The following is a 144,179-nucleotide window of genomic DNA, read 5'->3' as shown; positions in this document are numbered from 1 at the left end:
AAAAAGCAGGAGGGACCATGGAAATCATGCTCCTTCCATTGTACCCCATGCTCATCTCTCTCTCTCTTTACTAGGATTCCTTCATGCTCATGCATGGTTTTTGTCTTTTTCAACTTTATTTTTTAATTGAAACACATATGTAAATATGGGTTCTCTATAGTAAGATTTCCCTCTATGCTTTAAATAAAATTTCACTGTAAACCCTCTCATTTGAGGATTTTTATATTCTACCCTGCCATCTAAAACTTCCTTTACAGTTTACAAGCAGAAAAATGTTTGTTTGATTATGCCGTGGGGTTTTTTGGTAGGCGTCACTTTAAAATTAAGCTAATGCTATTATTTGAAAGACTAGGGTAATATATATTAAACATTTTTTATTTAGCTATATCTTTACAAAATATTGATTTGATTGTAAAGACAGACCTTTTTGTTATGTTACAGGATTTTTCATCTCAGTCAAAAAAGACCAATACTGTTTTTTTATTCATGTTCAACATTTAAAAGTTTGTTAAAACTTGATTTGGTTTAACAGCATTTAGGTTTTAAAAAAGTTAGGAGAAAAAAAGGGCAGAATGTAGTCTGCACATGTCTTGTAAAAATGTTATCAACTGTTTTATAGAAGCTGGTTTCTCTTTTAAATTAACCTCTGTGTGTGTGTTTTTCATGAAGTGTGTAATTCTAAAGCTTTCTTTAGTGTTTACAATGAATACGGGTTTAGAGCTGTTTTCCTTTAGGTAAAACTTTAAAAACCAAGCTAACATTAATTTTTAAAGGCCGTCATATTTCCACATAAACTTTGGCTTTCATTCCTCTGTTTCCAGAAAGGCATTTATGAAAAAAGCCACCAGCCTATAACCACGCCTTGTGGCACACTATGATTGGTTCAGGGAAATACAATTCTACCACATGTCTAAATAATAGCTTCTGATTGGCTCAGGCAAGAGGCATGGCTTGTCCAAAGCTGACTTTGCTGGAATTACCGGCACTTGCCTTAACAGGTGGAGAACTTCATGGGGCCAGCAGCGATGGGGGACACGCTAATAGACACTAGGTAGCTCCTCCCCCCGGCAGTCTCTGTCACTCATTGGCCAGCTAGGGACGAGGGTGCAGATTTCCCAGCTCCAAGGATTTAACCAAGGGTGGCGGGGGCCACCTGGACCCTCTTAATGTTGTTCCAGCAGCCCCACCCTATCCATCCTGAGCTAGGAATGGGAAGCTGGCTGGGCAGATGCTGCAGGTCTAGTCCAGTGCCCATTTGGAGGTTAGAAAGGTATTTTTTCTCCCATTTAGTGGAGGACCAGGGAGTTTTCTGCCTTCCTTGCAGCTAGAATGACAAGATGGCAAGTGTGAAAAATCAGGACAGAGGGTGAGGGGTAATATGCACCTATATATGACAAAGCCCCTGTCATAAGCATAAAGCTAAGGGTAGCATAAAATCCCTCTTCACCCTATAAAGGGTTAATTCCTCTTTACCCTGTAAAGGGTTAAGAAGTTCAGATAACCTGGGTGGCACCTGACCAAAAGGACCAATAAGGGGAGAAGATACTTTCAAATCTGTGGGGGAAAGGTTTTTTGACCTGTGTCCCCTGGTGTCAACAGGGTAACAGGGCAGGAAAAATACATCTTTCTAAAACATATCGACCCTAAGCATCTAATATTGCAGAAATAGTAAGTAATAGAAAGAAATGCATTAGATTGTCCTTTGTTTTAGCTTGTGAATTTTCCCTGTGCTAAGGGGGAGGCTTATCCCTGTTTCTGTAATTTTAAAGTTTTGCCTAGAGGGGAAATCCTCTGTGCTTTTGAATCTTTTGTTATTCTGTAAAGTACTTACCATCCTGATCTTACAGAGGTGATTCTTTTACCTTCTCTTTAATTAAAATTCTTCTTTTAAGAACTGAGTTGATTTTTCATTGTTCTTATGATCCAAGGGTTTGGGTCTGTGTTTCCAGATGTTTTCTTTCTTTTTGTTTTTAATAAAATTTCCCCTTTTTTAAGAACAGGATTGGGCTTTTGTGTCCTAAGAGGTTTGTGCAAGTTATTTAATTATCTGATGGCAACAGCTGATTCCTTTGGTTTCTTTCTCAGCTCTTCCCCAGAATGGGGGTGAAAGGGTTTGAGAGTACCCCACAGGGAGGAATTCCCAAGCGCGCCTCCCTGGATTCCTGGAGGGGTTGTGCACTTGGGTGGTGGCAGCATTTACCGATCCAAGATCAGAGAAAACCTGTAATCTTGGGAGTTTAATACCAGCCTGGAGTGGCCAGTATTAATTTTTAGAGTCCTTGCGGCCCACACCTTCTGGACTCGAAGTGCCAGAGTGGGGAATCAGCCTGGACAGTCTGTCTGTATTTATCTAACATGGCAAGTTTTGAAAATCACACCCAATCAATTCCAAAATGTCAGGAAATGTCCTAGGCCCTTGTATTCCTTTTTACTTTCACCTTAACTGTCAGTTTCCTGGTTTCTTTTGGGGTAATTACAAATTCCTTCTAATATAGTTTACTCTAAATCACTGATATACACTATCAGCCTTTACTGCATAGTGTGTGTGTAACTGGTAATACACTCAAGGTCGCACAGGTTATGTAGTCTTGGAATGACACAGAGGTTGAATCTCTTTAAGCACAGACCTGCAACCAGGGTCCCCACAGACATTTTATTATTTTTAAAAACGTTTAGGTCCTAATTCCCTGGTAATCCCTAGTTGCTTTGGGCTGCTCCTGGGTTGCTCCTGAACAGGGCCACCTCCAGGGTTGTTGCTGCCCCAAGCAGCGTGCGCACACACAAAAAAAAGCCATGATCTGTAGCAGCTCTACCGCTGCCGCTTCATTCTTCGGCGGCAATTCAGCGGCAGGTCCTTCACTCCCAGAAGGACTGAGGGACCCGCTGCCAAAGAGTCGGATGTGCTCCCTCTCTCCATTGGCCGCCCCAAGCACCTGCTTGCTGAGCTGGTGCCTGGAGCCGGCCCTGCCTGCACCGTCAGATGAGGGGATGGGGGATCTGTGTTCATTTCCCTCCTTAAACATGCTCTGGTCTTTTAAAATTTATTTGCCAAAATCCTCCTGAGTCTTTTAGATCTTTCTCACTTTTTTCCTCAGCCCCTGTTCACGTTTTTAGGTTTCATGTTTAGTCAAAGTCACCCTTCACCCTTCACTGCTTTCTCCAATTTTACAATCATCTCATGTGTCTGTTATTCTTTTGCTCTGAAGCCTCCCTTTCTTCTGGAGAAGGTTGCTTTTGAAATGCCTCAAGAAGTAACTTTGAAAACTTTTTATCCATTAAATGCCTAAGAGACGCACAAGTGTGAAACAGCTCATTACAAACAACAATTGATGGAACAAAACCAGCAGGTGGATTGTTATTTGTAGCAATGGCTCTCGGCTGATCAGAATCAGGGGGATTGAATGTTTGGCGCTGCTCATGCCCAGCCCTAGACACTGCTGCTTTTACCGGTTTGTTTACCCTTTTTAATGTTGGTTTCTTATGTGCAGTGGAGGCTTTGAGCTGTTCAGAATTGGAGGTTTTGGCCTCTTTGTGTCGCTTACCCACGTCCCCGCATACTGCAACTGCTACAGGGATGTGTGCCCTTTTTAATGATGAGTCGTTCTGTACAATAACGGCTCTGGATGTTCTGGGCTGTTCAGAACCAGGGGAAGTGGTTTCTTTGCTCCCACTCTTGGAAAATGCAGCTGCTTTAGAGAAGTTTTCTTGGCCCTTTTCAAAGACCTCCCCTCCGATCTTTCTTCTTGTAGAATAACACTTGATAAATTTGCCAACATTCATAAATAAGATGCTTTTAAATAGAAACCTGTACGTGTTTCTCCTAACAACAGCATGCAAAACTAGTTTTTAAACCCCTGTAGATGTTTATTTCAGAACCTTTACACATACTCAGCTGAAAAACAGCTGGAGATGTAAACAAGCGCAATTTCCGCTTCCACCACACGGGTGCAGCACAAACAAACTTTTTCACGGTAAAACCAAGTGTAAAATATACAGCAAACTAACCTAGTTTTTAACCAGGCATATGAAAAAGTTTTACAATACTCTTAATAAACACAAATTTTAAAAAAATCAATCCCTATATTTTATTTAAAAAAAATAGAGTGATTTTTCAGACTCTATTTCAAAAGAATCTAAGTGCATAAACATTTTTTTCTATAACTACATGTTTTATCAGTAATATTTCCCTCAAAAATGTGCATTTGTTTAAACTGAAACTTTTCACAGGAAAGTGTTTCCTGATCTCTGTTGCGGTCTGTGCAGCGCCCAACACAATGGGAGCCCTGAGCTTGGGGAGCCCTGAGCTTGGTTGGGATCTGTGCAGCAGCTGAATGATTCCAGAGTCCATAGGTATTCCCCTCCTTTCCCGCCCCCAGCAACTAGGCACCCACAAATACATAAAACACATTGATACATAGGGCAATGAATAGTCTGTTGGCCTACGTTGTCCCATAATAGAACAGTCTTTGAAGTTTTCATGGGTTGGTTCCCCCCTGCAGATAACATTCATAACAATAAATACCAAAATAGGCTTGTGTTCGGCATATTTGTCACAGCCGGCTCCCCTGGGCCTGGTGTTGCCAGGAAGGGCGTATTTAGAATAAATAGAGAGGAATGTGTAGGGAAAGTAAATTTCAATCTCGTCACTGAGTATTCATGGCAGAACACTGCTTCTGGGAGCTACACTCATCTAAGCAGAGAAGAGAAACAGATGGCCGGTGGCCTATGTGACTGGAAAATCTACAAATCTATTAATATGTAACATGTAGTCTTTCCATCTGTCTGGATCTTAGCACAGGGGCCATTACAACCTGAGCTAAAAGACTCTTGACCTAGGTTGTAGCGTGCTCATTGTTGTCTAGGTGGTCACGCCACCACCATGGGGTGACAGAGCCCCATACTCTGTGGGTGTGGCATACAAATATAGACCAGTGGACATGACAGAGAAATGGGAATTTGACATTTTCAGGCAATTCAGGTTCATTTCTAAATGGAAGCTAAGTATAACAGAAAAAAGGTTTAAAATTTAAGATGGTCAAAATTGAAACAAAATATTTTGAAATGTCTGATACATTTTAATCGACGTGAAGCATTAATTTTCCCCAGATTTTAGACTGGAGAAAAATTTCAAGATTTCATCTGATGGGGACATTTGGTGAATCTTTTAAGGTTTTTGTGACACAGGAAAACCAATTCCTACCATGATAAGGATAAAACCTAGCTCTTGTGTAGCACTTTCCATCCATAGGTCTCAAAGGGCTTTTATAAAGGAGGTCAGTAGCATTATTCCCATTGTGCATATGGGGAAACGAAGGCACAGAGCAATGCAGCAACTTGCCCAAGGTCATCCAGCAGGCCAGTAGCGGAACTGGAATTGGAACCCAGGTGTCTTGCATATCTGTGCGCTATCCATTAGGCAACACTAACTCCCACACTCCAGTAGTGTAAGTTAACTCCCCCTGGCCAGTACAACCGATGTGAGGGCTGGGCTCAGACTAGTCCAACCCACCTGCTCAAGGCATTGTAATCAGCTTTCAGTTATTCCGTGAATTTGACTATATGTGTTGTTCCTTGAGTGAGATAATTCAAGCCAAACCAAACCAGTGAGACAAGTGTTGAGTTTCAGAGTGCGTTTATTTTTAAATGCCTTGCACATAAAAATATGAAAGTAAATGCTAAAGCAAATCTAGTGCATGTGAAAAACAACTGAGCCATGTTTGCTAGGTAAGCCTTGTATTTATACTATTTAACAGCTGCAGAAGTCTTGAGCGGGTTATTGACAGTCTCTCAGATTATCTTCCTGAACACAAATCACTGTGGTTACCTCAAACTTCCACCTATGTTTCAAAAACTTACTTGACCATCGGAAGATATTTTAATGATGAGTAGTCACCCTATGACCATTGTTTAACTAGATATGGACAGAATTTTAATCATCCTTAATTTTAATTTCTCTTTGTTTTCCAACTGAGAGAAGCAGGTTATGAGGTTGTGTTGTAGCTTTTCCCTTGGAGATTACACGACTATTAGAAATCAGAAATCTGTAGTTCCTTGAGATGAAAGTTTTGAGACCTCTTGAGCTGAAAGGTTGGAGATCCTTTGAGATTAAGGTATTGAGACCTCTTGAAGTGGAGAATTGGAAAACCCTTGAGGTGAAGGGTTGGAGATCTCTTAGGGTGAAGAACTGGAGAGCTCATGAAATGAAGAACTGGAGATCTCAGACACGTTAGTTATAAGACTTACGCATTTGAACCCTGTGTCACATGTTTACACATACTTCAGGAAATCTCATCCAGCAGAGGTGTAGTGCTGCTACGGATCTGGCACTTTGCACTCAGAGCTCTCTCCCCTTCCCCACCCCCTTGACATCCAGACATCATTCTCATGTGAGGGGAAGGGAGAAGAGGGAACTAAAGAGCCCGACAGTTCAAAGCGGCTCCACTGCCATTTCCTCCTCCCCTCTTGTGAACAACAGGACAAGACAGCTCTGCCACCTTGTCCTCCTTTAGCACCAGCCTGGCAGAGGAGGGTGGCGAGCCCCTGGAGCCACCCTCTCCTGCCTCGAATGGTGGAGGGGAACCCACCCTAGCGCCCCCCTCCCAGCCTGGGAGGGGAAGCTAAGAACTGCCAGGGGAGGCTGGAGGAGCAGAACTGTTGGGGATGCATGTCCTTCCTTAGTTTCCACTTCGGTTTTTGTGCATTTAGTAGATTGCAGTTGCTGTGTAGTCATGGTTTGGTGTTATTATTGGTATATTAATCAGTTACCAGACTTTCTGTGGTGTCATATTAAGATACAGAAAAACTCACACCCTTGAACAACTTGTGTTTTCTGGTATCACTTGAGGGGACAGATTGGAGGTTCCCTGATGTAATGAACTGGAGGTCACTTGAGTTAACAGACTGAAGGTCTCTTGAGTGACTGACTGGAGTTCCCCTGAGGTGAAATGCTGACAATTTCTATTTCTTCTTGGTCAGCTGAGCCGCCTTCTCTTGAAATGTTACAAACTTTATGTATTATATCAGATATCTTTTTATTGTCAATAGATACCAAAATTCTTTCTGGGCCATATTCATCGTTTACGAGTTGCCAGATAGCATCTTCCTTTTGTTTTAAAATATACTCATAAGCTTTTTGCTCTAGTAGATTCTTGATTTCAGCTTCATCCACTGTTATCTTTTTTCCTTAGCCCTTCTTGCAGCAGCACTTGCATATTGAACCAATACAGACAATAGCGAAAATGCCAACGAGTCCCAAGAGCTTTGAAAAAAAATTAATTATGTTAAAACCTCTTATTTGCATTAGACTTTTTCTTTATAACTCTTTTATATCCCGCCAGAAGGGTCTAGAGGATAAATCCTTTTATTTATATTTAGCTACAATGATCATCATAGAGTTTAGGCCAGAAGACACCATTACATTTGGCTTCCTTATCTGCATAAACAGGGGAATCTCAAGTAGGAGTAGAGAGGTTGTTATACTTCTGTATGTGGCAGTGGTGCTACCGTCCCTGTTATCTTATGTCCAGTTCTGGTGCCCACAATTCAAGAAGGATTTTGATAAATTGGAGAGGGTTCAGAGAAGAGCCATAAAAATGACTAAAGGATTGGAAAACATGCCTTATTGTGAGAGACTCAAGGAGTTCACTCTATTTAGCTTATCAAAGAGAAGATTAAGGAGTGACTTGATCACACTTGTAAGTACCTACCTGGGGAACAAATATTTCATAATGGGCTCTTTAATCTAGCAGGCAAAAGCCTAACAAAATCCAAAGGCCAGAAATAGAAGACAGAGAAATTCAGACTGGAAAAAAGGCATTTTAACTCTCCTGGAATATGCAAAGAGGAGCTGAAAAAGAGGGCCCACCCCAATCCTCAAAGATGCTTGAATACATTTAACAATCTCGTTACAGAGTTGTTGTAGCTGCATTGGTTCCAGGATATTAGAGAGAAAAGGTGGGTGGAGAAATAACTTTTATTGGACCAAGTTCTGCGAAGGAAAGAGACAAGCTTTTGGGCTACACAGATCTGAAGAAGAGCTCAGTGTAAACTTGAAAGCTTGTCTCTCTCACCAACAGAAGTTGATCAAATAAAAGACATTACCTCATCCACCATGTCTTTTTGAGCATCTGGACCTACATTACTTCAAGGACTCAAACGTATGGGATTGTCCCAGGGAATGAAAAACTACTAACTTCCCTTTAGTTATCGAGACATTTCCCATCCATCCAGGAAAAAAGAAACTAGTGAAAAAGAATTCCATACATTTTGTGACCCCAGTGAAACAAATTCAGATAATTGCACTCATTGTCTAGCTTCCACCTCTCAGACATGTGTTTTTGGAATGAGTAATCGTATGTATATTGTTTGTTCTTTGCCTGAGTTCTACAATCAAGGATGGACATCCCTTTAGAAAGCTGAAGAAAGAATGAAACCTCGGCTCGCATTGTGTAGCAACTGGTGGCAGATCCTGGTTTCCTCTAATTTTTTAATAGAAACTATTTTTCCTGCATAATATAAAACACAAGTGGCAAAATTCTGGAGCAACTCAAGAAAACTGGCTGAATGAAAGCAACATTATTTCATCTCTCAAGGCTGGTGAATCTTACCTGGGAAATCTGATACTCTGTGATGTTCTTACTGAAGCAGTCAGCATATCTTCCATCCAGAAGAAGGATCACTGTCCACAAGACAGCAGGAAAAGAAGCCTTTAACAAAACGCACCAGCAGCTACTAAACTTGTGCTTATCTGTAGAGTCACTTTTGCATTTGTTGTCACTTTTCCATTTGTTGTAAAAGTAGTAAAATTTGTTTTCTCTAAGAGACGGATGTGGACACTCTGGTTGCAAAATTATGCCTAATATAAAAAAAGTCACAGCTGGCATAATGAAATGTAAGATGGTCTACGAATGTCTCAAGTGCAGCTCTTCTGGGTATTTAACCTCAGATGCCAGTGTCTTTTCAAGCACTACCAAAACAAGTGAGCATACCGACATCGATATAAGACTAAAATGTTTTTTCCATATTTCAATAAAATGTCTTCCAATTGCCATTTTCACCTCTGATGAGATTGTCCCCAACCCAAAGGACATAGTGAAGTCTGAAGACTGAGTGAGTACATTCAGATATGTGAACAATTACGGACAGTGAGTAAGAATGAAAAGTGAAACTAGTGTTTTTTCCAGAATGTCTCATGTTCAGCTGTTCCACTGTGATACTTCCTTAGATAAACAATTGTTGGTTTGTGTGTTGACAAACTGGATAACTTCAATTTCCAAAGCAGTCAGATTTCAAACAATTCAACTAGGGGATCAGAAATCTAATTCTAGTTCTTTGCTACAGTTTGTTCCTAACTTCTCAGTGGAGATCATTTTTTCTGAAATAAACATATCATTCCTTTATAGATGTAAAATATGAGGTTTCTGAAACTTACGTTCAATCAAACAGTAAAGCATTATGTCTCAAAAGAAAGAAGATAACCGCAGCTAAAAGTCCATTATGGTTGAGTGGTGAATTGAATGCAGCAATAGAAAAAATGCAACAGATAACAAATGTAAAAAGGGGAAGTAAGCACAATCAATATAAATTAAAAATTATGATGTGTAGAACACTGATGAGGAAAGCTAAAGACCTCAGGAAAAACTACACAGATGGTACGGCTAGAGAAAATAAGTACTTTTTAAAGTATATTAGGAACGGTAGAAATCCTAGCAAATATTTCTGTTCTGAATTTGGAAAGAAGTTGGATGATATTTTTGTGAGGATGCTGAACTACTTTCCAGTCCTTTAGTAATGAAGGATGATGCTAAACATTATCTAATAGTGATAAATATTTTTAAATCAGCAGACTTGGATAATTTGCACCCAAGAGTCCTAAAAGACTTGGCTAAGGAGGTGTCTGGCTTAATAATGTTAATTTTTAATAAATCTTGGAATCCAAGGGAAATTCCAGAAGACTAGAAGGCTGCTAATATTGTGCCAATATTCAAATATGGAAAGGGAGATCACCTGGTTAAATAGGCTGGTTAGCCTAACATTGATCCCTGGAAAAGATGATACAGCAACTGATAAAGAATTAAATGATTGGAATATAATTAATAGCAGTAAAGATGATTTTATGAAAATAGGTCTCTTTGATCTAGCAATTCAAATTCACATAAGGCACCCATTTCCAATGGATAACCATTGGATAACTCTTAAGGGAAGTGGTGAACTTTGCATCTCATGTGGCTTCTAATCCACACTGGCTGCCTTTCTGGGACATGATTTAACCAAACACAAATCATGGGGCTCAGGACAGGTAACTGAGTGAAATCCTCTCTCCTGCCTCCCAGGAAAATATCATAACCATTGGTCTAGTTTGGGGCTGACCTCATTCAGTTGGTCCTATAGGCGCTATTCCATTTGTATAAATAATTAAATAAGTAGCCAGGCAGTAGTTGACTATATAGACCAGTGCTCAGGGCAGTCCCCTATGAGGACACAGCCCATGGCCAGGTCCCTGCTGTGATAGATAGATAGATAGATAGATAGATAGATAGATAGATAGATAGATAGATAGATAGATAGATATCCCCTTACTTGCTTCACCAGGGCTGCAGGTTCCTCCCAGCACCTCAAGAATGGTGAATGTCACAGGAAGAGCTCTATCATGTTACCTAAAGCAGCCTCATCTCTCCCCAGGGGTTGAGTCTGCTCCACAGGGTCTCATATGTATCTAGTTCCATTTCTCCATGTGAATTGGAACACAATCTGATTGGTTGCCCACTGGAGCCAACAGTCATCTACCCAGTCCGGTGTCAGTGGAATGGCCTGGATCGGGGGCCGCTATTCCCACTCCCCTGGCATAGAGTATGCACCACTGAGGTGAGCAGGACCCCAAAGTGACGGTCCAAGTGTTACTCTTCTGTAAGGGGAGCCGGATGCTTACCATGGGGTTAAGTAAAGGAGACCATGTACCCTTCTGTTCAGCTTCCAAGATGTGGTGGAGGTGTGCCATAAACCCTGCCTGTGCCGAGGCACATGCTGTGCCCCACTCTGCCCTCTGTGTAGTACTTACCACCACATCGGTAAACACCAATAATATTTGAGTCAGGTCTGTAACAATTAGTGCCGTGGCTTGCAGAGCATTAATTGGTGGGCATTCCCTCCCATTACTCCCACAGATTTGGTCAGTTTTGCCAATTCTGACAATCAAGTGTCAAGTTCTAGGTTACTTACTGTGTTATACCCACTCCATAGACAATTTCCCAAGTCCCATTTTTGCCAGCTTCATTGACCACTTGAGCAGGGACATAGAGGTGTACATTGTGGAACTGCTAGTCCATTATCCTAGACCTGTGGGGTGAGGTGCACCTTGGCTCCGATGGGTGTTACATTAAGGGCAATTACCTAGTTATCTTCCTCCAGTGGCTACCAGGGCATGCTCTTGATCCATGTCCAGTTCCCCTGCTGGGGTTTGGGTTTGGGGATTAACATGAACTTAGTCTGCGCTACCCTGCATCACACCCACATACATGCGATGGAAATGTTTTCCCCCTCCCTAACCCAGATGACTCTCCTCTTATTTTGGGTAAGGTTAAAATCTCCCTGCACTCGACCCCAATGATTCTCCACCCAGTCCTCCTATCGATACTGCTGCCATCCCTCCTCCCCTCAGTCTCGTGGGACCTCTCCATTTTTGCTTTTCCTGTAGCCATTCTTGTTCTGTTTGCACGGCCACCTTGGTGTTCTTCTTAAGGGCCAATAACCTAGTCTCATTCCCAGGCAGATTACTGGTAGCATCACTGTTCTCCATCCCACCAGAGTCTGGGTTGGCCCAGAAAATGTCCTTTGAGTCCCACGTTTCGGTTCATGGTAATAAGGTAGCAGAACACAGGAAGTTACTTGATGGCTCTTGACTGGATTTTGGACATCGGACGAAGGCCTGACAGTCAATAAAATAGTCCCAGCATCTCCCTGAGCAGGCAGAATGTGCAGTACAGTTCCCACCCCCGCATCCTTTTATAGCCAAGCTTGCCATGAGGGTTGTGAAGATTAATCCTGCAAAGGCAATTGTGATTAGCAACACCAATCACTCCATTCGAAGTCAGGAGGGCCTTGGTCTTCTCTTTGTAGGTTCACCTGCAAGAGGCATGTAACATAATTTATATGTCCTCCTTTTTACTCTCCCCCCACAATTTGTACCTTTTTATTTATGTGCAATGAACCCATTCCCACCCTGCGTTCTCTGTGTCCAACAGCAGCACGCTGGGCCGTAATTCCCATTGGTATTTCCCAGCTTAGGTAGACCGTGCTTCCCAGGCAAGTCATGCCATGTGTCATGAGCTGGATCACAGAACCCCCCCTTACGAGCTGCCAACCAATGTGCCAAGACTACTTCTGCCCCTGGTCTCCTGCCCCGTCAGCTTAGGACTTCAGTGCCATGCCAGTTTTGAGCCAGGCTCGCTAGCCTGCTGCCAACCCAATCCCAGGTCTGAATCACATCCCCTAACAGCTGCAGGGTTATCTGGAAGCAGCTAACATAAGTGTTCTTGTCTTTAACACTCAGATGCCTAACTCCCAGTGGGGTCTAAACCCAGATAAATCCAGTTTACCCTGTATAAAGCTTATACAGGGTAAACTCATCAATTGTTCACCCTCTGTAACACTGAAAGAGAGATATGCACAGTTGTTTGCTCCACCAGGTATTAATACATACTCTGGGTTAATTAACAAGTAAAAAGTGATTTTATTAAATACAGAAAGTAGGATTTAAGTGGTTCCAAGTAGTAACAGACAGAACAAAGTAAGTTACCAAACGAAATATAATAAAACACACAAGTCTATATCTGATCAAACTGAATACAGATAATCTCACCCTTAGAAATGCTTCAGTAATTTTTTTGCTCAGATTGGACACCTTCCAGGCCTGGACACAATTATTTCCCCTGGTACAGCTCTTGTTCCAGCTCAGGTGGTAGCTAGGGGATTCTTCGTGATGGCTCCTCCTTTTCTCTCTTCCATCCACTTATATATCCTTTGCATAAGGTGGGAATCCTTCGTCTCTCTGGCTTTCCACCCTGCTTCTTAATGGAAAAGCACCAGGTTAAAGATGGATTCCAGTTCAGATGACATGATCACATGTCACTGTAAGACTTCATTGCCCACTTGCCAGCACACACATATACATGGAGACTTACAGGTAAAACAGAGCCATCTGCAGACAATGTCCTGGTTATTGGGAGTCATCAAGATTCCAAACCACTATTAATGGCCCACACTTTGCAGAATTACAATAGGCCCTCAGAGTTATATTTCATATTTCTAGACACAGATACAAGAGTGGTACATTTGTACAAATAGGGTGACCACACTCAGTAGATTATAAGCTTTGTAATGATACCTTACAAGAGACCTTTTCCATGAAGCATATTCCAGTTACATCATATTCACTCATTAGCATATTTTTATAAAATCATATAGAGTGCATTGTCACACAATGCATTGATCTGTGCTGCTATGTGTGTTAAACCTCCTTGTACAGTATCCACCAAAATAACAAGACAAAAAACACAAAACACACTACACAATTTTCATTGTGACAGTAGACCCATGGTGTTTTGGGGGCCCTTCCTCTGGTTCCAGTTTGCCTGCAGAGTGTCTGAAAAACAAAGAAACATTTCCCACACCCCTGGTGGGGACAGATTATTGACATTTATGAGGTGGTGTGCCACAGTTTCCCTTTTGGTACAGCAGTCCTGGTTTCCAATAGTTTCTCTCTGTGCCAAGCTTTAAAGTTATTCATGGATAATAGCTGAGGGGCAGCATTACTATAACACCTTTGAACATGAGATTAGTTTTAATTGCAATTTTTAGCATGCTTAAAAAAAACCTTCCAAAATCGAACACATTATACATCAGTGGTCCCCAACCTTTTCATCTGGCAGGTGCCGGATGAAGGATTATGGCGGTAGTGGAGCATCCGCCAAAATGCAGCTGCGTTTCGGTGGTGACGTCTCTTCATGATGTCGCTTGTCGATGGCAAGTGGCGTGATTGAGAGGCCTCGCCGCCAAATTTCTGTGGCGTTTTGGCAGATGCTCCACTGCCGGCAAGGACGCGGGTGCATTTAGATGCCCCCGCAGGTGCCATGGCACCCACAGGAACCGTGTTGGAAACCCCTGTTATACATTGTCACAGGGTCACTCACTTGCACTTATCCCAAGGTTTAACATAGTGGCAGTTTGATTACTCAGAGCCACCTTAAGGCTCAGTGTTTCTGACATTGCGTCTTTGTACATTTTACATCTACCCTAGCTTCAGAGGTACATTGTTTTAACATTTGTATCCCTCTTGCAATTCTCAGCTTCTATTTATTACCAAAAAGATCCACTATTTCTCCCCATTTCCCAGTTCTCAGTCTTGGCACAATAATTCACTGCTAAATTCCCTGCCCCTGTTTATGTTTGCCCTCACTCACCCCCACTGTTACCATATAAGGGGTTGTTATTAAGCTCTTGGCTCTCTCTGTCAGTGAACACCTGCAGGCTTGTGGTTTGGGGGTTTTCCATGTGTGTCTCTGCCAGCACCTTACCAAGCAGAGTCGATGTTAGATAGTAATAACTCCCCACATAAACTACAATTTATTTTAAAAGGGAAGAGAGAGGTAAACAGATTGTTGTACATACAGACATGAATAGAATCTTTAGGTCAGTTTCATAGGCGAGATGGTGAGCTTTAGAATTGCGAAGAGTCCTTTTCAGAATCAGTGAATCAGGTTATTGTCCAAATGTTCAAATATTCAATATAAGGGCTATCCAGCTGGGACTGGAGATCTCAGTCTTGCAGCTCAAGCTCCCCCAATGAAGCATAAGCAGATCTGAAATTAAATGGATTAGGGCCCAAGAACCTTTCATACATTTTTGGGTAGCCTCTTGACAGCACGCAGTCCTCGAGTGAACATCACCGGCAATTAGCTACATCAGCGGTTCTCAAACTGTGGGTCAGGACTCCATTTAAATGGAGTCACCAGGGCTGGCTTAGACTTGCTGAGGCCTTGGACTGAAGACAGTGAACTCAGTGGTAAGGCTCAGGTTACAAGCCCCCTGCCTGGGGCTGAATCCCTTCGGTTTCAGCTTTGGCCCTCCCCACCTGGTATTAAAGACCTGGTATGAGGCAGGACCTGCTCACAGAAAATGGCAAGAACACGTCTGATATTGCAGAAATACACATTCCTAAGAAGTGCTAGTCACAGAGTACTTACGCAAACACATCCTGATATTAAGTGGTACCAGAAATCCCAGTATCAAGGATGGTACAAAAATATTCCCCAAGGATAACAGAAACATACTGACTCTCCTAAAAGATAACATCAGGATGACAGTTCATAATAGAGATGTTCAATCGAACCAACATGTACAAGGTAATGGGTGATAACTGACCACGTAGGCAGACCGGTAACTGACTATATCAGAGGGCAATACTAATTTGTTTGTATCGGTGTAAAAAGATGTATCTCAGAGGGAGTATCTTGTCTGGGCCATGGAGAAATGGAAAGTCCCGCTGTTCACTGAGCTGGTCCATTGTTACGGGCATACATATATTAGCGGTCCGATAGTCTGTGACATACTAGTAAATTTGTTAGCCTCTAAGGTTCCACAAGTACTCCTGTTCTTTTTTCAGATACAGTCTAACAAGGCTGCTATTCTGAAATTAGTATCATACTTCGTCAACAATAAACCTGTCTGGGTGCCTTCATCCCTTCAGGGATCTTTTAGGCATTGGACGGTTTGCTCGAGGTCTGCCATGCCAGCTGTCTGTGCAGGGCTGGGGTGGCACACAGACGGAACACACACGCAGCCAGACACCTTTCAACATCTAACGAAAGGTGGGCATGGGCCTAACCAATCAGTTCCCTACCTTTTAACCAGGGGTGAGAATGATCTCCTATAATGTGAGACACCCACGTTCAAATCCTCCCTCTAGCTAATGGGGAGCAGGAATTCAAACCCAGGTAAGCCTGTATCTGAGGAGAGATCCCTAACCAGGGGGCTATGGGGTATTCTGAAATGCACACTTCTCAATCTCTTCTGTTGATCACTTCCACCTTTTATAAATTAATTAAATAACCTTTATCACAGCAAGCGGAGCCCATGTCTACCCATGCCCGGATGAGTGCACTCCTCACCTGACTGTAGATTTATTCTTCCCATCTTTCTGGCCCAAGGAATATTTAATTGTGTGATATAAAGTGGGCCACCTCCACCAGATGGGTGGGTGGTCTGATATTCCCAGTGCAGTGGGCTGGATGTTAGTTTTGGGGCACTTCCACATGGACTACAAAATGGCCATCTCCTTGTGGCAGGACCTCACGTGAAGTGACACCCGATGGAGGATGCCATTTTGTAGAGAATGTATTATGCCACAATGGTCTGCAACTGCCACATGTCTCCAGCAGCTGCTGCTGGGTGGGGCGGAGGCTTTTGGGAGCGACATGAAATCAGCCCGCAGGCCAGCAGATGGACTATCCTGAATACCCAAAGCACTGGCCTGTGATATGGTAGACCTGGAATCAAACCCCTACTCTAAATCAGGCAGAGGAGAGATCTGAACACTGGCTGTCCACACCCTAGCCATGTGCTCTAACCATTAGGCTATGGAAGGAAAGCAAGACACTGCTTGTTTTTTGGAGGGAAAGTATCAAATAGGCTGTGAATTCCACAGGGCACCTAAACCAGTTAGGCAACGCAATTATGAGTCTAAGCCCCCCTCAGGGATTGAGCCCTACAGCTGGGATTTCCAAAGGCACCTGACTGCCCTGAGCCTCAATGGTGAGGAGTCTGTGGCTGAGAAAAGGACTGACGCCCATGTCCCGGCCAAGCGCCTTATCCAAAGAGACTTCACTTCCCCATCCAGGCTTGTCAGTTGTCCTCTCTTCTGAGGCTGCCATCAAAGGGTCCTATAAATGTCAGTTGCAGTGGGTTTGCCAAAGGGGACACTTGTCCAACGGGACCAGGGCTGAGATTGTCCCAGACTCATTCATTTCCATTACATGGTTCTCAGTGTATAGATAAATAGTTTAAGGCCAGAAGGGACCATTTGATCACCCAATGTGACCTCCAGGATAACCCAGACCAGCGAATTTCACCCCTGGATTGAGCCCAGTGACTTGTATGTTAACTAAACTGTCTTCCAGAAAGGTCTTGTCATAGTATAATTCCCAAATCTGGACCTTAGCGTCCAGGATATGGGTACTAGCATAAAGTCCTCTAAGCTTAATTACCAGCTTAGATTCTGTAGCGCTGCCACCAATCAGGAATTTCTAGGGCCTGATACCCTCTAGTTCCCCCAAAACCTTCCCAGGGGACCCCAAGACCCAGATTCCTTGAGTCTCACAACAAAGGGAAATAAACCATTCCCTCCCACCTCTTTCCCTCCTCCCAGATCTTTCCTGCCTGGGTACACTAAGAGATACCATGATTCAATTCCTTGAAACACAACACAGAGAGATCAAGTTTCTCTCTCCTCTTCTCCCAGAGGCAATACAGATTCAAGTTCCGTGAATCTAACACAAAGAGGAAATTTATCCTTCCCTTCTCCCCACCAATTCCCTGGTATATACCGACTCAATTCCCTAGAGCCTCAACAGGGAAAGAAAATCAAACAGGTCTTCAAAAGCAAAACATTTAATAAAAAGGAAAGAAAAAAGTAAAAGGTTTGTCTCTGCACCTTAGATGGTAAAAAGTTACAGGGTCTTTCAACTTATAAACAATAGAAAGAAACTTTCTCCAGCAGAAACACAATTTAAGCTACTTCCAGCAAGTATACATATGCAAATGGAAAAAAAACAAATTAAAAAACTATGACCACCTTTTCTTACTTACAATTCTGAATAGATAAGAGACTGTAGCAGGGAGATTGGCAGAAACCTGGTTGCACCTCTAGCCCCATCCAGGACCCAGAGAGAACAAAGCCAAACCCAAAACCCACAAACAAAGACTTCGCTCCACACGAGATTTGAAAGTATCTTGTCTCCTGATTGGTCCTCTGGTCAGGTGTTTGGGTCCCTGTTTGTTAATCCTTTACAGGTAAAAGAGACATTAACCCTTAACTATCTGTTTATGACAGGCCTCCAGGCTGGGTCTGAAGCCATCATGAAAAAAATCCACTGCTTCCCTGAAGAGTTTGTTCTGCTGGTTAATCACCCTCATGTGCTTCTTGCACAGAGGCAACACGTTCCATATCCCATCATGGAAAGAGCTTATTTAGGACAACTTAACAGAGCAAAATGGGACAGCATGTCTTTCACAAACACCCCCTGGGAAGTAAACCGCTACACAGAGACAGAGCTCAGGCTGGTAGCTGGAGATTTGTACTAACTCTTTGGCATCCAGCTCCCAAAACATCAGCTTCTGTTCCAGTGGAATGGGAGGGTCAGAAAAAACAAAACTCAGGAGTCCTGTGCCCCAGTGCTCTAACCATCAGATATCACTTTCCTTCCTAGATAAAACCCAGGAGCCCTAGTTTCCAGCTCCCCCTGCTCTAACCCCTAGACCCAACTCTCCTCCCAGAATCAGAGATAGAATCCAGGAGTCCTAGTTCCCAGCCCCGTACTGCTCTAACTCTTAGGCATCTCTCCCCTCCCTGAGCTGGCTGCACAACATAAGAATTCTGCTTCCCAATCCCCCTTTCCTAGTCAGTGGACAGGACAACTGGATTCCATACCTAGCTCTGAGGTATAAGTGATGTCTCATGGGTTGGATGAGGTCTGACTGGGGGTAAGGATGGCTGGGTCTCCTTCCTATCAACGTCCTGCTGCACGGCCCCCTATAAGTCACTTTGAGTTTGAGCCACAAAGGGACATGGGCATAGCAATCATCTGTCAGCCCCCCAGTGCAATTCACAGCCCCAAGTTGGTCACTGAGAACGGGATCCACAGAAACCAGCACACTCGCAGAGTCGCCTCAGCTAGCCAGCTGGAAATGCCGGGGAGAGAGGTGCGGCGCCCCTCTGATGGAATTAGGTACCTAAATCCAGGCTAGAAGGTGGGGCCTATTTCTGCTTGGGATTCACAGCCATGAACGCTATCCTGGAGTTCGGCACCTAGACAGGGGCACCGGAAAGGGAGGGCCAAGGGGCCAGGGGACCCCACTTTTTAACATGGGAGTAGTTTGGGGGCAGGGGGCTGCATTGCCCCCCCAAAAAAAAAATCCTGCAAGCCTCGGGCAGGCATGGAGTGGCACAGGCAGGAGCTGCACTTCATGGCAGGGGAGCTGATCAGCCCCTTCCCGGTGCTGGCCCCTCGCCGGGGAGTGGGGTCTCAGGGAGAAAAGGAGAAGCGGGGGGGGACATGGAGGGGGCTGGGCCTTGGGGGAAGAGGTGGATTGGGGGGGCGAAGCCACAAAGTAGTGGGGCCACAGGAGACGGAGCCTCATGCCCCTCCCCACACATTTCTACTGAGGTTCCAGTGCTCCTGCACATAGGCCAGGTCAGCCCTTTCCAGTGCGAAAGGCAGAGGGAGAGGCACACACCGCTATACCTGTTTGCCCAGCGATCAGGCCCTCCCCTGGTCATGTGTTCAAATGCCCCTTCCTCCTGATTCAGAGCAGGGACCTGGACACAGATCTTCCCGCAGGAGCTGTTACCACTAGCCGAGGCTCTCTGGATGACTCTACATTGTATTGTAAACCAAGGTCTGTGGGACCTGGGCTCATGATTTCAGTGTTTACAAGCCCACGTGTGAGCCACCTCACCGCATTGTAAACCTGGATTTGCAATTGCTGGTCTCATGTCTCCCAGCCACCCTAACACATCCATAGGTGCTGACTCATTGGGTGCTCTGGGGCTGGAGCACCCGGGGAAACATTTGTGGGTGCTGTGCACCCTTTGGCAGCCAAGCTCCGCTCCCGGCCCCCCAGGCCCCACCTCCTATTCTGCTTCCTCCCCTGAGCGTACCGCGTCCCCGCTGCTCCGCCTATCTCCCAGCGCTTCCCACTAGCTGCCACCAAAGAGCTGTTTGGCTGCTCTGGGGGTGGGGAGGAGGGGGAGCGTGGCATGCTCAGGGGAAGAGGCGGAGCCGAGGCAGGGATTTGGAGAAGGAGTCAGAATAGAGACAGGGAGGGGGTGGAGTTGGGGCGGGGACTTTGGGGAAGGGGTTAGAATGGGGGCGGGGCAGGAGTGGGAGGGGTGGAGTCGGGGCAGACAAGGGGTAGAGGGGGGTTGAGCACCCACCGACAGGAGCAGAAGTTGGTGCCTATGAAGACGTCCGTGCTGCACTGCACAGTGCTTCTGACTCGGGTTGGCCACTCAAGCCGCATCCACATGGCAAAATGACAAGGCTCACACCCGCGATGCTGTGGGACTTGGGATCTCACACACAGCCCTGGCAGAGTCCTAGGAGCCGGTCCTGAGGGCTCGCTGACCTGAGACTGCTTTGTGTGTGAACAGAAGAGGGACTTGGGTTCAAACCCGCCTCAGAGCCTGGGGTTAGAGTGCCTTGTAGATGCGCTCTCTTTGCCTCATTGAGCATTTAATTATGCCATTCAAAGGGGAGACTGAGACAGCTATAAACCAGGCTGCCCATAGCATGTTGGTTAGGGGCACTATCCTGTGAGACCCATGTCCAGCTCACCTGAGTTCAGACCTGCTCCATAACAGGCACTGTGGGGATTCAAAACTGGGGTTTCCAGATAAATGCCCTGTAGGGAACACTCAGTTTCAGGACACCTCAGGATGTTGCTGGCTTGCACATCCTCACCAGCAGAAAATTAAGTCCCAGTTAACCAAGCACCTGGTGGCTTAACACCTTGGAGGATCTGAGCCTGGGGGAATGTAGGCACCTGCAGATGTAGGTGACAGCTGAGTGAAGGTTTTGAGGATCCCAGTGGAACTTGAACGTTGAATGTAGGCTCCTAAATCCTTTGGTGAATCTAGCCCTTTCTTTATGTGTGCCTCAGTTTCCCCTATTTAACTGGTACTAGGCTGTTAAGATAGGATTTGCAAAGCCACTTGGGGGCTGGAGCTATACATTCAGTGCCCATGTTTTTTCAACGAACTCTGTGTGTTCAAATCTCCTAGGTAGCTTTGAAAACCCTATGCCTCCTTCCCCTTCACACACACACAAATCCTATCTGCTTTGCAATCTGGCCATTTCATGCCTGATTCCTGCCCGCCCCCTAAAAGTTAGCTGGGTTTGAGTTGCTGGGGATTGCATCCTTCTTTGACACTGTTTAATAAACCCCACGGCAATTAAAATGCCAACTCAGCTGTCCCACAGATCCTAGGGGGCCAATTTGCCTTCATCTGGTCCAGCAAAGAGCATCCATCAGCACTTTCTCATTAGAATGTGAGTTTATAGATTGGTAGCAGGGCTAAGGGCTATGAGAGTTAAAGGAGTGGAGCACTGAGTGACCACCTGCACCTCAAAATGTGATCAGCTTGGGAGACTTCTGGAGAGGTGAGTGGATGGCAAACTTCTGGGATGGAACAATTATTCATGCTTCCTCCAGCTGTGTTTGAGTGCCTTAATTTATTAATGACTCAAAATAGTAGAGACTTGGCAATTTGAAACACAACAGATCTTGCATCTTGGCTGGGGGTTAGACTAGATCACCCTTGAGGACCCGTCTAACCCTGAGGCTCTGTGATGCTATGAATGCTGGCCAAAAGGCAGAGTCTGGTATGTGTCTGAAGCCCTGACTATCACCGCCTTGAACCACAAGTAGTTGGAAAACAGTGGGGAGCGGGGGAGTCTGTCATAATCTAGGAGCAGTAGCTTTGGTAAAACAGGTTTAAAGTACAGCCCTCAGCCACCCAGTTTGATATTTACATAAGATTTGTGCCAGAGCTTTGACCCACCGCCACCACTTTCCCTGAGACAACACTCCCCTGCCAAGGCTGAGAATAGAGTCCAGGAGTCCTGGCCTCCAGCCCCTCACTGGTGTAACCATCTAGACCTCTCCACCCTCCCAGAGCTGACACTAGTATCCAGACTTCCTGAGTACCAGCTCCCCTCCTTCTAATAACTGGATCCCATTGCTCCTTCAGAGCTGAGAAAAGAACCCAGGAATCCTGACTCCAAGCCTCATCCATCTAACCACTAGATCCCCTCCTTTAATAGCCCAGTATCACATCTTCTCACAGTGGCCAGTGCCCAGGAATAAAACCCAGAAATCCAGGGTTCTAGTCCTTCAATCTCAAAAACCACTAAGTTCCGGAGCTGAGAATCAAGCCCAGAGATCCTGACTCTCAATCCCCCTGCTCTAACCCCTAGCTCCCACTCCACTCCCAGAGATAAAAATACTACCTAGGAATCGTGGGTCCTAGCTCACAACCTCAGAGCTAACTTACTAGAGTTTTTCACCCTCCTAAAGCCAGGGACAGAACCCAGGAGTCCTGATGTCCAGCTTCACCCTGCACTCGGCCCATTATGAAGAGAGGCTGAAAAGACTGGGTCTGTTTAGAAAGGCAAAGGGTAAGAGGGGACATGTTGGAGAGAGAGAGACAGAGAATAATGAATGCGACAGAGAAGTGAGATCATAGGGATATAGGATTTGTCAGAGAAGATCAGACACAAGACTAATTTAATCCTGTAACCTGTCTCTGACATTGGTCAGCTTCAGCAGGAGATGTCAGAACCCTGGGAACAGATGTAGAATTATCTGGCACCGACAGATCTCATCCTGTTTTCTAATAGAGAACAGCTTTAGCCCTGAGGCTTGAAGTTTCACTTCCCTTCCAACATTTTCAGTAGTGTTTATTATAAATGAATGGTCTTGATCTCCATGTAAATGTCCAGCCCCTTTTGGCATCTTGCTAAGTTCTTAGTCTCAATGGTTTCCTGTGGCAATGAGTCCCACCATCTAAATTACCCATTGCATGGAAAAAGTGTTTCCTTCCATCCGTTTCGAATGGGCTGCCTTTTAATTTCACACAGGCACTTTTTTGCTCTTTCTGTTCTTTACATCAGATCAAGGGGACCTGGGAAGGAAGGTAGCAGATTTAAAACCAAGCCAAGGAAATGCTCTCTCACGCACTGCACAATTGTCTGGTAGAACTGATGGCCACTGGATCTCATTGAGACCTGGAATTTAGCTGATTTAAAAACGGATTGGATTTTTATAGAGCTAATAAGAACATCCTTCCTTAGAGGTTTTTAAGGTCAGGCTAGACAAAGCTCTGGCTGGGATGATTTAGTTGGAGTTGGTCCTGCTTTGAGCAGGGGGTTGGACTAGATAACCATCTGAGGTCCCTTCCAACCCTGATATTCTATGATTTTATGATCCTCATCTCCTGTAGCGAGGACACAGATTTCGCACCAGTTATAAGTTAAGTAGTCATTGACTGGGGTTAGGAATGGTTTACTGCTGATGCTTAGATGTTTAGTTACCATTTATTCAAAACACAGCCAGAGTACATTCATCTATACATACAAAAAAGCCCAGCATACCTGTCTATTTTTTGTTAAATGTTAACATTTGATAGATACTCCCGGTGTAATCAGAGATTTCACTCTATTTAACAAAATCACCAGCAATAACATGCCATGGGTAGTGTAAAGATGTTCACTCTATGACACGGTAGTGCCCTGTTAAATAGAGAGCTGATGGTTATAGTCCTGCATAAAGCTCCACTAAACAAGAGCTCCATATGGTTTTGCCATCTCTCCATTGCAGATTTTCCTGTGGAGTGGTTGAGACATTCCCCCAAACTCTTGTTTCTCTTGCTATAAGGCTGGGATTTCCAGTGCACCCAGTTCTCAAAGACATTTCATGGAATTTGGGTTCTCCTTCGGTGCCCTCGAAAAATCAAAGCCCAAATTACCTTGGTCAATTGCCAGTCAGCTGGTGTGAAAATTACAGGGTCAGTGGCTCTCTGGATCTCTTTTGACTTCAGAATTTCTTCAGAGAGATGTTAAGAGAGCGATATTTCCATGGGGATGAGAAGCGAGTGTTTAGTGGTTGGAGATCAGGGAGGGGAAGAGGTGACGATGGGCATCAGGACTCATGGGTGTCATCCTTAACTTTGAGAAGGGAGTGGGATCTAGGGTTCGAGCAGGCTACCTGGATTCCTTTCCCTAGTTTGGCAGGCTCTAGCAGGCTAGAGCAATGGGGCCTGGGAATCAGGACTCCTGGGTTCTATTCCGAGCTCTGATAGGGAATATCAGGATCTCTCACACTATTCTGAACTTCCTCAGGCAGATTGGAGATGCAGGGATTTTAGTCGCATTGAGTGGTGTTATCTAGTGGTCTAGCAGGGCCAGCTCCAGGGGTTTTGCCGCCCCAAGCAGAAAAAAAAAAAAAAAGCCGTGATCGTGATCTGCGGCAATTCAGAGGAGGTCCTTTGCTCCGAGTGGGAGTGAGAGACCCTCCGCCAAATTGCCGCCAAATATCTGAACTTGTCGCCCCGCTCCAGAGTGGCCACTCCAGCACCTGCTTGCTAAGCTGGTGCCTGGAACTGGCCCTGTGGGCTAGACAAGGTGATTTGAGGTAAGTGTCTTCGCTGAGCGTCAGCTTCCCCTTCGGCAACAATGATAGCGACCTGCCTTTCTAAAGTGCTTTGAGATCTCAGGGTGGAAAGCACAATAGATGAGACAAGTACTAATTTCAGATTTTAAAAATCTGTCACTCGAGTCCCTTTGATGACAGAAGTTCTAGACTTTTAAAGAGTTACAACCCAGGCAGATTCCCTGCTATTTTACCTTTCTAAAGTCACTCTCTTTATCTGACAGCCATTAACAAATTAGGCGACCGAAAAACCATCTCCCAAGAAAGCTGAACTGTCTCTGACCCATTGGTGCTTCTGCCAGTGGAAATTTTCTCTCTGTCTCCCCTTCTGCTGGACCACGGTCACCAGTATTTCAGGTAAGTAATGAGACTCTTTAAAATCAACTCCCGCGGTATTGACTGATCCATGTATATTGGAGTCACATCCCATGGTAAAAGGGACATGCATGTTCCTTGGGAAGGTGTGGGATCTGCTCCACCAGTTATTTAATTATTTATACAAAGTGGAATGACTTCAGCAGGAGTGATTGATGGAGTCCGGCCCCAGAACTTCCCGCTGTTCAGCAGTTAGGGGGCGCTTTCCACTTCAGGGTGGGGATAGCCAATCCCTTACAGAACTCTTTGTCAATGACATCTGTGCAGGCACTTTTGTCAAACAAACTTGCCACCTCATCCAAGAATGAAATCAGGTTCGTTTGGCAGGCCCTATTTTCAGAGGTGTAGTGATAAAAAAACGTGAGGAAACCAAACTCCATATTCCCCAAATGGGACCTGGGTAAATGCCATTTATCTGCATTGACTCCCCAGCTACATTGCTCCCCATTTTTCCATGTTGATTGCTGTTAATTATAGCCTTATATTTTACTTCTTTATCAGCTGACTCCTGTAGCACTTTTCCCATTATTTTTCCCAGGATTGCTGTCAGACCAACCAACCTCCATATACCTGGAACATCACTTTTTGAATACCGGCATAACATTAGCACCAGTCCAGTCTTCTGGAATTTCCCTGGTATTCCAAGTTTTGTTTCAAAATAACATGACAGGACCAGACATCTCATCAACCAACTCTCTTAGTACTCTTAGGTTCAAATTATCCAGGCCTGCAGATTTAAAAAATGTGTATTCCCTAATAGATGTCGTATAACATCCTTCTTGGTTACTCATGGGCTGGAAAGTACTTCATCATCCTTCATCATCATCGAATACTGTGTACAGATGTGGTCTCCTCATCTCAAAAAAGATATTCTAGTACTAGAAAAGGTTCAGAAAAGGAGAACTAAAATGATTAGGGATTTGGAGAGGGTCCCATATGAGGAAAGATTAAAGAGGATAGGCCTCTTCAGCTTGGAAAGAAGACACTAAGGGGGGATATGATAGAGGTATATAAAATCATGAGTGATGTGGAGAAAGTGGATAAGGAAAAGTTATTTACTTATTCTCATAATACAAGAACTAGGGATCACCAAATGAAATGAATAGGTAGCAGGTTTAAAACAAATAAAAGGAAGTTCTTCACACAGCGCACAGTCAACTTGTGGAACTCCTTACCTGAGGAGGTTGTGAAGGCTGGGACTATAACAATTTTTAAAAGGGACCTGGATAAATTCATGGTGGCTAAGTCCATAAATGGCTATTAGCCAGGAAGGGTAAAGAATGGTGTCCCTAGCCTCTGCTCATCAGAGGATGGAGATGGATGGCAGAAGAGAGATCACTTGATCATTGCCTGTTAGCTTCACTCCCTCTGGGGCACCTGACATTGGCCACCGTGGGTAGACAGATACTGGGCTAGATGGATCTTTGGTCTGACCCGGTACAGCCGTTCTTATGTTCTTATGTGATAAGAATATACCATCCTGCTTCTTTCCAAATACAGAGCAGAAATATTTACTTTTCTGCATCATTATTAACAATTTTACCATCTCCATGTAGGAATGGGCCTATACCTTTGCTAGGATTTCTTTTGGTCCTTAAAAAGCTTCTTTTTATTCTCCTTATTCCTGCCAGCCTAGGAGATTTGCTTGATGTCCTTGGCTTCCCTTATAAATTTCCTGCAATTCATAATGTATAATTTATATTGGTTGCTATCTATTTTGCCTTTTATATATTGCTTTTTTTAATGTTTTTATTTCTGCCTTTACTTCAACACTGAACCAGGATGGGCTTTTAGAATCATAATCTTATGGACATCTGATAAACTCTTCTTAAAGAACTCCCAATTTTCATTCACATTTTTCTGTCTGCATTTTTCCTCCCAATCAGTTTTCATAGAATCATAGAATCATAGGACTGGAAGGGATCTGGAGAGGACAACTAGTCTAGCCCTCTGAACTCATGGCAGGACAAAGTATTATCTGGACCACAATTTTGCTTACAATTTTCCTCTGTTCAGAAATTACTCCTTTTGAAGCACCATGTGTAATATTACTGGTTGGGACTGTCCTCTGTTTGCTGTATTGAATATAATCATGTCATGATCCCCAGGCTCTACACAACCACCAACTTTCAATCTAGTAATTAGTCCACCTTTATTCTGCCTAATGAATTCCAAAATCAATTTACCCCATGCTGGGTCCAATACTTTTTGTATTAGAAAATCATCATTTATAATTTTGAGAAATTCCAATGACATTTAACTGGCTGCACAAGACCTCTCATGTACAACTCCCTGCTCAAAGTCCCCCATAGCGACACAGTTTTTCCTTCCACATAATTATGAGCAGGACCTTGTCCTTTCTCTGATTTGATTTAGTGCTCTGTAACAGACTCCAACAATATCCCTGCCTCACTTTGTTAGTTAGTGGGTTGATCTTGAATTCAAGATTCAGTGGTTCTGAATTATCAATACCTCAAAAACAATTAATAGTGTCTTTAATGTGGAGTGACACCCCTTACGCTTCTTTCCCCTACTCAATACTTCCTGAACAGTTTATAACCAGTGATTGTAACATTCTATTCTTGTACATTATTCCACCAATAATGCCAATGACATCAAATTGCTTCTCAACTATGAGAATTTCCTGTTCCTCTCACTTATTGCCTGGACTCCTAGAAAATTGAAATATTCAAATAAAGTCTGAGGAAGCCACTCAGGATTTTGCCCATTGATTGCAACAGGAAGAAGGCAAAGTCTGAGGAAGCCACTCGGGATTGTGCCCATTGACTGCAAAAGGAGGAAGGCATGAGTAAAATCCTTTGAATTTATCTCTTTATTTCTCCTCACATCCCCCTCCAGGTCCCTCAGACTTGATTGCACAGGCCCAATGGAGCAGCTGTGGAGAAACCAGACTCCAGTGGGGAAGTTCCTCCTGGCAGCCCTTTCCCCGACTCCACAGTCCCAGGCCGCCTTGTTTGCTGTGTTCCTCTTGGTCTATGTCTCCACACTGGTGGGTAATACCCTCATCATGGCAACGGTCAGCTCTGACCCCTGCCTCCGCACTCCTATGTATTTCCTGCTGGGCAACCTCTCCTTCCTGGACCTGTGCTACTCCACCGTCACTGCCCCCAAGATGCTGTTGGACTTCCTGTCTGAGAGAAGGAGTATTTCCTACCAGGCCTGCATGGCCCAGCTCTTCTTTCTGCACTTTGTGGGGGCAGCCGAGATGTTCCTGCTCACTGTCATGGCCTACGACCGCTACGTAGCCATCTGCAAGCCCCTCCACTACCACAGCATCATGAACCGGACCCTATGCAGCTGGATGGTGGCGGCTTCCTGGGCGGGAGGGTTCATCCACTCCATGGTCCAGACCATCCTCACCATGCGGCTGCCCTTCTGTGGGCCCAACTGGGTGGACAACTTCTTCTGCGATGTCCCACCAGTGATCAAGCTGGCCTGCACTAACACCTACGTGGTGGAGCTGCTCATGGTCTCCAACAGTGGGCTGATCTCCACCAGCTGCTTCGTTATCCTGGTAGCCTCCTACACCACCATCTTGGTGAGAATTCGCTCCCCTGAAGGGCGGCGCAAGGCGTTGTCCACCTGTGCCTCACACCTGACTGTGGTGACCTTATTCTTCGGGCCCTGCATCTTCATCTACGCCCGGCCCTTCTCCATCTTCTCAGTAGACAAGCTGGTCTCAGTCCTGTACAACATCATCACCCCCATGCTCAACCCCTTGATCTACACGCTCAGGAACAAAGAAGTGAAGTCAGCCATGAGGAGACTGAGGACAAAAGGCATTACTTCCAGGGGGAAAGGTAACGGTCTGAGATGCAGGGAGAGCTGAGAATCAGGCAGCCATCTTGGGGAGATATGGATCAGCCAAGGCAGCCATCTTTGGGATATATGGAGCCATAGAAGCCAGGAGTCCTGCCTCCCAGCCCCATCCCAACTCTAACCCACTAAACCCCACTCCTCTCCCAGAGCTGGGGATAGAACCCAAGAATCCTGGTTCTCAGCCCTGCATCTCCACTCTTTCCACTAGACCCCCAACTCCCTTGCAACAGGAACATCGTTAGCAGTTATTGGATGACTCTGTAACATGCAGCCTGCATTAACCAACCCCATGTCCTGCAGGACAAAGAGGCCCACAACACCTAAGACCCAGCCCTCCCTGCTGGGAGACCTGGGATTAGAACTTGAGATCTTCTTCTCCACATGCCCACTGAGTTAAAGGAGATCCCCTAGCTGCTGCACTATCATGTTGCTGATATCGCTATGCTGCCGCTAGGGGGCGACATTGCCCCAAGATGGTACATTGCAACTTGGCAATGTGGTCCTGGGGTGGATTTTGGCAGCAAACACTGGACCCGAAGTGCCTTGTCAGCCCTTACTCCCCAAGGGAATGCCACTGGCTGTTTTCACAATTCAGCTCTGTCCCCTAGGGTATTAATTACATATAATGATGATTCCCCACCACCTGGGACATTGTTAGGAGCTGATGCACCCAGGAAGAAATTGCCACTGGTTTCTGGGGAAGCTTTCAGCAAATAACAGGATGTTTGTCCTCCAAGAGGCAGCCTTCTTGGAAACTCTCACAGCTGGGGAATGCCAGATAAAGAAACCGAGGCACAGAATTTCCTAGATGCATAGATGATAAGGCCCAGGAAGGATCATTATTATCATCAAGTCTGATCTCCTGATGATCACATCCAATGACTCAATGCAGTTGACCTGGAGCAAACTTCTTGGAAAGAGGTGCCCCATCTCCATGGAAAATCTCCAAGAGATGGAGAATCCATCATGTCCCCAGGTCAATTGCTCCCCTGATTCATTATTAAAGATTTCCACCTTATGTACAGCCTGGACTTTGATGACTCCAGCTCCCAGCCATTGGGTCTCCAGGCCATAGATCGTTTCCATAGCTCTTGTCCCCTTCAATGGTATAGAGAAGGTCTAGTGACACCATCATTAGTAAGAGGCAATTTTCCAAAGGGCCCTAAAATCCACTTGCCTATTTGGATTGTTTTGGAAATTGCCATGTTTTTTCAGGATCTCTCATCAAATTAGGGATGCAAATTGGGGGAGCATTTGGTCAAAGGATCCCAGAGATAGAGCACCTACAAAAAACAACCTGCCAGTCAAATTTCTCCCATTTTTCTTTTTTGTGCACACTCACATCTGGAACCGTGACAAGAATCTGCAGCAAAATGATCTCAGCCAGTTGGATTGGACCTCAGCAGACACCCAGTTCTGCACTGAGGCTGCAATGGTGCCCAGGCAGGGCCAGCTTTAGGGAAAATGGTGCCCTGTGCAAACTTGTACTTTGGTCCCCCAGACCCTCACTGCCTCCCTGAGCTCCCCCCTATCCCCTATCACCCCTAGGCCTCATTGTCTTACCTTCATTGGGCTGAGAACCCATTAGTGGCCTTGAACCCCTGGCTCACCACACTCCTTGCCTCTTGGCCACAGAGCCCTCTTGACCATGTTGCCCACCCATGAGACTGGCCCTGAGACCTGTGGCTGTCTGGACTGGTTGTGAGGCTTTTGCTAGTGCAGTGGGTTGCATTTTCTCCTGGGGCGCCCCCTGCCATGCTGCACTGGGGACAGAGCTCACTTGCCGGATGGCAGAAAGGAGGAATGGCTCAGGCTGGGGAGAGTCCCAGAGAGTGCGGGGGTAGAGCCCACCATCCCGCAGAGTGCAGAGGTGGGACTAGGAGCTGGGATGGGAAACTAGGTGGGGTGGCAAGCAGGGGGCCTCTTCTCGGGAACAAGGAGGTGGGTACTGCTGCTGTGCCAGGCCACACCCGACAGGCAGCAAAGGGGAGCCAGAGCCCCTTATCTCTTGGCCACAGTGCAACCCACAGAGCCCTAGGAGGTTACCCATGTTGCCCAGCCCTATGCCCAGGTTGCCACTGGTGGGTCTGCACAAAAGCAAGTGAATCCTTATGCTGCTGAGACACTTGGCACTCCAGCCCTGACATGCTACACAAACTAGGCCAAACCCACACAAAGGCCAGGTGAGGCCACAGTTAAAACACTTGCCGTGGAGACAGGAGCTCCAGATTCAAATCCCCACTCTGATCCAGGGCATAGTTGAATCTGGGGCTCCCACATCCTAGGTGAGTGTCCTGGGGCTCTTGGGCATTCTAGGGTGGGCTTCTCTCCTGGTGAAGCAATTGAAGGTCTCATTTGTGAAACAGCAGCGTGCCTGAGTGTTGCAACACTCAGCCTAAATCCCCCTCTGAACTCCAACTCTAATAGCTCCAGGGAAGCTGGGTGGTGGCCGCAAGCCAAGGCAAAAGTTTAGAGCCAGAGGCTGGGCATTTCCCAGGATCTAGAGGGAGCTGGGATGATAAATCGCACTGCAGTTCACAGAGACTTTAGAGTCACTACAGCCAAAGGCAGAAGGTGCTTCTGAACCTTGGAAGATGTGAAGGTTCCCATGTCCCCCAACTCCAAAGAAATTATTATATCCTTCGACCAGAGAACACAGCCCCTCAGTTTGCTATGGGCTGCCTATGTGCGCAGCTGTATCAACAGAAGAATCTGTTCAGTATTAAGAAGGTAATCAAAGAGATTGTGACACAGCCAGGTGAAACACGCCAAGGTGGGAAGATCAGACCCAGGGAGCTGCAGAAGATCCCAAGCATGTTCCAGTTGGAATCAGGTTTTCAGATCCCTTAGGTGACTTTGTGAACTTCACAGATGGGTTCTGGTTGCAAAACTCCACAGCCCTCAGTGGCGAAGGAGATCAGCAGAGCCGCTTTAAGCTGATTCACCCGAATCCCCAGAATCAGGCTCCGCGCCGAAGAGGGCCCCACGCCCACTCCTAAGGGGGCCCCGCTCCTGGGGTCTTCAGCAGCATTTCGGCGATGGGGGATCCACCCCGGGGGTCTTTGGGAGCATTTCGGTGGTGGGGGATGCTTCTGTGCCATGGAAAACCTGGAGCAGATGCCCCGCTGCCAAAGTGCTGCCGAAGCCCCGGACCACTGCCAAGTATTCCTGTCGGGCCCCGTGGGTAATAAAGCAGGCCCTGGAGATCAGCCATGAAATGAGAAGAGAAGAACGGCCATTCTGGTCAGACCAAAGGTCCAGCCCAGTATCCTGTCTTCCTCTGGACTCTTCCAATTTCTCCATATCTTTCTTAAGATTTGGTCCCAAAACTGGACACAGTAGTCCAGCAGAGTAGAGCAGGACAGTGACCTCCCATGTCTTACAGATGATGTTCCTGTTAATACACCTCAGAATAATATTAGCCTTTTTTTAAATTGCATCACTTTTTTGGCTCATATTCAGTTTGTGATCCAGGATAACCCATGGCTCCCTTAAAGCAATGCCACCACCTAGCCAGTTATTCCCCATTTTGTAGTCATGCATTTGATTTTACCATCTTAAGTACACTAATTTGCGCTTGTCTTCACTGAATTTCCCCTCAGTGATTTCAGAGAAGTTCTCCAATTGCTCAAGACAATGTGAATTCTAATCCTGTCCTCCAAAGCCCTGGTAATCCCTAACAGCCTCGGATCATCCAGAGATTTTATAAGCATCTTCTCCGCTCTCTCATCTGAGATGTTAATGAAATGACTGAATAGTTCCGACCTTGTAAAGATCCCCAGAGGGTCCCTTGACTTGTCCTCTCTATTTGACGAAGCAGCATTGATAACTGCTCTTTAAATACCAGTTGTGCACTGGAATTTCATCCAGACTGTATTTCCCTATTACTATTTTTCATATTACCATGGGGAACGGGGCCAGATGGGACAAGACATGGGGGACTGCATATCATGGCTTCAGGGATGATCCTTCTCTGGAGGAGATGGTTAGGGGGTAGGACTATGTGTGTTGGGGTGTATGGATCAGTAATGTCTTTCTACAGCTGGAATACTGTGTGCAGTTCTGGTCTCCCATGTTTAAGAAGGATGAATTCAGACTGGAACAGGTTTAGAGACAGGCTACTAGGATGACCGAGGAATGGAAAACCTGCCTTATGAAAGGAGACTCAAAGAGCTTGGATTGTTTAGCCTAGCCAAAAGAAGGCTGAGGGGGGATATGCTTGCTCTTTATAAATATATCAGAGGGATTAATATTAGGGAGGGAGAGGAATTATTTAAGCTTAGTACCAATGTAGACACAAGAACAAATGTGTATAAACTGGACACTAGGAAGTTTAGACTTGAAATTAGAGGAAGGTTTCTAACCATTAGAGGAGTGAATTTCTGGAACAGCCTTCCAAGGGGAGTAGTGGGGGCAGAAGACGTATCTGGCTTTAAGACTAAGCCTGATAAGTTTATGGAAGGGATGGTATGATGGGATAGCTTAATTTTGGCAATTGATCTTTGATTATCAGCAGATAAGTATGCCCAGTGGTCTTTGATGGGATGTTGGATGGGATGGGATCTGAGTTACTGCAGAGAATTCTTTCCTGAGTGCTGGCTGGTGAGTCTTGCCCACATGCTCAGGGTTTAGCTGATTGCCATATTTGGGGTTGGGAAGGAATTTTCCTCCGGGGCAGATTGGCAGAGGCCCTGGAGGTTTTTTGCCTTCCTCTGCAGCTTGGGGCATGGGTCACTTGCTGGTGGATTCTCTGCAGCTTGAGGTCTTCAGACCACAATTTGAAGATTTCAATAACTCGGACATAGGTTAGGGGTTTGTTATGGAAGTGTAAGCAGAGTCAGGATAAGCTCTGCCCTGACATCTGGTGGAAAGAATTTCACAGAGTGTATTTGCGTAGGCGCACCTACCCTATTCCAGACTGCCGAGCTGTGGGACTGCTTGGTGACAAATGACTCACCCTCAGTTGGGTGGTACTTGCTAGACAAGGGACATGGGTTCCAAAACCCAATGAATTGAAAGAGGCTGGGAACAGGTATCTGTGTCTGGTGGTGCAGTCTCCTTGTGGAGCCAGAAGCACCAGTTCTAGCCCCTCCTCTCTCCACTGTGGAATGTTAGAGTTGATTTTTTATTCCCTTAAGAATCTAAATACAGGTTACTGAGTTGAACTCACTTTGGGTTAATGGTGCACTAGCACTGGGGCTCCCCTACTATGAGCTGAAAATCACTAAAGAGCTAAAATTACTGAGCTGAGAGCACTGAGTACTGTGCTAACTAGTGGGGAGCCCAACCTATACTGTGGAACAGAGCCGCTGATGGAGTGGAGCAGTTTGTGGGGATGGCTGGAGCGGATCACGGGACAGCTGGTGGAGCAGAGCAGCTGGTGGAGCGGAGCAGTTTGTAAGGACGGCTGGAGGAGCAGAGTGGAGCGGCTGGTAAAGAGTGGAGCGGCTGGAGGAGCAGTTCGTGGAGAAGGCGGGAGCAGAACCTACGGAGAGGCAGGGCAGTTGGCCCCGGACCATGTAAGGTGCCCCTTTCTACCCAGGCTGGGGGGGGGGACCCTCTGCAGATAGACTCTTGAACTTTGGGGCTGCACTGACCCAGGACAGAGACTTTTGGGACTGTGGGTGATTTGGGGGTTGCTGGACTCAAAAGCCCAGGAGAGAAGACACAGCCCAGTTTCCTGGGGTGGGTCTTTGCTCACGGTTTGGTCTATGAACTCTAGTTGAGGCGTTTTTCCCAATTTAGTGTTTGTTGTTTAACTCATGTATTAAACCTTTCCTGCTACAGCGAGACTCTGTGCTTGCAAGAGGGGAAGCATTACCTCTTTGAGGCGCCTAGGGGTGTGTGTAAGATTTTCCCAGGTCACTGGGTGGGGGCTCAAGCTGGTTTGGCATTGGGTTATTGAAACGGAAGCCCTGGATACTGAACCCGGCCCTTGTTGCTGCCAACTCAGAGGGGCAGAAGGGTTACAGAAGTGGATGGGTAGGGTTCTGTGGCTTGTTTTGTGCAGGAGGTCAGACTAGATGATCATATTGGTCCCTTCTGACCCTAAAGTTTATGAGTCTATGAGCTTTTAGCCAGTTTTTCTCCTTCTCTCTCATGTTTCTAGTCCCCCTTAAACAGTACCACCTTGTTCTCCCCACCCCTTACCACTTGCCCCAGTGCCCATTATACAGTAGAGCCACCCCTTCCCCACCTTCTGCTGCCCCCTAGTGTCCATTATACAGTACAGCGGCCCCTTCCCCATCATCATCCTCTGCTGCCCCCTAGTGACCATTATACAGTACAGCCGCCCCTCCCCCGCCTCCACCCTCTGCTGCCCCCTAGTGCCCATTATATAGTATTGCCACCTCTTCATACCCCATACTGTCTGCCTCTGCAGAGGATGAGGGGTGCGGTAGGGGTGGCTAGGCTGTATAACAGGCACTCGGGACAGGACAATGAATTTGTTGCAAAGAAAGGAGACCACATAGTTCCATCCCCACTCATCCCCGAAATTCAAGATCATCCCAGACAGCACATCCCCCAGGATGGTGGCTTGGGCCCACCCAGCCCCATCCTCCAGGGCACTGTCATCCGGTCAGCACCAGATTCTGTTCTCTCAGCTGAATGGCCAAGCACTCTAAGGCTCAGCTGCTGTTTGTGTCTCTGTGTGTTTTTCTTCCCATCTCACTCAGCCCTGGGTTGATTTTCTGCCCACTTGATCTTGTTCTGAGGTGAAAGCAATTCACCAGCTTCTCCAGAGCAGGGCCGAGGGGACACCCCCATGCTACAAATAGACCCTGTTTTCCTCCAGGCACCTCCTCTCCCTCAGTGCTGGATGTCGTGCCTCATGTATCATACATGGATGTCTCTGACCAGCGAGTTTGTGGGCGGCTGGGCCCCTGCAGGGTCTCCTGTCAAGCTGGTTAAAGCTCCTTTGCTAGAGATTTTTCAGCTGAGTTTTGACAAGTCAGCGTATGGAAAGACGGAGCCTCCATTCCCATGAGGATCTCACCTCAAACATCCTCCCCAACATGTGGGCTGTGGTGTCTCCTGAGGCTACCGGCAGCTAGATCTAGCACCCAGCCACTACCTCAGGAGCCCACACCTCATATTTAGGCCTTGTGAGATCCTGACAACACCACAAGTAGCTGCTACCTAGCCTGGGAGGCACCTAAACATGCTAGACAGCTATGTATAACAGCCAGCTGCATCTCCAAGGTGCTGAAATGTCACCGGTGGGCATATGTGGAAGCATCTTGGTCCTGATGCGGCTACAGAACAGTAGCTCATGTCTTGGCCATGGCATAACCCTCCACCTAGGCTTTGCTCTGGCTATATTGTCTCTGCAGCCTGTCCCTGGGTGTGCTCGGGGGGTGGGGGAGGAAGCAGAGATTTTTGTGGCTGGCTGTGGGGAGGGTGTCCCTGCTGCCCCCTGCTAGTGGTGTGTACCCTGCTCTGTCTGTGTGTGTCTGTCCTTATACCTGAGAGCCCCAGGAGAGTTCTCCTGAGAAGTGGGAAACCCCCCAGTTCAAATCCTGCCTCTGCTTGATTTGGGTCAATGACTTCAACTTAGCTGAGTGCCCTGGTTGACAGTTATAATGAGGCAGGGGGATCTCTCTGCGGGGGATTCGGAATGCCTGGGCTCCATTCTGGGGCACGGTGACACCTCTCCCTTGCTCTGTGCCTCAGTTTCCCAGTCCCCGCCTGACCCAGCTCTGCAGAGTGGCAACGTAGTTCCAGTCCCAGCTAATGAGGCCTCTGGATGCTGAGCTACACAGGCTTCTCCCTCTCCTCATTCCTCATCTCCCAGAGCTGGTGTGGAGGCCCCAGAGGGGATATAGCAAGTTATATGAGGGGATTGGGCCATGAGTCAGGCAGGGACAAAGATGGGACCTGGCATGGGAAGCAGCGTAGGGTGAGTGTCAGCCTGTCTTGCCCTCTTGTTCTGTCCCCACCAGCCCTCACTCTCCAGTTCTAGCTGCCCCTCAGGCCTGACAGAACCCCCCTCCTATGCTAAAGCTCCCGCTTTGGCTCTGCCAGCACTCCTCAAGCCAACCCACAGCCCCTGCTATCACAGTCCTGGGCTCCCCACCAGCTCTGTCGCTGCCCTTCAATCCCCACCCACAACCCCTGATAGCCAAGACCTGAGCTTCCCCTCACCACTCGACTGCTCTGCTGGTACACCTCATTCCCACCCCGCAGCCCCCTACTATCCTAGCTCTGCCACCACTCCGAACAGCTCTGTTGATGCCTCTCAATTCTAATCCATAGCCCCCCGCTATGCTAGTCCTGGGCTCCTCCCAACCCAGCTCCGCTGGTTTCCTTCAGTCCTAACCCACAGCTCCCTGCTAATCCAGCCCTGCCCACCTCCAGGTCTGTCAGTGCTTCTCAATCCAAATCCAAAGTCCCCCCTTGTATCCTGCTTCAGGAAGACAGAGTTCAGATTTCATAGTGTGTGTGACCGGGGATGTCAGGGTGCTTTTAGGGTTGCTGTTCCCATTGCACATCCACTGTGTGTTTGTATCGACTCAGTCAGTGCAGGGAATGAATAACTGGGGAATGAATGAGCCAATGGAGGGATAAATATGTGAGGGCATTTATTAATACATGACTAAAGCAGAAGCTAGCAAGGCTAGCGTGATGCCTGGCTGTATGTGTGTGCTGAACTTCTCCTCACTGAGGGGATAAACTAACAAAGAAGGGAAGGAATAAATAAATGACTGTAGAAAGAAAGAAAGAAAGAAAGAAAGAAAGAAAGAAAGAAAGAAAGAAAGAAATTAAACACATCAACAGGGGAAGGTATAAATTAAAGGGAAAGAAGGTTTTAATTAAGAAACGAAACAATGAATCTGTGATTAAAAGAATGAATACATGATGGGATCCATGAACAAATGGAAGAAGAAATGAATGAATGTCTAGCTGTCGATGCTGTTGTCAGATGCTGGCTGCGTGTATCTGTTCTCTCTGCATGCTGCACTGGCTCTGGCCTTAGAGCAGGCTCTGATCAAACTGCCTGATAACCACAGACCCATTTAGTAGCAAAGGCACCTGGCCATGTTTATTGTCCATGAAGCAGGCCCTAGTATCTCATAAATTCTGCAGGATCACTTACACATGTATGCCTATCACAGTGAAGCTGCTAACTCGCTGGCAGGACTTTCCACTGCCCCCTAGGCGAGCCACACAACCCCTCTGAGACTCCACTTTATACATCAATACAAACAAGTAACATCAATTACAACGCTCTGACGTTATTAGCTACTACCTCTACCTGGTATATTTTGGTTCAATCAAAACATCTCTATCCATCACCCTGTCATCCTGACCTTATCTTTAGCAGGAATCAATGTGTTCTCGTTACCTTTGGGAGGGTGTGTTTGTACAGTACTTGGTATTGGGGTGTTCTGGTACCACACTGCTGGAGTGTGTTTGCGTGAGTGTCCTGTGCCTAGTACTGCTTTGGAATGTGTGTTTCTGCAATAGCAGCCCTGTGCTTGCCAAGTTCTGAGAGTGCACACAGGCAGATCCTGACATCTACTCACAGCTTGTCTTTTGCTAATTTTGCTTTATGTCAGTAAGGCTTGACCATTACTTTAATTCAGGCCTCGAGCCTCAGACTGGGCTTCTGATAAAAGGACTTATGTCTCAGGCTCCATTTTTACTACTGAGGTGACGGAAGCCAGACATGATGGTCATCAGGAATAAATCAGAAAATAACAGAAATAAAGGGACAGGTAAATAAATGAACGAATGTCGAGAAAAATAGAAAAGGAACAAATAAATGAACAGCTACATAAAAATAGATTTCAGAGTAGCAGCCATGTTAGTCTGTATCCGCAAAAAGAACAGGAGTCCTTGTGGCACCTTAGAGACTAACAAATTTATTTCAGCATGAGCTTTTGTGGGTTACAGCTCACTTCTTCTGATGCATAGAATGGAACACAGAGACAGGAGATATTTATGCATACAGAGATCATGAAAAAGTGGAAGTATGCATACCAACTGGAAGAGTCCAATCAAATGAGGTGAGCTATCATCAACAGGAGAAAAAAAACCTTTGAAGTGATAATTGAGGTGACCCATAGAAGGTGTAAAGAGAACTTAACTTAGGGAAATAGATTCAATTAGTGTAATGGCCCAACCATATACTCCATCATGTGCCAGCAATGCCTCTCTGCCATGTACATTGCCCAAACCGGACAGTCTCTATGCAATAGAATAAATGGACACAAATTTGACATCAGGAATCATAACATTCAAAAACCAGTGGGAGAACACTTCAACCTGTCTAATCACTCATTGACAGACTTGAAGGTGGCAATTTTGCAGCAAAAAAACTTCAAAAACAGGCTCCAAAGAGAGACTGCTGAACTCGAATTAATATGCAAATTAGATACAATTAACTTAGGTTTAAACAGAGACTGGGAACGGCTGGGTCATTACACTAATTTAATCTATTTCCCTATGTTAAGTTCACTTCACACTTTCTATGGGTCATCTCAATTATCACTTCAAAGGTTTTTTTTCTCCTGTTGATGATAGCTCATCTCAATTGATTAGACTCTTCCAGTTGGTATGCATACTTCCACCTTTTCATGTTCTCTGTATGTATAAACATCTTCTGTCTGTGTGTTCCATTCTATGCATCCCAAGAAGTGAGCAGTAGCCCACGAAAGTTTATGCTGAAATAAATTTGTTAGTCTCTAAAGTGCCACAAGGACTCCTGTTCTTTTTGCAGCTACATAAAGAAATTTATAAATACACAAATAATAGAAAGCATAAATAATGGGGAGGGCCATGACCTTGGTCAGGTCTATGCAGCACTGGACATATCTGGAGGTCTGACCTCAGTAACCGCTAGATGTTACCATAATTCAGACATTCATTGATTCTCAGATTCATACATGTAAAGGCCAGATGCAACCGCTAGACCATTGAAACTGAGCTCCTGTATAGACCAGGCCAGTGGATTTCATCCAGCTGCCCCCATATTGAACCCCATCACTTGTATTTGACTGAAGCATCTTCCAGAAAGGTCTGAATCTGAAGAAACCAAAAGATAGACAATCCACTACTAACCTCCAGCCATTAGTTCTTGTTCTGCCTTTCTCTCCTAGACTAAAGAACACTTTAGTGGCTGGTCTTTTCTCCCTGGGAAGGTCCTTATACAGCATGAGCAAATCACCTCTCAGTGTTCTTTTTCAGTCACTAAAAGGATTGAGCCCTTTAAATCTCTCTCTGCCAGACATTTTCTCCAGCCCTCAGATCATTTTCGTGGCTCTCTATGCCCCCACCCTTCCAATTTGCCAGCATCTTTTCAAAAATGTGTACCCCAGAGCTGGGCGTAGGATTCCAGTATCACTCTCACCAGTGCCCAGTACAGTGTTGGGTTCCTGCTCACCACAGCCATCTTAATACATCAAGGTGAATTGCTCATCGATGCTGAGCTGTCAATCCTTCTCTGTCACTAATTGCCAGGACACAGTCCCCCGTTCTGTAGACATGATGTATAACTTTCAATTTGGCTGTACTGCAACACCATTTTTTGAATGAGGTCGGATCAGCAAGCGATCTGGCTCAGTCCATGTGACTGCCCCAGCCTCAGCATTATTTCCCACTCTCCCAATAGTGGTGTCACCTGCCTTTGATCACCAGTGATTTTATATTGACTTCCCTATCTCCGGTAAAGAGGTTGAATAGCTGCAGATCAAGATCCGATCCCTGCAGAACTCCACTAGAAACACCCCACCAGATGAGGAATCGCCATTGATGACTACTTATTAAGATCTGTCCGTTAGCCATCAATCTATTGATTCCGCTAGTGCTAGTTTTTTTGCTGAAATGTTTGTGGTACTCACCGAAATGCCTGCCCCCAATACAATAAATAAATTATAATTATGTTGTGGGTTGGGTTGAATCTTGTTGGTATGTGGGGGATTCTCCATCAGTGACAATCTTTAAATTGAGAGGGGTTGTTTTTCTCAAAGATCTGCTCTAATTCAAACCAGAACATATCCTGGGAACTCCTATGGCCTGTGTTAGATATAGACTCAGCAGAATTCCATTTTTATTTTGTTATAATCTACACAGATAATAGTGATGTTTATTTTGAAGTCATTTTTTGATGTTTAGCAATATACATTTTCACACAGGAAACTGGAGATGAATCAAACTGTGGTGATAATTATTTCATGACAGCAAATGTTGGAATTCAAAATGTTAAATCTTTACAATCATTAAAATAAAAATGGTCAACATCACATGTCAAAATGTACAAAGTATATGTCCTTAAGTCAAATTCAAATACGTTCTTTAACAGCATTTTTCTTCCTTTGCCTTTGTAAATTTTCATTATTATTGATGGAAATCTTTTTTCATTGGCTTATGTGTGTGCTTGATGAAATCAACATCAATGGACATTGGACAATAAAAATCTCAAACTTCCAAACCTAGTACAGGATGTCGTGTATCGCAAGGTCACTTCTGGTATTGGATTGTAGGTATCGATGAGTGGGACAAATTTGCTGCCCCTCATTTAGGGTAGGTGAAAGAGGATTTGAGTGGTGATCAAAGACACTCTCTCCTGTTGTTTGGTTCCTCCTGTGCTCAGGGAAACAGTATTTGTATGTTTTCTGTAAATATGCAAGATTGCATCAAAGAAATTCCTGACTCCATCAACAAATTCCCCTCCCAACCAGAAATTATCACTAAACACTGAATGTTTGGCTAATTGCTCGAGTCAACAATTGTAGCAATGACAATGTACCACGTTGGTTTGTTACAGGGATGGAGCATGAGAATGGCACAGGGGTGACAGAGTTTGTGCTGCTGGGGCTATCCCAGACCCGGGAGATCCAGCTCTTCCTCTTCATCTTGTTCCTCGTCTTCTACTCCATTATCCTCCCAGCCAACATCCTCATCATCCTCACCATCCAGTGTGACCCTCACCTGGGCTTCCCCATGTATTTCTTCTTGGCCAACCTGGCCTTTCTGGACATCTGCTACTGCTCCGTCACCCCTCCAAAGATGCTGGCTGACTTCTTTTCCCACCACAAGACCATCTCCTATGGGGGTTGCATGGCTCAACTCTTCTTCATCCACTTCCTGGGAGGGGCAGAAATTTTCCTGCTCATGGGCATGGCCTTTGATAGATATGTAGCCATCTGCCATCCCCTGCGCTATGCCAGCATCATGGGCAGAGAGATCTGCTGTGCCCTGGTTGGGGCTGCTTGGGCTGGAGGCTTCACGCACTCCATCCTCCAGGTGGTGCTGATTATCCAGCTGCCATTCTGTGGCCCCAATGAGCTGGACAATTTCTTCTGTGACATCACCCAGGTAATCAAGCTGGCCTGCACTGATATCTATGTGCTGGAGTTCTTCATGTTCTTCAACAGTGGCCTGGTCACCTTGATGTGCTTCCTTCTCTTGCTCATCTCATATGGGGCTCTGCTGGTCCGACTGCAGATGGGCAACCCCTCAAAGGGGATGAGTAAAGCGGCCTCCACCTGCATCACCCACATCATCATCGTCTTCATCATGTTTGGCCCCGCCATCTACATCTATTGCCGGCCCTTCCAAAACTTTCCCCTGGACAAAGTGGTGGCCGTGTTCCATACTGTTGTCTTCCCACTCATGAACCCCATGATCTATACACTCAGGAACAAGGAGATCATCAGTGCAATGAAGAGGCTGCTGAGTAGACGGGCTCTGGAGAGGGCAATAGAAGGAAGTTAAAATACAGAAGTGCAGGGTTTGGAATTATTTCAGGGAACTTCTCTAGCATGTGTTAGATTAGATTATCTCAGCAGTCCCCTCTGGGCTCTTAACTGATGAATCTATATGTTTATCAATGTGACAAGCCAGAATCTGCATTGAATTACACTAGAGTAACACTGGAGTAAAGCGGTATCTATTGAGTAACTTTTTAGTAACTCTGTAAAAGCCATGGAGTGATTCTATAGTAAATAAGAAGAAAGCATACAGTATTGGTTGGGTAACTGTAATATAGAATTATCTATATAGAAATACAGTAGGACCTCAGGATTTATTCTTTCATATATATGGAGTGAACCTGTAATATCAGTGGAGTAACTTTTTAATGGCTCTGCGGCATCTATGAAGGAACTCTGTATTATGTGTGGAGCAACTTTGTAATGTCTATGGAATAACTATATACTAACCCAGTATGATATTCTGTGTGATTCTTTAGTATCTGTGGATCAATTCTATAGTACATAAGTAGTACCTCGGCAAAAAATGTGAACTGACTGTATAGATTCTATGTAGTAAATTTATAAAATCTGTTTAAGAACTGTGTAGCAAATCAGTATTATATACATAGTAACTTTGTTGTAAATCTGTAGTATCTACAGAGTAATAACAACGTAGTAATTTTGTCATATCCATAGAATAGCTCTGTAGTATATATGGAGGAACCGTGTACTGATTATGTATTCTATGTGGGGTAAATCTAGATTATCTCTGGAGTATCTTGTGAATAATTATAGAATTGTGAATATGGGTGCTTGAGAATTTCATTAAGAGCATGAGGTGGACTGTCAATATGGAACTATTTTTAAGCAAATAAAAAAATCCCTTCAAATGTAACCTTTACTCTGTCCTATGTGCCAATTTCCAGCAAGGTTTCAAAGCCCCAGAGAGCAAAGTAGCTTCTTTTTCTATTTTTCCTTCTCCAATTTCCCTGCTTAATAGCATAGGACACTCCATCCCACAACTGTACATTAGCAGAACATGAAGACAGCAAAACTAAAGACACACAATTCAGGAAAATGTTGCAATCAAAGCTTTAACTCTGCCCCCATGAGCCAGATTTTCAAAGCCACCAAGGAATTTGCCTGCCCAGTTCCCAGCAACTGTAATGCAATTGCCCCGTCCATTTCCTTTATATGATTTTCACTGTACCACTCCAGATATGATAGATCAGTAGTTTTCAACCTGTAATCCGTGGACCCCTGGCGGTCTGCAGACTATGTCTAAGATTTCCAAAGGGGTCTGCACCTCCATTCAAAATATTTCAGAGTTTCACAAATGAAAAAAATTGCAAACCAATGGGAGAGATACAAGACCAGATACTCAGCTGGAGTAAACTGCCCAAGTTCCACTGAAATCTTTATATCTATTAGAGTACCACATAAAGAACTACCCAAAGATCAGAGCCCCTGTTATGTCAGCTGCTGCACAGACTCCAACCAAGATCAGGGCCCCATTGTGCCAGGTACTGCATAGCCCCTGACTGAGATCAAGGCTCCATTGTGCCAAGTGTTTACCATATTTAAATCAATAATGGGTTGTTGTTTTTTGTGGAAAGTATGTACGCAAGGAGGGTGAATCACAGCAGTATTTCTGGTGGCTACTGAACTGGGTGAATCACTGATTTTGAATTTTGCTGGCTGTTTGGAAAAAGCAGAGGCAGGGTTGTAATTGGGACAACCCAAACCAAGTTGAAAAATTCCATAAAATATTAAGTGAATTGGACATTTTGTGGGTGACCCACGTGGAGGGGGAGAATAGGTGGAAATATTTCATTCTACCCAAAATGAAATGTGAAAGCCCCAGGCTCAAGTCCCCCTTCTCCATAGTGTGAAGAAGGAATAGGAAGCTAAGTCTCTTGCTTTCTAGCAGCACAGCTCCACCACTGGGCTATGGGATAACCTAATGTGGGAATGTCTCCTGTTGAAGCTGTTCCCATATGGATCAATAACCTGAGTGGGGATCTGGACCTTCCAATTCCCATCTGCAAGGCAAGATACCAGGACAACCAAAGATGATAGACAGGGGCTAGTAGCTCCCTTCTGACAGAGATCTTCTCCTTAGCTGCTCAGAGCTGTCGGCTTTTGCAATGAGATCCCAAGGGTGGGTTTACGAAGCCTCCTAAGGAATTTGAATGCCTGATTCCTGCTGGAACAGCCTTGGGGGGTCTTCTGCATCTCCCAATATCTCCGCTATGCTGAGCATCCCACCTATCTTCAGTCCTCCTCCTCCATACTGGGCATTTCTCCTTCTAGATCACGGCTGAATAGCTCTGACCAGGGGGATTGGGAGTGGCCAGGACATTGCGGGGTCTCCTGACCAGCTGGTAGAAGCTCCTTTGTTAGAGATTTTTCGGCTGAGTTTGTCAAGCCCGTCTGCAAGGAAATAGGGCCTCGCTACCCCTGGGGATATCACCCCAAACATCTCCAACTTGTGGGTTGTGGTGGCTCCTGAGGGCACTAGCGTCTAGATCCTGCAGCCAGCTGCCACCTTAGGAGCCTACATCTCACATTTAGGCTACAGGAGATCCTGACAACTGCACCTCCCTCCCCCATTCAGCTGCCACCAAATCTGGGAAGCACCTAACCCCCTTAGGCAGCTACGTGTAACAACCAGCAACATTCCTAAAGTACTGAATTGTCTGCCGGTGGGCATGTGTGGAAGCATCTTGATCCTGATGTGGCTATGGAGCTGGAACTCACATCTTGGCCAGGGTGGAACCCTCCAGATAGGCATTGCTGTGACTCATTCATCTCTGAAACCAGTCTCTGCACATGTTCTGTGGGGGGGGTGTTGTAGCTGGATGCAGGGGGAGGGTGTCCCTGCTGCCCCTACTGGCAAGGTGAGCCCTGCTCTGTCTAAGTTTGTCTGTCATTGTAGCTTAGAGCCCCATGAGTTGAGCGCTCCCGTAGGAAGTTGGAAATATCACCCCCCCGCGTTCAAATTCCCCCTTTGGCTTGATTTGGGGCAATGACTTGTACTTAGCTGAGTGTCCTGGTTAATGGTTATAATGGGGAGTGGTAGTCTCTCTGTGGGGGAATCAGGACTCCTGGGTTCCATTCCTGGAATGCCGTTACCTTCCTCACTTGCTCTGTGCCTCAGTTTCCCCATCTGGGGACAGCAGGACTGTGACACAGGGCCAGAAAAGGACACACAAATAGAAGGCTAATTGACCCAGATTCAGCCTTTAGAGAGATATTAAAGAATATGTAAATGGTAATTAGGTCCATTCCATGTTAGATAAACTAAAGCTTTGAAATGTAAACTTCTATTGTTAAAGAATTGGAAGAAGATAGTGACAGTGGCTGTATATGTTTGCCTATATCTTCTTCGTGGTTGACAATGTAATCAAATGGTTCCTATCACTGTACTCTGTTAACATTTAGATGAACTGTGAATGTAGTAATATCATTGTTCGTATTTCTCTTTGAAGTATGTAGTTAACAACCTACAAATGACTGAAGATGGTGTGATGTTCCTCTCTGCTGTTTCTGGAGCCGTGATCTGCTAGGTCACCCCCATCCTTGACTCTGGGAGCCAGCCTTACCCTGCTCTGCTGTGAGAACCCCCACTCCTGGACTGTTCACACACAGCCTCTGGCATGTAAGCTGCTCCTTGGATTGTGCGACCAAATGACACTAGCCAATATTTCCAGTCCCAGACACAACCCTAGGAACCTCCATCTTGCAGTATCTAGTTATGCCCACTGGACACTTCAAGTTTATATGAGTTCATCAAAGAAATTGATATGTATCAGGCTTGTTATCCCAAGGGGAGTCTGTGTCATGCTTCAAACCAAATGCGCTGCTTCAGGTAGGATAAACAAATTTATTAACTACAAAGATAAATTTTCAGTGATTATCTATCAAAGCACAAGTCAGATTTGGTCAAATGAAATAAAAGCAAAACATATTCTAAGCTGATCTTAATACTTTCAATTTTTTTACAAACTTTGATGCTTCTTATCACTGGCTTCAGCCAGGCTCTCCCCTTTGATCAGCGCTTGGTGGTGATGTCTGCAGATGGGGCTGGAAGACAGAGAGGAAGGGCATGGCAAACATCTCTCCCTTTTATTATGCTATTTCTTCCCTCTTGGCTTTGCCCTCCTACCTGCCCATCAGGGTCAGGGGAGCATTACCTCATTGCAGTCCAAACTGACCAAAGGAAAGGAGGTGACTCACTCAAGAGTCCAACAGATTCTTTTGTTGCTGCCTAGGCCAGCATCCTTTGTTCCTGTGAGGCTGGGCTGGGTTTGTCCCATACATGCCCTGATGAGGTATGAACTCTGCTCTTGGAGAGTTTTTGTCTGGGCTTATTTTAAGCCATGAGGACACATTTTCAGCCTCATAACTACATACATGAAATTACAACCTATAACATTACTATGACAATGATTACTGTAACATTACTATAACAACAATGTTCAGTGCGTCATGAGCTTTCTGAAGACACCTGACATGACAAACTTTGCACTGCATACCACACAATCATATTATAAGGATGAACATGGGAGTGCAGGGTATTCCCTGGGGATTAATAACTTCACAGATGGATAATTAACTTATGTTAGTCCAGTGATGCTTAGGAATTAGGGGTTACTTTAAAGACACTATTGTTCATCCAAGGACTGCATAATAGCCTGCCAGAGAAATATAAAAAGGACTCTTGGGCCCTGATCTTTGCATCTAGGATCTGCTTAAGGTTCATCAGGGGAAGCTTGAGACAAAAGATAGAGGTCTCCAGTCCCATCTGGATCATCTTGATATTGGACATTGGACTGTAACCTATGGACTAATTCTGAAAGGACTCTTGGCAACTCTAAAGCTCACCATCTCTACGAAGAAACTGACCTAAGGACTCTACTCATGTCTGTATGTATAATGATCTTTTAACCAATACTCTCTCTCTCTTTTCTTTTTTAATAAAGTTTAGTTTAGTTAATAAGAATTGTCTGTAAGTGTGTATTTGGGTAAGATAGTCATTAACTTGGTGGGTACTGTGTCTGATCCTTTGGGATTGGTAGAACTTTTTATATAATGAACAAGATTTTCAGTAATCTTCATCATATTTGACTTGACTTGGGTGGGAACCCAAGGCTGGGTTGCTTTAAGGGAACTTATTTCTGGCTTCTAGATAACCAGTGACCTATTGTAAAAGCTGATTTGTTTCTGATTTAGTGAATCTAAGTATTAGAATAACGACTGATTTGGGGGATTGTCTGCCCCATTCTTTGCAGTTTGCCCCAATTGAGCCCCCCGGCACCCCAGTCACAGGGCTCGGTTCACACCTGAGCGAACATGGGTGTAAGGAGGCACCCTGGCTCCCCGCCACGCCTGAGAGGGACGAGCCAGAGCAGGTGCCTCAGTGGGCGGAGCCACCACCACCTGTCCCCGCGCCCCGGAAGTCAAGGGGCAGGACAGGAAGTATAAAAGCCCGGCCCAAGTGCTCAGTTGGCGGCCGGCTGCTGGAGAGGACAGACTCTGGAGCCCGGGCTCCTGCCGGGCCCAGCCTACCCTGTGCTCACTACCGAGAGGAATGCTGGCTTGACCTGCCTCACGCTCAGTATCCGGAGGAGCGCTGGCCTGACCTGCCCCGAGCTCACTACCCGGAGGAATGCTGGCCGGACTTGCCTCATACCTGGTACCTGGAGGAACGTCGGCCTGACCTGCCTTGCGCCTGGTACCCCGAGGAGCGGCCTGAGCTTCCCTACGACCGGTATCCCGAGAAGCGGCCTGAGCTTCCCTACGACCGGTATCCCGAGAAATGGCCTGAGCTTCCCTATGACTGGTATCCCGAGGAGCTGCCTGAGCCTCCCTACGACTGGTACCCAGAGAAGCCCATGGTCGGGGACCACCCAGACGAAGCTGGCGAGAGACAGGTACCCAGAGAGGGGGAGGTCGGAAGTGGCCCGGGGGTAGCCGACCCTGGTTTGGCTCCTGAAGAGCCTGAACCCATGTCAGTGTGTTTTGGCCAGGATCCCCACTGACACGCTGCTAGGGCCCCGGGCTGGAACACAGTGGAGTGGGAGGGCCTGCGTTCCCCCTGCCACCCTCCCAAGGGTGGCAGACACCCCTCTCGCTGGCCTGAGGAGGCCTTCTGTGTGGACGGATGATATACTGGGTTTGCTCAGCCTGCTGAAGGCCTGAGCCTGAACTGCTACTGCCTCACCCTGTCCAAGGGCCTGGGCTGATATACTATGTTTGCTCCGCCTGCTGAAGGCCTGAGCCTGAACTGCTACTACCCCACCCTGTCCCTTTATTCCCTCAACGCCTGCTGAGGGGTTAGGCCTACCCCGACTGGTGTGTGTAAGGAGGCGCCCTGGCTCCCCGCCGCACCTGAGAGGGATGAGCCCCAACACCGCCGGCTTACAATGGGGATCATGAGAGGAACAGTTCTGCAGAGTGGCAACGTAGTTCCAGTCCCAGCTAACGAGGCCCCTAGGTGTTGAGCTACACCTGCTTCTCCCACACACCTTGGCCGGCAACTAGAGCTCCCATGGGGGCCCCAGAGAGGATATAGTAGGGGGTTGTGCGAAGGGAGAGGGGCCGTGAGGCAGGCTGGGACAGAGATGGGACCTGGCCTTGGGAGGCAGCGCAGGTTGAGTGTCGGCCTGTCCTCCCCTCTCATTCCATCCCCACCAGCCCTCCCTCTCCAGTTCTGGCTGCCTGTCAGGATTGACAGAACCTTCTCCTACGCTAAACCTCCCACATCAGCTCTGCCAGCGCCCCTCAGTCCTAACCCACAGCCTCTGCTATAACAATCCTGGGCTCCCCACCCCAACTCTGATGGTGCCCCTCACTCCGGACCCACAGCCCCTGCCAGCCCAGCCCTAAGCTTCCCACTCAGCTCTGACGGTGTCCCTCACTCCTGACCCACAGCCCCTTGCTAGCCCAGCCCTGTTATGACTTCAAACAGTTCTGATAGTGCCCCTCTATCCTGACCCTCAGCCCGTGCTACCACAGTCCTGGGCTCCCCATCACCACCACAGCTCTCCTGGTGCTTCTCAATCCCAACTCGAATCCCCTCGTGCTATCCCAGTTACTAACAGACATGTATGCTGCCTAGTCCAGATTTCACAGTGTAAGGAACGGCAGATATTGGGGTGTTTCTAGTATCACTGTTCCCATTGCACAGTCACCCTCTGTTTGTAACAATTCAGTCAATGCAGTGAATGAATAATTGGGGAATGAATGAGCCAATAGAGGGGTAAACATGTGAGGGCATTTATTAATATATGGCTAAAGCAGAAGCTAGCAAGGCTAGCGTGATGCCTGGCAGCATGTGTGTGCTGAACTTCTCCTCACTGAGGGGTTAAACTAAGAAAGAAAGAAAGAAAAAGAAAATTAGTTATTAAACACACAAATAGGTGGAGGTATAAATTAAAGGGAAGGAAGGATTTAATTAATAAATGAAAGAATGAATCTGTGATTAAAAGAATGAATGCATGGAAGTATCCATGAACTTATGGAAGAAATGAATGAACACCCAGCTGTCAACATTGTCATCATATGTTGGCTGCATGTTTGGTCTCTCCGTGTGCTGTGCTGGCTGTCGCCAGGTCGCCCGTCCAGTAGAATCCAGTCAAACTGCCCAATAACCACAGACCGGTTTAGTAGTGAAGGCACCCGGCCAGGTTTAGTGTCAGCAAAGCACGGTCCTAGTATCCTGCAGACTCTACAGGATCACTAACATAATAAAGGGTGGGGGTTTTTTTGGTTTGTTTTACATTTCTCTTGTTTTCTGTAACTAAAATTTAATACACAGATTAACTTAGTTTGTCTACACTGTAATGGGGACTCAGTCTTCTATAACACAAACTATATTTTTGCAATTGTTGTACAGACATTCATTTTCACTTGAGGTGCATTACTATTATTTTATACTAAATATAGTGCTTAACTGCTAAAATGGATGCTCAAAATCTTGTAGGTGTATTGTTGTCCACAGTCTTTTAGAAGGTGTATTGCTGTCCACTGCGGAGCACTCTGTTTTAGCAAGAGATAGCAACTGAATTTTTACCCAAGCTTTTTAGAGTTAATTGGTTTGTGATACCAATTTCACTGTTGTTAACTGTTTAGAAACACAAACTTCAGGAACCACTGCTTCCCTTTAACACAACATAAAAGAGAATAAAAAGTGAACAAAAATAAATTTTAAATGCTAGTCTATGTGAACACTTTGAGGGTATTATATTTTCAAGATGCTTTGTTGTGTTTGGGAGACAATAGAGGACACCTTTTGTAATCATTTGATTACCTTTATGCATAAACTATTTTTAAATATTTTTGCTATGACATTCTCACAACTATATATTTTACACTTCATAAGGTGCAAACCAGTTTACAAAACCAAATCAAGAAATTGATGCTTTGTTCATATTACCTTGACCTCAATGTTGAAGTTTCCTCTTACATATTCTTTGAATAATAAAACCCTGTGATTAATAAAAGAACATTCTTTTTTGTTTGCAATAGCATTATTTGTTGAGGCAGAAATATATGTATATATATTTATAATTAACGTTGTTGTTTTTTTAAAATGGTATTCATAATATTATGATGGTTATACCCCAATCATAATATTAACATAATGTGATACCATCAAATTATTAAATTGATTCTTATCGCAACAAAATAAAAATAATAAAAAGTAGTCATATGACACACAATATAGGAGAAACTTACAGTTAAAAACAAATGGCACAATAATTCTGTTTATAAATGTACAAGATAAAGCCTTAAAACCTTAGTTATTAAAGCAATGTAGTTTAAAAAAAAACAACAGCCAAGTTAAAAAAAAAAGTGTTAAACACTTAAATAAGCAAGTGATTACCTTTTAATTTAAACCTTTTAATAAACCTTTTAATAAACATTTATAGAAGTTCATATTAAGTTATTTGCCAAATGTGTTGTATTGATTTAGTAACTTACGGCTTTTCCATTACTTTATGTTAACTTTCTTTTAAAACCCTGCTATATGCAAATAAGGAAAGCCCATGATTAGAAAGACAGTCTGCGTTTCTGTTGTTAGGCAACCCTATCTTCAAGAAAGTTAGGAGTAATTCCAGCTGTTGCATTCCTGGAGGGTTAAAATAATTAATTTACTGGATTTAGTTAAAGTTGTACCTTGTTCTCATAGACTTTAGGGTTAGAAGGGACCAATATGATCATCTAGTCTGACCTCCTGCACAAAGCAGGCCACAGAATCCTACCCATCCACTTCTATAACAAACTCCTAACCTATGTCTGAGTTATTGAAGTCTTCAAATTGTGGTTTGAAGACCTCAAGCTGCAGAGAATCCACCAGCAAGTGACCCATGCCCCACGCTGCAGAGGAAGGTAAAAAACCTCCAGAGTCTTTGCCAATCTGCCCCAGAGGAAAATTCCTTCCCAACCCCAAATATGGCAATCAGCTAAACCCTGAGCATGTGGGCAAGACTCACCAGCCAGCACTCAGGAAAGAATTCTCTGCAGTAACTCAGATCCCATCCCATCTAACATCCCATCACAGACCACTGGGCATACTTACCTGCTGATAATCAAAGATCAATTGCCAAAATTAAGCTATCCCATCATACCATCCCTTCCATAAACTTATCAAGCTTAGTCTTAAAGCCAGATATGTCTTTTGCCCCCATTACTCCCCTTGGAAGGTTGTTCCAGAAATTCACTCCTCTAGTGGTGAGAAACCTTTGTCTAATTTCAAGTCTAAAGTTCCTAGTGTCCAGTTTATACCCATTTGTTCTTGTTTCTACATTGGTACTAAGTTTAAATAATTCCTCTCCCTCCCCAATATTAATCCCTCTGATATTTTATAAAAAGCAAGAATATCCCCCCCAACCTTCTTTTAGTTAGGCTTGTTTTCTCTTTGTTTGATGACTCTTTTGTTCTAGTTTCAATTACTTTATCTTTTGGAGGTTTCTGTAAAAACTATAACTTTTAAAACAAAGAGAGCGCTGAAGTGAGGAGAGACAGCGAAGGGAGCGGGGAAGAGCAACCTAGGAAAGTAGGGATACTTGACCCAAGAGAGATTAACTCTATCAAGATATCTTAAGGCAGTGGTTCTCAAACTTGGGCCACTGCTTGTTCAGGGAAAGCACCTGGTTGGCCGGGCCGGTTTGTTTACCTGCTGCATCCACAGGTTCAGCCAATTGCAGCTCCCACTGGCTGCAGGTCGCCGCTCCAGGCCAATGGGGGCTGCGAGAAGCAGCAGCCAGCATGTTCCTCGGCTACATCACTTCCCACGGCCCCCATTGGCTTGGAGCGGCAACCCACTGCCAATGGGAGCCGCGATCGGCCGAACCTGCAGATGCTGCTGATAAACAAACCGGCCCGGCCTGCAGAGGTTTTCCCTGAACAAGGGGCAGCCTAAGTTTGAGAGCCACTGCTTAAGGTACAGGCAGCAGCAGTGAGTTAGGAAACTGAGAAAGGATCGCAAGAAAAACTTAACCAGTGTACGAAAATGTTTGAGAAAGAAGGTTCTAGTTTTAGTTCTGAATGAGTAGTGTAGCTGTGTGGGTAAGAGCAGTTGGGAACCCACACCCCTACTTTGCAGCCTGGCTCTGGGAGGAGACTGGGGGTTGTTACTTGCTCTTATGAAACCTGAATTTATTCCCCCGTGTCTGTTGCTTTTGTGTGCATGTAAAAGGGATGGAAGGAGGGCCCCTTTTTGCTGCAGTTAACTGTTTTGGGGAACTCCATGGGATAATGCCTCAATTCTAGGCATTAACCCACTCAATTTTAGTTTTTCACTTTTACATTCTTTTTTATTTGCTCTCTTATGATAGTCACAGCTTGTCTCCTAACGCGCTCTGTGAATTGTTCCCTTCATCTGATTTACCAATCCAGCGACAGTATCGTTTGCTACTTCTCCTGCTCTGACAGGCACCAGCCTATGTTTTATCGGAACCTGGCGTTTATTGTACGATGGTGGTTGCACTGCCGTGGCCCCAGTTACATTTTGTAACTTTGCCTTTTTTCCATGTTTGTCCCCGTTCTTCAGGCACAGGGGCGCTACCTCACGCCTGCTGTTCACCACCAATACATATAACAGAGGCCGGCACATCTCTTTTTGCAGATTCTTTCCAGCTGTTTCCAATGGTTTATTCTGTTGCTGTGCCTGCTGTAAGGTATAAAGTCTCTGGATTGTTTGCTGCCTTGCTGGGAAAGCGGGAGTATTCCAGGGCTCTGGAGCTTCCCCTGCTTCTTTTAACTCTTCCTCTTTCTGTTACTTAGCCTGCCAATGTTGTGGCGTGTTCTCTTAGCCATGTAACAGCTGTGGCCATAGTTTGCAATATTCTATGTCTTATTCTTATTTCTCAAGTCTCCAGTCTCTGCCCATGCCTTACATGGTCCATTCCAAGTTTCTTCTCCACTATCTATTATAAATTCATATGGACGTCCTATGCTGGCAACTCGGCATGTCCAGACCCTATCAAATGCTATGGAGATTTTCAGGGAGGGGCTAACGGGGTTCCCTAGCATGTGGCTTTCTGCTGTATTAGATCATGGTTCCTAGAAAGGGCAGCTCACTTACTTACCAGATCAGCGGTCGGGGTCACCAGTGTTGTCAGATAATGGCTGCACGTGTTCTCGCTGGGTGCTGTACTGGCTCTGGCCAGATCGCCTGTCCAGCAAGCTCTGGACAAACTGCCCAGTAACCACAGACCCATTTATTAGCAAAGACACCCGGCCTGCTTTACTATTCATGAAGCACTGCTCTAGTATCCTGTAGACTCTACAGAACCACTAGCACATGCATGCCCATCACAATGGACTAGCTCAGTCAGTGGCGGGACTTTCCACTGCCCCCTAGGCCACTGCCCACTGCCCCCTAGGCCAGCCGGAGACACTCCCTCTGAGACTCCATTTTATACATCAATATAAGCAAGTTTCGTATTACCTCTCAGATGTAGTCAGTTACCACCCTCTCACGTGGTCCATTACTTCAGTCTGATGTGGTTAGTTACGACCCTCTACCTTGTACATGTTGGTTCAGTCAAAACATCTCTATCCATCAGACAGTCATCCTGATTATATCTTTAGCAGGGGTCAGTATGTTCTTGTTATCTTTTGGCAGTGGGATGTTTGTACCGTATTGGATATCAGGGTGTTCTGGGACCACACTTCTGGAATGTATTTGCATGTGTCTTGTGTCTAGCACTTCTTAGGAATATGTGTATTTTTGCAGTCCCAGCTCTGTTCTTACCAAGTTCTATGATCTGGCACATAGACAGAGCAGGCCGTATGCTCACAGCTTGACTTTTGCTAACTTGGCTTTGTATTAGCAAGGCTTGGCCACCACTTTAGTTCAGGCTTCAAGCCTCACACCAGGTCTCTGATGCAAGGGCTTATGTCTCAGGTACCCTTTCTTCTACAGCTGGGATTGAAGTCAGATGTGGTGGCCATCAGGGATAAATGAGAGAATAACATAAATAAATGGACAGGTAAATAAATGAAGGAATGTAGATAGAAATAAGGGAAGGAACAAATAAGCAAATGGACACGTACATGAATTTATAAACACATGTATAATAAAATGTATCAATAATTGGAGAGACCCTAGCGTGACCAGACAGTAAATGTGAAAAATCAGGATGGAGGTCGGGGGTAATAGGAGCCTATATAAGAAAAAGACCTCAAAATCGGGACTATCCCTATAAACTTGGGACATCTGGTTACCCTAGGAGGCCCTGATCTCAGTCTGGATCTGGTAGCACCTGGCACAATGGGGCTCTGATCTCGGTCAGGGTCTGTGCAGCACCCAGCATACTTGAAGATCTGACCTCAGTAAACCCTGGACGTTAGCATAATTCAGACATTCATAGATTCTTAGATTTATAACTTTAAAGGCCAAAAACAACTGCTAGACCGTCCAGTGGGACCTCCTTTATAATCCAGACCAGCAGATTTCACCCAGTTGCCCCCGTATTGAACACTATCACTTCCGTCTGACTAAAGCATCTTCTGAAAGGGTCTGTCTCTGAAGACACTGAAAGATGGACAATCCACCTCTTCCCCTTGGGAGTTCATTCCAATGATTCACCAAACTCACTATTAGAAATTGCTGCCTTATTCCTATATTGAGTTTGTCTGGAGTTAGCATCTGTCATTAGTTCTTGTTCTCCCTTTTTCTGCTAGACTACAGAGCCCTTTAGTGCCTAGTATTTTCTCCCCGGGAATGTCCTTATATCCCATTAGCAAGTCACCACTCAATGTGTTTTCTGAGATGCTAAAAAGATTGAGCTCTTTGAATCTCTCACTGTCAGGCTTTTTCTCCAACCCTTGGATTATTTTTGCAGTTCTTTTTGCCCCGTGTCCCTCCAATTTGCCAGCATCCTTTTAAAACATGCACACCAGAGTTGGGTGTAGGATTACAGTATCGTTCTCACCAGTGCCAGGTACAGCGCTGGGTTCCTGCTCACCAGTGCCCTGTTTGTACTTCATAGTGAGTTGCTTGTCTGCTCTGAGCCGTCAATCCTTCTCTGATTCTAATGCAAGGACACAGTCCTCTGTTCTGTAGGCATGCGTCACTTTGCATGTCTTTGAACTCAAACACCAACCAATCCGGCTCACTCTGTGTGACTGCCCCAGCACTATTAACCACTCTGCCACTCGTGGTGTCACCTGCCTTCGATCACCAGTGATTTTATATTCAGTTCCCTATCGCTGGTAAAGCGGTTGAATAGCCACAGACCAAGATCTGATCCCTGCAGAGCTCCACTGAAAACACCTCAGTGGATGAGGAGTCACCAGTGACGACTACTCATTACGATCTCTCCATTAACCATCAATGCATTTAACATGGGCTCTACTGATTCCGCTAGTGCTAGTTTTTGCCAGAATGTACTCATTCAAATGCCCTCCCCCAATACAAATAATAAACTATAAATATATTGGGGGTCAATGTCAACCAAGTGGGCTGTTTTTCCTCAAATTCAAGCCAGCATGAACCCAGGGGGCTCCCTCGGCCCGTGTTATATACCGGCTCAGCAAAAAGTCCATTTTTATTATCTAGATGGTCAATATCAATGTTCATTTTAAGCCCCTTTTTGGATGTTTAGCAATACACATTTTCACACGGGAAATTAGGAGGAAATCAAACAACGGGGACAATAATTACCTCATGACAAGAGATGCTGAGATTCAAAACATTCAAGCTTTATAACCACTTAAATACAAATGGTCAAATACCATGTCAAAATACACAAAATAAATGTCCTTAAGTCAGACACTAAGAAATTCTTAAGCTGCATTTTTCTTACTTTGCCTAGTAAATTTGGATTATTATGGATGGAAATATTGCATCATATGATTGCTTGTGTGCTTGGTGAAATCAACCTCAACCAACATTGCTTGATAAAAATCTCACCTTTCCGAACCTAATACAGAAGGTCCAACTATCACAAGGAGGATCCCTTCTGGTGTTGGACTCTAGGAATCAGTGGCTGGGGCATACCTGCTGCCCCTCATTTAGGATAGGTGTGAGAGACAAAACAAAGGCAAATGTGAGTCCATCCAGAAATGGGAATTATGTGGGTGAATGGATTTGCTGGGTATTGTTTGGGTAAGGGAGGTGGTGTTTGGGTGAAGAACAGGACAGAGAGATTGAAGGTGAAAGAAGCTGGGAAACTGAGCACAGTTTCAGGCTGGGGTGCTGGCTGAAAGAGGATTTGAGCAGTGATCAAAGACACTCTGTCCTGTTGTTTAGTTCCTCCTGTGTTCAGAGAAATAGGATTTATATGTTTTCTATTACTATGAATTATGGCATCAAAGAAATTATTGACTTCATCACCAAATTCCCCTCCTAACCGGAACTCTGATTTTTTAGCTAACTGCTTGAGTCTACAATTGTAGCAATGACATTATACCATGTGAGTGTGTTACAGGGATGGAGCCTGGAAACAGCACAGGGGTGATGGAGTTTGTGCTGCTGGGGCTATCCCAGACCTTAGAGATCCAGCGCTTCCTCTTCATCTTGTTCCTCATCTTCTACTCCATGATCCTCCCAGTCAACATCCTCATCATCCTCACCATCCAGGGAGAGCATCATCTGGGCTCCCTCATGTTTTTCTTCCTGGCCAACCTAGCCTTTCTGGACACCTGCTACTGCTCCATCTCCACCCCAAAAATGCTGGCTGACTTCTTCTCCAGCAGCAAGACGATCTCCTATGGGGGCTGCATGGCCCAGATCTTCTTCATCCACTTCCTGGGAGCATCTGAGGTCTTCCTTCTCATGGGCATGGCCTTTGATAGGTACGTGGCCATCTGTCATCTCCTTCACTATGCCAGCATGATGAGCAGAGAGGTCTGCTGTGCCCTTGTTGGGGCTGCTTGGGCCTGCTGATCGCTGGAGAACGCTGGTGTCCAGGATGGAGAAACCCGAGGGAATTAATGGGGGAGATAGAATGACAGAGTGAGAGAGCAAAATGGGGAACTAGACAGAGGCAAAGAAATGAAGAGACAGGTTGCTTTGCAAATAGAGGAAGTGAAAGAGAACAGGAGTGAACTGATCAGTGACATGGAGCAAGAGTGAGAAAAGGAAAGAGGGAATGAGACACTGACAAAAGGATGAGTGAAGAGGGAGAAGAAGAGACAGTACCTGAAGGAGAGATGCAGATGGAGATAATGAAAGAGAAAGACACAGCAGGAGAAGTGCAGAAGGAAGTCTCTGACTGAGAACAAGGAGGACAGTCAGAAACAGAAAGATTGAACGAGAGACGGGCAGAAGGAGGAGTGGAGAGGCGACTGTGAGAGAAGGGGGGGAGCGAGAGGGGGAATGAAAGTCAGACACACAGAGTGAATGTGTGAATGAGGGAGAGAGACAGAGGAGTGGGGAGGATGAAGAAGAGGCAGGGAACGAGGGAGATGGAGGGAAGGCATGAATGAGGCAGGCACGGAAGGAGAGGTGCAGGGTGAGTCATTCACCTGGTGCAGGGAGACTCCTTTAGCTCTGTGTTGGGGGGACCAGTCTGAGCCTGGAAGCTGCACCCTCAACCCCCATCTCCTGCGAACCGCCTGCTCCCCTCTGATCACTGCCAGAGGAAGTGCTGCCTAAGGGACGCAGCCACCTCTCCACCCCACCATCGAGGCACCACACGTTGTGGGATGACCACAGCCAGGCCAGGGGGCTTCCAGCATGCTTTGCAGCTCCCAGCCACTCTGGAGGGCCTGGTCTGACAATAGCAGAGGGGGCAGCTACAGGGTAACCAGGTAACAGCTCCTCACTCCATCCATTACCTTGGCCAGATACAGCAGGGGGCACGGGCCCAGTGCCAAACCCGCGCTCCCGGCTGTGACGGGCCATGGGGCCAGCACTGGGACATGGGGTCAGCACTGACTGGGAGGGGAGAGTGCCCCCTAGTAAGCCCTCACTATGATACCTGCAGCACAGCACCTCCTAGCATTGCACTGGGGTATGGGAGTCAGCACTGATGGGGGGAGAGTGCCCCCTAGTGAGCCCCACCGTGATCCCTGCAGCACAGCGCCTCCTGGTACTGCCCTGGGGCACAGGGTCAGCACTGACTGAGGGGGGAGAGTGCCCCCGCAATGAACTCCCACCATGATGCCAGCAGAGCACCCCATAGCACTGTCCTGGGACAAGGGGGTCAGCACTGGCTCAGAACATGTAACTGGACAAAACTGAATTAGACCTACACTTCTCGCCCAGCTATCTGGTCACCACTATCAGGTGAACGCCGTGTGGGCAGGGGTCATGGACGTGTCTCAGCCAGCAGCGTCACCCAGCAGCTGAGTCATGTATCTTTTTAAAGGAACAGAGACGGGGCCGATGGCTGAGCTGAAGGAACAACCTCACGCCAGAGACTGTTCAAGCTGCTTTGCCAGTGATTAGCTGGGGCCGTTCTGGGATGAAACTCCCTTTAGGATTGAACACTGGGGTAATGAAACGTCGTGTCTTTAACTGTACAGCAAAGGGCAGCAGAAGTATCCTTAGCAGGCCTTGACTGAGGGCATCACCAACAGTCGTGGCGGATTCTCCATCACTGGCAAGTTTTATATCAGGAGTCGGGGGGTTTCCTAGTAGTTCTGCTCTAGGGATTGTTTTAGGGAGGTGTTACACAGGGGTTCAGACGGGATGGTCACAGATTATGAAGCCAGAAGGGTATCAGAGGGTAGCCGTGTTAGTCTGGATCTGTAAAAGCAGCAAAGAATCCTGTGGCACCTTACAGACTAACAGGCATCTGAGGAAGTGGGTATTCACCCACGAAAGCTCATGCTCCAAAACGTCTGTTAGTCTATAAGGTGCCACAGGATTCTTTGCTGCTGAAGCCAGAAGGGGCCTTTATGAGCAGCCCCATGGCTATGGAACTCATCTAAAATGAAGAAGACCAAGAGTCCACTGCTTGACACAGACCAGAGACCTGAAACTGGGTTCTCCGTATCCCAGAGCAGGCTTGTGAAGAGAAATGTGGGGCCCCGCATATCATGTTCACTTGGGCCTCACTCTTTCCCCTGTTACAGACATTGGGAGGTGGAGGGGGAGGTTGCAATTCAAAACTGTGTCCCAATTGTTTCATCTGCATGTGGCAAAGAAAAATAGTTGAAATCTCAAAACATTTCCCAGGCCGGGACAACCCTTTCCCAGTGGCTCTAGAGGTGGGTTCAATTCCTGGCTGGGGGAAATGGAAGCAAAGGGCAGGGAAGTGCAAGAGTTTGGAAAGATCACCAAAAATATTTTGGAGGGGGACTGGCGATTTATAATCCATATAGATACCCACCCAGGGGGAATTGCTAAGTCCAGAAACGATAACAAATGGGTGTCACTAGACATTACTTATTTTATAGCGTTTCTTAGATTTGAACTTTTGCCCCTTGACTCTAGAAGATTCCTAGTTCGTGGCTGGGTATCTCACTGTACTCAAAAGAGTAAAATAAATCAAGACCCTTGTTGTGCGGGGGTTACATTGGAGAGAGGCTGGAAGTGAGAAGAGATGAGAACTCCAGGGACGGGAAAGAGAGAGAAAGGCAGGAGGAAAAACAGAGTCAGCCACTGACTCAGAAAAATGAGAACATGTTCAGTTACCATGGTTCCTTGAATAACCTGTGGTTTGAGGCTGTTTCTGCTCAGTCAACTGTCCCATCTCACCTCTAATAAAAAACAACCGCCGCTTCCCCCTTGGGCCACATGGGGATGAAATGACCCCCGCCTCAAGGACCGCAGACACCTGCTCCTGATTAGAGCTCCCCACTGAGACACAGCGACGCACAAAATAGCATGCCCTGGAAATACGACGTACATCTGCAACCACAGGACTGAAGTGACAACCTTAGCTTAAACTAGAAGGTCTTGCAACACAGGCTACTTTGCAGGTTGGAGGAGGGATCTCAGTGCGGCTCCAACGTCCCACTGCAACACTAGAGGGTACTGGGTTGCAGAGGGCAGAGTGTAGCTCTGTAGGGGTTGCTCTCCTCTCACACCCAGTCCTGGCCCCCATGTCCTCATTCAGTGCTATGGGGAGCTGAGCAGGCTCCATGATTGCCCTGCTATAGTGTCTGCATGGGTGACCCAGGCAAAAAAGTGTGAAATGATTGTCTGCAGTTGGTCTCATGGAAGGAGGGAGGAAGGGATGACTGACTACATGTATCCAAAACAACCTGCAACAACGTTTTTGCCCCATCAGGCATTGGGAGCTTAACCCATAATTCCAGTGGATCCTGGAGACTGCAGGAACCATAGGATAGCTTTCCACAGTGCACTGCTCCATGAGTCGATGCTAGCCATGGTAGTGAGGACGCACGCCACTGACTTAATTCGCGTAGTGGGGACATACACAATCGACTGTATAAAATCGATTTCTAAAAGTCAGCTTCTATAAAATTGACCTAATTTCATAGTGCAGACATACTCTGAGGCTGTCCCAATTCCTCTTGTTCCAAGCCACTTTTCCCTTATAGATAGACATTGTTTCTCTTTTTAAGCATCCTCTGGAGCCCCATCCCTCTTCCTGAACCCCCAGTTTACCGTGTAACTCCCAGGAGAGACTGTCGCCCTCACATATTTGGTTCCCACTGGCGCTCACACAGGATTCAATTTCTCCAAGGACAGCGGAAGGAGGGTCTCACCTGGAAGCAGCAATGAGCACACTTTGAGCCTCACGGGGCCAAGCGACCCTGGCTTGTACACCTGTGCTTACTGGATACTCCCATCCAGCTGGGGGCTCTGATCCAGGGAGAGCCAGCCAGTTTCCATCTCTGTCACAGGTGAGCAGTGCGCCAACACCAACTATCCTGGGAGAGTTTCAAGGAGATCCCATGAATCCTAGGAGAATCCAGACTCCCAACCCAATGGCTAAATCTGAGTGGTCCCACCCACCCCAAGTGTGGCTGCTATTAGTGGATGGGTGGCTCTCTTCAAATTGCGCTGTTCACTCCCCCACAAGCTCTGGTATTGGCCACTGTTGGAGACAGGCTACTGAGCTAGATGGACCATGGTCTGACCAATCTGGCAGTTCTTGTGGGGGAGGGGAAGACCTTTGGTGACCGAGAACTCAGCAACTCTGATTCCAAGGCCAAGAGCTGCCATTGTGATTGGGGCTGGCTTTAGCCAGTGCGGGGCCAGATTCGTGGGGTATGTACTCTCCGAATTTTCCGTGCTCCGGCGGTGGTAGCAAGGCTGCAGGGTTGCAAGGCTCCAGCAGCGGGAGTGGGGCAGCCGCACTTGCCACTCTCAGGCCGGGGGACTGGGCTGCGGGGATGAAGGACTCCAGCCGCGGTAGCGGGGCCGTGAGACTTGCCGCCCTCCGGCCGGGAGAGCAGGACTGCGAGGCTGTGGGGCTCTGACCGGGAGAGCGGGACCGTAGGATTGCGGAGGTCCGACTGGGAGAGTGGGACTGCGGGGATGCGGGGTTCTGGCCGGGGTAGCGAAGCCATGGGGCTCCGGCGGGAGAGTAGGGCTGCAGGTTTGCAGGGCTTCTGTCACAGTAGTGGGGCCATGGGACTTGCCGCCCTCTGGCCTGGGGAGCGGGACCGCGGGGTTGTGGGGGTCTGGCGAGGAGAGCAGGGCTGCAGGTTTGCGGGGCTCTGGCCAGCGGAGCTGGGCCAAAAGGCAAAAGCTGACATTAACATTGTTTTAGCCTGTGTGTTACTTGACATCGTGTGTTCATTGTCACCACAGAAGGGAAGGACTCTGCATAGACAGAAATTTGCGTGAGCATCAGTAGAAAATGTTCAGTTAAATTTGCTTTAAAAATTAAACCTGGCATTTTGTCATCTTGTGTCATCATTTTTATTTCTTAGCTTTCAGACATTTAAGTGAACAGGAAACTTTCATACTGACTGTTTCCTATCTGCCATTATATCTCTCTAATTTCCTTCAGAACCATCATTGACTTTTTTCCATTTTAATACTATCCCATAATGTCAGAGACAGTGAGAAAAATAACAAATAAAGGTACATTACTATCTTCCTATCTCTATGGAGAATGATAGATATACATGCATCTGTCTCACATAGACAGATGTGATGTATTACCTGCAGCCAAGGCCGGCTTTAGGAAGTGCAGGGCCCAATTTGAACAGTTTCAACAGGCCCCCAGCAGGGATGACTGGAAAAAAAAAACACGTAAAAAAACATGTGGAGCTTGTACTCACTGGACAGTGCTCCGAGTCTTCGGCGGCACTTCAGCGATGGGTCCTTCACTCGCTCCAGGTCCTCGGCAGCACTGAAGGATCCGCCGCTGAAGACCCAGAGCAAGCGAAGGACCCACCACCAAAGTGCCGCTGAAGACCCAGAGCGAGCGAAGGACCTGCCATTGAAGTGCCGCTGAAGACCCGAAGTGCCGCCAGGTGAGTAAAAATGAAAAAGGTGCCTCTAGCCAGGGAAGGAATTCTCACTGAGAGCGGGGCCCTCTTAGGCGCAAGGCCCGATTCGGGGAATTGGTGGAATAGGCCTAAAGCTGGCCCTGATTGTGATGATCTAGTCTGACCTCCTGTGTCACACAGACCAGAGACCTGCCCCACAATAATTCCCAGGGCAGATCTTTTAGGAAAATATCCAACCTTGATCTAGTAATTGTCACTGATGGAGAATCCACCACGAGACTCCGTAAGTCATTCCAATGGTTCATTACTCTCACGATTGAAATTTTCCCCTTCTTTCTTGTCTCTATTTATCTTCCAGCCATTGGATTGTATTAGACCTTGCACTGCTAGATTGACGAGCCCATTATCAAGTATTGGTTCCCCATGTAGATACTTAAAGACGAGGCTCAAGCCAGCCCTTAACTTTCTCTTTGTTGACCTACACAGACTGAGCCTCTGGAGTCTATCACTGTAAGGCAGGATTTCGAATCTCATGGCTGACCCCTCTCCAGTTTACCTTTTTAGGGTTGCCAATGTTGTGGAAAATCGACCACACGGTTGATTTTGGGTCAGACAGCCTGAGGCACCTTTATTACTATAACAAGACTACAAGATTACAAGTATGCCTACAGGGAGAGACAGCGTAATCCCATGCAAGAGGTAGGCTGCTTTGCCCTTTACAATTTTCACCAGGCTTATAAAGGTTAAAACCGCAAAATGTTACATATAAGCATGCCCATATTTGGGTTAAAAAGTGCTAGCACTGCAAATTAAGATTAATATTTTACTGTAACTGGCATAAAATATTGCAAATCAGCAAGCTATTTCAACATGTTTCATGTGTTCTGGCAGTGATTGTGCTGGTCATTCTGTGACCCATCCTTACAGTTACCTAAGTAAGCAATATTTGCCATACTATACTTGCCTAAAGCTGAGCTGGCCCCCAAGAGACCTCCTGTCCTCCTCCCAGTTCCTCTTTTGTCAGTGTGTCATACCCCATTGCTTCATATCTAGTTTCTTCACAACCCAGTTTCTTTATGCCCCAGTGCTCAGTATGCTGATAAACAATTTTAGCAGAAGTTTGTAACTTTTGCTTTTATTTAGCATAGTTTTGAGCTAAAGGCTTTGGGCCTGAAAGGTCAAGGGGGTATAGGTTATTCTTATTCGAAACTCTGAATCAACACGCGGGGGGGGGGGGGGGCTATTTTCCCTATCACCAACTTTGTAATGTTTAAAAACTGGACACTCCAGCAAGAGTACCGGAACCTCCCCTGCCTACCCCCCAAGGCTTCGCTCCTGCCCCTTCCCCTCAGATCTCATCCCTGTCCCGTGTCTTCCCCCAATCCCTGCTCCTACCTCTTCCCTTCTCCCCTGAATCCACACCTCCCATTCACTCCTTTCTCCACCTCCCTCCATTGCTCACTGCTTTTCCTCTCTCCTCCCCTCCCAGATTCACTTGCAGAGCTGGGGCTGGGAGCTGCAGACACCTGATGCAAATAGGAGCTGGCTCCAGCTGAGCAGGGGCTGGCACAGGTGATTACTCGGTACCTCGCCACTTGCAGTAACTGGACTTTGGGTGTCCATTCAGTAGATCTGACCGGATATCATCAGGTCCCCTTTTTGACTAGATTTTCTGGTCAAAAATCAGACAGGTGGCCACTGTATGGTATTCCTGTGGCAGTCACACAAGGGCCAAATGTGAGGGGAGGGCCCTGAAGGACACTCTGACATGGGTATTGGCTGCTGCCATACCTGGTATTCAGGGTAAACTGGGCACCCGCCCTATATCCTAGTGATTGACGCTCCATCAGTTATCGCCTTCCCTACTCTCTCCACCCAAGATCCTGACTGATGCTATCCCTGTGGTCCCCACCCCGATACTACCCCTTCCCACCTGCCAACTCACCCCCAATTCTGATCTAGGCCACAGGGCACCCAGTAGGAGGGGCTCATGGGGTTAACGATACCGTTTGTCACAAGGCAGCAGAGATGTTGCTGAAGAGTGAGTTGAGGTGCAGGGACTCTGTTGGGGAGAACAGGGACCCATTGAAGAGGGGTGGCAGGGCTTTTGGGGGGCATCTCTACTGCACATTGAGGCTGAGTTCTCATTCAGCTGTGACTCAAGCTCCCCTTCTGTCCACACACAAATTAGTCTGACCCAAGTCCTAGGGCCCCACTGGGGGCGTGGGTCAGAAGCCAAATCTCATGGCGATTTGGGTCCCAGCCCTGTCGCTTTGCAGTGCAGATGCAGCCCAAGGTCTGCATGGTGCAATACGGACGTGTTAGCTTGGCAGAGAGATCTGGGCCCAGCCCTGGGAGGTCCAGGTTCGCGATGCAGGGCAGATGCTCACACATGGGCTTGTGCACACAAAGTCCACCAGCCCGGGTCCCGCAGATGCCCTGGGATAGGGGTGGAGAGTGGGGTAATCCCAGGGAAGGTGCAGCAGATAGAGCTTATTTAATTAACAGGACAATTCTTCCCACAGCAAATCCACTCCATTGCCTGCACTCTGCTGCCCCTAGTGCCCATAACACAGCACAGCCGCCCTTTACCCACCCTCTCACACTGCTGCTCCTAGTACCCATTATACAGTATAGCCGCCCCTTCCCTACAAGCAGGAGGGTAATTCCTATGCTGACCCCTCCCTTATCCTGCTCCCCTCAGATCCCACTCCCCAGCCAGTGCTCAGCAGGGATCCCTGGTCCAGAGCAGTGAGCAAAGGGCTCCCCCTGCTCCTTATCTGCATGGCCTCTGAGAACACCAGTGAACAAAGGTTTCACTTCTACAAGGGTGGAGCTGAGCTCATTCCTGGGGACATGGGGTCAGAGATCAGCACCATGGAGCCTGGCACCGGCTCTATGAAAGTTTCTGTTCTCAGTATCCCTTCGGACCAGTCCCAAGAGTACCGGGGAATTCTCCTGTGGGTACGAGGAGAATATTAGAGGAAGGTGAATCCCGTCCCCCTGGAGTCGAGCTGTGAACATCACTGTGACAGCAAAGGCTTCCCCAGGCTCCATTCAGGGTATGTCTACTCTTCACACCATGCCCAGCTCTCACTCATCCACACATAAATCAGTCTGACTCGGGTCAGCAAGCACTCAGGAGCTGGGTCCCAGGACCCTGCTATGGGGGTGGATCAGAGCTCAAGCCCCACTGTGATGCGGATTCAAGCCTGGTCCATTGGCAGTGTGGCCACAACTCAAGCCCCAGACCTGGCTCAGAAGGTCTGTGGGGGGCAGTGTAGGTGAGTTAGCATGGCCCAGAAACCCAGGTGCAGCCATTGCAATCCTAGCATGGACTGAGAAACACCAGCTCCACCAGCCTGGGACCCACACATCTGTGTTCACAATGCAGTGGAGACATACCTTCAGATATGCCCCCAAAGCACTGGGCAAAATCAGAGCCAGGCACCACCCCTAGGAGATGGAGTATGAAGGAGGCAAGGACAGAACCTGCCTCAGCAGAAACTCTCTGGTGGGATTTATGACCCAGGGTGTGGCTCCTGTGTCCGAGCCACAGAGGGCAGCATTACAGCTGAGGGCAGCTCCTGTGTTCTAGCAGCGAGTGCAAAATACCCCTCGTTTGCTGGCGGCTCACCCATCCCCTTCTCATCCCCAGCCTGGCCTCTGTGGATCCCTCTGGCGGCCGGAGGCATTGAGACCATAGCTCTGCTCTCCCTGCTGCTTCTCCTCATCTGCCTCTGCAGGAGGAGGAAAGGTTCTACGGAGTGGAGGGGACAGGAGGAGGGGTGGAAGCTGGGTCTCCTACTTAGGAGCCCTGCATTGCTGCCAGCACCTGGATTTGGTGGTGGGAGAAGCTGGGACTGGAGAGCTGGGGTCATCCCTGGATTTTACCTAGTGCAGGGCTCAAAGCACATAAAAGAGTAAACCAGTATCAGATTCCCCCTTCTGCAGACATGGAGGAGGAGGGGTGTGATGGCTTGAATCACAGAAACCCCCTTGGGAACTGCCAAGTGATGTGTGAAGACTACTTCTGCCCCTGCTTTCCTTGCTAGCCTGGGACTCCAGCACCCTGTCTTGCTGAGCCACTCATGCCCGTCTGCTCCATCACAGATCCAGGATCTGAAGCACATGCCCCAAAGCTACAGTCTCAACTGAAAATAGCTTAAGAAGTGTTCTTGTCTTTAACACTCAGATGCTCAACTCCCAATGGGGTCTAAACCCCCAAAAAATCCATTTTACCCGTATAAAGCTTATGCAGAGTAAACTCATAAATTATTTGCCCTCTATAACACTGATAGAGAGATATGCACAGCTGTTTGCCCCCCCCAGGTATTAATATATACTCTGGGTTAATTAATAAGTAAAAGGTGATTTTATTCAATACAGAAAGTAGGATTTAAGTGGTTCCAAGTAGTAACAGAAAGAACAAAGTGAATTACCAAGCAAAATAAAATAGAAGACTCAAGTCTATGTCTAAGGGTACGTTTACACTACAGGGTAATTTCGAATTAACTTAAACCGGTTTTATAAAACAGATATTATAAAATCGATTGCACGTGGCCACACTAGGCACATTAATTTGGTGGTGTGCATCCATGGTCCGAGGCTAGCATCGATTTCCGGAGCGTTGCACTGTGGGTAGCTAACCAATAATAACAATAACAATAACTTTGATTTGCGGCCACACTAATCCTAAATCGATATTTTAATATCGATTTCAGCGTTACTCCTCTCGTTGGGAAGGAGTACAGAAACTGATCTAAAGAGCCCTTTAAATCGATACAAAGTGCATTGTAGTGTGGACGGATACAGCATTAAATCAATTTAACGCTGTTAAAATCTTTTTAACTGCTTAGTGCAGACCAGGCCTAAGAAAAGTGAATACAAATAACCTCACCAGTTCAAGTAAGCTTCCTTTTACAGACTAGTCTCCTGCTAGTCTGGGTCCAGCAACCACTCACACTCCCTGTAGTTACTGTCCTTTGTTCCAGTTTCTTTCAGGTCTCTTTGGGAGTGGAAAGGCTCTCTCTTTAGCCAGCTAAAGATGAAATGGAGGGGTCTCCTAGGGATTTAAATAGACTTTCTCTTGTGGGTGGAGACCCCCTCCTCTCTTCTATGCAAAGTCTAGCTCCGAGATGGATTTTTGGAATCACTTGGGCAAGCCACATGTCCATGCATGACTCCATTTTTAGCAGCCAAGCCACATTCCTGAGAAAGCTCAGTTGTGGATTGGCATATTTAAATTTATTGTTGGCTTAAGTGGTTTTTGACTGGGCACTTAATTTGCACTTTTCTGATGAAGCAGACCAAATGCTTTACTAGGTTAGTTAAAATCAAGCAAGTACACAGCCAATATTCCTAACTTCAAGTACAAAAATGACAAATGCATACAAATAGGATTAGCAGATTCAATAGATCATAACCTTTACAGAGATATGTTACATGGCATATGTAGCATAAAACATTCTAGTTATGTCACATATACATTCATAAGCATATTCCAAAAAGTCTTATGGGGGGCACTGTCACAAGGTGCACTTTTCAGAGTCAATCAGCAGAAGGGAACCTGGTGGGCACCCACCAGGGGATATGCTCCCTGGCCACCATCTCTGAGCCCTGCTCCTCTGAAAGCAGATTGGTCCCCCAACTTGATCACTCATGTCTGCCCTGTCCTTTGGCTTCCGGCCAGCCAGGGTGTTCCTGGTTCACCGGCTTCACCTTAGAGCACCGCTCTCTTGTGTGCAAAGCCTCAGCCGTGTCTTCAGGGACACCGAACTGAAGGTTATTTCACGGGGCTAGATGTAAAGATGCAGAGAAAAGCAGGAATTGGAATTTGGAAACAGAAGGTGACAAGTGAAAAGATGCCAGCGAGAACTGCTGCTTGGGAACACGATACTTCCCTGTTCTCTTCAGTATATCTCACCCCAACAGCCGGCTTTGCAGCCTTGTCCAATCCGCAGAGTGGGGAGATTCCCCTTTCAGGTGGTGGGTTTCTCCCCCTACAGCCTCAGCGCACAATTTCCTACATTCCTTTAAAATGGATCCCCATTCAAAGGCCTTACACTGAGCACAGCGATCCTGAGACCTTCACTTTTGGCCGAGGCCCCAAGGTCCACAGGACCAAGTGCCCTCCTGTTTAATGGCTGTTTCCCCTTCTCTTCACAGGTGGTGTTATGGCAGAGACACAGTAAGTTGCCCCAATTCCAGAGGCCGATACATCCCCAGCCCTCAGGAACTGACTCTGTCTGTCCCTGGTAGGGCTGTCCATGCCTGCCCATCCCAACAGACTGGCCCATCCCATAAGAACCTCATTGGTTGAGAGGGGCAATGGGAACAGCCACCCCAGCACGGCATCTGATCTGGGTAAATTCCCTAGGTCCCCAACTTCTAATCTATTGTCACGTAATCTGTGTACACTGCCACCTAGTGTTATCGGGCATCTTCTCCTCTACGCCAAGGTGGTAGGAACTGCGATGAGAGTGACTAGGCTTGGCAGAATTTGGTTTTCATTTTTCTGTAATTTAAATGGATAATATCAGTGGTTATTTTAAAGCACCCTAATCAATTCTCAGGCAGCATTGTTCTTACTTTGCCTATTTGTAAATTGTGATCATCATCAATGGAAATACTTTTAAAATGCGTTTGTGTGTGTACAGCAAAGTTAACCTTTGCCGAAGTTGACCAAGGAAGATCTATTGCTCCCAAACCTACAAATGAAAAAGAACATGGAATGAATGAATGAGTTTGAGAGGAGATGAATGAGCGAGATGATGAATGAGCAACAGAATGAAAGAAAGACTAAAGGAGCACATGAATCAATGAAGGAAGGAAGTAGAAGAGCTGATTTGGAAGACAGAGAAGAAAGGGGTGTATGAAAGAGGGAACCAAAAAGAATAGAAAAGTGATTATGAGAAAGAAAGAAAAAAAGAATAAATTTAAAAAAAAGAGGAGATGAGAGAGAATAAAGGAAGGAAGGAAGGAACAAAGGAGAATGAATGACTGAGTTTGTAAAGAGACGAATAAGAAAGGATGATGAATGAATGAATGAGAAGGAATGGATGTATGCAAAAAACAAAAGCTAAAGTAATCTTGACTCAAACACCTGCTCTATCTTAAGTGCCTTTCCCCAGATGACCTTAAATCTTCCTGCCCTAGGATCAGAACCCCAGCCCTGCTTAGCAGGTCCAAACTGACAGAAAAAACAGGCTTAATGGTAGTCTCAGCACATCAGGTGATAGTCCCAAGGCGGGGGGGTCTCTGTGAGCAAGCCCGTCACAACACCTAAGAACCTTACTGTGAACGTGCTGCTCCAGTCCTAAGATGAGGTGTATTTGTCATTATCTGAAGCAAAACTAAACTAATTTATACTTATTTCGGAACAATACCAAACTACACTTTTTAAGGTGCTAACTCAATTCTACATCAGTGGTTTTCAACCTTTCCCCACCCCATTTGTAAACTCCTCTTCTTAGTTTATGCATAACGTGCCTTATGTAGCAGGTGACCAGGATTCATCACGAGATTTGGTCTGCTGGTTGGAGCATTAGTTTTCCCAGCCTGGGTATGGATGGGGAGGATGACATGAATGTGGAGTCCTAAAGCATTTCAAATGGAGGTGTGGACCACTTTGGAAATCTTAGTTTATGAACCCCTAAGGGTCTGCAGACCACTGCTTTACATAATGCATGTCCAATTCTTAAAGGAGTAAAGCAAGTTTAGTTTAAATAAGCAAGTAACTACTGTGACATTATAAGTATAATATAATATCTCAGTGAAAGGTGACAGGGCCAGAAAGAGTTAATTAACTTACCTCACCGACTGACCTGACCCATAAGTGAACCTTAAAAACTGATTAGGAAGATATGTAAATGAATAGAGCTTTGAAATGCAAGTCTGCATTGTTAGAGGTAGAAGGGCAGATGTTTGCTCAGGTCTTGTAATGTAACCAAATAGTATTATTGTCTATGTGTCTCTTTGAAGGTTGTGGTAACCTGTATCTGAACTGTTTAATGGATAAATTACTGTGTGCTAATTGCCAGGATGTTTGGGAGAAGGAGTTAAGCCTATTGTTTTATCAGGCCGAAAGGCTGCTGGAAATGTATAAGAAGCTGGAACACGATCCTTCTTCATCTCAGATCTGCTTTGGATTTCAAGAGGGGGAAATCTTAAGCCACAAGGATTGAGATCCCCAGTCATTGACTGGAGCCACCCTGAATATGAAAATTGTACTATAACCTATGGACTATTTCTAAAAGGACTTTTTGCAACTACAAGCTCATCTCTGCTATGCATCCGAACCTCAAGAATTGAATTCTAGTCTGTCTGTATATTGACCTTTTAACCAGCTCTCTCTTTTGTCTTTTCTTTTAATAAATTTTAGCTTAGTTAATAAGAATTGGCTGTAGTGTGTATTGTGGGTAAGATCTAAGTTATAATTGAACCTGGGTATGTGGCTGATCCTTTGGGATTGGAAGAACCTTTTCTTTTATATGATGAAGTAAGATTTTCAGGGATCATCATCATATCTGACAGGTGTGTCTGGATGGAGGCCTGAGGCTGGGCACTTTAAGGGAACTGCGTGGTTTAAACTTCTAAGTAACCAGTGAGGTACTATAGAAGCTGTTTTGTGCTGGCTTGGTAAATCTAAGTAGTGAAATAAACACCAGCGTTTGGGATTTGTCTGCCCTGTTTTGTTTGCAGTTCACCCTGATTGAGTGACCTCAGCTGGCTCCCACGGGCAGCACCGTCACAACTACTGCAGATATTTTAAGTTTTCCCATTTCCCACATGCATATCCCTGCCTGTTGCAGCCCTCCAACAAATGCCAGTTCAAACCCATCACCAATCACAACTCCTTATGAGTGCAAGGAGGTGGTGTCAGGTCTCGACCCATCTCCAAGTGTCCCCATTGGTGGCAGGCTCAGCAGAAAGCCTCAGTGCTGAAAGCTCAGGGCAGACTGAAGTCTTGCTGTGGCTAGAAGACATCTGGTGAGGGCTGGGTAGGGCAGAGAGATGAACCTTCCTGGAATCTCCCAGGAATTAAAGGTAATTTTAAATTAAAGATGGTCATGTGATGAAACCTCCAGTGATACGTGAAACCAAAATTGGTAACCCTAGTATGGGTGGGGAGGGGAAGAGGACTCAACCCCGTCCCCAGTGGTGCAGGTAGAAATCATTTCTGATTGGTAAGCTGCACCAGCTAAATGGAGGGGGGATGTGACCGCCCTGCCCCACGTGACCCCTCACCATGACTTCTCATGTCCCACCCCCATCCCAGGGCCCCAGGCATTCCCCCTCCCCTCCTCATGATCCACCCCACGTTACTTGACATGCTCTGTCCTCCCATTGTGCTGGAGGCTCTCCACCAGGCTCTCCCGGGAACCACAGAGGTGAAAGGCCCAGAACCTCACGCCGGCAGCTCCTCTGGCATGGCTGCATCACCCCCAGCCCTCCCACGCAGTTGCATCTCCTGAGTCCTGTCTGGGGTCTGTACAGCAGACCCGCTGCAGGACAGGGCTGAGCAGGGACACAGGGCTGAGGGCAGTACAGCTGTGCCAGAGGAGCTGCCAGTGTGGGGTTCTGCTCCTTTCACCGCTGTCGTTCCCGGGAGAGCCCTGAACCTGAGAACCGCAGTGAGGAAAGGAGCAGAACTTTGGGCAGCCCCATGAAGGCTACCTACAGACTGCAGACAGAAAATGCTGACACAGCTGCATGGACGGGCTGGGGGCGATACAGTCGCACTGCAGGAGCTGCTGGTGTGGGGTTGCCAGGCAGCTCCACATTCTGCTCCTCCTGTGTCTTTCCGAAAGTCTCTGGTACACCATAAAGGCTATAAATAGCTCACGGTAAGGTGTACCAAACTGCACCACCCTACTTCAACCACCGCCTGCCCCCTGGACTCATCCTTCTTCTCTCCTCCGAGGTGGGAATTCTGATTGGCCTTCTGCCCTTCACAGTGTCCCAGATCTGACCACTTTTCTCAAGGATCCCCCCAGACTCATCCCCCCGGCTTGCAGTCAACTCTACACTGCATGTGGACCAGGGATAGGGTCAGGAGTGTCTTGTTTTGGGGTGCTTCATTTGCAGCTCCTTAAAGGGGCCTAGTTTTAAGGGAATCCAGCCCCTCTAAGTCCTCCAGGGTTCCCCAGAAAACCCAGCCCCCCCAAATCACCAATCACTTTGGGAAGTTTTGCCCAGGGCCTCATGCGGGTCCCACATCTGGGACCTGAGCGGAGCATAAACAGAATGAGATGCATTCAGAGGTGAGGATGAGGGGAGATCCCACAGTGAGAAGCTAGGCACACAAGGGCATACTGGTACCAGTGTCTGCTGTCTGGTCCTAATCCCCACCCCCCTGAGTCAGCCAGTCCCTCTGCTGTGGGAAAGAAGACAGCATACCCTAGAAGTGAAAGGCCCCATGCTCCCCTGAGCCAAGCAATTTAGAGAGATGTGGGCCCAGGTGTACGAGGCTCAACATGTATTTCCCTAGGATAGAGTGACAGACAGGAGGTGGAAGGAAACGAGTGCTGAGGAAAGACCACGAGCTCGATACTTGATTAAAGGCCTATTAAAGCAGCTACCCAGTGACTGTGGAAGAAACAAACTCCACTCTCAGATTGGAAGCAACAAAATCAGAGACAGCTTTATTCAGGACATGCAATTGCAAAGGAAGAACACTGCTGACAGAGAGCATCTCTGCCTCAGTTTCTCCAAAGTACAAGCAAAATCACACAAGCATTTATACCTCTTTGTGACGTGCATTAATTAAAAAATCTGCATTTTATTTAGGCTATTTACTATCTATTTCAGTATTTTCTCACTTTCTCGTCTCAAACATCGTTATCTCAGGGCTAGGTCATACTGACTAGTCTGCTGTTTTCCACTCATTTCTCACATGAGCCCTGCTTCTACAGGTCTCGCGATATTACGCTAAGACTTGACAGGACAATTGCTCTGTCTCTGACACTTTAATGGCTGCCCTTAAGCTCTCTCTTTCTTTCCCTGCTTCCACACTCCCCGCTTTTGTGCTTCCTTTAGCACAACTAATGTTCTTAAACCTTCAAATGCATCAAGCCTTGTATTTCTGTTTCTAGCTCAGGAGAATCATAATCAACCCTATAAGTCTTAACTGGATATAAGCATAATGCATGATTAGCGTGAACATGAAAGGCATTTTTTTAGTACATTCCTTACAATAACAATAACCTATTCCTAGACTAAACAAAAGCAATACAAGCATTAATGTCCCTGTTGTAATAATATGCTGGGGTTGTTTCATGGCCCTAATTATGTAGCACATTACATTATAATTAGTACACAAAGTAGACACTCTATAGGCTGTATGAAAAGCATGTTTTTCAATTTGCAACAGATGGAATTGACCCTGTAAGTCAGAAATTTTCCAAAACTCTGGCAGGAGTGAGCATAAATCTGATACCTAAGGTCTAATTGTGGGGCTCTTTCTGCTGGCCAATAAATAATGTGATTTCCTGCGGCTGTGGTGTGATTAAAATGCATATTGTGGCAAATTGCTGACATTATTATGATAGGTCTCGTGCTTTCTCTTCTTTCGGGGTGGTTCAGGGCGCCATTTCTTGCCCCTGAATGGAATATTAACTGCTCCACTAGTGTCCTGAGGATAGTGCTAAACCACTTGAACTGACGGTTCCTTCCCCGGGCTACTTCCCTCTCCTGCCCTTCAGCTTGTGGGGGCTTCCTGCCCTTCCTCTGCACAAGCCATGTGCCCCTTTACCCAGGGTCTTAGTCTTCTTAGCCCACCGCAGCACTTCTCCAAACTGTCCTCTGCTTCCCTTCAAACTGTTCTCCGCTCCAACACCAATCCTCTCTGTTCCAACTCCTCCAAACTGTTCTCTGCTTCAACACCAATCCTTTCTGCTCCAGCTCCTTCAACTGTTCTCTGCTTTAACACCAGTCCTTTTTGCTCCAACTCCCATACTGTCTGATTGAAGCAGGGGTTTTTATCATGTGACTGATTGCAGGTGCTCCAACTGGCATCAGGTGCTCTAGTTAATCTATAGCAAACTTTCTTCTCCTTACAGGGAATAAGGCTCCCTTCTAACCCTCTCCTGCTGCCCTCTGGCCATGCTGTATCACAATATCTAGGAAATTAGTGGCTTTAACATATACACAGCTATCATTAGCTTGGAACAGCAACTGTCCTGTCAGGGTAGTTCCTTGTCCCATACCTTCCCAACAAACTTTGTCAAACACTGTGACAATTTGCTTACGCACTGAAGCTGCGGGGGTTCTAAGAGCCATAATATCCACTGATTCCCTATTCCAATTCAAATATTGGGTATTATTCCAGGAGCAAATTGGCTAGGTGGATGAGGCTCGATATCTATTTCCCTAGGGGAGAGAGACAGACAGTAGGTGGAAGGAAACGAGCGTCAGGGAAAGACCAGGAGCTCGATACTTGAGTAAAGCCCTAGGAAAGTAGCCACCAGGTGACCAAGAGTCTATTTGCAGAAGCCTGAGGCTCAGGGTTGGTGCTCCCTGCACAGAAAGGCCCCATTATCTGATCCTGCACAGCAGGGAAATGCCAGATGCCCCCCAGACTGCCGCTGAATGGAAGCTGGGGATTGAAGTCTGGGGGAAGAGAGGCCCTGAGGAGTTGGAGGTGGAAGGAGATGGTGAGATGCATGAGGGGAAGGGGGGAAGGAGACACAGGCTGAAAGAGGAGTGCAGGGTCACTCACCCAGGAGATGGAGGAGCTTCAGGCTGGGTGTAACAGGATGCTGAGCTGGGTGAATCTGCTCCTTGAATGGGCTACGTAAATAGCAAACCCAAGCTCTTACAAATATCTGTGACCATCTGTCCCATGGAGCAAGACACTTCCTCAAAGTCTGCACTTCTGAGAGAGGAACCAGCTCCTGGGATGGGCCAGCCAGTCTCTGAAAGGAGCATGAATGGGTGGTGACGATGCAGTCTCAAGACCTGCCTGGGCTGACAAAGGCAGAGGGGATCAGTGAAGGAGCCCTGGAGACAGAGGGTATGAAGCAGTAGGGATGGTCTGATGGGGGATGGGAGAGCAGGGGATGACTTTAGGTGAGGGACAGGACCTGAGCCTGTAACCTGAGTCAGGAAGGGGGGTGGAGGGAGTCAACACCTTTGCCTGGGAAACTGGACATAGGGAGAGGGGGAGAGAAGGAAGGGAAAGAGCCTGCTGAAGGGGTTTTGGTTTCAGTTTGGGGGTGGCTGGGAAGAAGCAGGGAACCCCAAGTCTGGGATCTAAGATCCTTGCCCCCCAGAGGGACCTGACTGAGGTGTCCTGGTTGTACCTACAAGCCCTGCTTGGGACTGTGTTCCTGATGTCCAATAATCCTTCTGTTTTACTGGCTGGCTGAGAGTCATGGTGAATCGCAGGAAGTGGGGGGTGCAGGACTGGACTCCCCCACATTCTGTGACACAGGGTAACCAGGTAACAGCTCCCCACTCCATCCATTACCTTGGCTGGGTACTGAGACACCAACACTGCACAAGGGGTGCTGCCCCAGTACTCAGCCTGTGCTCCTTGCTCTGCAGGGCTATGGGGTCAGCACTGGGGTATGGTCATCAGCACTGACTGGGAGGGGAGAGTGACCCCTACTGAACTCCCACCGATTCCTGCAGCACAGTGCCCCATAGCATTGCACTGGGACATGGGGGTCAGCACTGACCAGGAGGGGAGAACACCCCCTGCTGGGCCCCCATCACAGTCCCTGCAGCACAGCGTCCCCTGGCCCACACCAGTGTCCCAGGGTCAGACCCAACTTAGAACATGTAGCGGCAGAGAGACAGAATTAGACTTGGACTTCCCACCCCAGCCCTGCAGTCGCTGCTCTCAGACGAATGCAGTGTGGCGGACGTCTCAGCCGGCAGCATCACACAGGAGCTGGGCTGTAGGGTCCATCATGCTAGGGGCATTTCATCCTCACACAGCCCAGTGGGGAAGTGGCTGTTACTTTTTAAAGGAATGGAGATGGTGCTGAGCCTCATGCCCGAGACTGTTCGAAGTGACGCGGAGGTGGAGTTTGGCCTAATTCTGGGTGAGTGCAGGCCTCTTTATTTAGCCCATTGTTGCTCTATCTCATGTCCCTCAACCTCTTCCTTCCTTTCTAGTACAATGACCGAGGTGACTCTCCTCCTGTGTTCTGTGCAGGGCCAGCTCTAGGTTTTTTGCAGCCTCAAGCAAAAAAAATTTTGGCTGCCTCCTGTCCCAGCCCTGGGCTCCCCCCCACGCACCCTCCTGGTGCCCTAGCCCTGGGCAGCCCTCCCCCACACCCCCTGCTGCCCCAGTGCTGGGATCCCGCTTTCCCCCCTACTCATGACCTCCCCCCACCCCCCTGCCACCCCAGCCCTGGGCTCCCCTCTTCCCCCCGACCAGTGACTTCTCACACACCTCCTGCCACCCTAGCCCTGGGCTTTCCTCCCCCACCACCTGCACCCTCCTTCTGCTGCAGCCCTGGGTCACTGGTAACTCGTTCCCAGGGCAGGTCATTCAGCAGGAATTTTGGATGTGCACAGAACACAGACATGATTGGTTCCTATATGATTAAAGAACTGCAGTAAAGTGGAACAATTTTAAAGCTTGTGTGATTGGAGGATATCTGGATGCATATTATAAGACGGTCCTACATAAATGAGGAAAAGTTGAGGTCCCTTTATTATACTTTTGTTCCACTCTTTCTTTCTATGGGAAATTTGCTAATGCAATATCACTGTCTTCCTTTTAAAAAAACAAAAGGCAATGGCTGTTGAAAATAGCAATCCCAGACCTAATAATCACTGGGAAGCATTTCTTGCTCAATTTTATCCTTTTTTCTACAGCAAGTTACAGTGGATTAGTATATTTGATTTGGGAAAAATGAAGTAACAGCTGCCCAAACTGAGCTTGAGCACTCCTGAATTTTGAGGTGTTCAAATCTGGAAGGCAGGTGCTGGGTTTGTGGGTGGGGGGGTTGTGGGCTCTGCGGGGGAGCATGACAGTATGTATGCAGCAGCGTGTCTGGCGCTGAGCGGAGCCAGACACACTGGTCTGAGTTGCACGGTAAGGGGGCTGGGGGGGTTGGATAAGGGGTAGGGGATTCCGTGGGAGCAGTCAAGGGACAGGGGGCAGGGGGAGTTGGATGGGGTGGAGTTTCGGGGGGGCAGTCAGGGGCAGGGAGAAGGGGGGGTTATATGGGTCAGGGGTTCGGGGGGGACAGGCAGCGGTTGGATAGGCATGGGAGACCCAGGGGTTTGTCAGGGGACAGGTGGTGGGGTTCTAGGGGGAGAAGTTGGGGCGGTCTCAGGAGGGGTAGTTGGGGATAAGGAAAAGGAAGGCGTAGATAGGGGGTGAGGTCCCAAGGAGCAGTTAGGGGCAGGGATCCCGGGTGGGGGCAATCAGGGAACAAGGACCAGCGGCGCTTAGATAGGGGATGGGGTCGTGGGGGCAGTTAGGGAGAGGGGTCCCGGGAGGGGGTGATCAGGTGACAGGGAGCAGGGAGGGTTGGATGGGTTGGGGTTTCTGTGGGGGGCAGTTGGAGAGAGTGGATGGTGGCAGAGTGGGGCTTCCCTCCCTCCCCCTGGAGTGTCCAGTTTTTTGAATGTTAAAATATGGTCTCCCTACCATCCACAGTGCAACTCTCCACTCGCAGCACGCTGCTACATGAGGTCCCCCTCCTTCCTTTCCAGTTGGTAGTGGCCAAGGGAATGCTGGGAAATGTAGTTCTTTCCCTGCTCCAGGGCTGGCTCTATAGGCACGGAGCTAACTAAGGAACTACAGCTCCCAGAGCCCCCTGTTGGTTCTCAGTTCTCATGCTCGATCCCTGCCGCCCCTGCAAATGGGCTGCCCCAAGCAGGTGCTTGCTTTGCTGGTGCCTAGAGCCACCCCTGGTTCTGTGGCCCAAACACCTTCCCCCTTCCTCCTGTCCCCCTACTGAGTTCCCATCCTGCTCTCCAGCTATTTTCAGCAGCATCATGGATAATTTTGAGTGTGAGGGTGGAGACCAAGGTCGCTTCATGGCTGTTTCTGGGGAGCTCCTCCCAAGCACACTGGAGAAAGCACAAAAGGCCTCTGAAAATTTCACGTGGACCATGTAGATTGGCATTGTGGGCAGATACGACGCACTGGGCTAGAGGCAGGGTCGGGGTCTGTAACGTTAAGGCAGCTGGGCAAGCAAGGAAACAGAAGGAAAACAGAGATGGGGAGACAGTTAAGAGGGTTTTAATGGAGCTGGAACATTTCCCTCCTGAGCCGTCCCTGAGCACATGTGCCAGAGAGAAAGGACAGCCATGGAAAGGCCCCGACTTCCCGGGGTGAGCTCTGATGCTGCTGCCGAGATGTTAATAGAGTTTTCTTCCATTACAGAGCCACAAGTTGGGTAAGGAAATATCTTGTTGGTGAAAGATGCTGGTCCAATAAAACCTATCACTGCACCTACCTTGAGAGGGGCGGGGGCAGGGACAGAGGGGTGCTATGGGGTGTTTGTCCCCCCTTTTCCATCTCCTTCTTGAAAATTGTTTCCAGCTGAGACCCAGGAGCCAAAGAGTCTCTGTAGAAGGATGTTCCCTGATGGTTTTTCCAACCGGTTGAACTTCCGTTGTCCTCCTTTCCTGCCTCGTGACTCTGCTTACAGCTTAAATGGAAATTAAGCAAACACATGCTCCATTGTTCGAGACAGATCTGTTTTCGGACTTCTGTCTGGGCAGGGTGTGGGGTTTGGAACATGTGGAACCTCATACAGGGAAATCCTATACCTTCACACACAATGTTGCCACACATTTTACGTGGACAACATTGACCAGCAAATTATGAGGTTCCTGACCCCTTTCAAAGATCTCCCAGGTTTCATTTCTTTGAGACACCACCCACTGTCCATGTGCTCCTGTCCTTAGCCTAAGAAAGAATAAGGCCTTGACGGGCTCCAAGCCCGCTGAAGCAAAGTATCTCAGCTGGATGTGCTCCTCTTTTATGGATTTGGGATTTTTGGACATCCAACTCAATTTGGGGGTTGGTGGTGGTCGGGCAAGTGAGGCTGGCTGGGAGCCTACTGTGAAAGGTGAGTAAGGTTGGCTGCAAAAGGCAGGGACCCAAAAGCTGAAGAAAAAGTCAAGGAAATGCTGGGAAGAACTACATATCTACATCCCCCACTCCATAACCCCTGGGCTATATGAAGCATCCAGCATGATGGCAGGGTGGATGATTTGGGACAGGGTTTTTTGGTACCCAGAACAACTGGAGGGGACCTGATCTCAGTTGGAGTCTGTGCAGTGCCTGATACAATAAGGGGGAAGCCCTGAACCCAGTCAGGTTGGGGTAGCACCTGGTATGGGTGGAGGGGGGATTCCTGATCGAGGTCTGTGCAATATGTAGCATTAGGGAGTGGAGGTCTGATCTCGGTGGGGATCTGGGCAGCATTCAGTGTGCTCGGCAGGGCCCTCTTCTTGATCATGGCCTCCAGGTGCTGCCTTAAGACTGCTAATTAATTAATAATAATATTGACAATAAACAGTATAGTACAGGTTCCCATCCCACCCTAGCCCTGAAGTCTGCTGGGTCATCCCAAGAGCTCCAGGGTGATGCTTTCACCCTGATCCCAAGCAATGATTCCCAGTGTCTCTTCATGGGCAAATCCCAGCTGCTAATTCTGCAATTCCATAGCAGTATAGCCTGAAGCCCACATCCATGCCATTTCCCCACCACACCCTCGCCAGCCTTTTCAGGTATTTGCGGCCAATCCCCCCGTCTCCATTACTCTCTTGTTTCTCTACTTCCTGTCTGATCCCCAGACCCACTCTGAACAGCCTCCCATATGGGATGTCCCAAAGGCTACCAATATTTTAGGAACTATTCGGAAAAGGATAAGAAAAGGAGACAGGATGATCATATTATATAAATTCATGGTACGCCCACCCCTTGAATGGAAGACATGACCAAGATTTCTGAAATCAGGAATGGTGTGTAGAAGGGGAATGGGTAAGTGTTATTTACCCTTTCCCATGACACAAAAACCAGGGGTGACTTGAGGAAATGAAGAGGCAGTAGGTTTAGTACAAACAAGAGGGAATACTTGTTTGTATTGTTTAGGAAATGGGTATCAATGCTGATGTTTAGGGGACAGCACCTCCTACTGAGCCTCTTAACCACTCTCTGCAGCACAGCGCCCCCTAGCACGGAATGAGGACATGGGGGCCAGGACTAGCTGTGAGAAGAGAGTGCCCCCTACAGCGCTACTCTCTTCCCTCTGCAACCCAATACCCTCTAGTGTTGCAGTGGGACATTGGAGCCGCACTGAGACCCCTCCCCCAACCTGCTAAGTAGCCTGTGTTGCAAGACATTTTAGTTTAAGCTAAGGTCGTCACTTCAGTCTCGCGGTTGCAGGTCGAAGCCGTACGTCACGTTTGCAGCACATGCTATTTTGTGCCCCGCCGTGTCTCAGAGGGGAGCGCTAACCAGGAACATGTGTCTGCAGTCCCTGGGGCTGGGATAATTTCATGCCCACGTGGCCTGAGGGTGAAGCAGCTGTTGCTTTTTTTATGAGCGCCAAGACAGGGCAGTAAGCTGAGTGGAAAGAACAACCTCAAGCCACAGGTTATTTAAGCTGCTGCAGGGACTGAACATGTTATAATTGTTCTAGGTCAGTGGCTGACTCTCTGTTTATCTCCCTGCCTTTCTCTCTCTTTCCTGTCCCTGGAGTTCTCATCTCTTCTCATTTCTGGCCTCTCTCCAGCGTCATCCCTGCGAAACAAGGATCCTGATTTATTTAACTCCTTTGACTCCAGCAAGATCAACAGCACCTAACTAGGATTCTCATAAAGTTGAGGAGCAAATGTCCAATCCTGAGATGCGCTATGAAATAAGTGAAGTTTAGTGACAGCCATTTGTTGTCGTTTCTGGACTTCTCAACACACTCCCAGGGGAAGGTGAACTATATGGATTATAAATCTCCAGTCCGCCTCCAAAATATTTTTGTTGATCTTTCCAAACTCTTGCACTTCCCTGCCCCTTGCCTCCATTTCTCCCTGCCAGGAATTGAACGCACCTCTAGAGCCACAGGGAAAGGGTTGTCTCGGCCTGGGAAACTTTTTGAGATTTCAAATATTTTTCTTTGGTGCATTGGGATGAAACAATTGGGGCACAGTTTTGAACTGCCCCCCCCAATATCTATAACAGGGGAGAAAGTGAGGACCAAGTTAATATGATGTACGAGGGGGCCATTTAGGGAACTGGGGTAAAAATCTATCTGGGGATTGGTCCTGCTTTGAGCAGAGGGTTGGACTAGATGACCTACTAAGGTCCCTTCCAAATCTAATATTCTGTGATTCTGTGAGGCCCCACATTTTTCTTCACAGTCCTGCTCTGGGATGTGGAGAACCCAGTTTAAGGTCGCTGGTCTGTGTCAAGCAGTTGACTCTTGGTCTTCTCCATCCTAGATGAGTTCCATAGCCATGGGCCTGCGAGAGAAGCTGAAGGAGAGAAAAGAAGATATGGGCAGTGAGAGCTCAGGGGACGGCACAGGAGGGAAGGGGGCAGGGGAACAGGGAATATAATTTAGGGACATGTGGATCCAGGCGGATGAGGTTCAACATCTATTTCCCTAGGGCATAATGACAGGCACTGCTGTCCCTGGCCAGGGTAATGGATGGAGTGAGGAGCCGTTACCTGGTTACCCTGTAGCTGACTCCTCTGCTATTGTCGGACGAGGCCCTGCAGAGCATCTGGGAGCTACAAGGTATGCTGGGAGCCTCCCGGCCTGGCTGTGGTCAGCCCACAGCGTGTGGTGCCTCGATGGTGGGATGGGGAGATGGCTGCGTCCCTGAGGCAGCACTTCCTCTGGTGGTGATCAGAGGGGAGCAGGCGGTTCGCAGGAGACAAGGGTTGGGGGTGCAGCTTCCAGGCTAAGACTGGTCCCCTCAGCATGGAGCTAAATGTGTCTCCCTGTGCCAGATGAATGACTCACCCTGCACCCCTCCTTCCGTGCCTGCCTCATTCACGCCTTCCCTCCATCTCCCACTTTCCCTGCCTCACTCTGCCACCCTCCTCTTCATCCTCCCCACTCCTCTGTCTCCTTCATTCACATGTCCCTCCGTGTCTCTGACTTTCATTCCTTCTCTCTCTGCCCCCGCTTCTCTCACAGTCACCTCTCCACTCCTCTATTTGAAGCCTGTCTCTTCATTCATCTGTCTGCCTTGGTCTGAATCCCCCTTTCCCTCTCTCACTCTTTTATTCCATCTCCTCTGATAATCACTAAGGTTTCTCCATCCCAGACACTAAGGTTCTCCAGCGATCAGCAGGTCTTGAGGCTGCATCGTCACCACCCATCCATGCTCCTTTCAGACACCGGCTGGCCCATCCCAGGAGCTGGTTCCTCTCTCGGATGTGCAGACTTTGGGGAAGTGTCTCGCCGCATGGGACGGACGGTGACAGATATTTGTAAGAGCTCGGGGTTGCTATTTAGGTAGCCCATCGAAGTAGCAGATTCACCCGGCAGCAGCATCCTGTTACACCTAGCCTGGAGCTCCTCCATCTCCCGGGTGAGTGACCCTGCACTCCTCTTTCAGCCTGTGTCTCCTTCCCCACTTCCCTTCATGTGTCTCACCTTCTCCTTCCTCCTCCAGCTCCTCGGGGCCTCTCATCCCCCAGACTCCATCTCCAGCCTCCATTCAGTGGCAGTCTGGCGGGCATCCGGCATTTCCCAGTCACAGGGTCTTTCTGTGCAGGGAGCATGAACCCTGAGCCTCAGGCTTCTGCAAAGAGACTCTCAGTCACCAGGTGGCTGCTTTCCTAGGGCTTTATTCGAGTATTGAGCTCCTGTTCTTTCCCTGATGGTCGTTTCCTTCCACCTACTGCCTGTAATTCTGCCCTAGGGAAATAGATGTGGAACCTCATCCACCTGGATCCACATGTCCTTAAATTATATTCCCTGTTCCCCTGCCCTCTTCCCTCCTGTGCCGTCCCCGGAGCTCTCACTGCCCATATCTTCTCTTCTCTCCTTCAGCTTTTCTCCAGATCCTTTCCCCGCTGGTGGGTACGTCTACACTACGGGATTATTCCGATTTTACATAAACCAGTTTTATAAAATAGATTGTATAAAGTCGAGTGCACGCGGCCACACTAAGCTAATTAATTCGGTGGTGTGCGTCCATGGTCCAAGACTATGGTCGATTTCTGGAGCGTTGCACTGTGAGTAGCTATTCTGTAGCTGTCCCATAGTTCCTGCTGTCTCCCCCACCCCTTGGAATTCTGAGTTTAGATCCCAGTGCCTGATGGGGCAAAAATCATTGTCCCGGGTGGTTCTGGGTAAATGTCATCACTCATTCCTTCCTCCGGGAAAACAATGGCAGACAATCATTTCATGCCTTTTTTCCCTGGACTTCCTTGGCAAACGCCATAGCACGGCAACCACAGACCCCGTTCAGCTTCTTTTTTACTGTCACCGTATGTGTACTGGATGCCGCTAACAGAGGCATTACTGCAGTGCTACACAGCAGCATTCGTTTGCTTTTGCATGATAGCAAAGATGGTTATCAGTCATTCTGTACTGTCTGCTGCCATTGTAAATTGGCAGTAAGTTGATGGTTATCTGTTGTTTTGTACTGTCTGCTGCTATCATGGGTGCCCCTGGCTGAGGTTGGCCGGGGGCGCAAAGGCAAAACTGGGAATGACTCCCTGAGTCAATCCCTTCTTTATGGTTTCTAAAAAATAGAGTCAGTCCTGCCTAGAATATGGGGCAAGTGTGCTAGAGCGCCAGTGTATCAGAGAGCACAGCTGCTCCATGTCAGATCCAGCAGAAATGATGAGCTACATGCCATTCACGGGGGGTGCCCCTGCAACAGCTCCACCCGTCTCTTCCTTCCTCCCCCAACCTTCCTGGGCTACCGTGGCAGTGTCCCCCCCATTTGTGTCATGAAGTTATAAAGAATTCAGGAATAAGAAACAGTGACTTGTTAGTGAGATAAAATGAGAGGGAGGCAGCTATGACAGTCCGGTGCTATGACAGTCCAGGCAGGACATTAAGCGGAGCAAGGAGAGGAGCCCAGCCTCCCGCTGCTATGATAGTCCAGGCAGTACAGAATCTTTTCTTTACACAGGAAAGGGAAGGGCTGATGGAGCTCAGCCCCCAGTTGCTATGATGAGGACGGTTACCAGTTGTTCTGTACCATCTACTGGGAATGACCAGGAATCATTCCTATTTTTACTCAGGCACCCCCGGCCGACCTCACCTGAGGCCAGCCAGGAGCACTCACGGGCTGATGGTGATGACGGATATCAGTCATATTGTACCATCTGTCACCGGGGAGGGGAGAGGAGTGGATACTGCTCTTCACTGCTGCAGCATCACGTCTACCACCAGCATTCAGTAGACATAGGGTGACAATGAAAAAAGTTAAGAAATGATTTCTTTCCCTTTTCTTTCATGTGATGGGGAGAGGGAGTAAATTGGCGAGCTATACCCTGAACCACGCTGGACAATGTGTTTGAACCTACAGGCACTGGGAACTCAGCCAAGAATGCAAATAGTTTTCGGAGACTGCTGTGGACTGTAGGATAGCTGGAGTCCTCAGTACGCCTCCCTCCCTCCATGAGCGTCCATTTGATTCTTTGGCTTTCTGTTATGCTTGTCATGCAGCACTGTGTAGCCTGGAGATTTTTTTCAAACGCTTTGGCATTTCGTCTTCTGTAACGGAGCTCTGATAGAACAGATTTGTCTGCCCATACAGCGATCAGATCCAGTATCTCCTGCACGGTCCATGCTGGAGCTCTTTTTGGATTTGGGACTGCGTCGCCACCCATGCTGATCAGAGCTCCAAGCTGGGCAAACAAAAAATGTGATTCAAAAGTTTGCGGGGCTTTTCCTGTTTACCTGGCCACTGCATCCGAGTTCAAATTGCTGTCCAGAGCGATCACAGTGGTGCACTGTGGGATACCGCCTGGAGGCCAACACCATCAATTTGCGGCCACACTAACCCTAATCCGATATGGTAATACCAATTTTAGCGCTACTCCTCTCGTTGAGGAGGAGTACAGAAACCGATTTAAAGAGCCCTTTATATCAATATAAAGGGCCTTGCAGTATGGCCAGGTGCGCAGTTAAATCGGTGTAACGCTGCTAAAATTGGTTTAAACGCGTAGTGTAGACCAGGTCCCAGATGCTACTACATTGTGTTAGTATATAGGCTTGTTTGTCAGCCTGAGATAGAATTTTGGATTTGACTTTTTTGATACCCTTATACTAATATAGGTGAACAAAGGGATCCTTACTAATATGTGTAAACAGTGAACAAAGACACTATGTGTTTCATTTCCCACAACCAGATGGGGCTTTTAGTACAATGAGAAAAGATAAGGGATAGAGCTAAAGTATTGCAAAATATGGGGGGAGTATAGTATGTGAGCCAACACCAGAAGGCTACCTGGCTCCTCTTTCAAGCCAATGTCAAGCAACCGGTCGGGAGGGGCAAGGGGCCATTCTCCAAATCTACGTGGGATCTGCTGGCAGGAATTTTGAGTTTTGTAGTGGATAAAAGGATGGCCTGTGACCAAAGGTTCATCTGGTCCTCGGTTGTATAAGCAGGAGACTCTCAAGTGGGAGAAGGGAGAATATAATCTGTATTTGACACGGCTGCAACTGCTAATTGTCCAGTTTTGGTGTCTACAATTCAAGAAGGATGCTAAGAACTTGGAGCAGATTCAGAGGGAGCCAAGAGAATGATTAAAGATTAGAAAACCTGCCCTAGGCCTGACTTATACTTAAAGTTTAGGTTGACATTGCTCAGGGGTGGAAAAGTCCTTCCCATTGCAGGAAGTTGCATCTACACTACAGGGTCAGCACGGCATAGCTACAGTGCCACAGCTGTGCCTCGGTAATTCCCATTGTGTAGACAAGCCCGTAGAGTGCAAGACTGCAGGAGCTCAAATGATTTAGCTTAACAGAGAGAAGGTGAAAGGGTGACTCAATCACAGTCTATAAAGACCTCCACAGGAAACAGAAATTTAGCTGACAGTCTAACAGATCTGCTCAAGGAATTATCTAGCAGACCAAAGTGTTACAAGATCCAATGACTAAAGGTTAAAACTAGACAAATTCAGGCTGGAAAAAGGTGTAAATTTTAACTGCAAAGGTAATTATCCTTTGGTACAGATGACCAAGAGCTGGGGTGGCTTCTCCATCATTGACAACTTTTAAATCAAGATTGGATGTTTCTTTAAAAGGTCTCCTCCAGTTCAAACAGACATTGATTTAAGAAAGTCCCAAGACCTAAGTTATGCAGCAGGACAGATTATCACAATGGTCCCTTCTTGTCTTAAAATCTGTGCATCTGTGAATAAGGGGAGAGCGAGGAATTGGCTGGTATGCCAGACTGGCTGACAGGCCATGGTTGCAGGGGGCAACCTGTCTCATCTAGTCCTACTGCTTCCACGTCTTCCTGGGATAAGTGAAACATGCTTAAACTGGCAAGAAAAGGCTATATTTAATTAAGACAATATGCATCTTCTAACTAAGACAATATGATTTAGTTGGCGTTTGATCCTGTTTGAGTAGGGGGTTGGACTAGATGACCTCCTGAGGTCCCTTCCAATCATGATATTCTATGATTCTATAATTCTAGTCTTAGTTCCATCTATATGGGCTTGGCTCTTTGAGTTCTTCTCCATTCCAGTCTGTCTTGTCCCAGCTCCTTGGAAACTCAGCTAATCAGATCCTTTTCTATAACATTTATCCATCTAGTTTTGGGTCTTGCCCTCCACTTCTAAATTTGACACTCTATTTTATCCTACATATTCTTCCAATCTTCTCTTCACACTGCCAAACTATCTAAGCCGGGATTCCCACAGCCTTTCGATAATCGGTACCACCTTTGCACTTCCAAGAATGGTCCATCCTTGTGACTTCAAGCATCCACATTAATATTTTCATTTCTGTTATATTCTTGCCAGCAAGTTAAAAAAGTATGGATTGGATGAATTGACTATAAGGAGGATAGAAAGCTGGCTATATGGTTGGGCTCAACAGGTAGTGATCAATGGCTCGATGTCTAGTTGTCAGCTGGTATTAAGCAGAATGCTTCAGGGATCCGTCCTGTGATTGTTTTTGTTCAACATCTTCATTAATGATCTGGATGATGGGATGGATTTCACCCTCAGCAAGTTCATGGATGACACTAAGCTGGGGGGAAGGTAGATACGCTGTAAGGTAGGGATAGGATACAGAGTGACCTAGACAAATTGGAGAATTGGGCCATAAGAAATCTGATGAGGTTAATCTGATGAGGCTAATGGCATACTGGGATGCAATAGGAGGAGCATTGGCAGGAGATAGAGGCAAGTGATTATTTCCCTCTATTCGACACCGGTGAGGCCCCATCAGGAATATTGCTTTCAGTTTTGGGCCCCCCACTATAGAAAGGATCTGGACAAACTGGACAGAGTCAAGCAGAGGGCAATGGAATTTATTAGGGGGCTGGGGCACACAGGGGCGGCTCCAGGCACCAGCTGAGCAGGCGCATGCGTGGGACGGCAAGCTGTGGGGGGCGCCACGCCAGTCGTTGTGAGGGTGGCAGTAAGGCCACCTTCAGCGGCATGCCTGCGGGAGGTCCGCCGATCCCACGGCTTTGGCAGCAATTCGGCAGCAGGGACGTCGAAGGCGCAGGACCGGCAGATCACCCATAGAAACGCTGCGGAATCTGCGTGACCAGTGGACCAGCCGCCGAAGGCCGCCTGACTGCCGTGCTTGGGGCGGCAAAAAACATAGAGCCACCCCTGGGGGCACGTGACTTACAAATAGAGGGGGAGGGAACTGGGATTATTTCAGCTGCACAAGAGAAGAGTGAGGAGGGATTTGATAGCAGCCTTCAATTACCTGAATGGGGGTTCCCAAAAGGATGGAGCTCGGCTGTTCTCAGTGGTGGCAGATGACTGAACAAGCAGCAGTGGTCTCAAGTTGCAGTGGGGGGGGGTCTAGGTTGGAAATTAGGAAAACTATTTCACTAAGAAGGTGGTAAAGCATTGCAGTGGGTTACCTAGGGAGGTGACAGAATCTCCATCCTTAGAGGTTTTTAAGGCATGGCTTGTCAAAGCCCCCTCACTGGGATGATTTAGTTGGGCTTGGTCTTGCTTTGAGCAGGGGGTTGGACCAGATGACCTCCTGCACCCTCTTCAAACCCTAATCTTCTATGATTCTATTAAAGATCTGTCTGGTGTTTTCCTCAGTCTTAACTAGTCAGAGCCATATGTATATAAAGAATAGAAAATATGGCAGGTGACCAGCTTGGCTTAACAGTGAAATCCTTGCTGATCTTAAACACAGAAAAAAAGATTACAAGAAGTGGAAAATTGGACAAATGACCTGGGAGGAATATCAAAATATTGCTCAGGCATGTAGGAGTGAAATCAGGCAGGCCAAATCACACTTGGAGTTGCAGCTAGCAAGGGCAAGAAGAGTTTCTACAGGTATGTTAGCAACAAGAAGAAGGTCAGGGAAAGTGTGGGCCTCTTACTGAATGGGGGAGGCAACTTAGTGACAGAGGATGTGGAAAGAGCTAATGTACTCAATGCCTTTTTTGCCTCTGTCTTCACGAACAAGGTCAGCTCCCAGACTACTGCACTTGGCATCACAGTGTGGAGAGGAGGTGACCCTCCCTCTGTGGAGAAAGAAGTGGTTTGGGACTATTTAGAAAAGCTGGACAAGCACAATCCATGGGGCCAGATGCGCTGCAACCGAGGGTGCTAAAGCAGTTGGCAGATGTGATTGCAGAGCCATTGGCCATTATCTTTGAAAACACGTGGCAATTGTGGGAGGTCCCGGGTGACTGGATAAAGGCTACTGTAGTGTCCATCTTTAAGAAAGGGAAAAGGGAAGATCTGGGGAACTACCAGCTGATAAGCCTCACCTCAGTCCCTGGAAAAATCATGGAGCAGGTACTCAAGGAATCAATTTTGAAGAACTTAGAGGAGAGGAAAGTGATCAGGAACAGTCAGCATGGATTTACCAAGGCGAAGTCATGCCTGACTAACCTAATTGCCTTCTGTGAGGAGATAACTGGCTCTGTGGATGAGGGGAAAGCAGCGGACATGTTATTCCTTGACTTTAGCAAAGCTTTTGATACAGTCTCCCACAGCATTCTTGCCAGCAAGTTAAAAAAGTATGGGCTGGATGAATGGACTATAAGGTGAATAGAAAGCTGGCTAGATCGTCGGGCTCAACGGGTAGTGATCAACGGCTTCATGTCTAGTGGAGTGCCCCAAGGGTTGGTCCTGGGGCCAGTTTTATTCAATATCTTCATTAATGATCTGTAGGATGGCATGGACTGCACCCTCAGAAAGTTTGCATATGACACTAAACTGGGAGAAGTGGTAGATATGATGGAGGGTAGGGATAGGATACAGAAGAACCTAGACAATTTAATGGATTGGGCCAAAAGAAACCTGATGAGGTTCAACAAGTACAAGTGCAGAGTTCTGCGCTTAGGAGTGTGAAAGCTGGCTGACTCCCTTTAATAGATTACAAGCGGTCAGTAGGAGTAGGGGTGAGTACTGCTCATGGACACAGTAGACTGAACTTTGGCACTCTCTCTTTTCCTCTGCCTCAAAGCAGGAAAATCCTGCTCCAAACGAGTCAGTACTACCCAGATAACGGGAGCATGAGATTTTACACTTACCAATCAAGTATTAACACGCAAGGGTCTTTGTCTGAATGTGTATAAAAGGTTTGTGAAATTTGTGTAAGACAGAGTCTTTTGTACCAAGGTACAGGCTCTCCTTTTTCTGCAGAATAAAGCATTTTTCCTTATCCCTGTCAGGCTGTTAATTGGCTCTGAGCTAGGCAGACCCGATATTTCAGTAACAGGAGGAAGAATCCCATGTACTGCTACAGACTAGGGACCGAGTGGCTAGGCAGCAGTTCTGCAGAAAAGGACCTAGGGGTTACAGTGGACGAGAAGTTTGATATGAGTCAACAGTGTGCCTTTGTTGTCAAGAACGTAATCGCATGTTGGGCTGTATAAGGAGGAGCATTGCCAGCAGATTCAGGGAAGTGATCATTCCCCTCTATTCAACATTGGTGAGGCCTCATCTGGAGTACTGTGTCCAGTTTTGGTCCCTACACTACAAGAAGGATGTGGAAAAATTGGAAAGAGTCCAACGGAGGACAATAAAAATGATTAGAGGGGTGGAGCACGTGACTTATGAGGAGATGCTGAAAGAACGGGGGTTATTTTGTGTGCAGAAGAGAAGAATGAGGGTGGGAGGATTTGATAGATGCTTTCAACTAGCTGAAAGAGGGTTCCAAAGAGGACGGATCTAAACTGTTCTCAGTGGTAGCAGATGACAGCACAAGGAGTAATGGTCTCAAGTTGCAATGGGGGAGGTTGAGTTTAGATATTAGGAAAACTTTTTCACTAGGAGAGTGGTGAAGCACTGGAATTGGTTAACTAGGGGGGTGGTGAAATCTCCTTCCTTAGAGGTTTTTAAGGTCAGGCTTGACAAAGCCCTAGCTGGGATGATTTAGTTGGGGATTGGTCCTGCTCTGAGCAGGGGTTGGACTAGATACCTCCTGACGTCCCTTCCAATCCTGATATTCTCTGATTGTGTGATATGAAAGTGTAGGCCTTATTACTGTCTTGTGGATTTTACTTTTCAATTTGATAGGCATTATTCTATTCATTGTTGAGTTCATCATTATTCTGTATGATCAAACCTAGGTACTTGAACTTCTGTACCTTTGATAATGGCTGACTGGCTCCCGTTGTGTTCTGACAGCGTATCGCTGAATCTACAGACCATATACTCTGTTTTATTTTGGCTGGTTTTCATGCTGTTCCTTAAAACAGTAAGCTCCTAGGCTTTTATTGCTTGAATCACATTTCTATGAACCAATCAAACATACCAGCCTGTGTCGATACAACTTCATGCTGATCACAAGTTCCCAGCGAGGATTCCATAGCAGGGCCAAATCCAGCTGGTAGACATGGCTGGTGAAACAAAGGATGTTGTAAATGTCGTGACCCGGTCTAAATGGGGGTAACCCACAGGGTTCCACTCTGAGAGGAGTTCAGATGTAGGTCTGCCTCTTGGACAGAAGAGCATGGTCTGAGGCACAGAACACTCCTGAGCTATACCATCGTCCCATAGCAACACCAGGCATTATTAATATCAGCCTTTAACAGCGGGAGATCTTGAAACTAGAGCTAAGCAAATAATTCATTTTCTGGTTCACTGGCAGGGCCAAAAAAAAATCATTTAGGGTGCAACTGCATCAAAAATTATGAACATTTTCAGTTAATCAAAAAAAAATCCCTTTATTGTCAAATGAGACATGACTAGGAAGTGCCGCTGCAAATGAGAATGAATAGCCATTGGGCCCAGGACTACAAGGGAGAGTGGGTCTATAGCTTGTGGTTAAGGCCCTCACCTCGAAAGTAGAAGGCCCAAGTTCAAATCCCTTCTCTTCCCCATCAAGGTTGTTGAAGGAATCATAGGACTGGAAGGCATCTTGAGAGGTCATCTAGTCCAGTCTTCTGAACTCATGGCAGGACTAAGTATTATCTAGACCATCCCTGACAGGTGTTTGTCTAGCCTGCTCTTAAAAATTTCCAATGATGGAGATTCCACAACCTCCCTGAGCAATTTATTCTAGTACTTAACCATCCTACAAGTTAGGAAGTTTTTTCTAATATCTAACCTAAACCTCTTTTGCTGCAATTTAAGCCCATTGCTTCTAGTTCTATCCTCTGAGCTGAAGAACATTTTTTCTCCCTCCTCATTGTAACAACCTTTTATGTACTTGAAGGTTGAATTTGAAACATTTTGATGGGAAGTTTTGGTTTCAACAACACATTTCACTGAAAAATTCCCAACTAGGACTAGGACTATGGTGGCCAACTTCTTGGGTACCTAATTTTAGAACTTGGTCATAATGTGAAATAACCATAGAGATAGATTAATAGAGCTGATAGATTCATTGATCTAAAGGACAGAAAGGACGGTTAGATACAGCCACACCTAATCTGACCACCACGCCTAGACTTGTGGTGTCAAACACTTCTCAGAAATGGTCTCCCACACTTGGACAAAATTTGTCCTGGTTTAGTATGTCAGGAGATGAAATATGAGGCTACACAAACCAAATCTGTATGTGAGTCTAGATAGCCATCCAGTGCTCAGACTCTTGACCATCATAATGAGTCCCTTGTTTGAGTTGAGAGAGGATAACAGGTTGTTAAACCTGCTGAGGAAAGCCTATCAATACTTTTTTTTGTAAGCTGAGTCAAAATGCAAGCTCTGTTATTGAACCATCAGCTTCAGTGTCCCCACCTGCAAGGCACAATAGAATGGAGTAAAATTTAAATGTGTTTTGTCTGATCAAATTCAAGAGCTATTTCTCTCTTCTTCTTTTTCCCTCCTAGACACATGCCATGGCAAATAGAGAATGGGGAAATGAAACAACTGTCACACAGTTCATCTTCCTATGGTTCAGGAATATCCCACAACTGAAGATCCTTCTCTTCTTGCTGTTTCTCATGATATACATTGTGACCATGGCCGGGAACATCCTCATCATTGTGCTAGTTGTGGCTGATCAGCACCTTCACACTCCCATGTACTTCTTCCTGGGGAACTTGTCTTGCTTGGAGACCTGGTATACCTCACCATCCTGCCCAGGGTACTGGCCAGTCTCTTGACTGGAGACAGAACCATTTCTGTCAGTGGCTGTATTGTGCAATTTTATTTTGCCAGTTTCATTGCAGCTATCGAGCGCTACCTCCTAGCAGTGATGTCTTACGATCAGTATTTAGCAATATGCAAACCTTTGCACTATGCAACGCTTATGAATGGTAGATTCTGCCGCCAGCCAGCAGCTGGGTCATGGATAAATGGATGTCTGGCTATTGCCATCATAACATGTCTTATGTTACAACTAAATTTCTGTGGTCCCAATGAAATTGATCATTTCTTCTGTGAATCCACACAAATAATCAATCTCTGCTGTACTGACACCTACCTGATAGAGCTTGTCATTACAATCCTGGTTGTTCTATTCACTCTGCCTCCATTTGCATTAACAGTGGTGTCCTACGTTTGTATCATCTCCACTATCCTGACCATCCCTTCCACCACTGGCAGGCAGAAGACATTTTCCACCTGCTCCTCGCACCTCATTGTGGTGACAATATTCTATGGGACGCTAATGATCGTGTATCTGCTGCCCAAAACCAACACGCTCAGAGACCTCAACAAAGTGTTCTCTGTCTTCTATACAATCCTGACCCCTATAACCAATCCCTTCATATACAGCCTGAGGAACAAAAAGGTGAAGGAGGCGCTGAGAAAAATTATCTGTAAATGTGCAGATTTTACAAGAATTCCTAACTGAAAGGTGATGAGCGGAGTTGATGTACTTTTTAATACTCAGGATCTGTGCAGTGCTTATTTCTTGGTAGGTGTTTGGTAATGTGAGCTTAAAACACGTGAGTAAGAGCAAAGATTTGATAGTGTAATATCCATCAATACTAAAAACTAAAATTTTTAAAAATTGAACTGGGTTTTACTTACTGATCATGGGAAGGCATATTTTAGCTAATTCCCTGCACCCAGCCAAAGTGAGAATATAAAGTAAAATATGAGTTTAGTCATGAATTCTCAAATGATTCTAAGGGAGTTATGAGGCATTGTACAATAATATATGCTATGAAATTCAGATTTATTTGCACCTACTTGGCACCTCCTGGCTACCAACCCAATAGTCCTTAATCTAGGTCAAAGGGATGTTAGTTGCTGAGGTAGGGAAGTATCCCAATTTACAGTAGGACAATTGCGACAGAAAATCCATGGTTGAGCCAGTAATTGTAATCAGATCCCCAAGGCTCATGACCAGTGACATATATATTAGACAGTTCTTCCACCTCTCATGATTATGCCACCCTGAATTTATTCTTTAAACACTTATGCCTTCTACCGCTCAAAATATACTGAACTTGGAAACAGAAGGTAAGGATTAAAAAATAGGTTTTTAATTAGAAGTTAGGAATTGTAGAAAAGTGATAAGGGAATCAAATGGACACAAGAAGAAATCTCTGGCCAGCAGAGTTCAGAACAATAAGAAGGATTTTTAAAATATCTCATGGACAAAAACAATCCTGACAGTGATATGTGTTCATTACTGGATGGAAATGGTAGAATTATCAATAATTCTTTAGAAAAGGCAGAAGTGTTCAATAAATATTTCTGTTCTGTATTTAGGAAAAAGCTGATGATATGGTCTCATCATATGGTGATTATACAGCTCTTTCCATTCCTCTAGTATCTCTGGAGGATGTTAAAGAGACACTACTAAAGTTAGACATGTTTATACCAGCAGGTCCAGATAACTTGCATCCAAAAGTTTTTAAAGAGCTGGGTAATTTTCAATAAGTCTTGGAGCACTGGGGAAATTCCAGAGGTCTGGAAGAAAAGGTATTGCAATTTTTTTTAAAAGAGTAAATGGGACTTCGGTAGTTGTAGGCCTGTTGGCCTGAGATCAATCATGGGGAAGACAATGGAGTGACTGATATGGGACTGGATTAATAAAGAATTAAATGAGGCTATTGTAATCAGTGCCAATCAACATTGATTATGGAAAATAGATCCTGTTAAACTAACTTAATATCTTTTTTTATAAGATTACAAATTTGGTGGCTAGAGGTAATAGTGTTGATGTAATATACTCAGATTTCTGTAAGGCTTTTGACTGTGTTGCACAACATTTTGATTAAGAAACTAGAATGATATAAAATTAACATGGCACACATTGAATGGATTAACAACTGTCAACAGATAAGTCTCAAATTGTAATTGTAAGTGGGGAATAACTGTTGTGTGGGTTTGTTTCTGCAGAGTTTCTGGAGGGATAGGGTCTTGGCCTTACACTATTTAACTCTCAATAACCTGGAAGGAAACTTAAAATCATCACTGATAAAGTTTACACATGATCAAAAAATTCGGGGAGTGGTAAATAAAGAAGAGGACAGGTCACTTATTCAGATCAAACTGGATTGCTTGGTAAAGTGGGCACAAGCAAAAAATATGTATTTTAATATATCTAACAGCAAATGTATCCATCTAGGAACAAAGAATGCAGGCTATACTTACAGGATAGGGGGGCTCTATCTTGGTAAGCTGTGACTCTGAAAAAGATTTTGAGGGTCATGGTGAATAATCAACTGAACCTGAGCTCCCAGTAGCACACTGTGGCCAAAAGAATTTGGATGTTTTTGTAGAAAATCTGTTCTAGAAATTATTTGAGGGAAATTCTATTGCCTGTGTTATACAGGAGGTCAGACTAGATGATCACACTGGTCCCTGCCTTGGAATATATGAATCTATTCACTGTAATAGCCACTGGATGGCAAAAAGGCAACTCATGACAAAATGACCATATATTGACTACCATATGGCAGCAGAGGAGAAAGGATGTAGAAAAGGTTGTTATGTTGTATAATGGGCACTAGTGTATAAGGGGTGGGAATGGGGTGGTTATACTGTATAATGGGCACTAGGGGCAGCAGAGGATTGGGATGGGGAAGGGGCAGCTTATTGTACCAGCTCCCTCCCTTTGAGCTGCTCTGTGCAACTGGCATCAAAAGAGCAGCTTGTGCTCAGCAGTGTCACCTCCTGAGTCCCTTCTCGGTGACCATTTGGCTAACTCCATGTGGTGGTGGTGCCAGGTTGAGGGGAATCAAGATGGAGCCTAAATTTGATCAGCTGAATCACCAAAGTTTGGTGGTGAGCGCCAAAGATACGGTAGGGATCCCAACTAAGGTGGAGTGCCTGGAGTCCATTCCACGAGGTGTTATCACTAAATACAAAACAAAACTGAAATGTTGATAATATCTTCTATGTGTACATTCTTCACTACTCCCATAATAAACAAAACCGGTGATGCTAAATTAAACTTTTTTGGTGAGAATCATCTTAGGATAGTTAAAAATAATAATTAGCGCTGGTCAACAGTTTTTGGAAGGAATGTTCTTTCCCCTCGGAAAATGGTGTTTAATTGAAATAATGGGAAAATGTCGATTTCCGTGAAATTTTCCATTGAAAAAAAAATTAATGAAGCATTTTTATAAACACTGTGTTCAGATCTTATCTGAATGACACATCTGAAGCTTTCATTTTGAAATGACTTTTCTTTTTGGGACTTATTTTAATGCTAAAATCATGAATAGGACATGTACTTTGCATTATTGGCAGCAGCAAGGACCAGCCACCTCACAGCTCAGTGCCTTAGCCCCCAGACAGTGAGATATACTATTATACAGCTCCTTCAGTCTCTGCTCTTGAAGACATTCCACTTTGTATTGAATAAGTAGAAAGAATGGACTAGAAAGAGAGAGAGAGTGTAGGTCAGCACATGAATGACTCTATAGCTTCGTGGTTTCAGCACCCATCCAGGATGAAGAAACCCCAGATCCAGTCCCTCTGCTTCAGTGGATCTTTCATTATTTATCTAGAGTGGAACAGCTCCACCACGCAATGTCCAATAGTGCACCAGTTAGAACATTCATTTATGAGATGCCAGAGCCCTCATCAAATCCCTTCTGAACACAGGGTGGACTTGAGCTGGGGATGTCCTGCGTAAGTGCCATAACTATGCTAAAAGTTCTCTCCACACCCAGCTCATTGCAAGAAAAAATCTAGACACCTAACTCCAAGAGGAGATTCACACCTGAGAATCCCGAGCAGAGGGAGGTGTCTGCCTGAATGTAGGCACTGAACTTCCTGAGAGGGGCAGGGTTTAGTAAATACCCCTTGTCTTTGCATCTCCCATTGGCTAACTTAGGCAGGTCCTAATCTAGCATGCTAGCTTTTGTGGATCTCTTTCTCATGCCCCTGTCTGTCCCACATAGGGTGCCTGGATGCCAAAGTGAGGGTTTGGGGACTCCACTTGTTAGGTAGGCATCTGGAAGTGAAGTGTTGCCACAGCTCAGTCTGTTTGTGGATATAAACTCTCTCTCTCTCTCCAGAGTGAAACAGGACAAGGACCAGAAGATACTCTCACGGGTGGACCTACTGAAAATAGAGCAGGTTGCAATTTCCCAAGAGAATATTTACTGTAATCCATGTTAGATTGTCCCTTTCCCACACCTATGACTACGGAATAGATAACATCTCTCAATAATTCCTCTTTCAGCTGTGCCTTTACACAGTCTGGAATACCCCCTGCAGCCCTGCTTCACAGTTGTCTCATAGTTGAACTGGATTTAGCTCTTTTAATCTTTCCTCCTACATGATGACTAGATGATCTCCTGAGGTCCCTTCCAACTCTGATATTCTCTGATCATTTGCCGACTCCCTGATAATCTTTGCGGCTCTTCTCCAGTTTGTCAATATCTTCCTGGTAGCAGAGTGTTTAGCAGTGAACCCAGCACCACTGAATCAATAGCAAAACTTCCATTGACTTCAATCGGACCAGCCTATACCCATTGGTCTATTCATTAAAGGGGAAGTTGCAGCACCAGAGAAGAGAAGAGAAATCCTTGGGATTGAGGAGCTCCAATGTGGGCATAAGATCAGTGGCATTGGAACGCTTTTATAGTGGGGGTGCTGAAGTCCAGCAAAACTATCCACAAACTTTTTATTTCACCTCTCCGCCCACCCCAAAGCTGAGTCCAGGAGCAAGGCTGTGTCTCCAGGAAGGGGGACATGGATAGCAGTAAGGGGGCCAAGCCTGGGACCATGGTGGGGGCAGGTGTGGGGCCAGTAGCAGAGCCCGGCATGTGGGAGAAACAGCTGGGACCTCACATACACGGCTGGGAGTGGAGCTGGCAGCTGGGAACCTGCATACATGGCCAGGAGTGGGGCTGGCAGCCCGGCATGCAAGTCCGGAAGCAGAACCACGGGTGCAGGACCAGCAGCTGGGACTCTGCCTGCACAGCCGGGCACAGGTCTGGCAGATGGGGGCTCACATGCAGGGCCTGGAGTGGAACCCTGGGGCAGGGCCAGCAGCTGGGACCCCCCATGCCTAGCCAACAGCTGAGATCCCGCATAAATCCTGAGGGTGCTGCGGTTTCTCCAGAACCATAGTGATTCCATCTCCTTTGTGATCTGGGACCAATGGTTCTGGGATTGAGGAATCCATGGCTGAAGATACCTAGGGATGTGGAATAATGATAAAACAACCCTAATCTAACCTAATTTTAATGAATAGACCAAAAAAAAACCCCACACTTAATCAAGATATGTTACATGGAATTGTATGACACTTCTCTGAAGGCTTTCTTTAACACTTCTATGTGTATTTATTCCACAAAAATGTAAGCAGAGTCAGGATGAGCTCTACCTTGACATCTGGTGGTGAATTATGGCGAGTGTGGAAAAGAATTTAAGGGGCTGATTGTGTCTGCATAGGCACACCCACCTCGCCTGGCATAGCCCAAGGCAGCCTGGGATGGTTGCTTTGGCAGCTGTGGGATCCCCAGTTTCTTTGTTGTTGGGGCGGAAGGAGTGTAGTGAAACTGCTTTGTGACAGGGAGTCTCACCATCAACTGAGTGGCACTCACTAGACAAGGGAGTGGGCTCCTTGTGTGAGCCAGAAGCATCAATTGCACCTCCTTCTCTCTCCACTGTTGAATACCAGAGCTGATTTTTGATTCCCTTAAGAATCTAAGTTACAGGTTCCCGAGCTGAGCTCACTAAGAGCTGAAATCACTAAAGAACTGTGCTAACTAGTGGGGGAGCCCGAAGCTATATTGCAGAGTAGAGCAGCTGGCAGAGCAGAGCAGTTTGTGGGACAGTTGGAGTGCCCACAGAGCGAGTGGAGCTGAGCAGTTTGCGGGGACATCGGGAGCGGATCACAGGACAGCTGGTGGAGCAGAGCAGCTGGGCAGAGCGAAGCAGTTTGTGGGGTGGTTGGAACGGCTCACGGAGCGAGCAGAGCCAAGCAGTTTGTGGGGATGGCTGGAGCAGATCACGGGATGGCTGGTGGAGCAGAGCAGCTGGTGGAGCGGAGAGGAGCGGAGCGGAGCAGTTTGTGGGGAAGGCAGAAGCAGAATCCCATGGAGAGGCAGGGCAGTCAGCCCTGGACCATGTAAGGTGCCCCTTTCTACCCACACTGGTGGAGGGAAAACCCCTGCAGATAGACTCTTGAACTCTGGGGCTGGACTGACCCAGGACAGAGACTTTTGGGTTGTGAGACTTTTGGGACTGTGAGTGATCTTTGGGTTGCTGGACTCTAGGGACATTTGAGGTATTGGACTTTGGAATCTTGGGGTGATTTGGGGGTTGCTGGACTCAAGAGCCCAGGGAAGAGGACACGGTCCAATTTCCTGGGGTGGGTCTTTGCTCATGGTTTGGTCTAGGAACTCTAGTTGAGGTGTTTTCCCAATTTAATGCTTGTTGTTTATCTCATGTAATTAAACATTTTCTGCTACACCGAGACTCTATGCTTGCAAGAGGGGAAGCATTGCCTCTTCGAGGCGCCCAGGGGTGTGTGTAAGATTTTCCCAGGTCACTGGGTGGGGGCTCAAGCTGGTTTTGCATTACGTTGTAGGAAGGGACCCCTATGTATTGAACCCAGCCCTCGCTGCTATCAATTCAGCCTGGCAGAAGGGTTACACAAATAATACAGTGCTGTCTAAATGCTAATGGTCCAAATGTAAGGTCAACAGAAAAAGAAACACAATAGAGTGAGACCTCGACAATTTGAAAACAATGAGTCATTCAATTAATTGGTCTTTGATTATTAGCAGGTAAATAGGCCCAATAGTCTGGGATGGGTTGTTAGATGGGGTGGGATCTGAGTTACTACAGAGAATTCTTTCCTGGGTGTCTGGCTGGTGAGTCTTGCCCATATGCTCAAGGTTTAACTGATCACCATATTTGGGGTCGGAGAAGGAATTTTCCTCCAGGGAAGATTGGCAGAAGCCCTGGAGGTTTTTCGCCTTCCTCTGCAGCATGGGGCCTGGGTCACTTGCTGGAGGATTCTCTGCAGCTTGAGGTCTTTAAACCACAATTTGAGTACTTCAATAACTCAGACATAGGTTAAGGGTTTGTTACAGGAGTGGGTGGGTGAGATTCTGTGGCTTGCATTGTGCAAGAGGTCAGACTAGATGATCATAATGGTCCCTTCTGACCTTAAAGTCTATGAGTGTATAAAACATGAAAATTAAACTTTTCATCATTTATAATAACAGCGTAAGGGATACTTTCTAGGACGGCCACATTTAGTATGTTTCAATTTAATAATGATTTGTTATTGTCAAATAACAGGATCAAATGAAATTATTTAATCAAAAATTATCCATCAGAGATTAGCACAGTGCTATATAGAATAGAGCATTGCCCCCGTTGGTGTAACTGGCCTCCGTGTCTCTCTCTCTCCTCTGTAACTGGTGGGATGCAGCATTTTGCACTACCCAGACCAATTTTCAAGCTCTGACTTTTATACCCTTTTAATCTTCCTTTTGGAGGGAAAAATCCCGTGTTTAATTTTACCATCTGCTCTATTTTTCTAATTGCTGATGGAATTTCTTTTATGATTCTCAGTTTAGCTGACTGGCGAGTGGAAAGGAATCTCTAACCCAGTCATTATCACAAACATCTGTGACAACCCACAGTTCTCAATTACTTAAAACATCTTTCAGTGGATCATTATTTCCTCCATGACAGTGTACGGGGAGATTTTGGCAAACCAATAAAGTGCCTGAAACCACTATTTTGGTTATTGTTAAAGACAACCTAGTCAGCAAGCTGTTAAAAGCAAATCTCAGCTTGACCAAGGCAGGAGGGGAGGGAGATCTAGGGTGCCACCGAAAGGGCAGCTTGACCCCGCGTCCTCCCTGATAAGAATTGTATTAAAATTGCTGATACATGCATTTGAAAAGAGCAGGATGTACCCTCAGGAATGTCTATTGAGGTCTCAAGGCTGCAAGTTCTGGAAAGACCCACACCTGGTTAATCCATAATCAGAAGGAACCTCTTGCTTGAAACTGCTTACTTAACAAGGTTTCTTTAATTACTAATGTATAAATAAGGGGAAAAAGTTTGAGACAGGTGGGACTCGTTTCGGGACTGGCCTCTCTCTCTGGATACATCTTGTGTTCACCAGCAGCAGACGGGCTGCCGCTATGTCACACGAAAGCCACACTCAGCTTTGATAATTATTAAGGGTTGGGGGTGTTTTACTAACTTGTTGCAGACATGTGTATGTGCTTGAAACTAGTAAAGTTTAGCTTTAGGTGAAAGCACTCTTATGTTGTCCTGTTTGTGCCAGCCATCTATCAGTCGGACGGCTGTGTCTCCCCTGATTTATTTCCTGACACCTCCTCGCAGAGAGTAAAGTTACCAAGAGCTTTGGGTTGAAAGTACCCTTAGTAACAACAGAACTCATCTGCAATAACATATCCCTCATTAATCACCCAGTTTTCTTTATAACATACTTCTGTAAACATTTGCATTAGTTGAGGGATCTTTTAACTTGATGATTACCTGTTCTGTTCATTCCCTCTGAAGCACCTGGCATTGGCTGCTATTGGAAGACAGGATACTGGGCTAGATGGACCTGTGGTCTAACCCAATATTCCCATTCTTATGTTCTGGACACCTGGACTATATTAGCAAAAGCAGGATAAAAAACAAGGTTAAAGATTACACACATTTCATTAGTGAGTTGTTTTTTCCTTCACCCATTAGCGCCAATTGAATGATGTGGTGCATTGCACAGGATCAGAGCTATGCTATCTCTGGTGGTCACCCAGGCCATCTCAAATGAAGATGCAGGGTTGGGTGCAGGTGTTGAGGGCTTCTTGGTGGCTCTATCTTATTCTTCACCAGTGACCAGTGGAGCAGAGCTGACCAGGTGGAAGGCAAGGACCGAGAGCAGGATGCATTATAGCAAAGGGAAGCACAGATAGTCCTTCAGAAGAATTCAAGCTGAATTAGTCGACACTTGCTGTAGAACTGTTCCTCCAACTTTCTCTAACTTGGCTGGGAGTTGGAAGCCACAACTACCCTCAGGCACATCCAGAAATTCTGGCTGAACTTCGATGTATTAATTAAGTCCTCCCTGTAATCTAGTGCATATCAAAAACTGGAACACATTTCAGTTTATTAATTAAGCACCTCCCTAATCTCCCATGCATCTCAAAGACTTTGAGTACATTTTAGTGTACTAATTAACCCCCTTTCCAAGCCTCCAGAATCATTATTTTCCCCATATGCAGCACAATCTATTTTTTCCAGCACAGAGTGTCCTTGAAGACCTGTATCACCTGCTTGTTCCTCAGCGAGTAGATGAAGGGATTGAGCATGGGAGTGATGACCGTATTGAGGTTGGCCACTCCTTTGGTGATGTCCAGTCCATCACGCTGCTTTGGACGGACATACATGAAGATGCAGCTGCCAAAGACGATGCTCAGGACGGTGATGTGTGAAGAGCAGGTGGAGAAGGCCTTACTTCGCTCTTTGGCTGAGAGGATGCGGATGATGGTAGCAACAATGTAGAAATAGGAGACCGCGGTGATGGCCCAAGAACCCAGCAAAACAACAGCTGCTACCAGGAAGTCCATTGATTCCACCAGGTGTGTGTTGGAGCAGGAGAGGCTGACGAGGGGCCCAACGTCACAGAAGAAATGATTGAGGACATTGGGGCCACAGAAGGGGAGCTGGGAGATCATCGTGATGAGGCCAATGATGAAGAAGAAGCCATCAAACCAAGAAGTAAGCACCATGAAGGTGCAGACCCTGCTGCTCATGATGGCCATGTAGTGCAGTGGGTAACAAATGGCCATGTAGCGATCCAGAGACATAGCTGCCAAGAGAAGGAACTCAGAGACTCCCAGGGAGAGGTAGAAGAAGGCCTGAGCGATGCAGCCGGTGAAGGAGATGGTCTTGTCCTCTGAGAAGAAATTGGCCAGCATCTTGGGGACGATGACGCTGGTGAAACGGATCTCAGGGAAAGAGAAGCTCCTTAGGAAGAAGTACATGGGGATGTGGAGGCAGTGGTCAGCCCAGGTGATGGCAATGATCACCACATTCCCGGAAAGCATCAAGAGGTAAATCATCAAGTGCACCAGGAAGAGCAGGAGGCCCAGGTGATGCAGGTGAGGGAACTGCAGGAGGACAAATTCTCTCACAGCGCTCTGGTTGTCCAGCACTATACCTTGTTGCCTTCCAGGAAAGAAGGGAGAGAGAGCCATCAACATCAGCTGTACTGAACTTTGAGATAGTACACAAGGGAGAGGTGCTGGAATATGGGCCCTGGACACGAGACTTTGATATCTCTGTGACTCAATTTCTCCCCAATCTAAAAAATTGGGTTAATGATAATTTACTTCCAATTGCGAGGTATTGGGGGGGGGCAATATGGACCAATGAGTGGTTGTATCACACTTACCCTGCCACCTGGACGCCTCATGATGCTTTGCTGCTGTAGCTCCCAGCCTGGGATGCTCACAACCAGCCTACCAGTATGCAGGTCACACCACGAGTGTCTGTGCTTAGACCTCCCTAGTTACAGCCCCACTGCAGCTTCCACCAAACACGGTTACACCCGGTGAGGTGACCTCAGGCCTGAATTTTCCCAAAACCACGTGCCCTGAAGTGCCCAGCCCTCCTGAGCCGTTTGGAGAAATAATAAGGTGTGTTTGTTCCACTAAAGACACAAAAGCACATCACAGCTTATTAACATAACTGGGGTAAATGCACCCTTCTATTTAAACACGGCTCTGAGTTGGTTTATAGTAACAGTGAAACAAGTTCATCAACAAAGGAAGATGGGATTTTAAGTGAATTCAAGAATAAGAGATAAAGTTAGAAAGGGTTACCAGTAAATAAAAGTGAAAACATGCATCTAAAAGTCTAAAACTTAATCTAGCAAGGTACAGGCTGTGTTCAATATGGTTTCTCTCTCCAGTCATTCTTCTTCCCAGCCATGGCTGACATTCCCTCAGCCAGGACCTTCCAAAGATGTACAATGAGCATGTCTGTAAGATGATGAGTTTGTATTTTTTTCCTTAATTTTAAAAGAGTAGATATTTCCATAGGAATGACCAGGTCAGGTTCCATCATCTGGTATAATAAAAATGTACCATTGCTGTTAGATACATAGATAGACAGATAGACAGATAGTTAGATAGATGTGCATAGAGAGGTACAAAGACAGATTCAGTGATGGTACCATGCAAGTTCTCATCACTTTCAGATGTTGACGTATAACTGAGGAAATAATCTGTCATCCTACATTCCTAACAACAATCTAATATATCAAATGGAAATGTAACACATGGAACATATTATTATTGATAATTTAGCTTTGTACATATGCACACTCTAACTAAGATATTTTTTCCAAACACAAGTCCTACCTGCTAAAAAACCTATTGTTGGGGACCCCAGTGCCCCAATAATGGCAAGGTTTGTTGTCTGACCGTGAGAGTGACAGGCAACACCAGCAAAGTCTGAACAAAAGCTCTTTATTGAAGAGTGCACACGACAACAAAGAACAAGCTCATCTTCAAAAAGAACCAGCTTGTCTTCTTACAACTAATCATAAGGTTTTATAGAAAGTTCCGTCGCGTCATTAATTATTTACTAGTAGTCCAATCCCCTTTTACTAATTACTAAAACCCAAACCTTATTATGTTTAAAACTAATTGATTACTACAAACAATTACTACAAACAAGAAAGATATAATTTATATGAGTAATAATACCTTAACAATCGCAGGTAAGCAAGAATGTGAGGGAGTCAGAAAGAAACAGAGAACAGAAACAGGGAGTTTTGCCATTGTTCCTAACACAGTACATCTGGTATCATGCCAGGAATGCCGTTCCTTTTATCTCATGGATGCCTAACTCTGTGAGAGAAAGGCAACTCCCGGGCATTTTCCACTTATGAATTACCCAGAAGCCTCTGTTAGCCTGACTTTATTCAGGTTGGCATAACTGGCTTTGTGATACATTTTCAGTTAGGCCTAACAATATGATCTATTTCACACACACACACCACAAACACACACACAAAATAAATTGATACATTAAATAAAATGATCTATTTTACACACACAGAAATAAATAAATAAATAAATAAATAAATAAATAAATAGATAACCTAGGAATCCTTGCTGGTGGGAGACTCATCTTAAAATATCATTCAGAAACAGGTATCTCACTAAAGCTCTTAACAAAATAAACTGGGAATATTTTCAGTAGCTGACTTTACTCAGCTTGCTCCTTATTCTGTCCCAGAAAAGAAAAACACCTGGAACACCGGAGGATATAAACCAGCTAGTACATCTCATGGAGAAATGATTGTTCTAAATGAAATGAAAACAGCTAACTTCTCAGGAAGTTGAGACTGTAAAGTGGACCTCTTGGGGCTCATTAGGTGTATAGTTGGCTTCTGGCATGGTAACATTTAACTTGCCAAAAGTGATTTTCTCCAGCCCGCAAACTCTCCAAACTTTCTTTGTAATGAAGAAAGAAGAAGGGGCTGATGAAGACAGCAAGAGTTCTGGTGCAGATATTCCTTAGATTAAGCTGGGCAATTCACTTAAGGGGCAATTTATATCTATAAAAAGCTCGACCTCTGTGGAGCACTTATGAAATAAACATGCATTTGTGTAAATGTGATAGATAGATAGATAGATAGATACTGGATTTTCTGAAAGTTCTGGGGACTTGGCCTCTGGAAATCAAGCACTTTAAGGTATTTAAAGTTGGGATCCCCAAATCACTAGTTCCTCATGAATATCTTAGCCGAGTTTATTTTCTAGGACCATGGGCAAGTCTCACTGGTATATTCTGACTGTTCCACTCTAGTTATAGAAATTAAGTGTGGAATTGATTTAGGTGTTTTCTGGCTACTTTATGTCAGCAGATCAGCCAGAACCCAATGATCTGATTCCGGGAACGTGTCAAAACATTTGCTTGGTTTTGAACCTCCCCAATTCCAGATTGAAACATCCTTGCAGCCTCTCTCTCCATGAAAACCTCAGATCTGTGTCCCTTTGGGGAGGTCAGAACAAGTTTAATATTGAAACATGGCAGCTAGCTTATTTCAACAATCCCCACTCAACTCCATGTCTCAGTGCAACCTTGGAGACATTGCTGTCCCTCCATGTTAAGGGGATTAATTAAAATCTCCAGTTCGAATTCTGGGGAAACTGGGATCTGGATTTTGCCTCCTGGGTCCATCTCTACTGGAAACCAAACTGAGGAGATTGTATTAAAACATTCAGATCTTCTTCTTCTTCCTCTCTCTCTCTCTCTCTCTCTCTCTTCTTATTCTTCTCCTGATGATCTGTGTTCACTCAAATCACCGGCACTGAGCACAGAACTGAGATGTTAGAAATGGTAAGATTTTTTTAAAGTCTTATTAAATATATTAAAAAATTAAAACTCAGAGTTCAGGTTGCTTTGAACTTTGGAGCTTGTGTTATTTCTAACTTGTGATTATTCAGATAGCAGTTCAGTGCATCACTGTTGGGAAGAAAATCTTGAAAAGATGTACACAATATAGTGGCCTCTGCCTGAGTTTGCAAAGAGCCTGAACTGATCACTCCCAGATGGTGACCTTTTGGTGTTTAATTTTTTAAAAAGCAGGAGGGACAATGGGAAATCATGCTCCTTCCATTGTACCTCATGCTCATCTCTCTCTCTCCTTACTAGGATTCCTTCATGCTCATGCATGGTTTTTGTCTTTTTCAACTTTATTTTTTAATTGAAACACATATGTAAATATGGGTTCTCTATAGTAAGATTTCCCTCTATGCGTTAAATAAAATTTCACTGTAAACCCCCTCAGTTGAGGATTTTTATACTCTCCCCTGCCATCTAAAACTTCCTTTACAGTTTACAAGCAGAAAAATGTTTGTTTGATTATGCCGTGGGGTTTTTTGGTAGGCGTCACTTTAAAATTAAGCTAATGCTATTATTTGAAAGACTAGGGTAATATATATTAAACATTTTTTATTTAGCTATATCTTTACAAAATATTGATTTGATTGTAAAGACAGATCTTTTTGTTATGTTACAGGATTTTTCATCTCAGTCAAAAAAGACCAATACTGTTTTTTTATTCATGTTCAACTTTTAAAAGTTTGTTTGTTAAAACTTGATTTGGTTTAACAGCATTTAGGTTTTTAAAAAGTTAAGGGAAAAAAAGGGCAGAAAGTAGCCTGCACATGTCTTGTAAAAATGTTATCAACTGTTTTATAGAAGCTGGTTTCTCTTTTAAATTAACCTCTGTGTGTGTGTTTTTCATGAAGTGTGTAATTCTAAAGCTTTCTTTAGTGTTTACAATGAATATGGGTTTAGAGCTATTTTCCTTTAGGTAAAACTTTAAAAACCAAGCTAACATTAATTTTTAAAGGCCGTCATATTTCCACATAAACTTGTGTTAGGTACTGTGTTTGGCTTTCATTCCTCTGTTTCCAGAAAGGCATTTATGAAAAAAGCCAGTAGCCTATAACCACGCCTTGTGGCACACTATGATTGGTTCAGGGAAATACAATTCTACCACATGTCTAAACAATAGCTTCTGATTGGCTCAGGCAAGAGGCATGGCTTGTCCAAAGCTGACTGTGCTGGAATTACCGGCACCTGCCTTAACAGGTGGAGAACTTCATGGGGCCAGCAGCGATGGGGGACACGCTAATGGACACTAGGTAGCTCCTCCCCCCAGCAGTCTCTGGCACTGATTGGCCAGCTAGGGACGAGGGTGCAGATTGGCCAGCATGTCCCAGCTCTAAGGATTTAACCCAGGGTGGCGGGGGCCACCTGGACCCTCTTAATGTTGTTCCAGCAGCCCCACCCTACCCATCCTGAGCTAGGAATGGGAAGCTGGCTGGGCAGATGCTGCAGGTCTAGTCCAGTGCCCATTTGGAGGTTAGAAAGGTATTTTTTCTCCCATTTAGTGGAGGACCAGGGAGTTTTCTGCCTTCCTTGCAGCTAGAGTGACAAGATGGCAAGTGTGAAAAATCAGGACAGAGGGTGAGGGGTAATATGCACCTATATATGACAAAGGCCCTGTCATAAGCATAAAGCTAAGGGTAGCATAAAATCCCTCTTCACCCTATAAAGGGTTAATTCCTCTTTACCCTGTAAAGGGTTAAGATGTTCAGATAACCTGGGTGGCACCTGACCAAAAGGACCAATAAGGGGAGAAGATACTTTCAAATCTGTGGGGGAAAGTTTTTTTGACCTGTGTCTCTTGGAGTCAACAAGGGAACAGGGCAGGAAAAATACATCTTCCTAAAACATATCGACCCTAAGCATCTAATATTGCAGAAATAGTAAGTAATAGAAAGAAATGCATTAGACTGTCCTTTGTTTTAGCTTGTGAATTTTCCCTGTGCTAAGGGGGAGGTTTAACCCTGTTTCTGTAATTTTAAAGTTTTGCCTAGAGGGGAAATCCTCTGTGCTTTTGAATCTTTTGTTATTCTGTAAAGTACTTACCATCCTGATTTTACAGAGGTGATTCTTTTACCTTCTCTTTAATTAAAATTCTTCTTTTAAGAACTCAATTGATTTTTCATTGTTCTTATGATCCAAGGGTTTGGGTCTGTGTTTCCAGATGTTTTCTTTCTTTTTGTTTTTAATAAAATTTCCCTTTTTTTAAGAACAGGATTGAGGCTTTGTGTCCTATGAGGTTTGTGCAAGTTATTTAATTATCTGGTGGCAACAGCTCATTCCTTTGGTTTCTTTCTCAGCTCTTCCCCAGAGTGGGGGTGAAAGGGCTTGAGGGTACCCCACAGGGAGGAATTCCCAAGCGCGCCTCCCTGGATTCCCGGGGGGGTTGTGCACTTGGTTGGTGGCAGCATTTACCGATCCAAGATCAGAGAAAACCTGTAAACTTGGGAGTTAATACCAGCCTGGAGTAGCCACTATTAATTTTTAAAGTCCTTGCGGCCCCCACCTTCTGCGCTCGAAGTGCCAGAGTGGGGAATCAGACTGGACAGTCTGTCTGTATTTATCTAACATGGCAAGTTTTGAAAATCACTCCCAGTCAATTCCAAAATGTCAGGAAATGTCCTAGGCCCTGGTATTCCTTTTTAGTTTCACCTTAACTGTCAGTTTCCTGGTTTCTTTTGGGGTAATTACAAATTCCTTCTAATATAGTTTACTCTAAATCACTGATATACACTATCAGCCTTTACTGCATAGTGTTGTGTGTAACTGGTAATACACTCAAGGTCGCACAGGTTATGTAGTCTTGGAATGACACAGAGGTTGAATCTCTTTAAATACAGACCTGCAACCAGGGTCCCCACAGACATTTTATTACTTTAAAAAACGTTTAGGTCCTAATTCCCTGGTAATCCCTAGTTGCTTTGGGCTGCTCCTGGGTTGCTCCTGAACAGGGCCGCCTCCAGGGTTTTTGCTGCCCCAAGCAGTGCGCGCACACACAGAAAAAAGCCGCGCTGTAGCACTTCTACTACTGCCGCTTCATTCTTCGGCGGCAATTCAGCGGCAGGTCCTTCACTCCCAGAAGGACTGAGGGACCCGCTGCCAAAGAGTCAGATGTGCTCCCTCTCTCCATTGGCCGCCCCAAGCATCTGCTTGCTGAGCTGGTGCCTGGAGCCGGCCCTGCCTGCACTGTCAGATGAGGGGATAGGGGGATCTATGTCCATTTCCCTCCTTAAAAACGCTCTGGCCTTTTAAAATTTCTTTGCCAAAAACCTCCTGAGTCTTTTAGATCTTTTCCACTTTTTTTCTCAGCCCCTCTTTACGTTTTTAGGTTTCATGTTTAGTCAAAGTCACCCTTCAGCCTTCACTGCTTTCTCCAATTTTACAATCATCGCATGTGTCTCTTATTCTTTTGCTCTAAAGCCTCTGTTTCTTCTGGAGAAGGTTGCTTTTGAAATGCCTCAAGAAGTAACTTTGAAAACTTTTTATCCATTAAACGCCTAAGAGACGCACAAATACGAAACAGCTCATTACATACAGCAATTGATGGAACAAAACTAGGAGGTGGGTTGTCATTTGTAGCAAAGGCTCTCAGCTGATCAGAATCAGGGGGGTTTGAATCTTTGGCCCTTCTCACGCCCAGCCCTAGACACTGCTGCTGTTACCGGTTTGTTTACCCTTTTTAAAGTTGGTTTCTTATGTGCCGTGGAGGCTTTGAGCTGTTCAAAATTGGAGGTTTTGAGCTCTTTGTGTCGCTTACCCACGTCCCCGGATACTGCAACTGCTGCAGGTATGTGTGCCCTTTTTAATGATGAGTCGTTCTGTATAATAAAGGCTCTGGATGTTCTGGGCTGTTCAGAACCAGGGGAAGTGGTTTCTTTGTTCCCACTCTTGGAAAATGCAGCTGCTTTAGAGAAGTTTTCTTGGCCCTTTTCAAAGACCTCCCCTCCGATCTTTCTTCTTGTAGAATAACACTTGATAAATCTGCCAACACTCATAAATAAGATGCTTTTAAACAGAAACCTGTACATGTTTTTACTAACAACAGCAAGCAAAACTAGTTTTTAAATACATGTAGATGTATATTTCAAAACCTTTACACATACTCAGCTGAAAAACAGCTAAAGATGTAAACAAGCGCAATTTCTGCTTCCACCACACGGGCGCAGCACAAACAAACTTTTTCACAGTAAAACCAAAGTGTAAAAAATACAGCAAACTAACCTAGTTTTTAACCAGGCATATGAAAAAGTTGTACAATACTCTTAATAAACACAAATTTTAGAAAAAATCAATCACTAATGTTTTATTTAAAAAAATATAGAGTGATTTTTCAGACTCTATTTCAAAACAATCTAAGTGCATAAACATTTTTTTCTAAAACTACATGTTCTATCAATAATATTTCCCTCAAAAATGTGCATTTGTTTAAACTGAAACTTTTCACAGGAAAATGTTTCCTGATCTCTGTTGTGGTCTGTGCAGCGCCCAACACAATGGGAGCCCTGAGCTTGGTTGGGATCTGTGCAGCAGCTGACTGATTCCTGAGTCCACAGGTATCCCTCCCACCCCCCCCCCAGCAACTAGGCACCCACAAATACATAAAACACATTGATACATAGGGCAATGAATATTCTGTTGGCCTACGTTGTCCCATAATAGAACAGTCCTTGAAGTTTTCATGAGTTGGTTCCCCCCTGCAGATAACATTCATAACAATAAATACCAAAATAGGCTTGTGTTCGGCATATTTGTCACAGCCGGCTCCCCTGGGCCTGGTGTTGCCAGGAAGGGCGTATTTAGAATAAATAGAGAGGAATGTGTAGGGAAAGTAAATTTCAATCTCGTCACTGAGTATTCATGGCAGAACACTGCTTCTGGGAGCTACACTCATCTAAGCAGAGAAGAGAAATAGATGGCCGGTGGCCTGTGTGACTGGAAAATCTACACATCCATTAATATGTAATATGTAGTCTTTCCATCTGTTTAGATCTTAGCACAGGGGCCATTACAACCTGAGCTAAAAGACTCTTAACCTAGGTTGTAGCGTGCTCATTATTGTCTAGGTGGCCACGCCACCACCATGGGGTGACAGAGCCCCACACTCTGTGGGTGTGGCATACAAATATAGACCAGTGGGCATGACAGAGAAATGGGATTTTGACATTTTCAGGCAATTCAGGTTCATTTCTAAATGGAAGCTAAGTATAACAGAAAAAAAGTTTAAAATTTAAGATGGTCAAAATTGAAACAAAATGTTTTGAAATGTCTGATACATTTTAATCGACGTGAAGCAATAATTTTCCCCAGATTTTTGGCTGGAGAAAAATTTCAAGATTTCATCTGATGGGGAAATTTGGTGAATCTTTTAAGGTTTTTGTGACACAGGAAAACCAATTCCTACCATGATAAGGATAAAACCTAGCTCTTGTGTAGCACTTTCCATCCATAGGTCTCAAAGGATTTTTATAAAGGAGGTCAGTAGCATTATTCCCATTGTGCATATGGGGAAACGAAGGCACAGAGCAATGCAGAAACTTTCCCAAGGTCATCCAGCAGGCCAGTAGCAGAGCTGGAATTGGAACCCAGGTGTCTTGCATATCTATTTGCTATGCATTAGGCAACACTACCTCCCATACTCCAGCAGTGTAAGTTAACTCCCCTTGGCCAGTACAGCTGATGTGGGAGCTGGGCTCAGACTAGTCAAACCCACCTGCTCAAGGCATTGTAATCAGCTTTCAGTTATTCCGTGAATTTGACTATGTGTGTTGTTCCTTGAGTGAGATAATTCAAGCCAAACCAAACCAGTGAGACAAGTGTTGAGTTTCAGAGTGCGTTTATTTTTAAATGCCTTGCACATAAAAATATGAAAGTAAATGCTAAAGCAAATCTAGTGCATGTGAAAAACAACTGAGCCACGTTTGCTAGGTAAGCCTTGTATTTAAACTATTTAACAGCTGCAGAAGTCTTGAGCGGGTTATTGACAGTCTCTCGGATTATCTTCCTGAACACAAATCTGCGGTTACCTCACACTTCTATCTATGTTTCAAAAACTTACTTGACCATCGGAAGATATTTTAATGATGAGTGGTCACCATATGACCGTTGTTTAACTAGATATGGACAGAATTTTAATCCTCTTTAATTTTAATTTCTCTTTGTTTTCCAATTGAGAGAAGCAGGTTATGAGGTTGTGTTGTAGCTTTTCCCTTGGAGATTACACGACTATTAGAAATCAGAAATCTGTAGTTCCTTGAGATGAAAGTTTTGAGACCTCTTGGGCTAAAAGGTTGAAGATCCTTTGAGATGAAGGTATTGAGACCTCTTGAAGTGGAGAATTGGAAAACCCTTGAGGTGAAGGGTTGGAGATCTTTTACGGTGAAGAACTGGAGAGCTCATGAAATGAAGAACTGGAGATCTCTGACACGTTAGTTATAAGACTTACGCATTTGAACCCTGTGTCACATGTTTACACATACCTCAGGAAATCTCATCCAGGAGAGGTGTAGTGCTGCTATGGATCTGGCACTTTGCACTCAGAGCTCTCTCCCCTTCCCCACCCCCTCGACATCCAGACACCATTCTCATGGGAGGGAAAGGGAGAAGAGGGATCTAAAGAGCCCAACAGTTCAAGGCGGCTCCACTGCCATTTCCTCCTCCCCTCTTGTGAACAACAGGACACGACAGCTCTGCCACCTTGCCCTCCTTGAGCACCAGCCTGGCAGAGGAGGGTGGCGAGCCACTGGAGCCACCCTTTCCTGCCTGGAATGGCGGAGGGGAACCCACCCTAGGCCCCCCCCGCCAGTCCCTCCCACCCAGCCTGGGAGAGGAAGCCAAGAACTGCCGGGGGAGGCTGGAGGAGCAGAACTGCTGGGGATGCATGTCCTTCCTTAGTTTCCACTTCGGTTTTTGTGCATTTAGTAGATTGCAGTTGCTGTGTGATCATGGTTTGGTGTTATTATTGGTATATTAATCAGTTACCAGACTTTCTGTGGTGTCATATTAAAATACAGAAAAACTCACACCCTTGAACAAATTGTGTTTTCTGGTATCACTTGAGGTGAAAGATTGGAGGTTCCCTGATGTAAAGGACTGGAGGTCACTTGAGTTAACAGACTGGAGGTCTTTTGAGGTGACTGTTTTATTTAAAGTTCCCTTGAGGTGAAATGCTGACAATTTCTATTTCTCCTTGGTCAACTGAGCCGCCTTCTCTTGAAACGTTACAAACTTTATCTATTATATCAGATATCTTTTTATTGTCAATAGATACCAAAATTCTTTCCGGGCCATATCCATCGTTTACGTGTTGCCAGATAGCATCTTCCTTTTGTTTTAAAATATACTCATAAGCTTTTTGCTCTAGTAGATTCTTGATTTCAGCTTCATCCACTGTTATCTTTTTTCTGTAGCCCTTCTTGCAGCAGCACTTGCATATTGAACCAATACAGACAACAGCGAAAATGCCAACGAGTCCCAAGAGCTTTGAAAAAAAATCGGTTATGTTAAAACCTCTTATTTGCATTAGACATGTTCTTTATAACTCTTTTATATCCCACCAGAAGGGTCTAGAGGATAAATCCTTTTATTTATATTTAGCTACAATGATCATCATAGAGTTTAGGCCAGAAGACACCATTACATTTGGCTTCCTTATCTGTATAAACAGGGGAATCTCAAGTAGGAGTAGAGAGGTTGTTATACCTCTGTATGTGGCAGTGGTGCGACCGCCCCTGTTATCTTATGTCCAGTTCTGGTGCCCACAATTCAAGAAGAATTTTGATAAATTGGAGAGGGTTCAGAGAAGAACCATAAAAATGATTAAGGGATTGGAAAACATGCCTTATAGTGAGAGACTCAAGGAATTCACTCTATTTAGCTTATCAAAGAGAAGATTAGGGAGTGACTTGATTACATTCGTAAGTTCCTACGTGGGGAACAAATATTTCATAATGGGCTCTTCAATCTAGCAGGCAAAAGCCTAACAAAATCCAAAGGCCAGAAATAGAAGACAGAGAAATTCAGACTGGAAAAAAGGCATTTTAACTCCCCTGGAATATGCAAAAAGGAGCTGACAAAGAGGGCCCACTCCAATCCTCAAAGGTGCTTGAATACATTTAACAATCTCGTTACAGAGTTGTTGTAGCTGCATTGGTTCCAGGATATTAGAGAGAAAAGGTGGGTGGAGAAATAACTTTTATTGGACCAAGTTCTTCTAAGGAAAGAGACAAGCTTTCGGGCTACACAGATCTGAAGAAGAACTCAGTATAAACTTGATAGCTTGTCTCTCTCACCAACAGAAGTTGATCAAATAAAAGACATTACCTCATCCACCATGTCTTTTTGAGCATCTGGACCTACATTACGTCAAGGACTCAAACATATGGGATTGCCCCAGGAAATGAAAAACTACTAACTTCCCTTTAGTTATCGAGACATTTCCCATCCATACAGGAAAAAAGAAACTAGTGAAAAAGAATTCCATACATTTTGTGACCCCAGTGAAACAAATTCAGATAATTGCACTCATTGTCTAGCTTCCACCTCTCAGACATGTGTTTTTGGAATGAGTAATCGTATATATATTGTTTGTTCTTTGCCTGAGTTCTACAATCAAGGATGGACATCCCTTTAGAAAGCTGAAGAAAGAATGAAACCTCGGCTCGCATTGTGTAGCAACTGGTGGCAGATCCTGGTTTCCTCTAATTTTTTAATAGAAACTATTTTTCCTGCATAATATAAAACACAAGTGGCAAAATTCTGGAGCAACTCAAGAAAACTGGCTGAATGAAAGCAACATTATTTCATCTCTCAAGGCTGGTGAATCTTACCTGGGAAATCTGATACTCTGTGATGTTCTTACTGAAGCAGTCAGCATATCTTCCATCCAGAAGAAGGATCACTGTCCACAAGACAGCAGGAAAAGAAGCCTTTAACAAAACGCACCAGCAGCTACTAAACTTGTGCTTATCTGTAGAGTCACTTTTGCATTTGTTGTCACTTTTCCATTTGTTGTAAAAGTAGTAAAATTTGTTTTCTCTAAGAGACGGATGTGGACATTCTGGTTGCAAAATTATGCCTAATATAAAAAAAGTCACAGCTGGCATAATGAAATGTAAGATGGTGTATGAATGTCTCAAGTGCAGCTCTTCTGGGCATTTAAGCTCAGATGCCAGTATCTTTTCAAGCACTACCAAAACAAGTGAGTATACCGACATCGATATAAGACTAAAATGTTTTTTCCATATTTCAGTAAAGTGTCTGCCAATTGCCATTTTCACCTCTGATGAGATTGTCCCCAGCCCAAAGGACATAGTGAAGTCTGAAGACTGTGTGAGTACATTCAGATATGTGAACAATTACGGACCATGAGTAAGAATAAAAAGTGAAACTAGTATTTTTTCCAGAATGTTTCATGTTCAACTGTGCCACTGTGATACTTCCTTAGATGAACAATTGTTGGCTTGTGTGTTGACAAACTGGATAACTTCAATTTCCAAAGCAGTCAGATTTCAAACAATTCAACTAGGGGATCAGAAATCTATTTCTAGTTCTTTGCTACAGTTTGTTCCTAACTTCTCAGTGGAGATCATTTTTTCTGCAATAAACAGATCATTCCTTTATAGATGTAAAATATGAGGTTTCTGAAACTTACGTTAAATCAAATAGTAAAGCATTATGTCTCAAAAGAAAGAAGATAACCTCAGCTAAAAGTCCATTATGGTTGAGTGGTGAATTGAATGCAGCAATAGAAAAAATGCAACAGATAACAAATGTAAAAAGGGAAGTAAGCACAATCAATATAAATTAAAAATTATGATGTGTAGAACACTGATAAGGAAAGCTAAAGACATCAGGGAAAACTACACAGATGGTAGGGCTAGAGAAAATAAGGACTTTTAAAAGTATATTAGAAACAGAAGAAATCCTAGCAAATATTTTTGTTCTGAATTTGGAAAGAGGTTGGATAATGTTTTTGTGAGGATGCTGAACTACTTTCCAGTCTTTTAGTAATGAAGGATGATGCTAAACATTATCTAATAGTGATAAATATTTTTAAATCAGCAGATTTGGATAACTTGAACCCAAGAGTCCTAAAAGACTTGGCTAAGGAGGTCTCTGGCTCAATAATGTTAATTTTTAATAAATCTTGGAATCCAAGGGAAATTCCAGAAGACTAGAAGGCTGCTAATATTGTGTCAATATTCAAATATGGAAAGGGAGATAATCTAGTTAAATAGGCTGATTAGCCTAACATTGATCCCTGGAAAAGATGGTACAGCAATTGATAAAGAATTAAATGATTGGAATATAATTAATGGCAGTGAGGATGGTTTTATGGAAATAGGTCTCTTTGATCTAGCAATTCTAATTCAAATAAGGCACCCATTTCCAATGGATAACCATTGGATAACTCTTAAGGGAAGTGGTGAACTTTGCATCTCATGTGGCTTCTAATCCACACTGGCTGCCTTTCTGGGACATGATTTAACCAAACACAAATCATGGGGCTCAGCACAGGTAACTGGGTGAAATCCTCTCTCCTTCCTCCCAGGAAAATATCGTAACCATTGGGCTAGTTTGGGGCTGACCTCATTCAGTTGTTCCTGTAGGCGCTGTTCCATTTGTATAAATAATTAAATAAGTAGCCAGGCAGTAATTGACTATATAGACCAGTGCTCAGGGCAGTCCCCTATGAGGACACAGCCCATGGCCAGGTCCCTGCTGTGTCAGCTGGTTAATTATTTATACACAGTGAAACAGATAGAAGAGGAGAGATGTAGAGGGCACTGCCACAGCATGCCATCTAGCCTGGTGGTTAGTGCACTCAGCAGCAATGTAGGAGAGCCTCATTGACTTGGCTGCTTTGTGCGGCTCTTCCAGACAGCAGCGGCAGAAGAAAAATCAACTGGAGAAAAATTGGAAACTGATGAAATGACAGGAGGGGGGCTGCTCAGGGCTGGGAGTGAAACACTGCACTTTACACATTGCAACACTGTCATAACTTTAGTCCCAGATTTGGACCTTAGCGTCCAAAATATGGGGGTTAGCATGAAAACCTCCAAGCTTAGTTACCAGCTTGGACCTGGTACTTGCTGCCACCACCCAGAAAATTAGAGTGTTTGGGGGCACTCTGGTCCCCCTGAAAAACCTTCCCTGGGGACCCCAAGACCCAAATCCCTTGAGTCTCACAACAAAGGGAAATAATCCTTTTTCCTTTCCTCCCTCCAGGTGCTCCTGGAGAGATACACAGACACAAGCTCTGTGAATCCAAACAGAGTGACTCCCCCTCTCCGTTCCCAGTCCTGGAAACAAAAGCACTTTCCTCTTCACCCAGAGGGAATGCAAAATCAGGCTAGCAAATCCAACACACACAGATCTCCCCCTGATTTCTTCCTCCCACCAATTCCCTGGTGAGTACAGACTCAATTTCCCTGAAATTTCCCAGAAAAGAAAACTCCAACAGGTCTCAAAAAGAAAGCTTTATATAAAAAAGAAAGAAAAAATACATACAAATGGTCTCTCTGTATTAAGGTGACACATACAGGTCAATTGCTTAAAAGAATATTGAATAAACAGCCTTATTCAAAAAGAATACAAATCAAAGCACTCCAGCACTTATATTCATGCAAATACCAAAGAAAAGAAACCATATAACTTACTATCTGATCTCTTTGTCCTTACACTTAGAAACAGAAGATTAGAAAGCAGAAACTACTTCTCCAAAGCTCAGAGAAAAAAGGCAGACAGAAAACAAAGACCTCAGACACAAAATTCCCTCCACCCAAAGTTGAAAAAATCCGGTTTCCTGATTGGTCCTCTGGTCAGGTGCTTCAGGTGAAAGAAACATTAACCCTTAGCTATCTGTTTATGACAAACACCCAGCACAATGAGATGCTAGCTCACGACAGGGATGTTTAAATGCTACCAGAGAACACACAATAAATCATAATAAAAGGGCTGGAAAAATAAAACAAATACAGCAAAAAAATCCCCTGTGACAGGCCTCTCATTAGAAAGTATCAAAGCTCTTATACAACCTAAATGAAGTCTCAACTTCCATTTTACAGTTGAGGAAAATGAGGTACAGAAAAGCAAAAGGGTTAGAATGGAACCTGACGCCATGTGTCACTCTCTACCACTAAACCGCGCCATCTAACCTCTCTGCACAAGCTACTGGGATGTCATTTTAAGAGAACACAACATACTTTAGGCCTATCCCGCCCCTCTGTATGCTGAGCAGAAAGGTTTTAGTTTTGCCAGGGCTGGTAAATTTTCATGCTTAATCCTCACGCTGAAATCTCTCACCTGGATGAGATGAGCTCTGGCTGGCTTGCTAGCAATACCATGGCTCTGCTTCATAGAGCCAAAACTCTCTGCCAAAAACTAGTGTCGCTGTTCTGAAAACAAGGCAATGAGAGCCAGGAAATTAAAAGCTACGAGGCTCAGCTACTTCTGTCCCAAAATTAGGTCTCTTCTACACACAGTGTGTGTCCTGGTATAACAATGCGAGCTAGGGCTGGATGATTTTTTCTTTGATATAATTATACCAATACAGAGCCCTCATGTGAAGTCAGTTTTACAGGTATAAGGGAGGCTGTAATCTTCTTCCACTATGGGAATAGGTGTACTTAGGTGTGGAAAAATTCTATTTTGATTGACAAACGGTGGTAAGCACTGATCTCACCGTGCGCACACGAACCTGCAAAAACATATTTCCAGCGATAATAATAGAAACTTACAGGTAGGCAAAGAAAGAAAAGTGCTGCTGGAGAATTCATTAGAGTCCCAACTTAATGCATATCAAAGCTCTTGGAATAAATGCTGAATACATCGCTGCTAAAACTGGCTTAGAAAGCTTTAGCTTTTTGAATCTCAGCATCATTCAATAATTATTGTCTGGCCTCCCCATAATTTCCTGCCACTATGATGATTTAAATAGATTTTAAAAACTTAAAAGACATCATTTCACACCACTGAAAATTTAAATTGATAACAAAATTTAAAATGCTGAAAAAAACCCATCAATATTATTGGCCAAAGTTATAAAAGAACAAATGGAAACCGAATGCTGCCAAGCCTATAACTGTATAACTGCATCCACACTGCTTGAACGCACTCAGGATAGTTATACACAACTTGTATGTGTACAAAAGCCCTAAGTGTCACATCTGGGATGCCATTAGCTGAAGAAGCATATGTCAGATTGCTTCACATCTGTTATTATGAATGCAATCAAAGCTTCCTAGAATGACAGAGATAAGGGGGTGGGGGATTGATTTTATTTTCTGTGCTTTCATTCCATGGGAAGAAACAGTATCACTGACTGAATGTACATGCATCTGACGAAGTGGGTATTCACCCACGAAAGCTCATGCTCCAATGCGTCTGTTAGTCTATAAAGTGCCATAGGACTCTTTGCTGCTTTTACAGATCCAGACTAACATGGCTATCCCTTTGATACTGGCTGAATGGTTAGTCAGTTTTCTGTGATTGTCAGAATCTACTCTCAAGGGGAAAGAGCTGTGTTCTTTGCAAACAACAGGAAATGTGATTGTTAAACCAACAAAAATTGGCAAGTGGGACTCTGGTTTGGAACTTATTTTTTCACTCTTCTTGCTTTTAAAATGACTGGATCTCAAGTTTGAAGTCCAGAGGACAGAATAGGACTGGGGTGGGGAAGAACTGAAATGGTTTTACTGGACTATCTGCTAAAAAATGGGAAAGATTTTGAGAATAAAGATAAATGCAAGGCTCCAATCTCCTCCGCACCCCATAACTCTTATATTTTAGCTAAAGGGCCTTCACTCCTCTTAGATATGGCCTCTCTGCATCACCATGTCCATCACCCAGAGCCAGCTCTTTTAAATTTTCAAGTCCAACTGAAATGATTGGTCCAAAGACTGAACCCTGCTTCACCGGCCACAGATCAACTGGAGGGGAGAATCCAGGAGACCTGAGCCTCAGTTTCCCTGCTAGAATGCATTAGTCAGAGCAACCTCCTATGGTTTCCTGAAACCCTACCATGAGCAAATTCTTCTGGGTGTCCATTCAAAAAGCAGTTGAGAGTACAAGGGAAGGTCCCCAATATGAGGCAGGGGGAATGAAATACATGGGTGGTGTTAGGATATAGATACTTAGGCCTGTTTGCAAAGGCCTATAGTTTAAGAATTTAGGTGTATTTATGTGTAGGAAGTAAGGGGGGGAATGGGAACCGGGAATGGGTGTGGGGGAATTGGAATCATGTTTTGCTTGTGGAAATGGGAACAGGGACACAGGCAAGGCTCTGTGGTGTCAGAGCTGGGAAAGGGACACTGAGGAAGGAAACTGGAATCATGCTTTCTGGAAGTTCACCACAATAAACATCAAATTGTTTGCACCTTTGAACTTTGGGTATTGTTGCTCTCTGTTCATGCGAGAAGGACCAGGGAAGTGAGAGGGTGAAGGAATAAACCCCCTAACAGGTGGAACAATAGGTAGGACAATACAAGGGGACCAGACACAGGGTGAGGATGAGGCCCAGAACCCAAGGGGGTCCCAGGACACACAGGAGAGATGGGATGGGATTCAGAAGCAGTAGGTGTGGACAAACAGAGGGGGGACTGGGACATGGGGAAGATGAGGGGGCTAGGAAAATGGGGCAGGGAGCAGATCACAGGGCACATGGAGTGAGAGGATAGGACCTGGGCTGTAAAAACAGGGGCATAGGATCAGGGAAGGGATTTTGCTTCTCTATGCAGCATTGGTGAAACTAATGATGGCCTTGGGATGGGGGACAGGCTAGCTCAGGGGAGTTGGGAATGGACTTGGTACCCTTCCCCTGGGCCAAGGGGCTAGGTGTGATACAGACACATGGCAGGGAATTGGCTGGTTCAGGGGGTGCAGAATGAGACAAGGGATGTTTCCCCTCTAGGTCATCTCTGTGCTGCTGTCACTGTTCCAAGCACCAAGTTCTGCCCTTCCCCAGCTCTCATGTGAACATGGGCTGTGGGTAACATGATCACTATCGGTGCTGGGTGAGAAAACACACTCCTGTTCCCTGTGTGTGAGATAGAGGTGGGTGGCTCTGATCACCCTGATACCAGTGCATTAGGTATGTGCCACCCAAAGTGACACTCTCATTGAGTTTATCAACCCCCGAGGGGGCTCAGCCCCATCCCTGTCCATGGGGTACCTGGCCTGTCAGGGGAGGTGTTGCCCCCCATTTGGATTCACACACAGAGAACTGGTCCAGTCATTCCTGCATCCCACCTTTTCAGGGACCGAACATTGATGCTCCCAGGCAACTCCTCTGCTGGCCCTGAGCCAGATCGGTGACCCATACTGTAGCTACCATCAGGGTACAGACTGAGAGTGCATCCAGTACTGCTAGGTTGACAAGATGAATCGAGTATGGATGTATGGGAGGTCTAAAATGGATGTACAAGGATGTGCATCGATCTAGAAGGGATCTACAGGTGGCTATGTGGGTACGGATTGATCTAAAATGGAATAGCATGAAGTGACGTGAGGTTATTCAGTATCTGTATCAGTGATCTGGAAATTCATGTAAACTTATTTCTGGCAAAGTCTGCAGAGAATACAAAGATTGCTAGGATGGAAGATGTCTCCAAGCTACAGAACTACCTGGGTCACCTGGTGAGTTGGGCTCAATTAGAACTGCATGTGAATCCAGCCAAATGCCTGGTCAAACATAGAGGAAAAAGGGATGTCATTCACACTGGCAGGATAGGAGCTGTGTCCTGGAGAGCAAGAACTACAAAAGGGAGCATGGTGGAACCCATCCAAACAGGAGATTTCAGTGGAATGCTGGAGCTAAGCAGGCGGATACCATCCTCAGAAGTATAAACCAGGGGATGTTCAGTAACAGCAAGGAGGTGGGGTTGTTCTATCAGTGTAAAAAGATGTATCTCAGAGGGAGTATCTTTGTCTGGCCTAGGGAGGAATGGAAAGTCACGCCGTTAACTGAGCTGGTCCATTGTTATGGGCATACATATATTAGTGGTCCGGTAGTCTGTGAGATACTAGTACCATACTTTGCCAACAATAAACCTGGCTGAGTGCCTTCGTCCCTTAACAGATCTTGTAGTCATTGGACGGTTTGCTCGAGGTCTGCCATGCCAGCTGTCTGCACAGGGCTGGGGTGGCACACAGACGGAACACACACGCAGCCAGACACCTTTCAACATCTAACGAAAGGTGGGCATGGGCCTAACCAATCAGTTCCCTACCTTTTAACCAGGGGTGAGAATGATCTCCTATAATGTGAGACACCCACGTTCAAATCCTCCCTCCAGCTAATGGGGAGCAGGAATTCAAACCCAGGTAAGCCTGTATCTGAGGAGAGATCCCTAACCAGGGGGCTATAGGGTATTCTGAAATGCGCACTTCTCAATCTCTTCTGTTGATCACTTCCACCTTTTATAAACTAGTTAAATAACCTTTATCACAGCAAGCGGAGCCCATGTCTACCCATGCCCGGATGAGTGCACTCCTCACCTGACTGTAGATTTATTCTTCCCATCTTTCTGGCCCAAGGAATATTTAATTGTGTGATACAAAGTGGACCACCTCCACCAGATGGGTGGGTGGTCTGATCTTCCCAGTGCAGTGGGCTAGATGTTAGTTTTGGGGCACTTCCACATGGGCTACAAAATGGCCACTTCCTTGCGGCAGGACCTCACATGAAGTGAAGCCACATGGCGGATGCCATTTTGTAGAGAATGTATTATGCCACAAGGATCTGTAACTGCCATGTGTCTCCAGCAGCTGCTGCTGTTGGGTGGGTGAGGCGGAAGCTTTTGGGAGCGACATGAAATCAGCCCACGGGCCACCAAATGGACCACCCTGAATACCCAAAACACTGGCCTGTGATATGGTAGACCTGGAATCAAACTGCTACATCAAATCTGACAGAGGAGAGATTTGAACTCTAGCTGTCCACACCCCAGCTATATGCTCTAACCATTAGGCTATGGAAGGAAAGCAAGACACTGCTTATTTTTTGGAGGGAAAGTATCAAATAGTCTGTGAATTCCACAGGGCACCTAAACCAGTTAGGCACCGCAATTCTGAGTCAAAACCCTCCTCAGGGACTGAGCCCTACAGCTGGGATTTCCAAAGGCACCTGATTGCCCTGAGCCTCAAGGGTGAGTCATCTGTGGCTGAGAAAAGGACTGACGTCCGTGTCCTAGCCAAGCGCCTTATTCAAAGAGACTTCACTTCCCCATCCAGGCTGGTCAGTTGGCCTCTCTTCTGAGGCTGCCATCAAAGGGTTCTATAAATGCCAGTTGCAGTGGGTTTGCCAAAGGGGACACTTGTCCAACAGGACCAGGGCTGAGGTTGTCCCAGACTCATTCATTTCCATTATATGGTTCTTAGTGTATAGATAAATAGTTTAAGGCCAGAAGAGACCATTTGATCATCCAATGTGACCTCCAGGATAACCCAGATCAGTGAATTTCACCCCTGGATTGAGCTCAGTGACTTGTGTTTTAACTAAACTGTCTTCCAGAAAGGCCTCCAGGCTGGGTCTGAAGCCATCAAGAGAAAAATCCACTGCTTCCCTGAAGAGTTTGTTCTGCTGGTTAATCACCCTCATGCACTTCTAGCACAGAGGCAACACGTTCCATATCCCATCATGGAAAGAGCTTATTCCAAACAATGTAACAGAGCAAAATGGCCGGCATGTCTTTTATGAACACCCCCTGGGAAGTAAACTGCTACACAGAGACAGAGCTCAGGCTGGTAGCTGGGGATTTATACTAACTCTTTGGCATCCAGCTCCCCAAACATCAGATTCTGTTCCAGTGGAATGGGAGGGTCAGAAAAAACAGAACTCAGGAGTCCTGTGTCCCAATGCTCTAACCATCAGATATCATTTTTCTTCCTAGATAAAACCCATGAGCCCTAGTTTCCAGCCCCCCCTGCTCTAACCCCTAGACCCCACTCCACTTCCAGAATCAGAGACAAAATCCAAGAGTCCTAGTTCCCAGCCCCGCACTGCTCTAACTCCTAAGCCCCTCTCCCCTCCCTGAGCTGGGCTGCACAACACAAGAATTCTGCTTCCCAGTCTCCCTTTCCTAGTCAGTGGACAGGACATCTGGATTCCGTACCTAGCTCTGAGGGATAAGTGATGTCTCATGGGTTGGATGAGGTCTGACTAGGGGTAAGGATGGCTGGGTCTCCTTCCTATCAATGTCCTGCTGCATGGCCCCGTATAAGTCACTCTGAGCTCAAGCCGCAAAGGGACATGGGCATGGCAATCATCTGTTAGTCCTCCAGTGCAATTCACAGCCCCAAGTTGGTCCCTAAGAATGGGATCCACAGAAACCAGCACACTCGCAGAGTCGCCTCAGCTAGCCAGCTGGAAATGCCGGGGAGAGGGGTGCGGCACCCCTCTGATGGAATTAGGTGCCTAAATCCAGGTTAGAAGGTGGGGCCTATTTCTGCTTGGGGTTCACAGCTGTGAACGCTCTCCTGGAGTTCGGCGCCTAGGCAGGGGCACCGGAAAGGGAGGGCCAAGGGGCCAGAGGACCCCACTTTTTAACATGGGAGTAGTATGGGGGCAAGGGGCAGCATTGCCTCCCCCCAAAAAATCCTGCAAGCCTTGGGCAGGCATGGAATGGCACAGGCAGGAGCTGCATTTCATGGCAGGGGAGCTGATCAGCCTCTTTCCAATGCTGACCCCTCACAGGGAGGTCTCAAGAGGAAAAGGAGAAGCGGGGGGGGGGAACATGGAGGGGGCTGGGCCTTGGGGGAAGAGGTGGAGTGGGGGGCGAGGCCACAAAAGAGTGGGGCCACAGGAGATGGGGCCTCATGCCCCTCCCCACACATTTCTACTGAGGTTCCAGTGTTCCTGCATCTAGGCCGGGTCAGCCCTTTCCAGTGCGAAAGGCAGAGGGAGAGGCACACACCGCTATACCTGACTGCCCAGCGATCAGGCCCTCCCCTGGTCATGTTTTCAAATGCCCCTTCCTCTTGATTCAGAGCAGGGACCTGGACACGGATCTTCCCGCAGGAGCTGTTACCACTAGCCGAGGCTCTCTGGATGACTCTACATTGCATTGTAAACCCAGGTCTGTGGGACCTGGGCTCATGAATTCAGTATGAATTCAGTGTGAGCCACCCCACCGCATTGTAAACTTGGACTTGCAATTGCTGGTCTCCCAGCCGCCCTAACACATCCGTAGGTGCTGACTCTGTGGGTGCTCTGGGGCTGGTGAACCCAGGGGGAAACATTTGTGGGCGCTGTGCACCCAGTGGCAGCCAAGCTCCCCTCCTGCCTCCCCAGTTCCTGCCTCCTATTCTGCCTCCTCCCTTGAGCGCACCACGTCCCCACTGCTCCGCCTGCCTCCCAGCGCTTCCCACTGGCTGCCACCAAAGAGCTGTTTGGCTGCTCTGGGGGTGGGGAGGAGGGGGAACGTGGCATGCTCAGGGGAAGAGGCGGAGCCGAGGCAGGGATTTGGAGAAGGAGTCAGAATAGAGACAGGGAGGGGGTGGAGTTGGGGTGGGGACTTTGGGGAAGGGGTTAGAATGGGGGCGGGGCAAGAGTGGAAGGGGTGGAGTCAGGACAGGCCGGGGGCAGAGAGGGGTTGAGCACCCACCAGCAGGAGCAGAAGTCGGTGCCTATGAACACGTCCGTGTTGCACTGCACAGTGCTTCTGACTCGGGTTGGCCACTCAAGCCCCATCCACATGGCAAAATGCAAAGGCTCACACCTGTGATGCTGTGGGACTTGGGCTCTCACATACAGCCCTGGCAGAGTCCTTGGAGCCGGTCCTGAGGGCTTGCTGACCTGAGACTGATTTGTGTGTGAACAGAAGAGGGACTTGGGTTCAAACCTGACTCAGAGCCTGGGGTTAGAGTGCCTTTCTGATAAACTAGTCCCAGATTTGGACTTCAGCGTCCAAAATATGGGGGTTAGCATGAAAACCTCCAAGCTTAGTTACCAGCTTGGACCTGGTAAAGCTGCCACCACCCAAAAAATTAGAGTGTTTTGGGGCACTCTGGTCCCTCCAAAAACCTTCCCTGGGGACCCCAAGACCCAAATCCTTTGAGTCTCACAACAAAGGGGAATAAACCATTTCCCTTCCCCCCTCCAGGTGTTCGCTCCCTATTTCCAGTCCTGGAAACAGAAGTGCTTCCCTCTTCACCCAGAGGGAATGCAAAGTCAGGCTAGTAAATCTAACACAAACAGATTTCCCCCTGACTTCTTCCTCCCACCAATTCCCTGGTGAGCACAGACTCAATTCCATGGAGTTCCCCACTAAAGAAAAACTCCAACAGGTCTTAAAAGAAAGCTTTATGTAAAAAGAAAGAAAAAATACATAAAAATAGTCTCTCTGTATTAAGGTGACAAATACATATTTGCTTAAAAGAAATATGAATAAACAGCCTTATTCAAAAAGAATACAATTCAAAACATTCCAGCAACTATACCATGTAAATACAAAAGAAAAAAACAATAACCCCTATTGTTTTATGATCTCTGTACTCACAACTTGGAAACAAAAGATTAAAAAGCAGGATACAGAAATCCTCTCATAGCCGAGAGAGAGACAGGCAGAAGACAAAAAACTCAGACACAAACTTCCCTCCACCCAGATTTTAAAAAGTCTTGTTTCCTGATTGGTCCTCTGGTCAGGTGTTTCAGGTTACTTCTTTCCAGGTGAAAGAGACATTAACCCTTAGCTATCTGTTTATGACAGCCTTGTAGATGCACTCTCTTTGCCTCACTGAGCATTTAATTATGACATTCAAAGGGGAGACTGAGACAGCTATAAGCCAGGCTGCCCAATAGCATGCTGATTAGGGGCACTATCCTGTGAGACCCATGTCCAGCTCACCTGAGTTCAGACCTGCTCCATAACAAGCACTGTGTGGATTTGAAGCTGGGGCTTCCAGATAAATGCCCTGTAGGGAACACTCAGTTTCAGGACACCTCAGGATGTTGCTGGCTTGCACGTCCTCACCAGCGGAAAATTAATTCCCAGTTAACCTAGCACCGGGTGGCTTAGCACCTTGGAGGATCTGAGCCTGGGGGAATTTAGGCACCTCCAGAGGTAGGTGACAGCTGAGTGAAGGTTTTGAGGATCCCAGTTGAACTTCAATGTTGGATGTAGGCTCCTAAATCCCTTGCTGAATCTAGCCCTTTCTTTATGTGTGCCTCAGTTTCCCCCATTTAACTGGTACTAGGCTGTTAAGATAGGATATGCAAAGCCACTTGGGGGCAGGGGCTATACATTCAGTGCCCATGTTTTTCAATGGACTCTGTGTGTTCAAATCTCCTAGGTAGATTTGAAAACCCTATGCCCCCCTTCCCTATCACACACAGACAAATCCCATCTGCTTTGCAATCTGGCCATTTCATGACTGATTCCTGCCCGCCCCCTAAAAGTTAGCTGTGTTTGAGTTGCCGGGGATTGCATCCTGCTTTGACACTGTTTAATAAACCCCATTTCAATTAAAATGCCAACTCAGCTGTCCCCCAAATCCTAGGGGACCAATTTTCCTTCATCTGGTCCAGCAGAGAGCATCCATCAGCACTTTCTCATTAGAATGCGAGTTTATAGATCAGTAGCTGGGCTAAGGACTATGGGAGTTAAAGGAGTGGAGAACTGAGCAACCACCAGCACCTCAAAATGTGATCAGCTTGGGAGACTTCTGGAGAGGTGAGTGGATGGCAAACTTCTGGGATGGAACAGTTATTCATGCTTCCTACAGCTGTGGTTGAGTGCCTTAATTTATTAGTGACTCAAAATAGCAGAGACTTGGCAATTTGAGACACAACAGATCTTGCTTCTTGGCTGGGGGTTAGAATAGATCACCCTTGAGGTCCCGTCTAACCCTGAGGCTCTGTGATGCTATCAATGCTGGCCAAAAGGCAGAGTGGGGTATGTGTCTGGAGCCCTGACTATCACTGCCTCGAACCCACAAGCAGTTGGAAAACAGTGGGGAGTGGGGGAGTCTATCATAATCTAGGAGCAGTAGCTTTGGTAAAACAGGTTTAAAGTGCATCCCTCAGCCACCCAGCTTGATATTTACATAAGATTTGTGCCAGAGCTGTGACCCACCGCCACCACTTTCCCTGAGACAACACTCCCCTGCCAGGGCTGAGAATAGAGTCCAGGAGTCCTGGCCTCCAGCCCCTCACTGGTGTAACCCTCTAGACCTCCCCACCTTTCCAGAGCTGATACTAGTATCCAGACTTCCTGAGAACCAGCTCCCCTCCTTCTAATAACTGGATCCCATTGCTCTTTCAGAGCTGAGAAAAGAACCCAGGAGTCCTGACTCCCAGCCCTATCCATCTAACCACTAGATCCCCTCCTTTACTAGCCCAGTATTATGTCTTGCCACAGGACAGTGCCTAGGAATAGAACCCAGAAATCCAGGATTCCAGTCCTTCAATCTCAAAATCCACTAAGTTCCAGAGCTGAGAATCAAGCCCAGAGATCCTGCCTCTATGCTCTAACCCCTACCTCCCACTCCTCTCCCAGTGATAAAAATAGTACCCAGGAATCGTGGGTCCTAGCCCACAACCTCAGAGCTAACCTACTAGAGTTTTTCACCCTCCTAGAGCCAGGGACAGAACCTAGGAGTCCTGGTGTCCAGCTTCACCCTGCACTCGGCCCATTATGAAGAGAGGCTGAAAAGACTGGGTCTGTATAGAAAGGCAAAGAGTAAGTGGGGACATGTTCGAGAGCGAGAGAGAGAATAATGAATGGGACAGAGAAGTGAGATCATAGGGATATAGGATTTGTCAGAGAAGATCAGACACAAGACTAATTTAATCCTGTAACCTGTCTCTGACATTGGTCAGCTTCAGCAGGAGATGTCAGAACCCTGGGAACAGATGTAGAATTATCTGGCACCAACAGATCTCGTCCTGTTCTCTAACAGAGAACAGCTTTAGCCTAAGGCTTGAAGTTTCACTTCCCTTCCAACATTTTCAGGAGTGTTTATTATAAATGAATGGTCTTGATCTCCATGTAAATGTCCAGCCCCTTTTGGCATCTTGCTAAGTTCTTAGTCTCAATGGTTTCCTGTGGCAATGAGTCCCACCTCTAAATTACCCATTGCATGGAAAAAGCGTTTCCTTCCTTCTGTTTCGAATGGGCTGCCTTTTAATTACACACAGGCACTCTTTTGCTCTTTCTGTTCTTTACATCAGGTCTAGGTGACCTGGGAAGAAAGGTAGCAGATTTAAACCCAAGCTAAGGAAATACTTTCTCACTCACTGCACAATTGTCTGGTGGAACTGATGGCCACTGGATCTCATTGAGACCTGGAATTTAGCTTATTTAAAAACGGATTGGATTTTTATAGAGCTAATAAGAACATCCTTCCTTAGAGGTTTTTAAGGTCAGGTTAGACCCCAAGCAGCTAAAAAAAAAAAAAAAAAAAAAAGCCCTGATCGTGATCTGCAGCAATTCAGACGGAGGTCCTTTGGTCCGAGTGGGAGTGAGAGACCCTCCACCGAATTGCCGCCAAATATCTGAACTTGCCGCCCTGCTCCAGAGTGGCCACCCCAAGCACCTACTTACTAAGTTGATGCCTGGAACTGCCCCTGTGGGCTAGACAAGGTGATTTGAGGTAAGCGTCTTCGCTGAGCGTCAGTTTCCCCTTCGGCAACAATGATAGCGACCTGCCTTTCTAAAGTGCTTTGAGATCCCAGGGTGAAAAGCACAATAGACGAGACAAGTACTAATTTCAGATTTTAAAAATCTGTCGCTCGAGTCCCTTTGATGACAGAGGTTCTAGACTTTTAAAGAGTTACAACCCAGGCAGGTTCCCTGCTATTTTACCTTTCTAAAGTCACTATCTTTACCTGATAGCCATTAACAAATTAGGTGACTGAAAAACCATTTCCCAAGAAAACTGAACTGGCTCTGACCTGTTGGTCCTTCTGCCAGTGGAAATTTTCTCTCTGTCTCCCCTTCTGCTGGGCCACGGCCACCAGTATTTCAGGTAAGTAATGAGACTCTTTAAAATCAGCTCCCACGGTATTGACTGATCCATGTATATTGGAGTCACATCCCATGGTAAAAGGGACATGCATGTTCCTTGGGAAGGTGTGAGATCTGCTCCACCAGTTATTTAATTATTTATACAAAGTGGAATGACTTCAGCAGGAGTGATTGAGGGAGTCCGGCCCCAGAATCTCCCGCTGTTCAGCAGTTAGTGGGCGCTTTCCACTTCAGGGTGGGGATAGCCAATCCCTTACAGAACTCTTTGTCAATGACATCTGTGCAGGCACTTTTGACAAACAAACTTGTCACCTCATCCAAGAATTAAATCAGGTTCGTTTGGCAGGCCCTATTTTCAGAGGTGTAGTGATAAAAAAACGTGGGGAAACCAAACTCCATATTCCCCAAATGGGACCTGGGTAAATGCCATTTATCTGCATTGACCCCCCAGCTACATTGCTCCCCATTTTTCCATGTTGATTGCTGTTAATTATAGCCTCATATTTTACTTCTTTATCAGCTGACTCCTGTAGCACTTTTCCCATTATTTTTCCCAGGATTGATGTCAAACCAACCAACCTCCATATACCTGAATCTGCACTTCTTGAATATCGGCATAACATTAGCACCAGTCCAGTCTTCTGGAATTTCCCTGGTATTCCAAACGTTGTTTCAAAATGACATGAGAGGACCAGATATCTCATCAGCCAACTCTTTTAGTACTCTTATGTTCAAATTATCCAGGCCTGAAGATTTAAAAAATGTGTATTCCCTAGTAGATGTTGTATAACATCCTTCTTGGTTACTCATGGGCTGGAAAGTACTTCATCATTCTTCATCATCATCGAATACTATGTACAGATGTGGTCTCCTCACCTCAAAAAAGATATTCTAGCACTAGAAAAGGTTCAGAAAAGGGGAACTAAAATGATTAGGGGTTTGGAGTGGATCCCATATGAGGAAAGATTAAAGAGGATAGGCCTCTTCAGCTTGGAAAAAAGGACACTAAGGGGGGATATGATAGAGGTATATAAAATCATGAGTGATGTGGAGAAAGTGGATAAGGAAAAGTTATTTACTTATTCTCATAATACAAGAACTAGGGATCACCAAATGAAATGAATAGGTAGCAGGTTTAAAACAAATAAAAGGAAGTTCTTCACACAGCGCACAGTCAACTTGTGGAACTCCTTACCTGAGGAGGTTGTGAAGGCTGGGACTATAACAGTGTTTAAAAGGGACTTGGATAAATTCATGGTGGCTAAGTCCATAAATGGCTATTAGCCAGGAAGGGTAAAGAATGGTGTCCCTAGCCTCTGCTCATCAAAGGATGGAGATGGATGGCAGAAGAGAGATCGCTTGATCATTGCCTGTTAGCTTCTCTCCCTCTGGGGCACCTGGCATTGGCCACTGTCGGTAGACATATATTGGGCTAGATAGATCTTTGGTCTGACCCGGTACGGCCGTTCTTATGTTCTTATGTGATAGGAATATACCATCCTACTTCTTTCCAAATACAGAGCAGAAATATTTACTTTTCTGCATCATTATTAACAATTTTACCATCTCCATGTAGGAATGGGCCTATGCCTTTGCTAGGATTTCTTTTGGTCCTTACAAAGCTTTTTTTTATTCTCCTTATTCCGGCCAGCCTTGGAGATTTGCTTGATGTCTTTAGCTTCCCTTATCAATTTCCTGCAATTCATAATGTCTAATTTATATTGGTTGCTATCTATTTTCCCTTTTATATATTGTTTTTTAATTTTTTTTTATTTCTCCCTTTACTTCAACACTGAACCAGGATGAGCTTTTAGAATCATAATCTTATGGCCATCTGATAAACTCTTCTTAAAGAACTCCCAATTTTCATTCACATTTTTCTGTCTACATTTTTCCTCCCAATCAGTTTTCATAGAATCATAGAATCATAGGACTGGAAGGGATCTCGAGAGGACAACTAGTCTAGCCCCCTGAACTCATGGCAGGACAAAGTATTATCTAGACCACAATTTTGCTTACAATTTTCCTGTGTTCAGAAATTACTCCTTTTGAAGCATCATGTGTAATATTACTGGTTGGGACTGTCCTCTGTTTGCTGATATTGAATATAATCATGTCATGATCCACAGTCTCTACACAACCACCAACTTTCAATGTAGTAACTAGTCCACCTTTATCCTGCCTAATGAATTCCAAAATCAATTTACCCCATGCTGGGTGCAATACTTTTTGAATTAGAAAATTATCATTTATAATTTTGAGAAATTCCAGTGATGTTTAACTGGCTGCACAAGACCTCCCATGTACAACTCCCTGCTCAAAGTCCCCCATAGCGACACAGTTTTTCCTTCCACATAATTATGAGCAGGTGTTCAAAGAGGAACTTGTCCTGTTCTCTGATTTGATTTAGTGCTCTGTAATAGACTCCAACAATATTCCTGCCTCGCTTTGTTAGTTGGTGGGTTGATCTTGAATTCAAGATTCTGTGGTTCTGAATTATCAATACCTCAAAAACAAGTAATAGTGTCTTTAATGTGGAGTGACACCCCTTACACCTCTTTCCCCTACTCAGTACTTCCTGAACAGTTTATAACCAGTGATTGTAACATTCTATTCTTGTAAATCATTCCACCAATAATGCCAATTACATCAAATTGCTTCTTAACTATGAGAATTTCCTGTTCCTCTCACTTATTACCCGGACTCCTAGAAAATTAAAATATTCAAATAAAGTTTGAGGAAGCCACTCCGGATTGTGCCCATTGATTGCAACAGGAAGAAGGCAAAGTCTGAGGAAGCCACTCGGGATTGTGCCCATTGACTGCAACAGGAGGAAGGTGTGAGTAAGATCCTTTGAATTTATCTCTTTATTTCTCCTCACATCTCCCTCCAGGTCTCTCAGACTTGATTGCACAGGCCCAATGGAGCAGCTGTGGAGAAACCAGACTCCAGTGGGGGAGTTCCTCCTGGCAGCCCTTTCCCCAACTCCACAGTCCCAGGCCGTCTTGTTTGCTGTGTTCCTCTTGGGCTATGTTTCCACGCTGGTGGGTAATACCCTCATCATGGTAACGGTCAGCTCTGACTCCCACCTCCGCACTCCCATGTATTTCCTGCTGGGCAACCTCTCCTTCCTGGACCTGTGCTACTCCACCATCACTGCCCCCAAGATGCTGTTGGACTTCCTGTCGGAGAGAAGGAGTATTTCCTACCAGGCCTGCATGGCCCAGCTCTTCTTTCTGCACTTTGTGGGGGCAGCCGAGATGTTCCTGCTCATTGTCATGGCCTACGACCGCTACGTGGCCATCTGCAAGCCCCTCCACTACCACAGCATCATGAACCGGACCCTATGCAGCTGGATGGTGGCAGCTTCCTGGGCGGGAGGGTTCATCCACTCCATAGTCCAGACCATCCTCACCATGCAGCTGCCCTTCTGCAGGCCCAACTGGGTGGACAACTTCTTCTGTGATGTCCCACCAGTGATCAAGCTGGCCTGCACCGATATCTATATGGTGGAGCTGCTCATGGTTTCCAACAGTGGGCTAATCTCCACCAGCTGCTTCGTTATCCTAGTAGCATCCTACACCACCATCTTGGTGAGAATTCGCTCCCCTGAAGGGCGGCGCAAGGCGCTATCCACCTGTGCCTCACACCTGACTGTGATGACCTTATTCTTCGGGCCCTGCATCTTCATCTATGCCCGACCCTTCTCCATCTTCTCAGTAGACAAGCTAGTCTCAGTCCTGTACAACATCATCACCCCCATGCTCAACCCCTTGATCTACACGCTCAGGAACAAAGAGGTGAAGTCAGCCATGAGGAGACTGAGGACAAAAGGCGTTACTTCCAGGGGAAAGGTAACAGTCTGAGATGAGAATCAGGCAGCCATCTTGGGGAGATGTGGATCAGCCAAAGGCAGCCATCTTTGGGATATATGGGCTGGGCAAGGCAGGGGAGCCATAGAAGCCAGGCGTCCTGCCTCCCAGCCCCATCCAACTCTAACCCACTAAACCCCACTCCTCTCCCAGAGCTGGGGATAGAACCCAAGAATCCTGGTTCTCAGCCCCTCATCTCCACTCTTTCCACTAGACCCCCAACTCCCTTACAACAGGAACATCATTAGCGGTTATTGGATGACTCTGTAACATGCAGCCTGCATTAACCAACCCCATGTCCTGCAGGACAAAGAGGCCCACAACACCTAAGTCCTAGCCCTCCCTGCTGGGAGACCTGGGATTAGAACTTGAGATCTTCTTCTCCACATGCCCACTGAGTTAAAGGAGATCCCCTAGCTGCTGCACTATGATGTTGCTGATATCGCCATGCTGCCGTTAGGGGGTGACATTGCCCCAAGATGGTACATTGCAACTTGGCAATGCAGTCCTGGGGTGGATTTTGGCAGCAAACACTGGACCCGAAGTGCCTTGTCAGCCCTTACTCCCCAAGGGAATGCCACTGGCTGTTTTCACAATTCAGCTCTGTCCCCTAGGGTATTAATTACAGATAATGATTCCCCACCACCTGGGACATCGTTAGGAGCTGATGCACCCAGCAAGAAATTGCCACTGGGTTCTGGGGAAACTTTCAGCAAATAAAAGGATGTTTGTCCTCCAAGAGGCAGCCTTCTTGGAAACTCTCACAGCTGGGGAATGCCAGATAAAGAAACCGAGGCACAGAATTTCCTAGATGCATAGATGATAAGGCCTAGGAAGGATCATTATCATCATCAAGTCTGATCTTCTGATGATCACATCCAATGACTCATTGCAGTTGACCTGGAGCAAACTTCTTGGAAAGAGGTGCCCCATCTCCATGGAAAATCTCCAAGAGATGGAGAATCCATCGTGTCCCCAGGTCAATTGCTCCCCTGGTTCATTGTTAAAGATTTGCACCCTATGTCCAGCCTGGACTTTGCTGACTCCAGTTCCCAGCCATTGGGTCTCCAGGCCATAGATCATTCCTGTAGCTCTTCTCCCCTTCAATGGTACAGAGAAGGTCTAGCGACGCCATCATTAATAAGAGGCAATTTTCCAAAGAGCCCTAAAATCCACTTGCCTATTTGGATTGTCTTGGAAATTGCCATGTTTTTTCAGGATCTTTCATTGAATTAGGGATGCAAATTGGGGGAGCATTTGGTCAAAGGATCCCAGAGATAGAGCACTTACAAAAAAGAACCTGCCAGTCAAATTTCTCCCATTTTTCTTTTTTGTGCACACTCACATCTGGAACCGTGGCAAGAATCTGCAGCAAAATGATCTCAGCCAGTTGGATTGGACCTCAGCAGACACCCAGTTCTGCACTGAGGCAGCAATGGTGCCCAGGCAGGGCCAGCTTTAGGGAAAATTGTGCCCCTTGCAAACTTGTACTTTGGCCCCCCAGACCCTCACTGCCTCCCTGAGCTCCCCCCTATCCCCTATCACCCCCAGGTCTCATTGTCTTCCCTTCATTGCCCTGAGAACCCATTAGTGGCCTTGAACCCCTGGCTCACCACACTCCTAGCCTCTTGGCCACAGAGCCCTCCTGACCATGTTGCCCACCCATGAGACTGGCCCTGAGACCTGTGGCTGTCTGGGCTGGTTGTGGGGCTTTTACCAGTGCAGTGGGAAGCATTTTCTCCTGGGCCGCCACCTGCCATGCTGCACTGGGGACAGAGCTCACTTGCCGGATGGCAGAAAGGAGGAATGGCTCATACTGGGAAGAGTCACAGAGAGTGAACGGGTAGAGCCCACCATCCCGCAGAGTGTAGAGGAGGGACTAGGAGCTGGGATGGGAAACCAGGTGGGGTGGCAAGCAAGGGGCTCTTCTGGGGAAAAAGGAGGTGGGTACTGCTGCTGTGCCAGGCCACACCCAGCAGGCAGCAAAGGGGAGCCAAAGCCCCTTATCTCTTGGCCACAGTGCAACCCACAGAGTCCTAGGTGGTTACCCATGTTGCCCAGCCCTATGCCCAGGTTGCCACTGGTGGGTCTGCACAAAAGCAAGTGAATCCTTATGCTGCTGAGACACTTGGCACTCCAGCCCTGACATGTTTCACAAACTAGGCCAAACCCACATAAAGTCCAGGTGGGGCCACAGTTAAAGCACTTGCAGTGGCCACAGGAGCTCTGGGTTCAAATCCCCACTCTGATCCAGTGCATAATTGAATCTGGGGCTCCCACATCCTAGGTGAGTGTCCTAAATCCCGAAGCTCTTGGGCATTCTAGGGTGGGCTTCTCTCCTGGTGAAGCAGTTGAAAGTCTCATTTGTGCAACAGCAGCGTGCCTGAGTGTTGCAACACTGAGCCTAAATCCCCTTCTGGACTCCAACTCTAATAGCTCTAGGGAAGCTGGGTGGTGGTCACAAGCCAAGGCAAAAGTTCAGAGGCTGGGCATTTCCAAGGATCTAGAGGGAGCTGGGATGATAAATCCCACTGCAGTTCACAGAGACTTTAGAGACACCACAGCCAAAGGCAGAAGGTGCTTCTAAACCTTGGAAGATGTAAAGATTCCCAACTCTAAAGAAATTATATCCCTCGACCAGAGAACACACCCCTCAGATTGCTACAGGCTGCCTCTGTCCGGAGCTGTATAGACAGAAGTATCTGTTCAGTATTAACAAGGTGATCAAAGAGATTGCGACCCAGCCAGGTGAAACACGCCAGGGTGGGAAGATCAGACCCAGGGAGCTGCAGAAGATCCCAAGCACGTTTCAGTTGGAATCAGATTTTCAGATCCCTTAGGTGACTTTGTCAGCTTCACGGATGGGTTCTGGTTGCAAAACTCCACAGCCCTCAGCAGCGAAGGAGATCAGCAGGGCCGGCTTTAAACTGATTCACCTGATTCCCCAGAATCAGGCTCTGCACCGAAGAGGGCCCCTCGCCTACGCCTAAGGGGTCCCCGCTGCGGGGGTCTTCAGCAGCATTTTGGCGGTGAGGTATCCTTCAGTGCCATGGAAAACCTGGAGCAGACGCCCCACCACCAAAGTGCTGCCGAAGCCCCGGACCACCGCCGAGTATTCCTGTCGGGCCCCTTGGGTCATAAAGCCAGCCCTGGAGATCAGCCATGAAATGAGAAGAGAAGAACGGCCATTCTGGTCAGACCAAAGGTCCAGCCCAGTATCCTGTCTTCCTCTGGACTCTTCCAATTTCTCCATATCTTTCTTAAGATTTGGTCCCAAAACTGGACACAGTAGTCCAGCAGAGTAGAGCAGGACAATGACCTCCCACGTCTTACAGATGATGTTCCTGTTAATACACCCCAGAATAATATTAGCCTTTTTTTAAGTTGAATCATATTTTTGGCTCATATTCAGTTTGTGATCCAGGATAACCCATGGCTCCCTTAAAGCAATGCTACCACCTAGCCAGTTATTCCCCATTTTGTAGTCATGCATTTGATTTTACCATCTTAAGTGCACTAATTTGCACTTGTTGTCACTGAGTTTCCCCTCAGTGATTTCAGAGCAGTTCTCCAGTTGCTCAAGACAATGTGAATTCTAATCCTGTCCTCCAAATCCCTGGTAACCCCTAACAGCCTGGGATCATCCAGAGATTTTATAAGCATCTTCTCCGCTCTCTCATCTGAGGTGTTAATGATATGACTGAATAGTTCCGACCTTGTAAAGATCCCCGGAGGGTCCCTTGACTTGTCCTCTCTGTTTGACGGTGCAGCATTGACAACTGCTCTTTAAATACCAGTCGTGCACTGGAATTTCATCCAGACTGTATTTCCCTATTATTATTTTTTATACTACCATGGGGAACGGGGCCAGATGGGACAAGACATGGGGGGCTGCATATCATAGCTTCAGGGATGATCCTGCTCTGGAGGAGATGGATAGGGGGTAGGACTACATGTGTTGGGTTGTATGGATCTGTAATATCTTTCCACAGCTTTTAGCCAGTTTTTCTCCTTCTCTCTCCTGTTTCTAGTCCCCCCTAAACAGTACAGCCTTCTTCTCCCCACCCATTACCACTTGCCCCAGTGCCCATTATATAGTACAGCCGACCCTTCCCCACCCCCAGCCTCTGCTGCCCCCTAGTGACCATTATACAGTACAGCCGCCCCTTCCCCACCCCCACCCTCTGCTGCCCCCTAGTGCCCATTATACAGTACAATGCCCCTCCCCCACCCCCACCCTCTACTGCCCCCAATGCCTATTATACCATATAGCTGTCCCTTCCCCACCCTCACCCTCTGCTGCCCCTAGTGCCATTATACAGTACAACGCCCCTCCCCCACCCCCATCCTCTGCTGCCCCCTAGTGCCTATTATACACTACAGCGCCCCTCCCCCACCTCCACCCTCTGCTGCCTCCTAGTGCCCATTATACAGTACAGTGCTCCTCCCCCACCTCCACCCTCTGATGCCCCCTAGTGCCCATTATACAGTATAGCTGTCCCTTTCCCCGCCCCCACCCTCTCCTGCCCCCTAGTGCCCATTATACAGTATAGTCACCTCTTCACACCCCATACTGTCTGCTGCCTGCAGAGGATGAGGGTTGCAGTAGGGGTTGCTAGGCTGTATAACAGGCACTCGGGACAGGACAATGAATTTGTTGCAAAGAAAGGAGACCACATAGTTCCATCCCCACTCATCCCCGAAATTCAAGATCATCCCAGACATCACATCCCACAGGATGGTGGCTTGGGCCCACCCAACCCCATCCTCCAGGGCACTGTCTTCCTATCAGTGCCAGGTTCCGTTCTCTCAGCTGAATGGCCAAGCGCTCCAAAGTTCAGCTGCTGTTTGTGTCTCTGGGTGTTTTTCTTCCCATCTCACTCAGCCCTGGGTTGATTTTCTGCCCACTTGATCTTGTTCTGAGGTGAAAGCAATTCACCAGCTTCTCTGGAGCAGGGCCGAGGGTACACCCCCATGCTACAAATAGACACTGTTTTCCTCCAGGCACCTCCTCTCCCTCAGTGCTGGATGTCGTGTCTCGTGTATCATATGCGGATAACTCAGACCAGCGAGTTTGTGGGAGGCCGGGCCCCTGCAAGGTCTCCTGTCAAGCTGGTTAAAGCTCCTTTGCTAGAGATTTTTCAGCAGAGTTTTGACAAGTCAGCGTATGGAAAGACGGATCCTCCATTCCCATGAGGATCTCACCTCAAACATCCTCCCCAACGTGTGGGCTGTGGTGTCTCCTGAGAGTACCAGCAGCTAGATCTAGCACCCAGCCACCACCTCAGGAGCCCACACCTCATATTTAGGCCTTGTGAGATCCTGACAACCCCACAATTAGCTGCCACCTAGCCTGGAAGGCACCTAAACACGCTAGACAGCTACATGTAACAGCCAGCTGCATCCCCAAGGTGCTGAAATGTCACCGGTGAGCGTGTGTGGAAGCATCTTGGTCCTGATGCAGCTACAGAACAGTAGCTCGTGTCTTGGCCATGGCATGACCCTCCACCTAGGCATTGCTCTGGCTATATTGTCTCTGCAGTCTGTCCCTGGGTGTGCTCGGGGGGTGGGGGAGAAGCAGAGATTTTTGTGGCTGGCTGTGGGGAGGGTGTCCCTGCTGCCCCCTGCTAGTGATGTGTACCCTGCTCTGTCTCTGTGTATCTGTCTTTATACCTGAGAGCCCCAGAGTTCTCCTGGGAAGTGGGAAACCCCCCAGTTCAAATCCCACTTCTGCTTGATTTGGGTCAATGACTTCAACTTAGCTGAGTTCCCTGGTTGACTGTTATAATAAGGCAGGGGGATCTCTCTGAGGGGGATTCGGGACGCCTAGGTTCCATTCTGGGGCACGGTGACTTCCCTCCCTTGCTCTGTGCTTCAATTTCCTCAGTCCCCATCTGACCCAGCTCTGCAGAGTGGCAACATAGTTCCAGTCCCAGCTAATGAGGCCCCTGGGTGCTAAGCTACACAGGCTTCTCCCTCCCCTCATTGTTCGTCTCCCAGAGCTCCCGTGGGGGCCCCAGAGGGGATATAGCAGGAGGTTATATGAGGGGATTGGCCCATGAGTCAGGCAGGAACAGAGATGGGACCTGGCGTGGGAAGCAGCCCAGGATGTAGTGTCAGCCTGTCCTGCCCTCTTGTTCTGTCCCGACCAGCCCTCATTCTCCAGTTCTAGCTGCCCCTCAGGCTCAACAGCACCCCCCTCCTACACTAAAGCTCCCGCATCGGCTCTGCCACCACTGCTCAAGCCAACCTGCAGCCCCTGTTATAAGTCCTGGGCTCCCCACCAGCTCTGTCGCTGCCCCTCAATCGCCACCCACAGCCCCTGATAGCCAAGACCTGAGCTTCCCCTGCCACTCCACTACTCTGCTGGTACACCTCATTCCCAACCCACAGCCCCCTACTATCCTAGCTCTGCCACCACTCCCAACAGCTCTGTCAATGCCTCTCAATCCTAATCCACAGCCCCCTGCTACAGTAGTCCTGGGCTCCCCCCAACCCCAGCTCTGAGGGTTTCCTTCAGTCCTAACCCACAGCTCCCTGCTAGACCAGCCCTGCCCACCCCCCAAGCCTGTCAGTGCCTCTCAATCCAAATCCAAAGCTCTCCCCCCCTTATATCCTGCTTCAGGAGGACAGAGTTCAGATTTCATAGCGTGTGTGACTGGGGATGTCAGGGTCCTTTTAGGGTTGCTGTTCCCATTGCATGTCCACCGTGTGTTTGTATTGATTCAGTCAATGCAGGGAATGAATAACTGGGGAATGAATGAGCCAATGGAGGGATAAATATGTGAGGGCATTTATTAGTACATGACTAAAGCAGAAGCTAGCAAGGCTAGCGTGATGCCTGGCTGTATGTGTGTGCTGAACTTCTCCTCATTGAGGGGTTAAGCTAACAAAGAAGGGAAGGAATAAATAAATGACTGTAGAAAGAAAGAAAGAAAGAAAGAAAGAAAGAAAGAAAGAAAGAAATTAAACACATCAAAAGGGGAAGGTATAAATTAAAGGGAAGGAAGGTTTTAATTACGAAATGAAACAATGAATCTGTGATTAAAAGAATGAATACATCATGGGATCCATGAACGAATGGAAGAAGAAATGAATGAATGTCTAGCTGTCGATGCTGTTGTCAGACGCTGGCTGCGTGTATCTGTTCTCTCTGCATGCTGCACTGGCTCTAGCCTTAGAGCAGGCTCTGGTCAAACTGCCTGATAACCACAGACCCATTTAGCAGCAAAGGCACCTGGCCATGTTTATTGTCAATGAAGCAGGTCCTAGTATCCCATAGACTTTACAGGACCACTAACACATGTATGCCCATCACAGTGGAGCAGCTCACTCGCTGGCAGGACTTTCCACTGCACCCTAGGCCAGCCACAGACACCCCCTCTGAGACTGCACTTTATACATCAATACAAACAGGTAGCATCACTTACAACCCTCTGAAATTATTAGCTACTACCTCTACTGGGTATATTTTAGTTCAATCAAAACATCTCTATCCATCACCCTGTCATCCTGACCTTACCTTTAGCAGGGGTCAATGTGTTCTCGTTATCTTTGGGAGGGTGTGTTTGTACCATACTTGGTATCGGGATGTTCTGGTACCACACTGCTGGAGTGTGTTTGCATGAGTGTCCTGTGCCTAGTACTGCTTTGGAATGTGTGTTTCTGCAATAGCAGCCCTGTGCTTGCCAAGTTCTGAGAGTGCACACAGGTAGAGCCTGACTTTTGCTAACTTTGCTTTATGTCAGCAAGGCTTGACCACTACTTTAATTCAGGCCTCGGGCCTCAGACTGGGCCTCTGATAAAAGGGCTTATGTCTCAGGCTCCATTTCTGCTACCGAGATAACGGAAGCCAGACATGATGGCCATCAGGATTAAATCAGAAAATAACAGAAATAAAGGGACAGGTAAATAAATGAACAAATGTAGAAAAAAATGAAAAGGAACAAATAAATGAACAGCTACATAAAAATAGGTTTCAGAGTAGCAGCCTTGTTAGTCTGTATCCGCAAAAAGAAATGGGGTCCTTGTGGCACCTTAGAGACTAACAAATTTATTTCAGCATGAGTTTTTGTGGGTTACAGCTCACTTCTTCAGATGCACAGAATAGAACACAGAGTCAGGATATATTTATACATAGATAGAACATGAAAGATGGAAGTAACCATACCAACTGGAAGAGTCCAATCAATTGAGATGATCTATGATCAACAGGAGAAAAAAAACCTTTGAAGTGATAATTGAGGTGACCCATAGAAGATGTGAGGAGAACTTAACACAGGGAAATAGATTCAATTAGCGTAATGACCCAACCATATATGCCATCATGTGCCAGCAATGCCTCTCTGCCATGTACATTGGCCAAACCGGACAGTCTCTACGCAAAAGAATAAATGGACACAAATCTGTCATCAGGAATCATAACATTCAAAAACCAGTGGGAGAACACTTCAACCTCTCTAACCACTCAGTGACAGACTTGAAGGTGGTAATTTTGCAACAAAAAAACTTCAAAAACAGGCTCCAAAGAGAGACCGCTGAACTCGAATTAATATGCAAATTAGATACAATTAACTTAGGTTTAAACAGAGACTGGGAATGGCTGAATCATTACACTAATTTAATCTATTTCCCTATGTTAAATTCTCCTCATATCTTCTATGGGTCATCTCAATTATCACTTCAAAGTTTTTTTGCCAGAAATAGCCCTGAATCATGCAGTTCAGAGGCAGGGTTAACAGCT

The 144,179-nt window shown here is 46.2% G+C and overlaps 5 protein-coding genes and 1 long non-coding RNA gene across 6 annotated transcripts; 4 read left to right on the top strand and 2 right to left on the bottom strand.

The window, feature by feature from the left end:
* The first annotated feature begins 27,722 nt into the window (after positions 1-27,722).
* LOC115637915 (olfactory receptor 4Q2-like) lies at positions 27,723-28,705 on the top strand. The gene has a single exon (XM_030539507.1). It carries the CDS (start codon positions 27,743-27,745, stop codon positions 28,703-28,705), a length of 963 nt encoding a protein of 320 aa, XP_030395367.1. The 5' UTR covers positions 27,723-27,742.
* A 12,761-nt stretch (positions 28,706-41,466) lies between these two features.
* Positions 41,467-42,453, top strand: LOC115638179 (olfactory receptor 4N2-like). The gene has a single exon (XM_030539747.1). The coding sequence runs from the start codon at positions 41,467-41,469 to the stop codon at positions 42,412-42,414; it is 948 nt and encodes a 315-aa protein (XP_030395607.1). The 3' UTR covers positions 42,415-42,453.
* Positions 42,454-53,509: 11,056 nt separating this feature from the next.
* LOC115637914 (olfactory receptor 4M1-like) lies at positions 53,510-94,588 on the top strand. Its single transcript, XM_030539506.1, has 3 exons — positions 53,510-53,578; positions 57,338-57,672; positions 93,971-94,588. The coding sequence occupies exons 2-3, from the start codon at positions 57,340-57,342 to the stop codon at positions 94,586-94,588; spliced, it is 951 nt and encodes a 316-aa protein (XP_030395366.1). The 5' UTR covers positions 53,510-53,578; positions 57,338-57,339.
* An 8,578-nt stretch (positions 94,589-103,166) lies between these two features.
* LOC115637913 (olfactory receptor 6M1-like) lies at positions 103,167-104,387 on the bottom strand. Its single transcript, XM_030539505.1, has one exon. It carries the CDS (start codon positions 104,385-104,387, stop codon positions 103,419-103,421), a length of 969 nt encoding a protein of 322 aa, XP_030395365.1. The 3' UTR covers positions 103,167-103,418.
* A 10,535-nt stretch (positions 104,388-114,922) lies between these two features.
* Positions 114,923-116,961, bottom strand: LOC115638180. Its single transcript, XR_003997399.1, has 2 exons — positions 116,427-116,961; positions 114,923-115,078 (listed from the first exon to the last, which is right to left on the bottom strand). It is a non-coding gene; the product is annotated as an uncharacterized LOC115638180 (long non-coding RNA).
* A 14,519-nt stretch (positions 116,962-131,480) lies between these two features.
* Positions 131,481-135,430, top strand: LOC115638319 (olfactory receptor 4Q2-like). Its single transcript, XM_030539912.1, has 2 exons — positions 131,481-131,565; positions 134,458-135,430. Exon 2 carries the CDS (start codon positions 134,486-134,488, stop codon positions 135,428-135,430), a length of 945 nt encoding a protein of 314 aa, XP_030395772.1. The 5' UTR covers positions 131,481-131,565; positions 134,458-134,485.
* The last annotated feature ends 8,749 nt before the right edge of the window (positions 135,431-144,179 follow it).

This window comes from Gopherus evgoodei, chromosome 21 (assembly GCF_007399415.2).
Source record: "Gopherus evgoodei ecotype Sinaloan lineage chromosome 21, rGopEvg1_v1.p, whole genome shotgun sequence".
Lineage (NCBI taxonomy): Eukaryota > Metazoa > Chordata > Testudines > Testudinidae > Gopherus > Gopherus evgoodei.
Note: the sequence above shows the minus strand (reverse complement) of the source record. Positions and strands in the feature narration are given on the sequence as shown.

Coding starts and splice junctions, on each gene's coding strand:
- LOC115637915 (XM_030539507.1), top strand. CDS start 27,743: ATGGAGCAGCTGTGGAGAAACCAGACTCCAGTGGGGAAGTTCCTCCTG.
- LOC115638179 (XM_030539747.1), top strand. CDS start 41,467: ATGGAGCATGAGAATGGCACAGGGGTGACAGAGTTTGTGCTGCTGGGG.
- LOC115637914 (XM_030539506.1), top strand. CDS start 57,340: ATGGAGCCTGGAAACAGCACAGGGGTGATGGAGTTTGTGCTGCTGGGG. Junction 57,673..93,970: donor ACTTCCTGGGAGCATCTGAG/GTCTTCCTTCTC, acceptor GCAGCTATCGAG/CGCTACCTCCTAGCAGTGAT.
- LOC115637913 (XM_030539505.1), bottom strand. CDS start 104,387: ATGGCTCTCTCTCCCTTCTTTCCTGGAAGGCAACAAGGTATAGTGCTG.
- LOC115638319 (XM_030539912.1), top strand. CDS start 134,486: ATGGAGCAGCTGTGGAGAAACCAGACTCCAGTGGGGGAGTTCCTCCTG.